The 144179-nt window shown below is 38.9% G+C and overlaps 6 protein-coding genes and 1 long non-coding RNA gene across 11 annotated transcripts; 2 read left to right on the forward strand and 5 right to left on the reverse strand.

The window, feature by feature from the left end:
* Positions 1–21767: 21767 nt before the first annotated feature.
* LOC122023740 (cytokinin dehydrogenase 3-like) lies at positions 21768–24493 on the reverse strand. The gene is made up of 5 exons (XM_042582035.1): positions 23249–24493; positions 23013–23140; positions 22675–22926; positions 22329–22591; positions 21768–22253 (listed from the first exon to the last, which is right to left on the reverse strand). Exons 1-5 carry the CDS (start codon positions 23826–23828, stop codon positions 21911–21913), a joined length of 1566 nt encoding a protein of 521 aa, XP_042437969.1. The 5' UTR covers positions 23829–24493; the 3' UTR covers positions 21768–21910.
* Positions 22087–27475, forward strand: LOC122023741. Its single transcript, XR_006123224.1, has 3 exons — positions 22087–22224; positions 25192–25274; positions 27304–27475. It is a non-coding gene; the product is annotated as an uncharacterized LOC122023741 (long non-coding RNA).
* Positions 27476–33970: 6495 nt separating this feature from the next.
* Positions 33971–37678, reverse strand: LOC122023739 (cysteine-rich receptor-like protein kinase 2). Its single transcript, XM_042582034.1, has 7 exons — positions 36909–37678; positions 36420–36557; positions 35671–35798; positions 35261–35474; positions 34922–35153; positions 34621–34771; positions 33971–34485 (listed from the first exon to the last, which is right to left on the reverse strand). The coding sequence occupies exons 1-7, from the start codon at positions 37648–37650 to the stop codon at positions 34228–34230; spliced, it is 1863 nt and encodes a 620-aa protein (XP_042437968.1). The 5' UTR covers positions 37651–37678; the 3' UTR covers positions 33971–34227.
* Positions 37679–39468: 1790 nt separating this feature from the next.
* LOC122022399 (cold-responsive protein kinase 1-like) lies at positions 39469–44212 on the reverse strand. Its single transcript, XM_042580385.1, has 7 exons — positions 43437–44212; positions 43214–43342; positions 42380–42507; positions 41982–42195; positions 40662–40893; positions 40422–40572; positions 39469–40235 (listed from the first exon to the last, which is right to left on the reverse strand). The coding sequence occupies exons 1-7, from the start codon at positions 44188–44190 to the stop codon at positions 39921–39923; spliced, it is 1923 nt and encodes a 640-aa protein (XP_042436319.1). The 5' UTR covers positions 44191–44212; the 3' UTR covers positions 39469–39920.
* Positions 44213–46388: 2176 nt separating this feature from the next.
* Positions 46389–50390, reverse strand: LOC122025094 (cold-responsive protein kinase 1-like). Its single transcript, XM_042583853.1, has 8 exons — positions 50304–50390; positions 49531–50197; positions 49137–49271; positions 48153–48280; positions 47749–47962; positions 47414–47645; positions 47107–47257; positions 46389–46937 (listed from the first exon to the last, which is right to left on the reverse strand). Exons 1-8 carry the CDS (start codon positions 50388–50390, stop codon positions 46596–46598), a joined length of 1956 nt encoding a protein of 651 aa, XP_042439787.1. The 3' UTR covers positions 46389–46595.
* Positions 50391–55891: 5501 nt separating this feature from the next.
* LOC122022589 (U-box domain-containing protein 44-like) lies at positions 55892–65243 on the forward strand. 5 transcript variants are annotated; one of them, XR_006123028.1, is made up of 4 exons: positions 55902–56137; positions 64126–64367; positions 64445–64568; positions 64801–65243. XR_006123028.1 is itself a non-coding variant. In XM_042580625.1 (3 exons), the coding sequence occupies exons 1-3, from the start codon at positions 56059–56061 to the stop codon at positions 64469–64471; spliced, it is 348 nt and encodes a 115-aa protein (XP_042436559.1). In that variant the 5' UTR covers positions 55892–56058; the 3' UTR covers positions 64472–65243. The 5 variants fall into 5 exon arrangements, 2 of the variants coding, with proteins under 2 accessions (XP_042436559.1, XP_042436558.1); XM_042580625.1 differs by having other exon boundaries at positions 55892–56137; positions 64445–65243; XM_042580624.1 differs by having other exon boundaries at positions 55892–56137; positions 64126–65243.
* Positions 65244–65998: 755 nt separating this feature from the next.
* Positions 65999–72661, reverse strand: LOC122024496 (cysteine-rich receptor-like protein kinase 2). Its single transcript, XM_042583138.1, has 7 exons — positions 71862–72661; positions 71602–71727; positions 69542–69669; positions 69144–69357; positions 67125–67356; positions 66885–67035; positions 65999–66672 (listed from the first exon to the last, which is right to left on the reverse strand). Exons 1-7 carry the CDS (start codon positions 72613–72615, stop codon positions 66358–66360), a joined length of 1920 nt encoding a protein of 639 aa, XP_042439072.1. The 5' UTR covers positions 72616–72661; the 3' UTR covers positions 65999–66357.
* Between the last annotated feature and the right edge of the window lie 71518 nt (positions 72662–144179).

The raw sequence follows: 144179 nt of genomic DNA on the forward strand, positions 1-144179 counted from the left end.
AGGATGACCTGAATATGAATTTGGATAATGCCGTAATCTGTCCGGTCAGTCGTTAGGTCTCCTTCAAGCTATGGGGCGGAGACATGTCTTGCAATGTCTTTACCTTGCTAGGATTCACCTTGATACCCTGTTCAGTGACGATATATCGGAGGAAGCGTCCACTCTTAGCACTGAGCAGATACTTACTCGAGTTCAGTTTCATCCTGTATGCCCTCAAGGTTTGGCATGTTTCTTCGATATCTGCACATAGATCAGCAGCTCAGACTAACTTTATTAATATATCATCGACGTATACCTCCAAGTTACGACCGATCTGTTTTCGAAACACCTTGTTCATGAGCCTCTGGGAGGTGGCGCCAACATTCTTTATCCAGAACGATATGACGTTGTAGCAGAACATTCCATCGGTCATGATAAAACTAACTTTTTCCTGATCTTCTTTGGCGAGTGACACTTGGTGGTAGTCTTGATATGCATCGAGCATACAGATCAGCTCGCAGCCCGCCGTAGAGTCTACCATCTGGTCTATCCGGGGCAGCGGATAGAAATCGTTTGGACACATCTTATTTAAGTCGCGGAAGTCAATACATACTCGCCATTTGTTGCCCGACTTCGAGACCAGTATGATATTAACGAGCTAGCTCGGGAACTGGACTTCCTGGATGTGGCCGGCCTCTAGTAATTTCTCTATCTCTGTCCGGATGATCAAGTTTTGTATTACGCTGAAATCCCTTTTCCGCTGCTTCACGGGTCGGACGTCTGGTCGGATATGAAGCTCGTGCTTAACGACGCTTGGAGAGATTCCGGGGAGCTCATGGGTCGACCAGGCTAACACGTCATGATTTCGCTTGAGGCAGGCGGACAGCTCCGCCTTTTTCTCTCTCTCCAGCTCGGCAGTAATGAAGGTGGTCGCCATCCGATCAGTTCGGGTGAATCTGGATTTCTTCCTTTGTTTCATAAACCATCACTGGGGGTTTCTCAATGATGGCGTTAACCTCCAAGCGCGGGTTTTTCTGAGCAGTCCTTGCTTCTGATCTGACCATCTCGATGTAGCATCGTCAAGCAGCCAATTGGTGGCCTTTGACTTCTCCCACATTGTTGTCCACCGGGAACTTAATCTTCTGATAGTAGGTGGACACCACCGCTCGAAACTCGTTTAGGGTCGATCGACCTAATATAACGTTGTATGCTGACGGCGCGTCTACCACAATGAAGTTTGTGGTTCTTGTCCTCTTTAGGGGCTCCTCGCTAAGTTAAGTGGTCAGCTTGGTCTGACCGATTGACAACACTTCATTGCCTGTGAAATCGTAGAGTGGGGTCATCGTCGGCAGCAGCTCGCTCCGATCAATTTGCAATTGATCGAATGCCTTTTGTATATGATGTTCACCGAGCTCCCTGTATCAACAAAAGTTCGATGGATTATATAATTGGAAATTACCGCTCGAATGATCAATGCATCGTCGTGAGGGATCTCTATTCCCTTCAAGTCTTTAGGGCAGAAACTGATTTCGGGTCCTTCAGCTTTCTCCTTATTGTAGCCAACAGCGTGGATCTCAAGACGTCGAGCATGTGACTTCCTTGCTTGGTTAGAATCTCTGCCAGTCAGACTGCATGCGATTATAAATATCTCCCCTCGAGCGATATTACTCCGGTTCTCTTCCTCCCGTGCCGATGATTCATTCTGCTGGGCGAAGCATCGGCCGAGACTTGGATTGTTCCCACGCTGAGACCGATGGTGGCGTGGTTCGGGCGTTGTCCTCTCTCCCTCTCTTCGGATGGTTGATCAGTGCCTTTGTCGTCGATCAGGTGATGGTGATCGACGGCGATATGCCTACGGGGCTGGCCTGCTGGCTACCAGGTCATAGTAGTCCCGAGTGTTGTGCATTATCGACTGGTGGAAGGAACAGAACATCGGTGTCTACACCTTGCCTTTTATAGTCTTTGGACGAGCGACTACCACATGCTACACGGCATGTGTCCTGGGCTCATGTGGCGGGGCTCCTCCTGATCGAGGCCCCTTGGGAGGTTGATGGCTGCTCGGCTGCCACCGTTCAGATACTCCTACGGGTTCGGCATGTGTCTCCTTCTTCCTTGTTGCTTGAGCTTCTTCCATGTTGATGTATTCGTTAGCCTTCTTTTATAGATGGCCAAAGTCCCTTGGCGACACTCTTTTCTTCTCTTCTCTGGCCGCCTTCTTCCGATGCCGAGAGCATTCCCATCTACTCCAATATTATCACATGGAAAGACACCTTCTCAGGTAATCTCAGTCGTTCCTCTTTTGAGTCAGCTGCGTCCGTCGGCGCTGTCGCCTTATGCGGCCACAGCCGCAGCTGCAGACATGGTTGCCTCGAGCAACTGCGCAAGACCAACTCGTGCCGCTTGGCACGGTCGTGCGGCTCGCACGACCAACGGTACGCGCCTCGCTTGGTAAGTCGAACAGCGGTGCGCCTCGTGTGTGCGTTTGCATGGTCGATCTGTTTGTTAGTGTAATGTAGATCTAGGGATGTTTGTTAGTGTAATTTGACTATTTTAATAAATTACAGATGTTAGTGTAACGTAGTCCTAGAGATGTTTGTTAGTGTAATTTGACTATTTTAATAAATTACAGATGGATGAATGGTGGTGGGTTTTGGGGAAGTTGGTTTGTTGGGTCTTTGCTGCAACTCTTCCAAAGTTGGCTCTAGTTGCATTTCAGTATTTTTTTAGGTTCGTACATCGATATACTTCGCCGGCTCTTTTATTATCCCATCACCAACCAGTATCAGATCCTTACGAGACTAGTATATGGGATGTTTTAGAAAGGCCGACAACCTATCTTTTCATCTTTATGATTCATTGCCTGTAAGTTACTTTTTAAAATGGTATTTAATTTATTTTAACAATGTCAATTTGGCTAATTTTAAATATTTACAATTCATTGTGCTTTTTTTTTTAGTATTTATATCAATATTATCATCTTTATAATCATGGTTTTGATTACCAGAACATACTTGCAATTCAAGAGTCTTGGTGCTAAGAAAAAGGGTTCTATTTTCAGTATTATTGCTAGTATGATTTATCCTTAATAATAGACAAATAAGTTCTTTTATTGTAGTTCTAATTATTTTTCACAGTTTTATTGTGTCTTCTTAATCCATATATTTGCCATTAAAAATATTTCAGTGACTTTTTTTCATATTACTATACAGAGGTATTCTTCAGCTGGTATCAACCGTACCAACCGTGATTATATCAACTGCTATTACAAAATATATTTCGCAATCATGGAAAGGTGCAGTTGTGGTTTATATCACTTGGTTTCTTTATGAATACAAAACCAATTTTTTCTTAAAAAGGGGTTTGCTGGAGATTCATGAAGACAATATAATGATAGGATTTGATAAGTAACAGTCTTTAAGCTGTATTGCATTGCGAGTAATAGGCTTGGTCGAGGTATATCATATACCTGTGCAATCTATTGTAACTTTTGGTGGCATGAGAGGTATATTTTAATTTTTTATTTGTTTGATGAAATCTTATTATTTATTCAAAGTTACCAAGTTATTGTATTGCATTCATATTGTAGTTGTTACCGAATTTATCATTTTATTATACTTTCTTTTTCGTTGTAGGTGCTGCTACAACTTTTATTGCTAAAGACTTATTTAAGAATTTTCTCAGTGACCTTTATTTACAATTTGCAAAACCATTTAAAGGTATTTAATCTTATACTTATCTTTGTTGACAATTAATATTATATCATGTTATAATGGTAAAATAATATTAGTTGTATTTTAACATTTACTATTTGATTTCTGCTCTCAACTAGAACATTTGGTAATTTTTATTGCTAGAGCCATAGTTGTTTTAGAATGATAGCCTTAGTGCGATAATAAAATTATTATCGTGTGAACGTGTGGTCAAGTTTTTAATCACAGAAGTAATTTCTTATGCAAGATAAAACTGCGTACCATAGACAGTGTGGTCTTACCCTTTCTTAGGGCCTCATATTGATGGCAAAAAAGGTGAATACGCTCGCCCCCAGTGGCCCCGCCAACCTATCCCAGGGCCAACACGGAGGAGGTAAATCATGGGCGGCTATTAGCCTTTGGAATAGTGACTAGCATATAAGGGAGACATTTATCTCGACTTTGTTGAGATTCGAACCCCAGACCTCATGATGATAACACCTCATGCGCTAGCCATTAGACCCATCCGAGGGGACATCATATTGGTATAATGAGTAGTTGCTGAGTAGTCATATTGATCTGAATACTGCTCACCAATATTCTAACTATTAGTTCAAAAATAATTACTATTAGTTGGTGCTCTGTTGGTGTCAATCCAAAACAGCTAAAGTATAGTAATTGTGAGTTTAGGGATGTTGAGCCAAACTTATTAGCTATTGTTATCACAGATACGGTATCAATAGTTTAATTACGAAGGTTTACTAAAATACAGTATCATTCACTGATACAGTATTATGTATACTGCAAAACTAAGTAAATGTTAGTAGATAAAATAGTTTACTATGATGGTACCAATAGTATTTTATTAATAGCATAATATACGGTCTGTATTAATAAAATACGCTGTGATAACATGGCAATTGTTATTTAAAAACTCTGTGATACTATGATTACATTATGCGAGTATCTGTGAGCTCTAAAATAGGTCATTGTGATTTATAGTTAATAGATAAACTAATAAAATAATAATACGCATAATCTATTGACAGTATAACTATGATTATTTACTTTTAATATTGATAAAAGTAAATTATAATATCAGTATATTCATACCAATACTAATGTATTATAGATACTCCATTATCAGTGATAATTATTGGTAATGATACAAAATTATCATACAGTATAAAACTATCATACATTATTGTACAACTCCGGTATATACTAATCATACTGATACTAATAGTCTTGTAATTATTGAACAGTATACAATGCATGTATATTATTATTGAGTGATTACAACTGGAGTGTAACCAATAATACTGAAACTAATCAATATTATTTACTGATACTATAATATCTGATACTATATTATTGATACTATTATCAGTATAGTATTTGTATAATTATTATGTATAGATACTATCATAATATGGATTATACTGATATACTGTACATATATCATATAATTATGTATACATATATGTATATCATACATTTATTACTGATAGTGTAGTGAGAATAGTGTTATACCGATACGTATGGTAATAACTACGTATCATCCGTATAGTACATATTATTGTGTATACCATACATACGTATATTGTATCATGTATATGTATACTCAATAATATGATACGTGCTATACACAATAATATTATGGAGTATACTATAAGTATACTATGATGCATATAGTATTATATTATTGTATTATAAGTGATATTGTATTATAAGTGATATTGTATTATATATAGTAACATCAATAATACTCAATAATATTAGTATACTGATACTATATTATAATATAGTATCAGTATTATACTCAATGACACTATACTGTTAACAATATTATAACAGATACTATTAAGTTTATTAGTATACTCAATCATACAGTATGTATTATACTGATACACTATATGGAGTTTCATTCGTGTATAATAATATTAGTATCAGTATGGTTATTATAATACGTATGATAATTATTACTTAATTTCATTGTAACCAATTATCATGAAATACTGTTTAAAGCTCTTATATCATTGAGTATCAGTGCTAATTATTATAATACTATGGAATACTGTATTGTAATAGTATAACTCCGGCTGTAATGTTATTTTAGTATCTGGTATAATCATACGTATTACAGATATTATACTTTTATCAATACTAAAAGTAACACTGGTGCCTCATGTTCACATAGTATACTTATACTGTGATCCATAATATTTGAACACTATGATCCTATACTAATATTTGTCACATTCCATAATTAGTATTTGAAACACTCATACTATATGAGCAGTACTAGAAAGTCTAGAATAACTGTGTGAAACCAACTGAAGTATAGTATACTATAAGCAGTAACAGAAGCCAAGAAGTTTGGAGCTAGGCTGCTTCCATAATAAATTCAGACTTGGTCACAGTGTGTGGAAGTAAACATGGTTCTTTGCATTAATTGTTAGTACCATAGTGAAGTATAGGAGTTATGAAAGATTCATTCACTGTTGGTCTTCGTAATAGTTTCTTTGGGATGAAGTAAATGAGTGGAGGATGAATAGCGGTATAATAGAATCTTCCTAGTGATCAGGAAGTCATACATTTGAACTATTAATAAACTCTTTGGTAATTCCAAACACTATACTGAACATTTTCACTATATCCACTATTAAGTTTACCAAATCCCTAGTGCTTCCGGTCAAAAAATAATACCACTGTAGTTACATTGTATATGTTACCAAAGTTACTGTTTTAACGTGCACTCTAATTAGGTATATATATAATTGAGTATATATTTTGATTATTTAGACTGTAACTATATATATATGCACTCATTTGACTGTATATAGTCTGATTCATTGATATTTGACTATATATAGATATACATAATTGTACTCTGCTTCGGTACAAGAGTATTTTCAGCACGGGGAGTTCTTTTATATTTTACTGAAGTAAAATTGAACCGGTTTTTATAGTTTTGTACTATTAAAGGATGTGGCTTCAGTATGTCTTAAAACAATCTATAAAATATACAAGTGTTTTATCTTCTTTTTGTATTTATGTTTTTTTTTTTAATTTTCACATTTGCTTTGTCTATGAAAATGTTGATGATTAATGCTTATGAACATACAGGTTGGGACAGTAGAATGTAGAGTAACAAAAATGGGAATCGCTAGTACATCCTTAATAAATTTTAATGGGTCCACTGTAATAGTTCCAAACTCATTCTTCTCTAGTCAGGTGAGAAATTCATTATTGCTATGCTAGAACATTAAACACTAGAAAATCAATATTTCTAATTGAATTTGATTTAAAACTTTTAGTTTGATTTGTAAGTTTCCATGTTTTAAGCTCTTGCATAGCATTATGCATTAACAAGGTATACCATTATTAACGGACAAAACCTTTTTTAGGTTTATAGATTTTCAATAATATATTTTTGTGAAAGCAAAAGTTATTTTGTTATAATATTTGCAGTATCTTATTTAGTGTCTACTTAATGTCGTTAGAGTTTGACATATTTAAATGACAGACCTGTTCTGAAAATATTTTGTTTGATACCTAAATAAACACATTGCTTATTTTGGTAAATTGTGATGATTTATTCTTTCATGCTTCACGCAAATAGGTGGCGGTGGTGGTTGTTGTAAAAGAAACTCCCAGATCTTCAGGAGTAACTCCAAGAGTTCATGATGGTTGTAAGTATCTAAAAAAAAAGAATTCTTTTTTGTTTATTGAACTAAGATGCATTCACATAAGTTTGTCTATTTCAGGAAAAAAATGAGTTAATTGCTACAGAATGAAATATTACCACCAGCTCCGATATTAGACACTCTTCTTTTCTCCGGCTGCTTTCGATGCCAAGATTGCTACCACCAGCTCCGATTTTACCACATGGAGAGACATTCTCTCAAGTAATCTCAGTCGTTCTGCTTTTGAGTCAGCCGCGTCCGTCGGCGTTGTCGCTTTGCGCGAATATAGCCGCAACCGCAGGCATGGTTGCCTCGAGCAATCGCGCGAGACCAACTTGTGTCGCCTGGCACGACCGTGCGGCTCACGCGACCAACGACACACGCCTTGCTCGACCATCGGTATGCACCTCGCGCAGCAAGTCGAACGGTCGTGTGCCTTGCGTGTGCGTTTGCATGGTCGATCTATTTGTTAGTGTAACGTAGACCTAGGGATGTTTGTTAGTGTAATTTGACTACTTTAATAAATTCCAAATGTTAGTGTAACGTAGACCTAGGGTTTGTTAGTGTAATTTAACTATTTTAATAAATTATAGATGTTGTTAGTGTAAAGTAGACCTAGGGATGTTTGTTAGTGTAATTTCACTATTTTAATAAATTACAGATGTTGTTAGTGTAATGTAGACCTAGAGATGTTTGTTAGTGTAATTTGACTATTTTAATAAATTACAGGATACAGTGTGGTGGGCTTTGGTGGCGGTTTATTGGTTCTTTGCTGTAGTTCTGCCAATGTTTGCTTCAATTGCATCTCGAAGTTTTTTTATGTTCTTGCATCAACGTACTTCGCCAGCTCTTTTATTACCCCATCGTCAACCATACCCTTACGAGACTAGCATATGGGATGCTTTAGAAAGATCGGCAGCCTATCTTTTAATCTTTGTGGTTTATCGCCAGTAAGTTACTTTTTAATATTGTATTTAATTTATTTTAACAGTGTCAATTTAGTTCATTTTTAATATTTATAATTCAGTATGCTATTTTTAGTATTTATATCAACATTCTATCTTTATAATCATGGTTTATATTATCAGAACATACTTGCAATTCAAGAGTCTTTGTGCTAAGAAAAAGGGTTCTATTTTCAGTATTGTTGCTAGTATGATTTATCCTATTAAGTAGACAAATGAGATCATTTATTGTAGTTCTAATCAATTTTCACAGTTTTATTGTGTCTTTTTAATCCATATATTTGCCTTTAAAAATATTTTAATGACATTTTTTCATGTTACTATACAGAGGTATTCTTCTGCTAATATCAGCTGTACCAACCGTGATTATATAAACTGATGTTACAAAATATATTTCACAATCATGAAGAGGAGCAGTTGTAGTTTATATCACTTGGTTTCTTTACCAATACAAAACCAATTTTTTCTTAAAAAGGGGTTTGCTGGATATTCATGAAGACAATATGATGATAGGGTTTGAGAAGTTATTATCTTTAAGCTGTATTGCATTGGGAGTAATAGGCTTGGCCGAGGTATATCATATACCGATGCAATCTATTGTAACTTTTGGTGGCATGAGAGGTATATTTTAATTTTTTGTTTGTTTGATGAAATCTTAATATTTATTATAAGTTATCAAGTTATGGTTAGTATTCATATTGTAGTTGTTGCTGAATTTATCATTTTATTATACTTTCTTTTTCGTTGTAGGTGCTGCTACAACTTTTGTTGCTAAAGACTTATTTAGGAATTTTCTCAGTGGCCTTTATTTACAAATTGCAAAGCCTTTTGCAATTGGAAACCATATAAAGGTATTTAATCTTATACTTATCTTTGTTGAAAATTAATATTATATTATGTTATAATGGTAAAATAATATTAGTTGTATTTTTTAACATTTACTATTTGATTTCTTCTCTCAACTAGAACATTTGGTAATTTTTATTGCTAGTCATAATTGTTTTAGAAGGATAGCCTTAGTGCGACAATAAAATTATTATCGTGTGAACGTGTGGTTAGGTTTTTAGTCACAGAAGTAGTTTATTATGCAAGATAAAACTACGTACCATAGATACAGTGTGGTCTTACCCTTTTTTAAGACCTCACATTGGTAAGAGTTTTATACGGACGATCTTTTTTTATTGTCATTTCTCATTTTCAGCTTAACTATATATTTAAAAGTTTACTGCACAACCAAAGCTTTTCTAAGTTAAGCCATTCATAATCTTTGGAAAATTGGACAATAGTGTATAGTGGTATGCAGACTCTATCCTAGAATATAACTTTGTATAGTTCCTGCTTGTCAAAAATTCCACACTTTAAGTTATGCTCTACTGTGTTGAAGGAAGTATCCTTAAACAGTAATAAGCATGTTTGCACTATCTGTCACTCACTCCATAATTTGGTAGAGACAGGCAATTATATATTAGTATGCCTGATTTGGAACAGGGTGGATCATAACAGTATATATTAATACTGCAGTATATTGGCATACGCTGTGATCGTATACTACTATTTGTCAACTAATATGAATATTTAGATTAGAATACTCAACAGCATCCGGATGTTATTGAAAAATCCCTAATAGTGCAGTTTGATACTAATTAAAAATTAAGCTATTATAATTTGTTACCAAGTGCTATTAGTTGGTGTCAACTAATCGATTGTTTAATAGTATTATGATAACCAATATTACTACTCACCAACAGTATGATTTCAACTGTCAACTAATAATGAGTAGTTGCTGAGTGGTCATATTGGTCTGAATACTACTCACCAACATTCTAACTATTAGTTCAGAAATAATTACTATTAGTTGGTGCTTTGTTGGTATCAATCTAAAACTGCTAAAGTATAGTAATTGTGAGTTTAGGGATGTTGAGACAAACTTATTAGCTACAGTTATCACAGATACGGTATCAATAGTTTGATTATGAAGGTTTACTAAAATACAGTGTCATTCACAGATATAACATTATGGTATACTACAAAACTAAGTAATGTTAGTAGATAAAATAGTTTACTATGATGGTACCAATGGTATTTTATTAATAGCATAGTATACAAGATGTATTAATAAAATGCGCTGTGATAACATGGCAATTGTTATTTAAAAACTCTGTGATACTATGATCATTATGTGAGTATTTGTGAGCTCTAAAATAGGTTACTATGATTTATAGTTAACAGATAAACTAATAGAATAATAATACGCATAATCTGTTAATAGTATAACTATGATTAATTACTATTAATATTGATAAAAGTAAATAATAATATTAGTATAATCATACCATTACTAGTCTATTACATATACTCCATTATTAGTGATGATTATTGATAATAATATAAAATTATCATATAGTATAAAACTATCATACATTATTGTACAACTCCGGTATACAATAATCATACTGATACTAATAGTATTGTGATTATTGAACAGTATACAGAGCACGTATAGTATGATCGAGTGATTACAACTGCAGTGTAACCAATAATACTGATACTAATTAGTATTATTTACTGATACTATAATATCTGATACTATATTATTGATACTATTATCAGTATAGTATCTGTGTAATTATTATGTATAGATACTATCATAATATGGATTATACTGCTATACTGTACGTATATCATATAATTATGTATACATATATGTATACCATACATATATTACTGATAATGTAGTGAGAATAGTGTTATACTGATATGTATGGTAATAACTATGTACAATCCATATAGTACATATTATTGTGTATACCATACATACATATATTATATCACGTATATGTATACTCAATAATATTATACGTGCTATACACAATAATATTATTGAGTATACTATAATTATAATATGATGCATATAGTATTATATTATTGAATTATAAGTGATATTGTACTATATATAGTAACATCACTAATACTTAATAATATCAGTATACTAATACTATATTATAATATAGTATCAGTATTATACTCAATAACACTATACTGTTAACAATATTATAACATATACTACAAGTTACAGCTATTAGATACTCAATCATAATGTATGTATTATACTGATACACCATATGGAGTTTCATTCATGTATAATAATATTAGTATCAGTATGGTTATTATAATACGTATGATAATTGTTACTTAATTTCATTGTAACCAATTATCATGAAATACTGTTTAAAGCTCTTGTATCATTGAGTATCAATGCTAATTATTATAATACTATGGAATATTGTATTGTAATAGTATAACTCCAACTGTAATGTTATTTTAGTATCTGGTATAATCATACGTATTACAGATATTATACTTTTATCAATACTAAAAGTAACACTGGCGTGCCATATGTTCACATAGTATACTTATACTGTGATCCATAATGTTTGAACACTATGATCCTATACTAATATTTGTCACATTCCATAATTAGTATTTGAAACACTCATACTATATGAACAGTATTAGAAAGTCTAGAATAACTGTGTGAAACCAACTGAAGTATAGTATACTATAAGCAGTAACAGAAGCCAAGAAGTTTGGAGCTAGGCTGCTTCCATAATAAATTCAAACTCGGTCACAGTGTGTGGAAGTAAACATGGTTCTTTGCATTAATTGTTAGAACCATAGTGAAGTATAGGAGTTATGAAAGATTCATTCAATGTTGGTCTTCGTAATAGTTTCTTTGGGAAGAAGTGAATGAGTGGAGGATGAAGAGTGGTATAATAGAATCTTCCAAGTGATCAGGAAATCATACATTTGAACTATTAATAAACTCTTTGGTAATTCCAAACACTGTACTGAACGTTTTCATTTAGGTAGCTAACTTTAACTATATCCACTATTAAGTTTACCAAATCCACGGTGCTTTCGGTTAGGGATGTAAACGAGCCGAACAATATTAGGCTCGAGTTCTGCCCGTTTAAGTTATATTCGGGCTCGAGCTCGAATCGAACTTTTATTACAAGACTCGAGCTCGGCTCGTTTTGGAATTATCAAACTCGCGAATAGTTTGAGCTCGGCTCGTTATTAGTTCGATTATCAGAGTTAACGTAATTCGTTAAACGAGCTCGGGCTCATTTTTGGGCTCGTTTTAAGGCTCGTTTTGAGCTGGATTTAAGGTTCGTTTTAAGGCTCGTTTTTTGGCTCGTGAGCCTACAAACGAACATGTTCGCGAGCTCACGAGCCGAATATCCTTAAACTCGAGCTCGGTTCGATAAAATTGTCGAGCTCCATATCGAGCTGAGCTCGAGCTCGAGCTCAGCTCGATAAGATAAACGAACGAACTCGAACGAGCTTTTTATCGAACCAAGCTCCGAATAACTCGCGAACCGTTTGGTTCATTTACATCCCTACTTCCGGTCAAAAAATAATACCATTGTAGCTACATTGTATATGTTACCAAAGTTACTGTTTTAACGTGCACTCTAATTAGCTATATATATAATTGAGTATATATTTTGATTATTTTGACTGTAACTATATATATATATATATATATATATGCACTCATTTGACTGCATGTAGCCCGACTCATTGATATTTGACTATATATAGATATACATAATTGTACTCTGCTTCGGTACAAGAGCATTTTCAGCATGGTAGTTCTTTTATATTTGACTGAAGTAAAATTGAACCGGTTTTTATAATTTTGTAATATTAAAGGATGCGGCTTCAGTATTTCTTAAAACAATCTATAAAATATAAGTGTTTTATCTTCTTTTTGTATTTATGTTTTTTTTTAATTTTCACATTTGCTTTGTCTATGAAAATGTTGATGATTAATGCTTTTGCACATACAGGTTGGGACAGTAGAAGGTAGAGTAATAAAAATGGGAATCGCTAGCACATCCTTAAGCAATTCTAATGGGTCCACCGTCATATTTCCAAACTCATTCTTCTCTAGTCGGGTGTGAAATTCATATTGCTATGCTAGAACTTTAAACACTAGAAAATCAATATTTCTAATTGAATTTGATTTTAAATTTTTAATTGATTTGTAAGTTTCCATGTTTTAAGCTCTTGCATAGCATCATGCATTAAAAAGGTATACCATTATTAATGGACAAAACCTTTTTTAGGTTTATAGATTTTCAATAATATATTTTTGTGAAAGCAAAAGTTATTTTGTTATAATATTTGTAGTATCTTATTTAGTGTCTACTTAATGTCGTTAGAGTTTGACATATTTAAAATGACAAACATGTTCTGAAAATATTTTGTTTGATACTTAAATAAACACGTTGCTTATTTTGGTAAATTGTGATGATTTATTCTTTCATGCTTCACGCAAATAGATGACGATGGTGGTTATTGTAAAAGAAACTCCAAGAACAACTCCAGGAGCAACTCCAAGAGTTCATGATGATTGTAAGTATCTAAAAAAAAAGAATTCTTTTTTGTTTATTGAACTAAGATGTATTCACATAAGTTTGTCTATTTAAGGAAAAAAATGAGTTAGTTGGTACAGAATGAAATATTACTCAACAAGCTGCACAAATTATATAAGAGAACGGTGTTGAATTTGAAAAAATTGAGATCGTTTGGGGATTTAGTCTGTTCTTACCTATTTTTGAATATTTTGAATATGTTTTTGCTTGGTCAATGAAATTAGAAGGTTGAATGTTTGATCTACAGTATTAGATGCAACCAAAAGAAGACAACTAGTATTAGGTGACGGTGGTGGTTGTTGTATAAGAAACTCCAAGAACATCTCCAGGAGCAACTCCAAGAGTTCAAGATGATTGTAAGTATCTAAAAAAAAGAATTCTTTTTTGTTTATTGAACTAAGATGTATTCACATAAGTTTGTCTATTTCAGGATAAAAATAAGTTAGTTGCTACAGAATGAAATATTACTCAACAAGCTGCACAAATTATACAAGAGAATGGTGCTGAATTTAAAAAAATTGAGATCGTTTGGGGAATTAGTCTGTTTTTACCTTATTTTTGAATATGTTTTTGCTTGGTCAATGAAATTAGACAGTTGAATGTTTGATCTACATTATTAGATGCAACCAAAAGAAGACAACTAGTATTAGATGCATCAAAAGAAGACAACTGTATGCATTTTATGATTTTTTTTTTCTATTGTGTGGAAACTTAATGCTAGAAATGAGAGTCGACACATGTGAATTGTGAAATATGATTATTTTTTATTTTTGCAAAATTATAGAAAAAAGTAAAGGCGAAATCTCCATAACTAGAGTCGTTACCATTTTCGAGGTGTTATCTTCGAGGTGATGTCGTAGGAAGCCAAATGAAACTCCAGAATTCGCAGGGAACCAATTGACTTTCAAGTACATGACAAGAATTAAACCTGCACAGGTGTTTCAGATTCATGATCGAACCAAAGTTGGCACTCGAGTCATACATTTCGTTTGCCTGGACTCAGTCATCCTGATACAACCCCTTTAAGATCATAAGAAACGAGCAGAAAGAACAAAGAATGCATAAACATTATGCCCCTTTAAATGTTTCCTAATCAAGCAAAAGTCGGATTTTTAAGCCTAAATAATCGAAGATCATGTGAACATCAAACAAGCAATACGGGATCATATAAATGGCAGAGGAGAAGCTGTTTCTGTTACCAATATATTTATTCAGTGCTCCCAAACACTAATTTCCATCCTACCCTACTTTGGCAGGGGCAGATTCCACGTCCATTGTCGGGATCATGACGTGTCCTGTCTTCTTGGGGCTTCGATTTGCATCGGAGAGGGCGTCGAGGATGGGACGGAAGACAAACTGAAGGATGACGCCTATGAAGGCACAGCAGACAACACCTAAAAGGATCATGAAAGTAGCAAAGAGGAAACCCCACAAGCTCTTCATTAAAAAGATCCAAAATGTATGGAAGGCTTCCTGGAAGAGGCACCGGAGGAGATCTAGGGGAAGCTGTAAGTCGAACAGCTGTGCGCCTCGTGTGCACGTTTGCATGGTCGATCTGTTTGTTAGTGTAATGTAGATCTAGGAATGTTTGTTAGTGTAATTTGACTATTTTAATAAATTACAGATGTTAGTGTAACGTAGTCCTAGAGATGTTTGTTAGTGTAATTTGACTATTTTAATAAGTTACAGATGGATGAATGGTGGTGGGTTTTGGGGAAGTTGGTTTGTTGGGTTTTTACTACAGCTCTTCCAAAGTTGGCTCCAATTGCATTTCGATATTTTTTTTAGGTTCGTACATCGATATACTTCGCCAGCTCTTTTATTATCCCATCACCAACCAGTATCATATCCTTACGAGACTAGCATATGGGATGCTTTAGAAAGGCCGACAACCTATCTTTTCATCTTTGTGATTCATCGCCTGTAAGTTACTTTTTAAAATGGTATTTAATTTATTTTAACAATGTCAATTTGGTTAATTTTAAATATTTATAATTCATTGTGCTTTTTTTTAATATTTATATCAACATTATCATCTTTATAATCATGGTTTTGATTATCAGAACATACTTGCAATTCAAGAGTCTTGGTGTTAAGAAAAAGGGTTCTATTTTCAGTATTATTGCTAGTATGATTTATCCTTAATAGTAGACGAACAAGTTCTTTTATTGTAGTTCTAATTATTTTTTACAGTTTTATTGTATCTTATTAATCCATATATTTGCCTTTAAAAATATTTCAGTGACTTTTTTTCATGTTACTATATAGAGGTATTCTATAGCTAGTATCAACTGTACCAACCGTGATTATATCAACTGCTGTTACAAAATATATTTCATAATCATGGAATGACGCAGTTGTGGTTTATATCACTTGGTTTCTTTATGAATACAAAACCAATTTTTTCTTAAAAAGGGGTTTGTTGGAGATTAATGAAGACAATATGATGATAGGATTTGATAAGTTGTTGTCTTTAAGCTGTATTGCATTGGGAGTAATAGGCTTGGTCGAGGTATATCATATACCTGTGCAATCTATTGTAACTTTTGGTGGCATGAGAGGTATATTTTAATTTTTTGTTTGTTTGATGAAATCTTATTATTTATTCTAAGTTATCAAGTTATTGTATGAATTCATATTGTATTTGTTGCTGAATTTATCATTTTATTATACTTTCTTTTTCGTTATAGGTGCTGCTACAACTTTTATTGCTAAAGACTTATTTAAGAATTTTCTCAGTGACCTTTATTTATAATTTGCAAAGCCTTTTGCAATTGGAAACCATATAAAGGTATTTAATCTTATATTTATCTTTGTTGAAAATTAATATTATATTATGTTATAATGGTAAAATAATATTAGTTGTATTTTAACATTTACTATTTGATTTTTGCTCTCAACTAGAACATTTGATAATTTTTATTGCTCTAGTCATAGTTGTTTTAGAAGGATAGCCTTAGTGCGATAATAAAATTATTATCGTGTGAACGTATGGTCAGGTTTTTAGTCACAGAAGTAATTTCTTATGTAAGATAAAATTGCGTACCATAGACAGTGTGATCTTACCCTTTCTTAGGGCCTCAGATTGATGGCAAAAAAGGTGAATACGCTCGCCTCCAGCGCCCCGCCAATCCGTCCTAGGGCCAACACAGAGGAGGTAAATCACGGGCGACTACTAGCCTTTGGAATAGTGACTAGCACATAAGGGAGACATTTACCTCGGCTTTGTCGAGATTCGAACCTCAGACCTCATGATGATAAAACCTTATGTGCTAGCCACTAGACCCATTCGGGGGACATCATATTGGTATAATGAGTAGTTGCTGAGTAGTCATATTGGTTTGAATACTGCTCACCAATATTCTAACTATTAGTTCAGAAATAACTACTATTAGTTGGTGCTCTGTTGGTGTCAATCCAAAACTGCTAAAGTATAGTAATTGTGAGTTTAAGGATGTTGAGCCAAACTTATTAGCTACTGTTATCACAGATACGATATCAATAGTTTAATTATGAAGATTTACTTAAATACAGTATCATTCACAGATACAACCTTATGTATACTACAAAACTAAGTAAATGTTAGTAGATAAAATAGTTTACTATGATGGTACCAATGGTATTTTATTAATAGCATAGTATACGGTATGTATTAATAAAATACGCTGTGATAACATGACAATTGTTATTTAAAAATTCTATGATACTATGATTACATTATACGAGTATATGTGAGCTCTAAAATAGGTTCTATGATTTATAGTTAACAGATAAACTAATAGAATAATAATACGCATAATCTGTTGACAGTATAACTATGATTATTTACTTTTAATATTGATAAAAGTAAATAATAATATCAGTATAATCATACCAATACTAGTGTATTACATATACTCCATTATCAGTGATAATTATTGGTAATGATACAAAATTATCATATAGTATAAAACTATCATACTAATACTTATTGTAATTATTGAACAGTATACAGTGCACGTATACTATTATTGAATGATTACAGCTGGAGTGTAACCAATAATATTTAACCAATAATACTTATACTAATTAATATTATTTACTGATACTAATATCTGATACTATATTATTGATACTATTATCAGTATAGTATCTGTATAATTATTATGTTTAGATACTATTATAATATGGATTATACTGATATACTGTACATTTATCATATAATTATGTATACATATATGTATATCATACATTTATTACTGATAGTGTAGTGAGAATAGTGTTATACCGATACGTATGGTAATAACTACGTACCATCCGTATAGTACATATTATTGTGTATACCATACATACGTATATTATATCACGTATATGTATACTCAATAATATTATACGTGATATACACAATAATATTATTGAGTATACTATAAGTATACTATGATGCATATAGTATTATATTATTGTATTATAAGTGATACTATATTATATATAGTAACATCAATAATATTAGTATACTGATACTATATTATAATATAGTATCAGTATTATACTCAATACACTATATTGTTAACAATATTATAACAGATACTATTACGTTTATTAGTATACTCAATCATACAGTATGTATTATACTGATACACTATATGGAGTTTCATACATGTATAATAATATTAGTATTAGTATGGTTATTATAATACGTATGATAATTATTAATTAATTTCATTATAACCAATTATCATGAAATACTGTTTAAAGCTCTTGTATCATTGAGTATCAGTGCTAATTATTATAATACTATGGAATACTGTATTGTAATAGTATAACTCCTGCTGTAATGTTATTTTAGTATCTGGTATAATTATACGTATTACAGATATTATACTTTTATCAATACTAAAAGTAACACTGGCGTGCCTCATGTTCACATAGTATACTTATATTGTGATCCATAATATTTGAACACTATGATCCTATACTAATATTTGTCACATTCCATAATTAGTATTTGAAACACTCATATTATATGAACAGTATTAGAAAGTCTGGAATAACTGTGTGAAACCAACTGAAGCATAGTATACTATAAGCAGTAACAGAAGCCAAGAAGTTTAGAGCTAGGCTGCTTCCATAATAAATTCAGACTTGGTCACAGTGTGTGGAAGTAAACATGGTTCTTTGCATTAATTGTTAATACCATAGTGAAGTATAGAAGTTATGAAAGATTCATTCACTGTTGGTCTTTGTAATAGTTTCTTTAGGATGAAGTAAATGAGTGGAGGATGAAGAGTGGTATAATAGAATCTTCCAAGTGATCAGGAAGTCATACATTTGAACTATTAATAAACTCTTTGGTAATTCCAAACACTGTACTGAACGTTTTATTTAGGTAGCTAACTTTAACTATATCCACTATTAAGTTCACCAAATCCCTGGTGCTTCCAGTCAAAAAATAATACCTCTGTAGTTACATTGTATATGTTACCAAAGTAATGTTTTAAAGTGCACTCTAATTAGCTATATATATAATTTTGATTATTTTGACTATATATATATATATATATGCATTATGCACTCATTTGACTGCATATAGTATGACTCATTGATACATAATTGTACTTCACTTCGGTACAAGAGCATTTTCAGCATGGGGAGTTCTTTTAAATTTGACTGAAGTAATATTGAGCCAGTTTTTATAGTTTTGTACTATTAAAGGATGCGACTTCAGTATTTCTTAAAACAATCTATAAAATATACAAGTGTTTTATCTTCTTTTTGTATTTATGTTTTTTTTTTATTTTCACATTTGCTATATCTATGAAAATGTTGATGATTAATGCTTGTGAACATACAGGTTGGAACAGTAGAGGGTAGAGTAATAAAAATGGGAATCACGAGCACATCCTTACGCAATTCTAATGGGGTCACCGTCATAGTTCCAAACTCATTCTTCTCTAGTCAGGTGAGAAATTCATTATTGCTATGCTAGAACATTAAACATTAGAAAATCAATATTTCAAATTTTTAATTGATTTGTAAGTTTCCATGTTTTAAGCTCTTGCATAGCATTATGCATTAAAAAGGTATACCGTTATTAACGGACAAAACCTTTTTTAGGTTTATAGATTTTCAATAATATATTTTTTGTGAAAGTAAAAGTTATTTTGTTATAATATTTGTAATATCTTAGTTAGTGTCTACTTAATGTTGTTGGAGTTTGACATATTTAAAATGACAGACATGTTTTGAAAATATTTTGTTTGATACCTAAATAAACACATTGCTTATTTTGGTAAATTGTGATGATTTATTCTTTCATGCTTCACGAAAATAGTTGACCGTGGTGGTTGTTGGACAAGAAACTCCACGAACTTCAGGAGTAATTCCAAGAGTTCATGATGATTGTAAGTATCTAAAAAAAAAGAATTCTTTTTTGTTTATTGAACTAAGATGCATTCACATAAGTAAGTTTGTCTATTTCAGGAAAAAAGGAGTTGAATATTACTCTACAAGTTGCACAAATTATAAAGAGAACGATGCTGAATTTGAAAAAATTGAGATTGTTTGGGGATTTAGTCTATTTTTACATGATATTTTGAATATATTTTGTTTGGTCAATGAAATTAGACAGTTGAATGTTTGATCTACAGTATTAGATGCAACCAAAAGAAGACAACTAGTATTAGATGCAATCAAAAGAAGACAACTGTATGCATTTTATGATTATTTTTTTCTATTGTATGGAAACTTAATGCTAGAAATGAGACTCGACATATGTGAATTGTGAAATATGATTATTTTTATTTTTGCAAAATTATAGAAAAAAGTAAGGCGAAATCTCCATAACTAGAGTTGTTACCATTTTCGAGGTGTTATCTTCGAGGTGATGACGTAGGAAGCCAAATGAAACTCCAGAATTCGCAGGGAACCAAGTGACTTTCAAGTACAAGACAAGAATTAAACCTGCACAGGTGTTTCGGATTCGTGATCGAACCAAAGTTGACACTCCTCTCATACATTTCGTTTGCCTGGACTCAGTCATCCTGATACAACCCCTTTAAGATCATAAGAAACGAGCAGAAAGAACAAAGAATGCATAAACATTATGTCCCTTTAAATGTTTCCTAATCAAGCAAACTAAGCCTAAATAATTCAAGATCATGTGAACATCATACAAGCAGTACGGGATCATATAAATTGTAGGGGAGAAGCTGTTTATTTTACCAATATACTTATTCAGTGCCCCCAAACGCTAATTTCCATCCAACCCTACTTTGGCAGGGGCAGATTCCATGTCCATCGTCGGGATCATGACGTGTCCTGTCTTCTTGGGGCTTAGATTTGCATCGGAGAGGGCGTCGAGGATGGGACGGAAGACAAACCGAAGGAAGACGCCTATGAAGGCGCAGCAGACAACACCTAAAAGGATCAAGAAAGTAGCGACAAGGAAACCCCACGCGCTGTTCAGAAAAAAGATCCAAAATGTATGGTAGGCTTCCTGGAAGAGACACCGGAGGAGATCTGGGGGAAGCTGTTCATGGAAGGCGGCGGACGAGTAGGAAGGGAAGTGAAAGGGGACCCCAGGCCAGGCGGCTAAGAACTTCGACAATAAAGCGGTGACGGCGTAGAGAAGGGCAGCGGCGGCAGTGAAGAGGAGGACAGGGGAGACGGCGGCCATCGGCGTCGAAAGGACTGAGACGGGGGCGGCCCTCTAGATCAGCTTCAGAAAACGTAACTTTTCGTTTCTCGATTCCCCGTTTAAATCCAATCACGGATGAACCGCTCAATAAATGCTCAATCGTTGACGTGGTCAGTTCTCGCTTCGTCGGAATGGTTAATTGGGCCGGCCCGTTAATAAATAGACTGGACGACGTGACAATAAAAAAAAATAAAGTAAATACTAACATTTGTATAAACTAATTAATCTTCAAACTATTTATAGTTTAAATTTTGTAATGTATTATCATATTAATTTGATTTAAAAAACACATACAGCTAACTAACTGTATAATTAAGAGACCAAGTTCATTCAATTAAACATTTCATCAATTTTGTTGATCTAAAATTAAATCAAAACTCTGGTTCCAAAATTTCTGACTTGGCGGATCATTAGCATCAACTCATGCTTTAAATTTCGGAATTATTACAGATTTGTAGAAATACCTAGTTACCTACTGCCACGTAGAATCGGCTCCATGCAATCGCACTCTCGGAAAGATCCCTTGACCCGGACCCAATATAGCAAGCGGATCGAACCGGGCCTTCCGCGCCACGAACCGGTTCCATTCCCCACCGAAGTGGCTGCGCCAATGGAGCAGGGAAGGTTGCTGCGCCAGGTACTGCTTTGCCCCAATCCGCTCGGCGGAGGCAGCCCCCACTATCCGGCGGTTTCGGCGGACGATGCCGGCGAGGCACTCGGCGGAGCAGATCGCCGGAGCGGCGGACTGAAGCACCCCGACGATGTATATCAGGTCCTCCGTATCAGGTAACACCGCCGATGTGTTTGTGTCCCATCTACAGTTTGCAGTTCTTAGTTTCGGAACTCGATGGAAGAAAAAAACGCATTTTTTTTTTTTTGGTCACTCTTACTTGTTCTTGAGAATAGGGTAAATGAGGATTGGGCCTTTGAATTGATTTAGTGACATGTTGTCCATCAATAGGTCCTTGAACTCTTTGATTCCAAATTTGGGCACAAACATGTTGAGCCATGGGTGGGGAACTTCCCAGAGTCCCCTAGCCCTCAAGCTCATCTCTTCCATCCTAACCCTGTTTAGGAAATCGAAGTAGGATACCTCCACACTGTAAATATAGGGTTGCAGGTAGCTCATCTGTGTGGTTATTTTCTCCACGGTCTGTAATGGCAATAAAAATTGCAGCTTTGTTGATTTTGATGGAAGAATTGGTTCTTATGAGGCTAGAAGCTAGAATTACTTACTTGTTCTACAACGGAGGGTTCAACTTGGAAATCATGAACAGCAAACTCGATGCAGTAGTAGACGTTGGACAAGTGAAATGATGGTACTGAATGAAGAGGAGCAGGGAAGGCAATGGAGGAGCTGAGAAGTGATTCTTCATTTGGAACTACGAACCCTTCAAGATAGTCCACCAAATCTGGCATTGAAACCAACAGCTCTTGGTCCTTGATGAAGATGTCAAAATCATCATAAAAGGCTCTGAACCATTTCACCTAAAGTTATGACAAAAGTCAATTTCACAAGCGCGTCAACAACTTGATTGATGCTTTGAAAAAAGAAAATTGCGATTCAGAATTACTTTCTCTGGAGCGTCCTGGAGTAGGATTCTTGCCCTTGTTATGATCCCAAACTGGCCTAACCCACCAAGAACTGCAAAGAAAAGCTCTGAACTTTTGGTGGGTGAGCATGTTATCAAGTCTCCCTTTCCTGTTAGAATCCGAGTTTATTATCAAATGAAGCACATCAGAGGAAAAAAGGTAATAGGATTGTTGTTGTTGTTTAATTCCTTTTTTTTTTTTTTTCATTTCAAGTTACCTGTCACCACATCTAGTTCAAGAACATTGCTGATTTGAGGCCCATACTTGAAGGTTTGGCCACTGATGCCACCATTGGAGAGAGTCCCTCCAATGCTGAGGTAAAGGTAGTCGGTCCAAGACCTTGGAGCCAATCCAAACTTTAAGCTCTCCTCTAAAAGCTCCACCCAGAGAGCACCACCACTAACATCAGCATAAGAGAAGCCATGCTCATCATCTAATTTCTTGTGAATGTGAATGTCAGAAGGGAGAGAGTCCATTTCTATGACAATTCCATCAAGGGCTTGAGATTGCGCATGGATAGAGTGCCCAGCTCCTCTTGCTGCAACTGTTACTTTGCTGAAGGATGAAGCAGAGAGGAAGGTGAGGAGAAGTGAGATGTCGTCTGTGGATTGAGGCCTCAGAACTGCAGAGGGAGGGCTGAATATAATTCTTCCAAAGTCTATGGATGATGTGTTGGTGGTTTGGAGAAGGCTTGAGGAACCAAAGTCCATTGGACTCTGGATGAACTTGCATGGAGAACAGATTGCCAATATGATGATGAGAATATTGATCTTAGTAAAGATGAAAGCAAACTCCATAGAGAACAACTTGCTCAAGCTGATTATGAAAACTTGGGACCTCAATTGGAGTGGAATCTAATGGATTGCATGGCATTCTTTAGAAAGCAAAAAATCCATTGCTCTGCTTCTTCTTAGCCACTGTTTCAACTGCAAAAGGAGTGATTTTGCAGTAGAAAAGCTTAGTTTGCGTGTCTAGTGAGAAGATTATGATCATGCTTATATATCAGGTGAAGAACAGCAAAAACTAATGTGCTATAAGTTAAAGAGAAAAAAACAAAAGAAGTTCTAGACAAAAGGAGAGTATCAGAGAGAAAGGTGAAAGGTATATGAGAAAGATATTGAACAGGAAAGGAGAGGCAATCAGCAACTGGATAGGATGCAAGATAACGAGCATAGCACAAAAGTATCTCTCTAGCTCCTTAAAACAATGAGAAGATGAAGATGGAAGAGGCCCACAGTAAAAAAATATATATGAGCAAGAAGGGAGACAAGAACCAAACAATCTTTTCAATGAAAAGGGAAAGAGGATAGATCTTACTCTGCTGTGGGGCAAGAGAGTTCTAGGTCCTTGTACAGAATCTAATGGGGCCCCAAATCCAGGAAGAAGGAAGCATGTGAACCTCCTGACCTCCCATTTACTAAGATCAACGCCTCATTTCCCCTTATTGGGTTCTTTCTTCCTCCTGCAAACATAATAGAGGGACAGTATTAGGACAGACTTCTAACGAAGGTAAAGGTTTTGTTGTTAAATATATTTCATCACTACCCTTATGCTTGTTCTCATCCACCTGCACAGCAGCACAGGTTAGCGTGCTGGCTGTCACCACAGTGATGGATTCAGACTTTAAAGTGTAACCTTCCTTGGTCTGTGATTTCTCCTGTTTCTGTTGACCTGGTCCACTTAGTTAGATGGTTTAGATTGCACAGGAAGCAAATCTTTTGCAGTGTACTGTTCTGAGTAGATTAGTGGCAGGGTCCCCATCCAGCGACAGTGATGATGATTGGCCACCACTCATCCAAGAAGATGTCCATAGATTGTATGGCTGGAAACTGAGAACTTTGCGACAGCCATTCTTTTCCTTGCAGAGTCCTTGTAATCAATTGCTATTGGGGAAAGATTTATATCTTAATTACTTTCATTTAACAGATTAAGCTCTAGAACTAATGGCTTTTAACTCGACTTTTTTTAATACTGTAAGAAAGCACAGTTCATGAGTTCTACGACTGTATCTTTTTAATCTTCTAATTTAATTGGAGTTGACCTTAACAAATATAAATAACAAATTCAATTTGCAAACAGAATTGGTTGCTCTTTCTGTTTGACATTTTTCTTTATCTAAGATTGAATTGAGCCTGATCTTATTATTATTGTTTCTTTCAGATTTAAATATGAAGAATACACAAAAACTTTGATGTGTTCACATATCAAGGAAAGCTGAAGAAGATGTCAATGGTTGGCATGAGGTAACTAAAGGGTGTGATGTCTATCCCTAACTAGATTTTGATTAGGTTCCTTTCGAGAAAAGATTTAGGATCTTGTTGAACTTATTTTATGATCTAAAGTTAAAAAAATTAAGATGCAGGCAGTGAGATAAAGACATTCGTTTATCAATCTTGCAAGCATGCATTCATCTCTTTAATATCTCATTAAACTTGTTGGTATATGAAGTCACTGACAGCAATAGGCTTACTGCCTTTGCTAAAAGATGTTCATATGAAGCTCTCATTGGGCTTAAAATAAATGGTCGGGTAGCAAATTGTCAACATCAAGTTCATTTCATAATCTTCAAAAATCAAATTTTGCAGGCTCTAAATTCCTTTAGGCAATCTTCCCTCACAATATAGCCATGTCCTTTCAGACTAGCTGCTGAGTCAGCATATGGGACCGACCCAGAACCTTGCCTACTGTATACTGCACTGCACTGTTTTATTTTCTCAAGAAAAGTTCTCTTCTTCCTTTTCTGAGACCAGAACCAGATGGCTCAGTGAATCCTCTCCTATTAACATGATCTGTACATAAAGAGCAGGCATATCTTTTCACCACTTTTTCTCCCTTTCTTCTGAAAGTATTCATAAACATGATGAGAACTAGCCTTTTGTCTTGGACCAAAGAATAAAACTTCTAAACCGTCTGTGGGTGGTCCTTGAACTGCTGTTTCAACCAACAAAACATTTCCATGTTATGTCAACTGTGGAAGGCCCTTTCCTCTTGTCCTCATTAATGATGTTTATGGCTTGATTATATTTAACTTTTCTTTCCCCTCATTTTTCAGAAAATTCTTTCAGGTAATATTATCTACCTACTTTTGATGCATCACTAGGAGACTGCGATAAGCACCTAAGAAGGGTAGATTACTGTCACAGTGCAGATCTTGCTTTAAGATCAGATCGACTCAGGCAGGATTTCAGGTGACATCAATCAGATCAAATCTGCCATTTCAAAAGTGCCCCCTTATGCCTTCCGACTCATACATAACGCGAATAATTTAGCAAAGCCAAAGTAGTAATTGAGGATTACATCACTAATAAAGGCACTTAGTTCTGTCTGTGTGCTAGAATTTTTTTAACGAGGAAATGAAAACCCCGATCGAACAAGTGCACTCCAGCTGAGAATCAACTGCACTTGATCTTCTATATATGAGTTCCTGAGTTGGCCCCTCCCTTGGTTTGAGTTTCGAGTTGATTCGGATCAAAGGTATCTCAAGTTGAATCGGTTTGACTATGATTCCTTAAAAATGATTTTCAATCTCGGATATACTTTAGAACAGACTCAGGACAAGTTGCTCTCCTACAAGATTTGAGTTGATTTGTTGGCCCCATAGCTTTACATTCATAATCTAGGAGCCTAGAAAAGAAAAGATTTCCCCAACTATTTCTCTTGTCGATTAGTCCCCCTACCTTTAGGTGAAGTTTATCATTAACTCATTCAATAAAAATTGATGCAAGAACAAACAAAAAATTAATTGGTAGTACAAAAGTTATTTTTTTTCTTGAAAAGAATAAAATAATAAAAGGTGGAAGTATTTTTTCTTCCTTTTCTCTACTAGACGTTGCTTCTTTGTCCTACATAATGATATCTCAAATCACCTCTCCTTTCATTTTGGAACATAAACAAAACAAGTATATATTTAATGATTAAAGAATAATTAGCAACAGCATCTTTGGTCATCAACGCTGGGTGGATTGGATCGATAATCTGGGTGATTAATGCCGAATCAAATTTTCTTTAGTCAGAATGATTAAACTAAACTATGAACTACAACACCCTTGAAAGGTGATTAAACTAGAATTTTTTGTGGCGTGGATTTTACGAAAAAGTAAATATTTATTTAATCTCCATTTTGCTTCTACCCTACAAGTGTGCTGTTTATTTTAATCTGAACGTCACTAATTCGGCACGGACGATGATATAATTGCTATAATTAATTTGGTTATTTCTTGATTGAATTTAATTGCAAATCAGGATTGGTCATCTCTATTTAACACTATGCAGCTCAGCATACTCGTACTCGAGGATAAAGTCTGTGAAAAAGTTCATTAATAAAGTAATTCCTGCAATTCCTGTTCATTAATTTTCGTAAATGGAGAGAGAGAGAGAGATGACACAGTGCCCTGCAAGTGGTCAGTTTGTCCTAACAAGCAAAGGGTGCCCCACATGTCCACAATGCCTTGGAAAAAAGGAACAGGGTCCAAATCTGTACACTGTTGTGCTCTGTTGGCTTCATTTGATATCTTACGGAATGCTTAGTTGTCGAGATTTCCTCTATCTTTCCTTTTGTATCATTTATGTGCAACAAAACAAAATAAAATCATAAGAATTGCACCAATTTGGTCAATCTGCTTTACATTTATGATTAATATTCTTCTTCAAGATCACTGGTTCAACTATTTTATTTGATAGTAGTAGAAATCTATTGTAGTTATAATGATTCATCCTAGAACTAGAAGCCAAAGCAAAAAATAGTGTGGTTCAATATTTCTCTTGGTACAAGGCAATTTATTGAATTCTGGAGTTATTGCATTTGTATTGATCGATATATCTGTCAGCATCAGTGATAGTCTTATTCTAGTCATCCACAAATACAACATCTATATTGGCACTGTTGGAAACTGATAGAATCAGAATCATGTTAACTATATCGATACTGTCACTTCTTAGCGTTACCTTTCTAAGGAACCACAATCATGATTATCCACTTCTTAGCTCACTTAAAACATATACTCTTCATGGTTAAATATACTGCAGATTGTAAAAAATATGTTTACTTCACAGAATATTACTTGTCGTGGAACATCAACGAGCAGGTGGAGTAGGATGTATCTCCATGAACTGTGTTTGTGGCATCTATGAAGGTTGGTCTTGTCAGCTGAAGAGTATTATCACCTTGGCTCAGCAACATAACAACAGTCTCAGACATGGTCGGCCTTGCAGCAGCAGCAGCAGATTGTGTGCAGAGGAGCTATTTTAACATCATTTTCACTTCCTTTAGAGAAAATTCACTAGGATCTAAGGTTTTGTCCACTAGCTCAATCAATTGATCGCGTTCATATAATTTCCAAGCCTGTCTTGGAAAAGGTAGACAAAGAGAATCAAAACACAAGATGATATACATGAACATATGAATCTTGCCATCTAATTGATGTTGCAAGTTGTTACAAGCAACTCTTTGGAGTTCAAACTGGAGATTGCAAAAGGGTTATTGTGATTAGCCATTCAAGGAGATACTGAGTGACAGGTTCAAGTTTTACATCATTGCTTTTCCGGCCACTTATTATTTAGAGAACAACTCCATAGCAGTATGTATAATGTGTCAACCTTCTCAGAAAGTTGCCCATGATTGCTTACTCAGGTGCTGAATATCAATCCCCTACATGATACAACAGTATTGAGAATTTGAAACAACTAGTTACAAATATTGTGGTTGATAAATTATCGAGGAAACAAACATGTCAGCATGCACTGTGAAAAATAAATGACTGCATGGGAATTGAATTCTGTAGAGACTTGCAAAGTGCCAGCGAACCTAGTGCAGAGGTGATTCTTGTCGTCTGGCAGAAGGTCTGCAATTCTGAGCTGGAAATCAGCATCGAGCAACATGTTGCTACATTTTATATCAGGGTGTATGATACAAATGTGGAATTCCTCATGCAGGTAAGAAAGACCACGAACCATGCCGGTTATTATGGAGAATCTCTGTTTCCAGTTCAGAATCCACGTCTGTCACCTGTAGAATGATTTCAGCAAGACATAAACCGAAGAAATTCAAACTTAACACCAATTTCTCCAAGGCTGGATGCAACTGCCAACTTTCAGGTATTTAATTACATATCGACAAACTAAGAAAGTGAACGCAGATAAGCCCACAGAAGAAGGCTCTTTTTAGGGGAACAGAAAGGGAAAAAAGCATCACTTGGGTGAGGAAGACATAATTTAAACTGAATTCTCTGTGCAATTAAGGAAGGTCCTTACCAAATGAGCTAGTTATCCCAATCAAAGAAAAATTTAGTTAAGATTCTTTTACTTGAAGCACTTTGAGATTTACAATGGCAATTAAACATAAGAGCTAAATGGTATTCTGTTACATTAAACCCAAATATAATTGAAAATTGTATTTCAAAAAAGTTTCCTGATGTCTCTACCTTTCTCTATGCAATAGATTAACTCAATTTTACTGAAAACCTAAGTCCTTTTTGCTATAATCGATAATCAAGAGAGTTACATGGGCAATTTTTCCTCGTGTTAAAGTAACACGATAGGGTTTCAAAAAGTTGAATACCTGAATTTAAAAAAAAAAACAAACAAATAACACAAGAGGTCGATCAAGGATACTTATTTTGCATCTTTTGGTTCCTTTTATGCAACAATTCTGTGCATCAAAGCACTACCTATTTCCTGATTTTTGCTTTTGGCAATTGATACGGTGCATGATAGTGGGTCCGATAAAGTTTGACAGTCAGAAGTCAAGGAGACATGCTAGTTAAAAATCAAAGAAACATGACAGTCAGGAGTCAAGAGGACGGAGCAGTCAACAGGTATGGAAAGAGGAAGTAGGACCGTGTGACGACGTCAACAACATGATTCCCAGTCGGGTTCTCACAGACCAGGACTCCAGATCTGAGACACCTTGGTCTAAGACTTGGTAGACAGTCGGGGGGATACCTGACTTGGATCTGACTGGTCGGGCTGTCACGGTCTGGTTATATCTAGGTCTAGTTCTCCCAGCTCAGTAAGCTAACTCCCGGCAGCCAACTCTCGGTCGGCTCTCGGACGATCTCTTCATAGCTCTCGACCCCCCTAGGGTCTATGACAGGTGTTATACCCGACTGATCATTCCGAGCTGCCCTATTCATACTCGGTCGGGACAGAAGGCGTTACACGACTATAAGGTCAGGGAATATTCCAACGGTCTGCAGTCACCTGCGAATGGAACCTTCTTTCAGTCTACAGGAGGATGTTACGTGCCCTCCATCACTCAACAAGTCCTGACACCCGACATTCTCTGACATAAGTCAGGCTCCAGAAGATACACACTGTCATATAAAAAAGGAGGGTCTCTCCCTTACGCAGGTACATTTTCTCGTACATTCGCACTTGTCTTCTATTTTTCTTTCTTAAACTGTTCTTCTGAGGAAAAAGTATCTGACTTGAGCTTCAGAGGGTCTGCTCCGGGGACTTTTTCCCTAGTTTCTGGCCTCTAACGTCCGTATGTTTGTCGGAGTGTGCGCAGAGCTCAGGTACCGTCGGCTCAGTCATCGTCGTTTGTCAACACCACGTAGGAGTCCCTTTTTGGAAGCGCATACGAGAAATGTATCTCAGTCGCCCCTCCGTCAATGCCAGCAATAGCTTATCCGACCTTCGTCTGACTCAAATTATGAATATGATCATCAACAATGAAATACTCCAAGGTCCCCTAGACAGGCAAGACAAGATTTTTGAGGAAGAAATTTGATGCATTTTCTAGTCTATTTCTGTCTCACTCTTCTTTCTAATGTTGTCTCACAATTTTGAGGTTTTCCAACAGTTATATTTAGTATTAATTTGCAGTTTTTTACAACCTAATTAAGCATTGCCATATAACTATGATTTTAAACTTCCCAAGAAAACCAATGACAATTATATTCAAGATTTAAAGTTGTGTAACATTAGTCTACTAGCATGATTATTGCATAGAAAATTGGTCAAGGAAACACATCATATGTAATCTACAAAGCACAAGATGCTTTGTAGTGATATTAGGGCATCATGTCAAGAATCACTTTACTTTCTAGATTTACTTGTCGAAATATAAAACTGGACCATCCTTCCCAGGATTAATTAGTATAAATTGAAATATCGGGTAAAAATAAATAAAAAGTACAAAGCACAGGTGTTCTAAGATAACGAAAAGATAATTATATAAGAACCATGATGATACAGTGATAAAGAGAGGTCCACCAAGTGCGGATCAAAGGACGGAGATAGCAGTCAACGTGGAGGTCAAAGTCAAGATGATCAACGCCAGAGAATCAACGGCTTCACCCATAATGGCCTAGTGGAGGGTCACAATTGCCGATTGGGGCAGGTAAAGTCCGATCGACAGATGACTTCTCCGAGCGGAACACTACGACTAGATCGTCACGCGATCAGTATGTCCAATCGACAGATGACTTCTCCAATTGCCGATCAGGGCAGGTAAAAGTATGATCGGTAGATGGCTTCTTCAAGCAGAACGCTACGACTAGATCGTCAGGCGCTCAGTATGTCCGATCGGCAGATGACTTATCCAATTGCCGATCAGGGCAAGCGATGTCTGATCGGCGGATGGTTTCTCCGAGCAGAACGCTACGGCTAGATCATCAGACGCTCAGTACAGATCGAGGAAAGAGACTGAAGTGTTTGTTCGGTCGGGCGTAGACAGTTTACCAAACCTAGTTGCCGCAAGGAAGAGCAGCTGAGACCGACTGAGTGGAGGGGTTCCAAGCCGAACGGCTACCCGGCTCAGCCAAGCAAAGGGACATATCTCTCAATATCTTTCTGGGAGATAGTGTCGCTAACATAAGACATGGTCAACAGGCGGATCGTACAGCGGAAGCTTCTACTGTCTCATCAGGGATTTACATGCTTTGTTAAGATATGGTGTCAAAGAAACTTTTCTGAGATGTCCTTTCATGGGATGGTTGGTAAAGCGTGTCTGCGCCTTGGGGAGCATGTACGTCGTCCACTGGGGTACTATATAAAAGAGAGGTCCATATACCAGCGGATGTACACGTTATTCATTTTTCATGCCCGTGCTTATTATTGCTCCATCTTTCCGGTGACTGACTTGAGCGTTTGGAGGCTAACGTCGAGGACCCTTACCTGATTCGGTACTGACGTTTCTTGTATTATAGAGCGGAGCAAGATTTATATTTAATCAACATAAAAGTCACATCCTCAGTTAACCATCTTCAAGATTTTCGGACAGGATCGCATGATAAATAATTATATTAGAACCATGACAAATCCAATTCTGAAGCTACTTAAAAACTCTCAATACACAGATATACATGACTTGTTCTCATGTATCTTCACCAATGTAGTTAGGAATAATTTAATATATTCAACTTCATCACTTGTCGTAAACATCAAGCAGAAAATTATAACGTTGACAAAGTTACATGTGACATTAAAGATAAGCGGAGGTTGAAGAAACTTCTCTAATTGTAAGATGACTAGAAGACAATTACGCAAGAATCATGATAATCCAATTCTTAGGCTCAGACTCAATGCACATGTCACTCCTCACCATGCATGTATCTTCATCAATATGTAGTTCTGAATAATATATTCAACTTCATCACCCATCGTGAACATCAACAAGCAAAAAATTGCAATGTCTAAAAAGTTGCATCTGACGTTGACGACGAACCAGCAAAAGATAAAGATGTGCGAAAGCATAAATATTTGAGGAAATGAGAGTTTAGATTGAAATGGAAGAGTTACTACAGCACACTTAGAGTTTGCTGTCTTAATTTTCTTACTATCTCTCAAGTACATGACAGTTCTTATTTATAGTGCAAAATAGAACCATCTAGCTAGAGTACATTAAAGCTGGTTAATATTAAACTCTTGATAATTTTCCAATGTACTTATTCATTTTCCAAGTTGTTCATCTATCTTGATAAACTCCATTCATATTTCTCCTTAATTAATATTTCTCCTTAATTAATTAAATCTTGAATGAAGTGATGTGTTCAATATGCTAAGAGCCTAGGATCATAAATGAAAGCTTGGATTCTTTGTCATTACAATTGCAAACGTATATTGTCACAATAAGTTGTCATTACAATTGCAAACATATATCATCACAATATGCTGGGATCATAGATGTCACTTATCAATCGAGTTTTTCTTAGATGACTTTCTGAATCTCTTAGAAAATTCTGGTGCAGGACTGAATTTGTATTACGGACTTGAGATGGACCGGGTCGAGATGATCCCAAGTCAACAAAATTTTTTTTGTTTCCAATCTCAAGTAGCTTTCTCATCAAAAAGACATCTCGAAATACAATGAGTTTGTTTGTTGATGGATTTAACAAATAATATCCCTTTGATTCATCATTGTAGCCAATGGAATGAAGTTTTTGGGCTCTCATAAAATTTCTCACAATCTTGGAATGGTATAATTGCATATGAATTTATTGCAGCTAAATATTTTTAAAATGATAACTCATAGCTTTTTCTTATACCAAGCTTCATATGGGGTTTTATGACAACTTTAGTTGATGATCGATTGAGAATATATATAGTTGTACTTACAGTTTTTACCTAGTATAGATTTGAAATTCCCTTGTCATTTCCACAATCATGCAATCCATCCTTAAAGTTTTCATGAGAAAACCACTTTGTTTGCTCCAAGACGACTCATAATATTGGCCTAAAAAAAAATAGGTATTTGGCTTGGAGAGTATGCGAATAAGGTAGATGCCATTTAGTCGATGAATACAATTGAAACAAAAATCTTCTTCAGAAAGCATACCGCATCAACTCTTCCCAAATGTAATGCTGGAATTTTCTGTAGCAAATCAGTAGTGAAGAATATGATGAACAGCAGTAGCAAGAAAGATGAGAATGATAGTTCTGATACCAAATTTGTTGGTTTCAAAAGCATAAATATTTGAGGAAGTAAGAATTTAGATTGAAATGGAAGAGTTACTTCATCACACTCTTTACAGTTTGCTTTCTTAATTTTCTTACTTGCTTACTTACAGGTTCCTATTTATAGTGCAAAATGAAGTCTAGAGTACATTAAAGCTAGTCAATAATAAACTCTAGATAATTTTCCATAACACTTATTCACTTCCCTTGACCATTCTGTGACCATTCTTTCTAATGCAGTTTTAGAGTATTGTGATGAAATTAGATTTTGGTTGGTAAGTCAAAGATTATAAATTAGTATCATTCAACAGCTTCTTCTTCATCAATCATTTCGCTGGCATCTATGAATGCAGGTCTTGTTAGCTGAAGAGCCACATCAGTTTGGCTCAGCAGCAGAACTACAGTCTCTGACATGGTTGGCCTTGCAGCAACCGTAAACTGGGTGCAGAGAAGAGCAATCTTAATGATCCTTTTAACTTCTTCTGGTGAATAGTCATTAGGATCCATGGTTTCATCCACCATCTCCAATAACCGATCTTGTTCGTATAATTTCCAGGCCTGTTTCAGTAAAGAAAACAGATGAAGGATCAGAGTGACCCATAATGTATAACTTAAAAGCAGATACAGATGCTAAACATGTTTCATGTATCTCATCTCCTATCAAATTTTTGTGATGATAGAAACTGTCATTACCCAATCACGAATATATTGAGTAGCAGGTTCGAGTTTGAGGTCATTGCACTGCCGGCCACTGATTATTTCAAGGACAACAATGCCATAGCCATATGTATCAACCTTTTCAGATAACTGTCCGTGAATTGCATATTCAGGTGCTGTATATCCGCTGCATGATACATCGAGAACTTTGAATAAGTAGATGTACGTTTGTTTTCCTTGATGCATTGTAAAAGAAACAAGCATGTAACAATTACCAAAGAAAATGACTGCAGATGAATGACAATAACAAAGAATACTGAATATTATTAAGACTTACAAAGTGCCTGCAAATACAGTGCTAAGGTGAGTCTTGTCCTCAGGCAGAAGTCGTGCCAACCCAAAATCTGCAACCCTTGGCTGGAAATCATCGTCAAGTAGAATATTGCTACATTTTATATCACGGTGTATGATACGAATATGAAATTCTTGATGCAAATAAGAAAGACCGCGAGCCATCCCAACAATTATGCCAAATCTCTGCCCCCAATTGAGGAATCCACGTTTGTCGCCTTTAATTCAAATGATTTTTAAACAATACTGAGGCACATATTAAACAGCAATGCATACAATTCAAAGCAAAATGTAAGTTGCTTGTATGTGAATAATAAGGAGTTACCAAATATGAACTTGTCAAGGCTGTTATTTGCCATATACTCATAGACAAGAAGAAAATTTTCGTGTTTGCTAGAATATCCAAGCAGACGGACTAAATTTCTATGATGAATATTGCTAATGAGCTTCACTTCGCTCTGAAATTCAGCTCTGGCTCTACTGGTTTGAGCGATTGCTAGCCGTTTTACAGCAACCGTTGTCCCATTTTTAAGGTGACCCTATGAAAATTATAATTGTCAGTGTGTCTGCATTCATCCTATTAGTATAAGTACAGTATGGATATGATTATACTAACTTATTTTGTTTTTTGCATTTTCTGTTGATAATAGAATGATCACATACTTTTCCCAAAAATTTTACTTGGAAATTATGATTCATCAAGAAAGCAACATCTTTAACAGTTGAGGACTTCACCTGGTACACACCTCCGAATCCTCCTTCTCCAACTTTATTTTTTTCACTGAAATTATTTGTAGCATTTTTTAGATCCTTGTAACGGAAATTTAGAAGACCCTGAAATTTGGTTCCCCTTGATGAATCTCCTGCACAAGAATAACCTCGTGAGAACTATGTGAACAAGAAGCAATACAAGCATAGCAGTAAAAAGATGTGAATCTAGGTAAGAATCCTTGAATCTGCTTCGGCAACAAAATGCTAATCAAAATAAACACACCAAATGTTCTTTTGGAGCAAAAGGTGATAACACTCGCTCTACGCAGCAGCCAAGTATCGAGGGACATTTTTGCCCTAACACACCAAATGTTCTTGAGCAAACACAATGCTCAGTTTGATAATGTGGATGTTTAATTGGAATGGCAAACAATCATATGCTTAAACACCCCTTTATACTTGAGAACTGAACAAGCAGAATATGGACCACGTAAACTCCACCTGTTAATGTTCATCAACAAAGCTATGGGGAGCTGATTCAAAATAGTGAAATAAGATTGGTTTGCACAAGCTAATAGAATGGCGAAAGATAAATATTATCTCAAACAAAGAACTAGCAAAATCAAACATAGAATGATGAAAACCGATAAGTATCACAACTCTCAGGCCTAATCAAACAAAATGATGATTTTTGAACTTCAAATAGAAAGACCAAAAGTCCATACTTGATGGAAAATTAGCAGACCAATAAAAATAAGATCAGATTCATATACCTTCAGAAAGATTTCGTTGATCTCTAGATCTTCTGATCCTCAGAAGATATATAATAACCCCTAGAAGAAGCAACAGGCCGCCGACTCCTCCAGCAACTTCCCCAATTAGGGCCCCCTTATTGCTCGATTTCGCTCTTCCTGTGTTCCACTAGCACAGCCCCAGCTTAAATTAGGAATAAAAATCAATACTTTCTAGAAAAGATTAACAAAAATTAGTTGCCGAAGAAAATCTGGAGGAAAATATGATTGCTATGTGTTCAACGAGAGTTTTTTAAAGCTTTTTTTTATATATATAAATATAAGCCCATTTTTTGTGTTGAAAATCATTAAATTCATACCAAAAAAAAAAAATCGAGGAACTGAAAATCTCGATTTCAAGACAACGATTTTAGTGATTATTTTTATGCTTTTATAACATTTCTAGGTACATTTTAAATAAAAATGTGGTTCAGTTAATTGGTGAACTGGTCAATGGAGGAGTCACGGCACCTGAATTCGTCAAGTAAGGCGACAGATCCACCGTTCGATTGGCCGGGAAGAAGGACTCGTCGGAGTACCTCATGAAGCATCCGGCGCCCAGCGCCCGCCCGTCGGCGCTCGGCAGGCACCGCATCACGTTGCCGACCGCCGCCGCCAGGCACTGCTCGCACCCTTCCTCGCTCACAGTCTCCACGCACTGCGCCACAGCGAGCACTCCCTCCCTCTCCGCCGCCGCGAAAAACTTCGGGATTCTCGGCGTGGCAGCGCTCAAATCCGCCACCAGCGACCTCACCGAGGCGGTGAATCCTCCGGTAGCTGCGTTGCGGACGCCGCACGAGTTCCTGTTCTCGGAGGGCGTCACCTGGTCGAAAAAGAGGGTGCTCTCGTAGCGGAGGAAGCAGCCGTCGTAGATGACCCGGCCACCGTGGGCGGCACCGCAACGGCGAATGTGGCCTTCTGCGGCGGAGAAGCACGCGAGGCAGTCGGCGGAGGAGAGGTAACTGCGGCACTGGAACAGGGCGTAGACGGACTGCGGGGCGCGGGGGCGGTGCACGGTGGCGAAGAGAGAGGAGTTGCTGGCAGAGATGGAGGAGCGGAGGTCGGCGAGGGTGTCGTTGAATGTTGCGGCGAAGGCAGAGGCGTTGCGGACGTTGAATAAGCTGCAGCCGTCTTGGAGGAGGTTGGCCTGGGGCTCACCGACGGTAACACGACTCCATAGTATAAGCACCACGAACCCAAGAACGGATCTCATTATGCAGATCGGGTCACCGGAGGTCGGCTGTGACAGAGAACCGCTCCGGTAAAGAAGATTGGGGCTTTTTATTAAACACGATGAAATTGTGGATTTATGTTTTGTTACTGTCATTTGTAATAAATATGAATTTAAAATAAAGTGAAAAAAGAAAGATTTTGTAAATTTTATTTATCTATTCTTACAATTATTTTTGTATTTTAAATAACTTATCGATCCATTTATTTCTTTCCGTCGGAAAAAAAAATAAATATTCAATTTATTTCTTACTATTCTCATTTCTAATGTCAAAACAATGTCTTTCATTTTTAAAATACTCTTATTCTAGTGTTGTAATGTGTAAAATAAAATTATTTTTATTTTAATTTATTCAAAATATTATATATAATGCACTTTTGTATTAATATTTTTATTACCTATATTGCTTAATGTTAATTAAAATTATTTTTAAAAATTAAAATTAATATAAAAAGTCAAAACTATTTTAAATGACTACTTTTATCAAAACTGACTGCTACAATAATTTTACTATGATTTTAATTAAATTTAAATCACTTAAATTAAGTTTTAAAATAATTACATAAAAGTATTATATATATATATAGACCGAGTTGATAATTTTAATTGTATACATTGTAGTATTGAAGTAAAAATATTTTTAGAATAAAAAATATTATTTTTTTATTTAAAAAAGAAAGGACACTTTTTTTTATGATAATTGTGGACGTCTTTTTGTTTTTTAACCTTTGGTTGGAAATATGTAGTTGGGTCAAATTTTGTTAGGAATGTTTTTAAAAAAAATACTTTTAGAATAATAAAATATCTCTTTTAGGTAATATTTAATTCGTTCCATTTTATAATTAAGAAAATCTCGTAAGTTTTAAAGACTTCTTATTAGTCATGAATATGAATGATCAACTTGTGCTAACTGCCCACTGTATTGTACAATAAGCGTGCCCCCTCTTTCTCTTATTATTCAACATATAGCATACGGGTCCCCGTTCCTTCCCATAATGTGGGGATGACTTTTGTTGAAAAAGAATGGAGTTGCTATACCTTCATTGGAATTTCATATACAATAAACTCTAGCTATAAGGCAATTTACTTATTGAATACAAGAGTTATTGCACGAGTATAACGGTGAAGATAATTAGCTGGTGATATGACTCAGCGGTTGACCTTGCGAAGACTTTCCTCCGATCTACAAAACTAAGAACATTAGTATCAGGTCATGAAAGAGGTATTCGGCGTTGACCCTCCGACGCTCAAGCCAGTCATTAGAATAGTAGAAAGATAGTAAAGAACTATAGCAATAACAAGAGCTATAGCAAAGATAACGCATACTTCCTTTGGTGTATAGATTCCCCTTTATATAGTGCTCTAGTAGCAAATATACACGTTTTTCGAGGCATGTACACGTTTTTCCAACTGTCCCATGAAAAAATATGTTAGAAAAAAGTATCTCTTACATCATTCTTTAACAAGGTATGTAAATATCTAAGATAACAAAGAAAACTTCCGTCGTACGATTTGCTGTCAGGGGCCTCAACTCCCAAAACGATACAATGAGGTAGGCGAGGGGTCCCATTGTTTGGCCGAGCGAGGAGTCGCGCGGTCGGCATTCCCCACGGACGTCGATTTCAACTATTCTTCTCCACGATCACTCGGCTCGGTAGTTCCTCGCGTGACCAGCCATGCAGTCCGATCAGATTAGCCTTTGTAGGATCGTCACAGTTGAATCTCTGATGTCGTCTCTATAATCGACCGGACTGGATGAACAATTTACCCAGGTGAACTTCCTGGCCGAACGGAGCTCCCTTTACTAGCGCATCAATGGTGTTATTCTAGTTATCGACAAAAACCAAACTATACTCACACGGGTGAACATTATTGCACTGCTGATATCAATACAAATTTAGGGGTATGAAATAAAAATCTATCTGGACTGATGAGATATATAGAACCAGAATCATGTTAACTTCTTAACATCGCCTTTCTAAGGAAACAATAATCATGATAATCCAGCTGTACTTAGCTCACTTAAAACATATATTCTTCAGTCTTAAATATAAAACAATAATAATAACAATCAAACTTTTATTCCACCAAATACAGTTAATTGTATAAATCCTCATACAATATTAAGTTCGATTCTCTTCTTCTATATTTAAATGAATATTATTTTATCATTACTATACTAATGTGTGATTGCCTATTACTGTAGTTCGTAAAGCTTTACTCCATAAAATAATATTACTTGTCGTGGAACATCAACGAGCAGAAACTTCAGATATCGAAACAGTCGCATGCGAAGTAGTAGATAAAATGGTAGCTGGGGGTGAATCTCCATGAACTCTACTTGAGGCATCTATGAAGGTTGGTCTTGTGAGCTCAAAAGTATTATCACTTTGCCCGAGCAACATAACAACAATCTCAGACATGGTCGGCCTAGCAGCAGCAGCAGACTGTGTGCAGAGAAGAGCTATTTTAATGATCCTTTTCACTTCCTCTGGAGAAAATTCACTAGGATCTAAGGTTTCATCCACCAAATCAATCAACTGATCGCGTTCATATAGTTTCCAAGCCTGTCTCGAGAAAGGTAGACAAAGAGAATCAAAACACAAGATGGTATAAAAGGACATAGAATGCATAAATATGATATCTTGACTGATATTGCAAGTCGTAATAATAGTAAATGTTTGCTTAGCTTGTGTTTCTGTTTTATTTGTTATCATAGAGTTCATATATACTTGAGATTGCATAAGGATTACCCATTCAAGGAGATACTGAGCGTCAGGCTCGAGTTGTAAGTCATTGCTTTTCCGGCCACTTATTATTTCGAGAACGGCAACTCCGAAGCTGTATGTATCAACCTTTTCAGAAAGTTGCCCCTGAAGTACATACTCAGGTGCTGTATATCCCCTACATGATACAGTATTTGAGAATTTGAAACTAGTAGTTATGAATATTATGGAATGACTGCATGGGAATTGAACTCTGTAAAGACTTACAAAGTGCCAGCAAACCTAGTGCTGAGGTGACTCTTGTCGTCCGGCAGAAGGCGGGCTAGGCCAAAATCTGCAATTCTTGGCTGGAAATCATCATCGAGCAGAATGTTGCTACATTTTATATCACGATGTATGATACAAACGTGGAATTCCTGATGCAGGTAAGAAAGACCACGAGCCACGCCGACAATTATGGAGAATCTCTGTTTCCAGTTGAGGAATCCACGTCTGTCACCTGTAAAATGATTTCAACAAGACACAAACCGAAGAAACTCAAACTCATATCAATTTCTCCAAGGCTGGATGCAACTGCCAACTTTCAGGTATTCGATAACATATGAAAGTGAACTCAGATAAGTGAACAGAAGAAACCCTTTTTTAGGGGAACAGAAAGGAAAAAAAACCCTACTTGGTGATAATTTAAATTGAGATCCTTGTGCAATAAAGGAAGGTCCTTACCAAATGAGCCAGTTAGCTCAATCAAAGAAAAATCATGATGATTTTTAAGAATAAATTAGTTAAGATTCTTTTACTCAAAGCACTTTGACATTGACAATAATCAATTAACCATAAGAACTAAATGATACTCTGTTACATTAAACTCAGATATAATTGAAAGTTGTATTTGAAAAAAAAGTTCCTGAAGTTTCTACCCTTTCTCTATGCTAAAGGTTAATTTAATTTTACTAAAAACCTGAATCCTTTTTACTAGAATCACTAATCAGGAGTTAAATTGACAACTTTTACTCAAGTTAAAGTAACACAAGGGGTCGATCAATGATACTTATTTGGCACCTTTGGGTCCCTTCTATGCAACAATTGTGTGCATTGAAGCACTACCTATTTCCTGGATTTTACTTTTGGCAAAAATTAACTAGGCCAATGTCCCAAGACAAGCAAAACAATGTTTTCAAGGAAGAAATTTGATGCATCTTTTAATCTATTTTCGCCTCACTTCTTTCTGATGTTGTCTCACAATTAGCATGATTATTGCATAGCAAATTAGTCAAGGAAAACCGTCATATGTCAAAACGTTCGAGACCTACAAAGCACAAGAAACTACATAGACCACCAATGACTGAGGCATATATTGATTGGATGTGTGTTTCAGTGATTCTTATTTATCAAAACAGTAACAATAAACAAAGGTGAGAAACCACAAATAAATTTTAATGATCTTGTGCCCTATTGGCTAAATAGAAAGCACAAAGAAAATGAAACTCAGACTCAGACTTAATTGTACACGTACAGTATCCATTTAATAATGAAGCAGGCATTCAAAGTAAGACACAAGCTGTTTGTATGTTGAAATTAAGAAATTACCAAATATAAATTTGTCAAGGCTGCTATTTGCCATGTACTCATAGACAAGAAGAAAATCTTTGCCTTTGCTAGAACATCCAAGCAGACGAATTAAATTTCTATGGTGAACATTGCTAATGAGCTTCACTTCGGTCTGAAAATCTGCTCTTGCCCTACTAATTTGAGCAATTACTAGTCTCTTTACAGCAACTGTTTTCCCATTTTTCAATATACCCTGTGAAAATTAGAGCTTTCAGCATATATTAACAGATTCTTTTAGCATAGGGCAATTATGTATATAAACTATGCCATTGCAATTGTTTAGGATAGAAGAAAAACCTTGAAACTTTACCCAAATTTTCAGATCTGATGCATGATTCATGAAAAACAAAAGATTATAAACAATTAATGAGTCTCACCTTGTACACATCACCAAAACCTCCTCCTCCTAATTTACTGTCTTTACTGAAATTATTTGTAGCTTTTTTTAGATCCTTGTAATGGAAATTTAATGGACCTTGTAACTCAGTTGCCCCTAATATATCTCCTGCACAAAGATAACCTCATGAGAAATTACTTGGATACGAAGCATATAAAATGTCAAGCGTAGTTCATTTTGCAAAAGAAAAAGTCAAGAACTTCACACAACTGAAACTCATTAGCATGAAGAGAAATAGAAAACTGGCAAGGCAAGCTAATATCCTTTCTGTTTTTATTAAGACCAAATGAATCCTCAATAATGTCAAACTTATTCTTCTCTAAAGATCTTATCAAAGTTCATGGTAAAGCACCCTCATGGTATATCCATATATACATAAGTATATCAAATCCTCAATAATTGACAAAACACTCATATAATACAGATAAGTAGGCCAAAATGGTTGGTTTAACAGGATTAGTTCAGCCGTTAATGAAAGGTCCTTTTGTCAACTAGCTGCCACCATTATTCTACCAATATGTAGTCAAACAAATGATGCCGTCGACTATATACAAAATAGCATTCGAGTTTTGTTTCATCAACAAAAAAATGAGATGATTAACATCAACGTCAATGGAACTACTGATGATGCATTGTTGTTAGTAGTGAATGAACTATCACATTGATTTATGAAGAGAATGAATATATGGCTGGTCTTTCTTCCCCTTACCATACAAAAGAAGAATGATTTGTTGAACTTACTATTTGCTAGTTCCCTGGAAAGAATTCTAACCTTAACTTCCAGGTGAGTAGAGAATAGATTGGATTCACAAACCTTTTCGGCCTTGTTGATCTCTGGATCTCCTGATCCACAGAAGTGTCACAAGCCCTAGAAGAAGCAACAGGACGCCGACGACTCCTCCAGCGACTCCCCAAATGATGGCCCTTCGCTTGTTCGATCTCCCTGTTCCAGAACCAAATCCATAGCTTAATTAGTACCATAATTACATACAAAAACGTATTTTTATCTGGAAGAGAGTAAGAAAATAGAAGTTCACCTGAATTCAAGAAAGGGGATAAATCCATGGTTTGGTTGGCGGGGAAGAAGGACTCGTTGGAGTATCTCATGAAGCAGCCGGTGTCCACCGCCCGGCCTTCGGCGGCCGGAAGGCACAACCCTGCATTATTCACCGCCTCTGCCAGACACTGGCCGCACCCCTCCACGGTGACCGTCTCCACGCACTGCGCTATCCCGAACATCCCCTCCCTTTCAGCCGCCGCGAAGAACTCCCGCGTCCTCGGCGTGGCACTGCTCAAATCCTCCAACAACTGCCGAGCCGCCGCGGCGAGCCCGCCCGTCATGTTGCGGTTACCGCAGATGTTGAATAGCCCCGGGAGCGTGCCCTGGTCGAAGAAGGGGGCGCTCTCGTAGCGGAGGAAGCACTCGTCGTAGATGGCGCGGGCCCCATTGGCGGCGCCGCACTGGCGGCGGATACCGACCGCGGCGGCAGAGAAGCAAGTGAGGCATTCGGCAGTGGAGAGGTAGCCGCGGCACTGGAAGAGCGCGTAGACTTGCTGGGCGGAGCCCCGCGCGGTCGCGAAGTGAGCGGCGGAGCTGCCGGGAGCGGCAGAGGAGATGGTGGAGCGGAGGTCGGCAAAGGTGCTGTTGATTGTGGCGGCGAAGGCGGCGGTGTTGGTGACGTTGTATACGCTGCAGACGTTCAGGATGTGGTTGGGCTGAGCCTCACTGGCGGTGATCCGACTCCATAGTATAAGCGCCACGAACGCGAGCGCCGAAGCGACGTAGGCCATGGTACGGTGTCGCGTCACCGGATGTGAGCCGTAGGGAGTACAACATCGCGGGAGACCATGATAGATTATATAGAATTCAAGTCCACTTTATTTATATTTATTTAATATATATAGTCAACTAAATAAATAAACTTAAATATATGTAATCAATTTATTAATATTTATAAATTAATATTATAGATTAATTATTTGTAAATAATCTTCTCAATAATAATATCTTCGAATAAAATTTTTAAATTAGATTTATAAAACTTATAAATAAATAAGTAAACTTTTAAAATAAACAAAGGAACTAACTCATCAATTAAGTCAACTTGTAAAATATAATTGTTTTTGTAAAAGATCAAACAAACTCATTTCAAAACTTTAACAAATCAAATTCAAATTTATAGTAAAAATAAAGATTAATTCAAAGTTAAATAATACTTCAAAGGTCTAATTAATTTTAGATTGAATTTGAGTTGAATTAATTATTTTATTAAATAAATTTAAACAATACAAACGCTTTATGGAGAAAGGCATTGATTTGATATTAATTTCATGTATTCAGTGTTGGGTAGGTAAGATATGACAGATTATATATATATATATATATATATATATATATATATATATATATATATATAACTGACTTTGATTAAATTTTGACAATAACAAGGGTTTTAATAGAAGGATCCAAAAACAACTGTTAATTCTCTCAAGTCATCCATGTAGTCATGTGGCAAAAATGTGTCAACCCATCCCTAGATCAATTACGGATGATTATTAGTCATTAGTGCAAATGATCAAGATATGGAGGAGATTATGCTCGATCACACTGAGTTTCGATCTCAAGACCTTATGTGGTAATATCCCATGTTTTAATTATCGTACTGCCTCGAGGGGATAAATCACGTAGTCATGAAGTTATAAGTAGAGCTGCAAGATAAATATAGTTTAACAATAAAAAAATAAAAAAATGGATAAATGTAGTTTAGCCTTTTCGTTTTGATATGCTCCAATAAAATTAATTATATTATTATATATTTTAATGAAGTGAGGCAATACAGCATAAAATAATAAAAATTGTAAAGGCAATTTTGTGGATAATTATAAAGTTTTTTTTCTGATATTTGATGGCCTCTTTATAAAATTTGAACATTTTAATAAAACTTTGAAGAGTATCACTATTTGATAGTTTGTTTATAAAATTCATGTCTTCTTTAGATGATTTGCGTCTTGTTTTCTAATTTAACAATATATTTTAAATTAAAAAAATAAACTTAATTTCTGTTTTAAAACATACATATAAATTTTATTATTTTCTCAGTTATTTAGACGATTCAAACTTAGAAAATAAGCCAATTATAATTTATTTTAATAGGTATTAATGTTAATTCCTAACTGGTGAAAAATAATTAGTTAAATATATGACCTCTTCTATGTAAAGGATTACTATGATAGAGTAAAATTTTTTTATTAATTTATCTATCTATATTTCATCATAAGACCTACCAATTTAGACTGCTTGAAGTGAATGATATTATTTTTAGTTTGACTATCTAAATTGACTTGAATACTCCTATTGTACTTTAGTTAATTGGTCATTTGGATAATTCAAGAAAAAAAAAATAAAAGATCATTCAAACTTAGAAAAGAAATTGATTATAATTCTATAAAAAAAGTCTATGTCTAATCATTTTACCGTATTTAAACGACTTTGAACACACCTACTTTTTATTTGAAATTGTGAATGAATTTCATTCAAATTCTCAAATTATATATCTTAGTCTCCTACCTACCAAAGATATATCTTGATCAGCTACTTTTTCTTATATATAGTGCCCTCACAATTAATTAGAAAAAAAAAAGTCAGTCATAATTCTGCAAAACATCTACATCTTATTCTACATCTACATTGAAAAGTTGACTTGAGGCCATCAAAATTGATTTGAATACTCCTAGTCTCACACCTAACTATCATAAAAATAAGAGACCATTCAAACTTGGAAAAGAAGTTGATCGTGATTCTACATTGTCTAAATTGCCTCGTGGAAATACTCCTACTCTTCCTAGCTTCATTTACTGATCGATAAAAATAAGAGACCATCCAAACTTGAAAAACAAGTAAAATTCTATATTTTACCAATACCATCGATCCCACATTGTCCGGCTAGACAATTCTAGTAGATAATTAGACTATTGTCATTTTTTCCCCTTTGTTTCTAAAAATTGATTGGAGCAAAGAAATTGCAGTCTTTTCTAAAACATCATCGGAGCAGTCAGTTTAGTTTAAACAGCTGCTCTTATAACTAGAAGACATTACACAAGAATCGTGACAATTCAATTCTGTGGCTTCAAACAGTATGTATCTTTAGCAATGTAATTCTGAATGATACAAGTTACTTCATCATTAGTTGTAAACATCACCGAGCAGAAAATTGCAAGGTCGAAAAGGTTGCATGTGAAGCTGCATTTGGAGTTGCATGTGACGTCGAAGATGAACCAGCCGAGGATGAAGATGCTTCTCCATGAACCCTACTGCTGGCATCTATGAAGGTAGGTCTTGTTGGCTGAAGAGTGTCATCAGTTTGGTTCAACAGCAGAACTACAATCTCTGACATGGTTGGCCTTGCAGCAACCGTAGACTGGGTGCAGAGAAGAGCAATCTTAATGATCCTTTTAACTTCTTCTGGTGTATAGTCACTAGGATCTAAGGTTTCGTCCACCATCTCCAATAATTGGTCTCGTTCGTATAATTTCCAGGCCTGTTTCAGAAAAGGAAATAGATGAAGGATCAAAGCACTGGATGATCCTAGAACATTTACTCCTATCGAATATTTGTGATAATAAAAGCAGATACAGATACAGATACAAAACAAGTTTGATGTATCTCATCTCCTATTGAATATTTGTGATAATAGCATCTGTCATTACCCATTCAAGAAGATATTGAGTAACAGGTTCGAGTTTTATGTCATTGCACTTCCGGCCGCTGATTATTTCAAGGACAACAACGCCATAGCTATATGTATCAACCTTTTCAGATAACTGCCCGTGAATTGCATACTCAGGTGCTGTATAACCGCTGCAAGATACATCGAGAACTTTGAATCAGTAGATGTACGCTTTCCCTAATGCATCATAAAAGAAACAAGCAATATGTAACAATTACCAAAGAAAATGACTGCAGATGAATGACAGTTAACACTAACAAAGAATATCAAATACTGTTAAAACTCACAAAGTGCCAGCAAATATAGTGCTAAGGTGACTCTTGTCCTCAGGGAGAAGTCGTGCCAGCCCAAAATCTGCAACCCTTGGCTGGAAATTGTTATCGAGCAGAATGTTGCTGCATTTTATATCGCGGTGTATGATACGAACATGAAATTCTTGATGCATGTAAGCAAGACCACGAGCTGTCCCAACAATAATACTAAATCTCTGCCTCCAGTTGAGGAACCCACGTTTATCGCCTTTGAAATGAGTTTTATACAATACTGAGGCTCATATTAAATAACAAAGCATACAATTCAAAGCAAAATGTAAACTGCTGGCATGTGAAAAATAAGGAGTTACCGAAAATGAAATTGTCAAGGCTGCCATTTGCCATATACTCATAGACAAGTAGAAAATCATCACGTTTGCTAGAATATCCAAGCAGACGAACTAAATTTCTATGATGAATATTGCTAATGAGCTTCACTTCGCTTTGAAAATCAGCTCTTGCTCTACTAGTTTCAGCAATTGCCAGCCGTTTTACAGCGACCGTTCTCCCATTTTTAAGTTGACCCTGTGAAAATTATAATTGTCAGTACATCTACATTCATTCTGTTGGTATAAGTATAGTATGAATATCATTATACTAACTTTTTAATTTTTTTTCTGTTGATAAAAAAATGATCACATACTTTTCCCAAAAATTTCACTAGGAAATTGTGATTCATCAAGAAAGCAACATTACCAACAGTTCAGGACTTCACCTTGTACACATCTCCGAATCCTCCTTCTCCTAGTTTATTTTTTTCACTGAAATTATTTGTAGCATTTTTTAGATCCCTATAACGGAAATTTAGTGACCCCTGTAATTTGGTTCCTCCCAATGTATCTCCTGCAGAAAGATAACCTCGTGAGAACTATTTAAACAAGAAACAATAAAGGCACACCCAGTAAAAGAATGTGAATCAACGTGAGAATCCTTGAATCTGGTCTGACAACAAAATGCTAATTAAAATAAACACAATAAATGGTCTTGAACAAACACAATGCTCAGCTTGACAATGTGCATGTTTAATTGGAATGACAGAGAATCAATCTTAAACACCTCTTTATTCTTGAATACTAAACAAGCAGAATATGAACTCAAGGAAGCCACCTGTTGTTCATCAACAAAGCTAAGGAGGAGCTGATTCAAGATAATGCCACAAGATCGGTTTGTACAAACTAATAGAATGATGAAAAATAAATATTATCTCAAACAAAGTTCTATCATCTATCTATATACATATTAGCATCTGAATCATAAAGAACTTAAATTGTTTGTAACTTTGGAAAAGATAAGGAGATTGAGCTTCTATGTTTCAATGTAAAGAGCCATGAAGCAGGTGTACCCTATTGTTTGATAGTGGCCATAATGCACACTTCAAAAGCAAGGATTTATCGATGACATAACTATGCCATAGTAAAATAGCTGGTATGAAGTCATACTCGCTAGCTATTAACTTTGGATCAACACAGCAAGTGGTGTTTCCAGATGCCACAGCTTCACAACCTGACATGGCCGCCTTAAATGACTCTTCTAATGATAGCAGAAACTTGGTTCACTACTCAAATTTGTGATGAAAACCGATATGTATCTCGACTCCCGGACCTAATCAAACAAAATGATGATTTTTGAGCTTATTACTACCTACTAGGTACCATGGAAAATTAGCAGACCAATAAAAATAAGATGAGATTCATAAAACCTTCAGAAGGATTTCGTTGATCTCTAGATCTTCTGATCCATAGAAGAGATACAGCCCCTAGAAGAAGCAACAGTCCGCCGACTCCTCCAGCAACTCCCACAATTAGGGCTCCCTTATTGCTCGATTTCGCTCTTTCTGTGTTCCATCATCACATTCCGAGTTTAAATCAGAAAGAAATAAAAATCACTGCCCTCTTGAAAAGATGAACAAAAATTAGTTGCCGAAGAAAATCTGGAGGAAAATCATTAAATTTATATAAAAAGTCGAGGAACACCGATTTTTCGTATTTATTTATTTATTATGTTTTATGCTATTTTACAAATTTTATATGTTACTTGAAATAAAAATGTGGTTCAGTTAATTGAGGAACGGGTCAATGGAGGAATCATAGCACCTGAATTCGTCAAGTAAGGCGACAGATCCACCGTTCGATTGGCCGGGAAGAAGGACTCGTCGGAGTACCTCATGAAGCATCCGACGTCCAACGCCCGCCCGTCGGCTCTCGGCAGGCACAGCATCACGTCGTTGACCGCCGTCGCCAGGCACTGCTCGCACCCTTCCTCGCTCACAGTCTCCACGCACTGCGCCACAGCGAACACTCCCTCCCTCTCCGCCGCGGCGAAAAAGTTCTGGATTCTCGGCGTGGCGGCGATCAAATCCGCCACCAGCGATCTCACCGAGGTGGTGAATCCTCCGGTAGCTGCGTTTCGGCCGCCACAAAAGTTCCCGTTATCTGGGGGCGTCACTTGGTCGAAAAAGGGGGAGGTTTCGAAGCGGAGGAAGCAACCGTCGTAGAAGACGGTGCCGCCGTAGGTGGAGCTGCAATTGCGAATGAGCCCTTCGGCGGCGGAGTAGCACGCGAGGCAATCGACGGCGGAGAGGTAGCCGCGGCACTGGAACAGGGCGTAGATGGACGGAACGCCCGGGCGCTGCTCAGTGGCGAAGAGAGCCGAGGTGCTGTCGGAGAGGGAGGAGCGGAGGTCGGCGAGGGTGTCGTCGAGGATTGAGGCCAAGGAGGTGTTGGAGACGTATGCGCTGCAGCCGTCTCGGAGGAGGTTGGTCTGTGGGTCACCGATGGTAACACGTTGCAAAAGGCGGGTCCCGCCGCCCAGCGGCCCCCTCACCCCTGCCCCACGAGTATGAGAGGGAGTAAATCACGGTGAATACGGGCCCGGCGATGACATGGCGGTCGAACTCACCGATGGTAACACGACTCCATAGGAGAAGCACCACGAACCCAAGAACGGATCTCATGATGCAGATCGGTTCACGGGAGGTGGACTGTCACCGGTAAAGAAGATTGGCTTTCTTTTGTACACGATGAAGTTGTGGATTAATGGTTTGTTACTGTCATTTGTAATATGCATTATTTGGTCAACAACGATTTAACATAACGTGGAAAACTTTACTGATAAAAATATTTAAAAAATATACAAATTAACATACATAGTTTTTTTTGAACTATTACTAACAAGAATATTTAGATAAATATTATTAATCTTGAGCGCAACCTCTAATTCAGTAGGCTTTTTGATTGAATTTGACTCGAATCCAGATTTGATTTTGACTTGATCCTCTAGCTCTAACGACTTCTCGTGTAGCTTGATCAACTGGGTCCAAAGTTCATGTGCATTCTTGTACTTTTCTAATCTGCATAAAACATTATTAGGCAAAATATTACAAATAAGTTTACTTATATTTTCGTTCAATTCTGAGTCCCGAGAAGGTTTTCTCAATATCAGCACATTATCGAAATTTAGGCTTCCTAAGAACCATTCCATTCCTCACCTCCAATAGGTGAAATCACCTTGATCGTATGGTGGTGGTTCATGGATGTTCCGTCCTTCTTGAATAGACATTGGTATATTAGCAAAAAATAGACAAGAAATAATTTCCAAGACTTTATCTTGGGGTAACAATGTGGGAGATAAAGAAATATGCGTGAGAAAAATATATATTTTTAAAAAAATAATAAAATATTAAAAAAATATTACTACAAATTTTGTTAAACGTGATATTTTGTCAACACTAACCAACGGTGAAAAAATGAAAATAAATTTTTTAAAAATATTTTTGGAGGTAAAAAAATGAAAGACGTAAGAATATTTTTTAAACAAAAACGATATCTAATTTTTCTTTTAAAAAAGACCCCTTTTGTCTGATTGGTGGTTGCACCAAATCAGAACGGTACCTATTCTGATACCACTTGTTCGATCGTGAAAGTCGATAGAGGGGGGAGGGTGAATATCGATCGAAAAATTTGAAGTGAGTACGCAGCGGAAAAATGAAAATAAAACAATGCTAACACAAACCAATTTACTTGCTTCGGAGCCTTGGTCGACTTCTACTCCAACGTCCGCACTCGTCGAGTGCTTTCGTTGGGCAATCACTAATAGTTCGTAAAAAAGTTTACAAAACTACAAAAAGATGAACAATACCGACAACAATAAACAGAACTTGAGTCATAGGTTGGAGAAGCAGGGTCGCAGAAGCACAACGCAGTAGAGTAGATGTTGTTGCTATTCTTTGCTTTAGGACTCACCCTCCTTAGATAGGAGGCTCCAGGCCCCTGGACCGTGACGTAGCCCAGCCAACCAGTGAACCCTACGTGTGACGACTGCAACGGAATAAAGTTTACCTTCCGGGCACCCGGACCAACTTCGGGCACTCGGATCCCTTCCGGGCTCCCGGACCACCTTTCTTCAGAAGCTCCTTTTCCTGCAAGAAAGTGTTAGTCCGAGGCAAAATAAAATTTATACTACCTTGCAAAATAAAAGTTAGCACAGTCAAATAAACGAGTAGTAATTAGATTCCATTTCACCGACATCGGAATCTAGTCAAGATCTCAACTTAGATTTCTGAAAAGGTTCTAAGTTGGATCGGAACCTAAGTTCCCTTCCCGGGAACGCGTCCTCACAGTTACTCTCCTCTAGTAACTTACCTGCCAGACGTTCGGTCAGCCCGTCGACCCATCTGGACTTCGTGCCAGCTATCAGGTCAGTCCGTCGACCTAGCTGGATTTCGTGTCAGACATCCGATCAGCCCGTCGAGCAGTCTGGGTTTCTCCTGCAACACTGAGTTAGCACAATAAATGAAACAGTATAATTAAACTTAGGGTTACCTCCCTAGGGTTGTCTAGCTTAACTCACTAGGACTTCCATTACCTGGCTTCACTCACCAGGACTTCCTCTACCTAGTTTCACTTACTAGGGTCTGACTTCACTCATCAGGACTTCCTCCACCTTGCTTCACTCACTAGGGTCTGACTTCATTCATCAGGACTTCCACCACCTAGTTTCACTCACTAGGGCCCGACTTCATTCACCAGAACTTCCACCACCTAGTTTCACTCACTAGGGCCCGACTTCATTCACCAGAACTTCCACCACCTAGCTTCACTCACTAGGGTCCGACTTCATTCACCGGAACTTCCACCACCTAACTTCACTCACTAGGGCCCGACTTCACTCATCGGGACTTCCACCACCTAACTTCACTCACTAGGACCTGACTTCATTCACCGGGACTTAACCTTTAGTTAGAACTTACCTTTGCTAGTCATCTAGTTCTGACTAGACTTCTCTCTCCCAAACATCAAGTCCTGTTTGGATCAACCCTTGGTCATATTGTCAAACATCGAAACCCTAGAGGTCGATTGCACCAACACTTTGGAGAGCTAAAATAACCAATGAAGGACATATTTGGACTCCTTGCAACTTTAGAAATCCACAGGAACTGAAATGCTCCGATTATACCCATTTTAGATTCGGTTGAAATTCATTAATATACCTAGAGAGCTCCGATTATACCAATTTTAGGTCTCGTGGATTTCTGAGATTGAAAAGAGTCCAAATATATCCTCCATTGTTTATTTTGGCTTCTCTAGAGGTGGAATTTTATATCAGATCTAAAGTGGGATTTCGACCGATTTCGGTCGAAATCTATTAATCAACCTAGAGAGTTCCGATTGTATCCATTACAGACTTTGTAGATTCCTGAGGTTGTAAGGAGTTCAAACATATTCTCTATTGTTTATTTTAGGTTCTCCGAAGGTGGGATTTTATATCAAGCCCAACGTGGGATTTCGAACGATTTCGGTCAAAATCCATTAATCAACCTAGAGAGTTCCGATTGTATCTATTTCATGTTCTATGGATTCCTGAGGTTGCAATGAATCTAAATATATCCTCCATTGTTTATTTCGGCTTCTTCAGAGGTGAGATTTTATATCAGGCACAATGTTGGATTTCAGCCAATTTTTAAATAATATTTTAACACATCTGGAGAAGCCTAAATAAACAATAGATAACATATTTGAATTATTTACAACCTAAGAAATTCACAGGACCTAAAATGGGTGCAATTGAAGTTCTCTATGTCAATTAGTGAGTTTCGATCAAAACCTACTGATTGACCTAGATAACTCCGATTGCACCCATTTTAGGTACAGTGAATTTCTTAGGTTGTAAAGAGTTCAAATATGCTATCTATTGTTTGTTTCGGCTTCTCCGGAGGTATTAAAATGTTATTAAAAGAATCAGTTGATATCTCATACACGTTGTACCTAATATAAAATCCCATCTCCAGAGATGCCAAAATAAACAATGGAGGACATATTTGGATTCCTTGCAACCTCAGGAATCCACAGGATCTGAAATGGATGTAATAAGAGATCTCTAGGTCGATTAATGAATTTTAACTAAAATAGACCGAAATCCCACGTTGGGGCTGATGTGAATCTCACCTCTAGAGAAGCTGAAATAAATAATGGAGAACATATTTAGACTCCTTGCAATCTCAGGAATTCACGGGACCTGAAATGAGTGTAATCGGAGCTCTCTAGATCTGTTAATGAATTTCGACTGAAATCCATTAATAGACCTAGAGAGTTTCGATTGTATCATTTCAGGTCCTATGGATTCCTTAGGTTGCAAGGATCCAAATATGTCTTCCATTGTTTATTTCAACTTCTCCGGAGGTGAGATTTTATATCAGACCCAACGCGTATGAGAGATCAGCCGATTCTTTCAAGAACATTTATTACCTTCAGAAAAGTCGAAATAAATAATAGATAGCATATTTGAACTCCTTACAACCTTAGAAATCCACGTAACATGAAATAAGTGCAATCAGAACTCTCTAGGTCAATCATTGGGTTTTGTTCGAAACCTACTGATTGACCTAGAGAGCTCTTATTGTACCTATTTCAGATTTTGTAAATTTTTTAAGATGGTAAGGAGTTCAAATATACCATTCATTATTGTTTTTAATATTTTTCAGTGGAGGTGTCTTGAAAAAAATAAATTTGAATAGAATAAATCGATAGGTGGGAGAGAAATTAGCTTTCCACGAGGAGAGAGAGAGAGGGAGAGAGAGAGAGTGAGAGAGAGAGTGTGAGTGTGTGTGTGTGTGTGAAGAGAGAAGGCAGTTGGTAGGAGGGGTTGAATAGGAAAATTAACCAAATTAATATGTCTTTTAGTAATTACTGAAGTATAGTATGTTTTTGATAAATAAAAAGAAGCTCGATATGCGTTTTGATAAATTATCGCAGACTGTTTCTTTCTTCGAAATGAGATTTTTTTTTTCTTTTAAAAATAATTTCTCTAGTATTTTCTCATTAACACTCTTTCTATTATGATTCAATATATATCCCCAAAGAAAAGGTTGAGTTTGTTTGTACATGACAGAGTTATTATAATAGAATAAAAGTTCGAATTTTGACAAAGTCAAACAAAAAAAAAAAAAAAATCTTCCCGTACTAGTTAATTATAATTTCTCGATTTACCTCCTTACATTACATATGGTTATAAGACCGACCATATGGGACTGTTGGGATGACGAATTTCATCTTTTGCTATAATATATATCAGACGAACTGTGGAAGTGGAGCTATTTTACAGCTGACCTCGACGATGACAGCTTTTGATTTGATGTCTAGAAAAATGTTCGTCGTCATCTCTTATTAACGTAGTTAGTCTCTTTCAAAAAAAAAAAATCTGCTACCTTAGTGGCCTCCTAGTATCGGTTCCATAGATATGGAGGGAGGTACATGCAGATACACAGGTCATAGGCGCATGGTGGGGTAACCCCAGGTCGTCAGTTCTTAAAAATCGATCCCTGACCATTACACCAGAAATATCATGCGCTTACTGTCTGCGCTACGCCCTGGGGGCACAGTTAATCTCTTTCAAACTAAAGAGTGGAGTCCTTGTACCTTCATTGGAATCTTCATATACAATAAACCCTTAACAGCGCATCATCAACAACGCACAGTTAAAACGCACAGTTAAAATGCACAGTTAATAATAATTTTACAGCGTATCCAATTATATGTGCTGCGGATAGTATAATATTTAATATAAACAAGGTGTACAAAAAAAAGTACGTTGTCAATAAATATTTCTCTAGTATCAGAGTGCGCTATTAAAACTTAATATTAATAATGTGCGAAACACGTTAATATTTATTATATATATATATATATATATATATATATATATATATATATATATATATATATATATATATATATATATATATAAATGACATAGTAACAAATACATACAGTAAATAAATATTATAAAATTTTAACATCAATACGCGCTGTAAATAAATATTATAAAATTTTAACATCAATACGCGCTGTAAATAAATATTATAAAATTTTAACATCGTATATTACGTGGTTAATAATTTTCAAACTCTAATGCTCTCCGCCGAAACCTCCCTAATTAATTTTAGAAATCGTCCCGCAATTATTTTCCGTCAAAAGCTCCTCACGCAGAAAACCCTCACGTGAACCAACCTAAACTCGCGACCTCACGCAAACTGCCTCTGCTGAAACTTCTTTGCCGCTAACCCTAAACTCTGTCTCCGGCGAACATCTCCGCCCATCCTTTCTCCGGCGAAGCCCTCTCTGGCGATGCCCTCTTTGCCGAAGCTCTCCACCGAATTGAACATCTTTGCCGAGATCTTTTTTTGGGCCAATCATCTTAATCCAAGTAATTATTTCTTATGTAAGTAGGATTTGCTTCGTTATTTATGATATGGTTGTAAATCTTTTGATCTTTTTCCTTCTTCTTACTTAGTTCTTTGGTTTATGATATTTGAATGTGACTTCTAACTCCATGCTTCTATTAGATTGGTTCTGCGCTTTGTTTGGGGGTATGTTAGTCGGAAAAATTTTTAATTTGGGGAAGCCAAATGTTTCCATTAACTATTTTTTACGAGTTCTCTTGGGTTTTGTTTTCTAGTTGGTTTTGATTAATCAAACTTCATCTTTTGGTATTCCGATCAAGGTTTCATCGACGTCTCTTACTATTTTGGTTCCTCTTCATCTGTTATTGAGGTTTTGATTTGGTTTTATCTATAAAAATAGAAACAGAAATAACTTCATTTTATGGTTGACCTTGTTTTTAGTCTGGAATCGGGATAAGCAAATTATCTGGTTATGTGATGAGTTATATAGGTATATTATTGGTCATCTTCTACTTGTTTTGATGGTTAACAAATCTAAAGTATTGATGTTCCTGTCCCACTTTTTTGTTTGTATTTGCACTAGATTTAATGCGCTGAAGTCGGGAACAATCAATTTCTTGTCAAGTCATCAAGTTTTCGAGGTTTATTTATTTTCCTTAAGTTGGTTACGAGTTATTGAATTTATAGTTACTCGACACTTGTTTCTTTTTTATTTTTGGTAAAGAAGAAAATCCTTGTGTTAGCTCGTAAACTAATTTAAATATGCATTGAAGGATCATAGGAACATTAGAAGTAGAAATTCGGTGACTTAAAATTAATTGTATTAGAAAAAAATATCTTTCGTATCGTATTATTTTTGTGACTTGCTAGAGATTTTAGCACTCCATTTTTTTGAGATACTTTTAGTATGATTTTTTTCTCTAAGAATTCAACACTCATGAGCATCATTTGTATCATGTAATGTACAATTGGATACTCATTATAAATTATCAGTTCAATTTAAAGCTAAATTGGTAGTTTTAGAAAGTTGTACATTGTCATAATTTTTAAACCTGAACTTTCTCTTCCCTTCTTATTTGGGACTTATGCACATAATTCTCTTAGCCACTTCTTAAACTTCTCCTTGAAGGTAATTTGCGGTTTTGGTTAGTTCATTACACTCCTTTATACACTCTTTAACGTACAATTCTTATAAATTGATATGATATTTAAATGATGATGATAAATGCATAAACGATATGCCGATACCTCTATTCTTGGCAGCATTTATTTCTCTAGCAGCTTCTTTTCCCTTGAATTTTTATATTATTTGTTAGTTTCTATTAAATATATTTTCCTCTTTATTAAAAAGAAAGTAATTGGTTTTTGCAGGTGTTTTTTTAAAAAATTTGATTATGACACGAGAACTATTTTTTTAAAATAAAAGTTAAATCTCTAGCAATTACTTCAGAGGTTTTAAAGGATATAATATGAACATTCTTTTCTCACAAATTTATGTTTAGTAATCTTTCTGGTTATTAATTTTTGTGTCTTGTTTTACGGTTGATCATCTAAATTTGGTAGTGTCACCGTATGATAATCTATCTTTCTTTAAGGAATCAGGCCAATCAATTGTCATGCCAAAATATTATCTAATGTAAATTGTTAAAGCAGATGACATGGGCTAGCTTTATTGCTAAGTGTAATTAGATATAGGTGAATGTTTGTAATAACTGTAATAGAACTAATTACACTAATGCAGTAATCTATAATTGTACCAATAAATGACGAGCATGCAATAAACATTAATAACAGTAAGGGTTAAGAAATTGTGTATCTCCGGTCGAAGCGTCGGACGTGCCGACTGTCTTTAGAGAATTGATTGCCGCCCACGGTGCAGAGGCTCTCCGGCAAAATCCTCCCAAGATCCGACAACCGCTCGCGTCGCTGGTAGGTGCACTCCAAAACGAGCGCCGCACTCGGACTCAACCTCAAATCGCGAACCAAGCCTCAGAACTCAGAAAGAAGAAGTAGAAAGCAAGGGAGAAGAAGGAATGCTTTGCTTTCTGGAGTGAATTGAGAAGGAAGTGAGGAAGTGTATTTATACACTTGAAGCAGTGCAGAGGAGGGACGCACACTTTGCTTCCAAATCAGCAAAAACAAACCTGGCCGCCCGTGAGCGCAAGGCCCACGGGCTGGGGATTTGCAACCCCCCTGCGCGCGTTAATCGCGCACGTGACGCCCGGTTTATGGATTTCCGGCTCGAACCCCCCAAATCCACTCGATTTGGGCTTGGCCCGCGCATGCGTGTAGGTCCTTTTTATGGATTTCCGGCTCGAACCCCCCAAATCCACTCGATTTGGGCTTGGCCCGCGCATGCGTGTAGGTCCTCTTATCATTGCTAAGCAAGGATGGAAGGGCTTCCTATATAAGCCCTTCCAAGCTTCTCCACTTAGCAATGTGGGACTAAAAACACTCCAAAAAAAATGCTTTGAATTTTTAAAACAAAATTCAACAATCCCCCACAAATTCAAATCATTTTAGTCAAAAACAAAGATATGTTCTGAGGCTTGGTTGCAATGAGCTTTCAGTGAAAATACCTTCCGGTTTGAATTTTCACCTAAGTACACCAATCTTATTCACATAGGTTTGAAGAGAACATAGTCTTGATCTTAAACCTTTTATATGTGAAGATTAATTGGTAACAACTCATCACTGGCGACGGTTGAATCCTTCTGGATTGGTGCATTACGGCCATGCCACCGAATCTTGTTTCATAAGTGCTAAGGAGAGTTGCCTAGACCCCCCACACTGCGGCCTCACAGTTACACTTACATAGGTGAGTTCTCCAAGGATGTACTGCAAGCATCCTGTCATTAAGACCTTGAACTCATTAAGAGCTCCTAAGCTCATCCTTACTAGCAGTCAAGCATCTATCCAGGGAAGAGACTATGAGATTACATCTCAATCAATTTGATGCTTACGTTTCACCCTTATAGCTTGTTTGTACCACATTGAACCTACTTTTTGGGATCTCCAATCAGATAGGTTGGGTTGCCGCTATAGATGAAACCAGGACAGGCCTCAGTCCCATTCCCTTACTGGATCTCTTGATTTTCTCAGAATCAAGTCCTTTAGTGAGTGGATCAGCAATATTGTCTTTTGAACTTACAAAGTCCAATGACACCACTCCAAGAGATACTAGCTCACGAATAGATTTCAATCTTATTCGTATATGTCTCTTCTGTTTCTGGTTATACTTGGAGCTTCTAATCTGAGCTATTGTTGTTTGATTATCACAGTGCACTGAAATAGAAGGTATTTGCTTCATCATTAAGGGAATTTCAGAAAGAAGACCCTTAAGCCAATCAGCTTCAGTTACTGTGGTATCCAAAGCACACAATTCTGCCTCAGATGTAGAACGGGTTATAATTGTCTGTTTAACAGACCTCCAAGCAACTGCACCGCCTCCAAGTGTAAAGACATAACCAGTAACGCCTTTACACTCAGCAGTGTCAGCTATCCAACTGACATCACTATATCCCTCCAGGACTGCAGGGAATCTCCCATACCATAAGCCCAAGGATATAGTGCCTTTCAGATATCTGAATACTCTATCTAATGCATCCCAATGCGTTCTGTCCGGACAGCTGGTAAACCTGCTCAATTTCGATATAGCAAAAGAAATATCAGGTCTAGAACAATTTGCTAAATACATTAGACTATCTATTATTTGTGAGTATCTTAATTGAGACACTGTCACACCACTCTTATTCTTGTGGAGAGTTTTTGAAGGATCATAGGGTGTGACTACAGATTTAACTTGGCTATAGCCATATTTCTCTAATACTCTCTCAATATAGAGTGATTGAGAAATTGTTATTCCATCAGTTGAACGAGTCAACTTTAGCCCTAAAATCATATCAGCATAACCCATATCCTTCATATCAAACTTACCACTTAAGAGGGCCTTAGTCTCATTAATAATAGAAATGTTAGAACCAAACAGTAGAATATCATCTACATACAAACATAAGATAATACAATTATCACCTTTCATTTTAGCATACACACATTTATCAGAGTCATTCACTTCAAAGCCAAATGATAGCATAACTCTATCAAATTTTTCGTGCCACTGCTTTGGGGCTTGCTTCAAACCATAAAGAGATTTGACTAACCTACAAACTTTGTTCTCATTTCCAGAAACTACATATCCCTCAGGTTGATCCATATATATCTCTTCTTCAAGATCTCCATTAAGGAATGCCGTTTTAACATCCATTTGATGGATCTCAAGATGATATATGGACGCCAATGCTATTAATACTCGGATTGTAGTAATTCTTGTAACAGGAGAATAAGTGTCAAAATAGTCAATCCCTTCTTTCTGTTTGAATCCCTTAGCAACTAGGCGGGCTTTGAATTTATCTACTGACCCATCAGGTTTTAGTTTTCTTTTAAACACTCATTTACATCCTATAGTGTTACACCTAGGAGGTAAATCTACTAACTCCCAAGTGGCATTAGAGATAATAGAGTTCATTTCACTTTTAATGGCCTCTTTCCAGTTCTTAGCTTCAGGAGAAGCCATAGCATCTCTATATGTCACAGGGTCACCTTCTATATTATAGGTGATAAAGTCCTGGCCTAAATCCGTAGACACACGTTGCCTCTTGCTCCTTCTCGGTTCTGTATACTCACTAGATTCATCTAGTCTAGAGTGACTTGAGGAAGGTGTACCCACTACGGATAATGGGACCTCTACGGAAGAAGGCTCACTTCTAGTAGAAATACTTGATTGAGGTGTTCTCGTCTTCATAGGAAATATATCCTCAAAAAATGTAGCATCGCGAAGTTCTACAATAGTATTTGCATCTATTCCAGGAATTTCTGATTTAATAATCAGGAACCTATATGCAATACTATTTTGAGCATAACCCAAGAAGATACCATCTACGGTCTTTGGACCAAGTTTTTTCCTTCTGTGTTCAGGTACTAGTACCTTTGCAAGGCACCCCCACACTTTAAGGTATTTCAAACTTGTCCTTCGACCTTTCCAAAGCTCATATGGGGTTTTATCCCTTGACTTCATTGGGACTCTATTTAGCACATGACATGCAGTGTATAGAGCCTCCCCCCACATAAAGTTGGGTAACCCAGAACTGCCTAACATGGAATTAATCATATCTTCAAGGGTTCGATTTTTTCGTTCTGCTATACCGTTAGATTGAGGACTATATGGAGCAGTTACCTCATGGATTATACCTGTATCTTGACAAAATTTTTGAAATAGGTTCGAGGTAAATTCTCCACCCCTATCAGACCTTAACCTCTTAATAGTTTTATCGGTTTGATTCTCAGCTTCAGATTTAAAAATCATAAATTTATCTAAAGCTTCATCCTTGGTTTTTAGCAAATAAACATAACAATAACGAGAGTGATCATCAATGAAGGTAATGAAATACCTTTTATGGTCTCTCGTTATTGCACCGTTAAACTCACAACAGTCAGTATGAATCAATTCTAAAATATCAGAATTTCTATCAACTGATTTGAAGGGTTTACGGGGTTGTTTATATTGCACACAAATTTCACATTTTTTCTTATCATTTATAGCATGCTTAGGGATCATGTCTAGATTCATCATCCTTTTTACAATATTAAAATTGACATGTCCTAATCTGTCATGCCACATATCATAAGACTCAATGTTATATGAACAATCAATATCAGAAGTTTTATTTAAAGTAGCATTTTCTACATTGAGTTTAAATAAACCTTCATTAAGGTAACCTTTTCCAATAAAGGTTCCTAAATGTAATATTACAACTTTATTACATTTGAAGTTCAACTCATAACCAGCACGAACTAACTTTGATCCGCTAATCAAATTCCGACGGACCGCTGGAACATGATGCACCTCATGCAGTGACAGGACTTTTCCAGAGGTGAACCTCAGGTCAACTTGTCCCCTGGCTGCAGAATGGTTCCCCATGGTCACGGAAGTGCCTTCAATTACCTGATAAGTAAGGAAGGCAGATCGATCAGCACAACAGTGTACATTAGCACCTGTATCAACTAACCATTCATTGGGTTGATAGATCAAGTTTAGTTCGGGTTTGAAGGTAACAAACCTATCGCCGGTGTCGTCACTAGCAGTCACGACATTTACTTGTGCCTTAGTGTTGGACGTATTGCTTTGGTTCTTGTCCTTTCGCTTAGGGCAGAATTTGGCATAATGTCCAACCTGTCCACATGCCCAACAAGGCTTAGGTTTAGTTCCAGTTTTCTTTTGAACCTTTGGGTTGGGTTTCATCTTGTTCTTCATTTTCTGATTTTTGAATTTCTTTTTGTCAGATGAGACTACTACATTCGCCTTTGGAATAAAATCCATAGGCATTCTTGTATCATCATTTTTATGTTGCTTCCGATGTTCTTCTTCGATATTTAAGGCAATCATCAAATCTTCGAGAGAGATTTTGCCTCTCCGATGTTTAAGAGTCATGCCAAAATCTTCCCAACTCGGAGGCAATTTTTCGATGATTGACAAGACCTGAAATTTTTCAGGTAATGGCATATCTCCTTCAGCAAGACCATGAATTTGGACTTGGAATTCATGTGTCTGCTCTATCACAGATTTGCCTTCAACCATTTTGAAGTTTAGGAATTTTGCCACAGTGTACTTTTCTAAACCAGAATCTTCAGAGTTGTATTTTTTATCCAAAGATTTCCACAGCTCTTTAGCTGAAGCGGTTGAACAGTACACATCAAATAGTGCGTCTGAGAGGGCAGATAGGATTCTCCCATGACAGAGATAATCCCTTTGCTTAAACCTCTCTAAGGTAGCACTACGAGCAGGTTCCTCTTCATTGGGTGAAGGAGGGTCTGTTTCTATAACGGAGAATAGCCCTAGCGTAGTAAGCCAAAATTTCATTCGTTGTTGCCAACGTCTGAAGTTTTGCCCGAAAAATCTTTCGGGTCGGGCGCTAGCCTCATCGGACCCCGTTACCCTATCGTTCATCATGTTTATTGATGCTACAATCAATTCTCTAAAATTGTAATAACTGTAATAGAACTAATTACACTAATGCAGTAATATATAATTGCACCAATAAATGACGAGCATGCAATAAACGTTAATAACAGTAAGGGTTAAGAAATTGTGTATCTCCGGTCGAAGCGTCGGACGTGCCGACTGTCTTTAGAGAATTGATTGCCGCCCACGGTACAGAGGCTCTCCGGCAAAATCCTCCCAAGATCCGACAACCGATCGCGTCGCTCATAGGTGCACTCCAAAACGAGCGCCGCACTCGGATTCAACCTCAGATCGCGAACCAAGCCTTAGAACTCAGAAAGAAGAAGTAGAAAGCAAGGGAGAAGAAGGAATGCTTTGCTTTCTGGAGTGAATTGAGAAGGAAGTGAGTTGAAGCAGTGCAGAGGAGGGACGCACACTTTGCTTCTGTACCTCTTCTCCCGCGCATCCCCAAATCAGCAAAAACAGACCAGGCCGCCCTTGCGCTCACGGGCTGGGGATTTGCACCCCCCCCTGCGCGCGTGACGCCCGGTTTATGGATTTCCGGCTCGAACCCCCCAAATCCACTCGATTTGGGCTTGGCCCGCGCATGCGTGTAGTTCCTCTTATCATTGCTAAGCAAGGATGGAAGGACTTCCTATATAAGCCCTTCCAAGCTTCTCCACTTAGCAATGTGGGACTAAAAACACTCCAAAAAAAATGCTTTGAATTTTTGAAACAAAATTCAACAATGTTTGGGTTGGATTTATTAGAATCTCTAAAGCAGAAATTGTTTTTCTTCCTTTTTTTAGTTTTACCTACACTAACCTCTCTCCTTTAAAGTAGTTGTAGTCTTCTATGAAGTGTCTAAATAATGCTTTGTTATTCTAGTCTTGTCTGGATGATTAGTGTTAAGGTTTGTTTCTCCAAATATCTAATCTTTCATTTTGTAAATGAATTATTAGCTATGTTGTTTTTTAGGTGGTTCTTTCTCCAATTTTGTGCAAAATCTTGCAGGATCACCTGAAACACAGCTCTCAATGATTGCTTATCTTGGAGAGCTTGTCTTGAGCAATGATGTGAAAGTCCTTGTAGCCCAAACAGCCGGTTCAATACTCGTCAATGTCATGAAAAGTGGGAGCAAGCAAGCGCGAGAAACTGCCCTCAAGGCTTTGAACCAAATATCATCTTATGAGACTAGTGCAAAGATACTTATTCATGCAGGCATCCTTCCACCACTTGTCAGAGATCTTTTCACGGTAGGGATCAACCAGCTAGCTGCCTATGAGACTGAAAGAGGTAGTTGCAACAGTTCTTGCTAACATTGTGTCTTCAGGTGCCAATTTTGAGAGATCCCTCTTGATCATGATCGTTGTACCTTGGTTTCTGAAGACATTGTACACAGTCTTCTTCATCTAATTAGAAACACTGGACCTGCAATTGAATGCAAGCTTCTTCAGGTACTTGTGGGGCTTACAAGTTCTTCAGCCACTGTTTTGAACATAGTTGTTGCTACGAAAAGTTCAGGTGCTACCATTAGTATTATTCAATTCGATGAAGCCCCGCAAAGAGATGTCAAAGTGGCTTCTATAAAACTCTTGAACAATATTTCTCCTTTCATGGGTCAAGAGCTTTCTGATGCTCTTCGTGAGACTGCTGGTCAGCTCAACAGCTTGATTAATATCATTGCAGATGACAGTGGGATCTCGAAAGAGCAGGCAGCTGCTGTTGGGCTCCTCGCTGACCTTCTGGAGAGTGACTCTATTTTAACCAGGTGCCTCTTGGATGAAGGAGCTTTCAGGATAGCCATCTCAAAAGTGACCAGCACCAAGCAGGGATAACTCGTGGGGGACGCTTTGCCGCTCCTTTCCTTGAAGGCCTCGTTAGTATTCTCTCGAGGCTCACATGCATTTTGGAAGGTGAATCGGAGATCATTGCCCTAATTCCTTTATGGTTTTGTACCAGTGATATAGATTTTATTTATATTAAAGTCATATATATTTTTTTAAAGAAAATAATGATGTTACTAAGTAAATTTTTTACTATTAGTTTGAATTATTTTACTTAAATGTGATATTTATGATCGAATGTGATAATATAATTAATTGTTTGAGTTTGAGTTTTATAATTGTGTATATGATATTGTAATTTGTGTGCGGTATTATAATTATATATGGTATGATAATTTGTGTGTAGTATTTATATGTGATATTTAATAATCGAAATTGCAGCGCGTGCTACGTGCTGTAAATGTTCTTAATTGCAGCGCGCATTACAGCATGCGGTGCGCGCTGTAGATGATCTTAACTGCAGCATGCAGTCTGCGCCGTGCGCTACGGATAGTCTTAATCGCAGCGTGCAACCTGGGCTGCAAATCTATTAACTGCAGTGTGTCACATGGTGCTAATAGTATTAATTGCAGTGCGCGATGCACGTTGCAATTAGTATTAATCGCAGAACACATTGCGCGTTGTGAATGTTCTTAATCGCAGCGCGCATTGCGTGCTGTCGATGTTTTATGATTTTTAACAGTTTACAATTGTGCAGCGTGCAATGCGCGCTGCAGATAGTATAATTGTACGCTGCGAAAAATGATATTTATTGTAATGACGAGTATTGACCGATACCGATAGGCAAGAAAGAATTACGGTGTTATTCTAGTTATCGACAAATACTACGACTATATTCACACGGGTGAACATTATTGTACTGCTGATATCAACACAAATTTAAGGGTGCGAAATAAAAATCTATACGGAATGATACTGTAGGGAACTGATGAAATAGAACCAGAATAATGTTAACTTCCCGGAATGACACTGTAGGGAACTGATGAAATAGAACCAGAATAATGTTAACTTCGTAACATCACCTTTCTAAGGAACAATAATCATGATAATCCAGTTCTTAGCTCACTTGAAACTTATATTCTTCAATCTTAAATATACAAATCAAAATATGAAATATATCGCACATGATTCCCATGTATTGCCTCTTACTGCAACAACAACAATAATAATAACAATCAAACCTTTATTGCACAAAGTGGGATTAACTATATGCATCCTTATATCCTAATACAATATTAAGTTTGATTCACTATGATATCCTAATCTATTTATCGTTGCTAACTAATTAAGTTTTTTTTTCATCTCCCTCTCCCTCCACTAATGTGCGATTATCTATTGCTGCAGTTCATAAGAAAATATGCTTTACCCCATAAAATAGAATATTACTTATCGTGGAACATCAACGAGCAGAAACTTGAGATATCGAATCAGTCGCATGCGAAGTAGAAGATAAAATGGTAGCTGGGGGTGTATCTCCATGAACTCTACTTGATGCATCTATGAAGGTTGGTCCTGTGAGCTCAAGAGTATTATCACTTTGCCCGAGCAACATAACAACAATCTCAGACATGGTCGGCCTCGAAGCAGCAGCAGACTGTGTGCAGAGGAGAGCTATTTCAATGATCCTTTTCACTTCCTCTGGAGAAAATTCACTAGGATCTAAGGTTTCGTCCACCAGCTCAATCAACTGATCGAGTTCATATAGTTTCCAAACCTGTCTCGAAAAAGGTAGACAAAGAGAATCAAAATACAAGATGGTATAAATGAACATAGAATGTATAAATATGATATCTTGCCATCTAACTGATATTGTAAGTCGTAATAACAGCAACTGTTTGGGGGTAAGATTCCAGTTCGATTGTGTTTCTGTTTTATTTGTTATCATAAAGTTCATACTTGAGATTACATAAGGTTTATTGCGATTACCCATTCAAGGAGATACTGAGCGTCAGGCTCGAGTTTCATGTCATAGTTTTTCCGGCCACTTATTATTTCAAGAACAACAACTCCGAAGCTGTATGTATCAACCTTTTCAGAAAGTTGCCCCTGAATTGCATACTCAGGTGCTGTATATCCCCTACACGATACAGTATTTGAGAATTTGAAACATATAGTTACAAATATTGTGGAATGACTGCATGGGAATTGAACTCTGCAAAGACTTACAAAGTGCCAGCAAACCTAGTGCTGAGGTGACTCTTGTCCTCTGGCAGAAGGCGCACTAGGCCAAAATCTGCAATTCTTGGCTGGAAATCATCGTCAAGAAGAATGTTGCTACATTTTATATCACGATGTATGATACAAACGTGGAATTCCTGATGCAGGTAAGAAAGACCACGAGCCATGCCGACAATTATGGAGAATCTCTGTTTCCAGTTGAGGAATCCACGTCTGTCACCTGTAAAATGATTTCAACAAGACACAAACCGAAGAAACTCAGACTTATATCAATTTCTCCAAGGCTGGATGTAACTGCCAACTTTCCGGTATTTGATCACATATGAAAGTGAAATGAACTCAGATAAGTGAACAGAAGAAACCTTTTTTTAGGGTAACAGAGAGGGAAAAAAAACCTTCTTGCTGATGAAGGCATAATTTAAACCCAACTCCTTGTGCAATAAAGGAAGGTCCTTACCAAAGCTAGTTAGCTCAATCAAAGAAAAATTATGATGATTTTTTAAAGAAAAAATTAGTTAAGATTCTTTTACTCAAAGCACTTTGACATTGACAGTAATCAACTAACCATAAGAACTAAATGGTATTCTATTACATTAAGTCCCTATTGGCAAATAAATTTTTGCATGCAATCCCCATCCATGAAAATCTTTGTTTTCACTCCCCAGTCAAACATATTTACCTAATTGCCCATGATATTTTTAGGTACAAAAAGTCTAAAAATCAATATAAATCCTCTTAAATGGAGTATATTAATTTAGAATCTAGTATATTTTCTATCAAATTGAGTACGATTCTTTTTTCACCTCAAAATATACTCGATTTTAGTTTAATGTGCTGAATTTAATAGGAATTATACTCATTTTTGGACTATTTGTACCAAAAAATATGAGGGTTAATTTCGATAGAAAATATACTCGATTCTAGTATAGAGTGCTGGATTCTAGTGTAAAGTGCTGAATTTAACAGGAATTATACTTATTTTTAGACTTTTTATACCTAAAAAATAAGAGGGACAATTTTGATAGAAAATATACTCGATTTTAATATAAAGTGCTAACTTTAAGAAGAATTATACTCGTTTTTGGACTTTTTTTATTCAATTTTGGACTTTTTATACTTAAAAAACCTGAGGGGCAATTTAGGCAACAATATTTGCATGAGGGAGTTGAAACAAGTAATACTTTGCATGCAGGGAGTGGAAACAAAGTTTGTTGAAGATGGGGATTGCATGCAAAATTAACATAGTGGTTGGGGATTTTTCTCTAATTTACCGTTACATTACATTAAACTCAGATATAATTGAAAGTTGTATTGAAAATAAAGTTCCTGAAGTTTCTACCCTTCCTCTATGCTAAAGATTAATTTAATTTTACTGAAAACCTGAATCCTTTTTACTAGAATCACTAATCAAGAGTTAAATTGACAACTTTTCCTCTTGTTAAAGCAACACAAGAGGTCGATCGATGATACTTATTTTGCACCTTTTGGTCCCTTCTATGCAACAATTGTGTGCATTGAAGCACTACCTATTACCTGGTTTTTGCTCGTGGCAACAATTAACTACGCCAACGTTCCAAGACAAGCAAAACAATGTTTTCAAGGAAGAAATTTGATGCATCTTTTAGTCTATTTTTGCCTCACTTCTTTCTATTGTTGGCTCACAATCAGAATGGTTATTGCATAGCAAATTGGTTAAGGAAGACCGTCATATGTCAAAAAGTCCTACAAAGCACAAGATATTACAAAGACCGCCACTGAGTGAGGCATATATTGATTGGATGTGTGTTTCAGTGATTCTTATTTATCAAAACAGTAACAATAAACAAAAGTGAGAAACCACAAATTAATTTTAATGATCTTGTGCGCCTATTGGCTAAATAGAAAGCACAAAGAAAATGAAAACTCAGACTTAAATTTAATTGTACACATTAACAGTATCCATTTTATAATGAAGCAGGCATTCAAAGTAAGACGCAAGCTGTTTGTATGTTGAAATTAAGAAATTACCAAATATGAATTTGTCAAGGCTGCTATTTGCCATGTACTCATAGACAAGAAGAAAATCTTTGCCTTTGCTAGAACATCCATGCAGACGAATTAAATTTCTATGGTGAACATTGCTAATGAGCTTCACTTCGGTCTGAAAATCTGCTCTTGCCCTACTAATTTGAGCAATTGCTAGTCTCTTTACAGCAACTGTTGTCCTATTTTTCAGTATGCCCTGTGAAAATTAGAACTGTCAGCATATCTTAACTGACTTTTTAGCATAGGGCAATTTATGCATATCAACTATGCCATCACAATTATTGACAAAAGAAGAAAAACCTTAAAACTTTACCCAAGTTTCCAGATCTGGTACATGATTCATCAAAAACAGAACATTTTATACACTTAATGGGTCTCACCTTGTACACATCACCAAAACCTCCTTCTCCTAATTTATTGTCTTTACTGAAATTATTTGTAGCTTTTTTTAGATCCTTGTAACGGAAATTTAATGGACCTTGTAACTCAGTTGCCCCTAATATATCGCCTGCACAAAGATAACCTCATGAGAAATTACTTGGATACGAAGCATAAATGTCAAGCGTGATTCATTTTGCAAAAGAAAAACACAAGAACTTCACACAACTGAAAATCATTAGCATGAAGAGAAATAGAAGACTGACATGACAAGCTAATATCCTTTCTATTTTATTAAGACCAGATGAATCATAATTGATTTCAACGTGGTAATACAATTTTTTTAATAAATACAATCCTGTTAAATGCATTTTAGCCTGTCATGTCATATTTCAGTCTTCTATACAATTTTTTCTAGCCACAAATATATCACAAGTGGTACAATTAAACTTGCATAGTGTTTAATAGAGGTATAAGATCCATATAGCTAACCCCAGATAGTTGACTCTTATATGGTCGGATTAAAATATGGCAATGGTCTACGCCATCAAATGATTAAGCCATTAGAAATAATATGATATGAAGTTCAACTCACTATTGAACTTCCGTCAATAACAGAAATTAAGTGAGGTCTCTAGATGCGACAGCCTTCAACCTGACAAGAATGTTAAACTTATTCTTCTCAAAAGATTTTATCAGAGTTCATGGTTAAGCACCCTCATGGTATATCCATATATACAGAATTAGAAAGATGATGTATTTCAAAGCCTCAATAAATTGACTAAACTCTCAAGTAACACAGAAAAATAGGCCAAAAAGGTTGGTTTAAGAGGATTAGTTCAGACGTTAATGAGAAGCCCTTTTGCCAACTAGCTACCTCCATTATTCTATATTTAATCAAACAAATGATGCCATCGACTATAGACATAATAGCATTCAAGTTTTGTTTCAGCAAGAAAAAAAGGAGATGATTAACACCAACGTCCATGGAACTACTGATGTTGCATGGTTGTTAGTAGTTAAAGAACCATCACATTCATTTATGAAGATAATGAATATGTCGCTAAAAGCTGGTCTTTCTTCCACTTATCATACAAAAGAAGATTGATTTGTAGAACTTGTTAGAAAATTAGTTTTCGTATGGATAGCTATTTCACGAGTAGACCATCATAAGGTAATTTTTCGAGTGAATGAGAAATTAATATTTAAGATTATTTGAATAAGGAAAAGTTAACCTGATATGATCGGAAGAAAGAATTAGCTCGCACATGAGCTGGATTCATGGATGTGAATACACGAATGCTAGCTCGAGTATGTGTGAATGTTAATATGAGTGGAACAATTGAAAGGTAGATATGCGGCTGCGCATAGAGAAAAATTAATCAATTAATTATTGAGAATTAATTAATTGATTAATTAAATATTAATTAATCAATTAATTCATATATGCAGCTGAATATGCAAAATTAAAATAGTTAACTTAAATTAATTTGATTAATTAAGTTAATGATATTTCTAAATGACATACTTACGTCTTTTCACCTATTAGAAGTGTCTCTTTATCCTTTGGGAGAAATCCTTCATCCCTGTAAATAGAACCCCACTCTTTCTCCTCAACTTACTTTAACACTTAAGTTATGATTTCTCCTATTGAGTTCTCTCTCCCTCTTCTCTATGTAGAGTAACAAGACTTCAAAAGTTCGTTAAAATTTAAAATTTGAAGTGCTCTTTCGAGGTGTAGGTTGTTGTTTCTTTGGGAAGCGATTGTCATTCAACCGTGTGAGCGGAGCAATACCGTCTTAAAGAAAGAAGGTCTTGCAGTCACTACGACCTTAACACTTATCCATAAGGATAAACTTAGCTGAAGGAGTGTATTGATATCTGAAGGGATAAACTGACTGGACAAAGTTGATGACATGTCTATTACCCCGAGGGGATGTCTCGATAACTAGAAGGGTGTGTTAAGAATATAAATGAGACAAGATTTCGCCTTACCGAGTTTCCTGGAAAGAATTCTAACCCTAACTTTCAGGTGAGTAGAGAATAGATTGGATTCACGAACCTTTTCGATCTTGTTGATCTCTGGGTCTCCTCATCCACAGAAGAGTCACAAGCCCTAGAAGAAGCAACAGGCCGCCGACTCCTCCAGCGACTCCCCAAATGATGGCCCTTCGCTTGCTCGATCTCCCTGTTCCAGAACCAAATCCATAGCTAAAGTAGTACCATAATTACACACAAAAACCCAATTTTATCTGGAAGAGAGTAAGAAAATAGAAGGAAAAAAGAAGCCCAAGCGGAAACCATAACTACGACTTGGCTCACCTGAATTCAAGAAAGGGGATAAATCCATGGTTTGGTTGGTGGGGAAGAAGGACTCGTTGGAGTATCTCATGAAGCAGCCGGTGTCCATCGCCCGGCCGTCAGCCAGCGGAAGGCACAACTCTGCATTATTCACCGCCGTCGTCAGGCACTGCCCGCACCCCTCCACGCTGACCGAATTCACGCACTGCGCTATCCCGAACACCCCGTCCCTCTCCGCCGCCGCGAAGAAGTCCGGCGTCTTCGGCGTGGCATTGCTCAAATCCTCCAACAGCGGCGGAACCGCTGCGGCGAAGCCGCTCGTCGAGTTGCGTTTACCGCAGATGTTGCCGTTCCCCCGGCCCGTGTTCTGGTCGAAGAAGGGGGTGATCTCGTAGCGGAGGAAGCACCCGTCGTAGACGACGCGGGCGCCATTGGCCGGGCCGCAATAGCGGCGGATATGGACCTCGGCGGCAGAGAAGCAAGTGAGGCAGTCGGCGGTGGATAGGTAGCCGCGGCACTGAAAGAGCGCGTAGAATTGAGGGTCGCTGTTCTGCGCGGTCGCGAAGTGAGAGTCGGAGCTGCTGGGAGCGGCAGAGGAGATGGTGGAGTGGAGGTCGGCGAAGGTGCGGTTGATAGTGGCGGCGAAGGCGGTGGTGTTGGTCACGTTGATTAAGCTGCAGGCGTTGAGGATGAGGTTGGCCTGAGGGTCAGCGTCGGTGATCCGACTCCATAGTAGAAGCGCCAGGAACGCGAGCGCCGAAGCGAAGTAGGCCATGGTGCGGCGGCTGGGTACTGGATGTGAGCTTTTGGGAGTCCAGGACGGGATAAATTAAACAGACTGCAAGTCCACTTTCCGTTCCACGGGATGAAAACGTGGAAATTACTGACCGAAATCCAATATAACGGCGTTTAGTAATAAATTTTCTACCCAAGTAACATTTCACCTATATGTATTTAAAAGATAATACTTATATCTCTTTCGATTAAATTTAATAGAAAATGAAGAAAATAATTATTATATATTATATTCCTATAATCAAAGTGATGAAAAAAAGTATATTTTAAATTATTTAATTTTATTTTATTTATATAATTGAGTATTAATTTATATATATATATTATTAAAGATTACACATAATTTATTAATTTTAATTAATAAATATACAATCAGAAAATATCAATTAGCGATTTGAATGGTCTAAATTAATTTAGATATCAACAAACAAAGAAAAAAGTGAAGGTAAATTATTAATAAATTTATTGAGATTATCAAACAATATTAAAAAAATAGAATATAAAAGGGGATTAAACGTCACTTTCTAAATAAGGGGCCAAATTTAAAAAATAAAGAGGATTAAAGATATTTTTCCCTAAATATAATACATTTATTTTAACAATATAACAAGCAAAATTGGCACGACGCATTTAAAATTCATTTTAAAGTCATAACGCCTTTTTAATTACAAAGTAAATAAATCAAACATTTATAAATAAATTTAATATTTAATTCGATAAGTTTTTATTTATATTGATTGTCAAATAGATAAATAAATTTAAATGGCTCATTAAATTAAATTAAATGAATAAATTTTAATATATTATTTAGTTTATTAATATTTTTATGAATAAATATTATAAATTATTTATAAATGATATTCATGGTTAATGTCTAAAAAAATTAAATAATATTCATTAATAAATTTTTTTATTAAATTTATAAATAAACAAAGAAGTTCTTAGGATAAATAAATAAGTTTGTGATATCAAATTCTTTAACTAAATAAATAAGTTTAAAATTTTAAAACTTCGACCAATTAAGCAACCTCAAATTAAACTTGAATCAAATTTTAAACTTCTAAAAAAAACATTAGTTAAAATTAAACAATTATTTTAAAGATTTAATTTATTTTAAAATCGATTTAACTTGACTCGATGATGTTATCAAATAAGTTTAAAACTTAACTTGTTTATAATCCTATGTTATATATATATATATATATATATATATATAAACATTTTAGATGCATTAACTTAACAAAATTATTTTTACTTCTTATTTAAGTGTGTAATACATGCATTAACTTAAGATTAATGCAGAATTTAAACGATTGAGTGAAAGGTTGACATTTCACAAGCTAGTAATGATCATTGCTCGATCGTTGACATTACCCATTGGTTGGAGCTCGTATATAAGGGGGTTGCAATCATTAGCAAAAGATGTTATGCACACGAAAAAAAGCAGAAGCTCTCCACCTATATTGCCATCTTCATCTGTCGTACAACTCTTGCTCGGCGGAGTGCCCGAAACTGTTATATCCTGGGAAACAGATGATTCGAGTAAACCTGGGGGCGAATCTGTTTCAAGGAAACTGCGACCATCGCAGGCCTCGGTCGTTCGCTCATTCGATTGCTCTGCTGCTACGCCAGTCCACCCGCTCAAACTCTTTATCTGCTCAACCTCTTTGTCCGACCGCATGCCCGTTTAGCCGTTCACCCTCTCAGACTCTTTGTCCGTTCAGACTTTTCGTCCGCTCGACCTCTTCTTTCGCTTGTCCGGCCGCACGCCCGTCCAGCCGCTCACAAGCTCGGACTCTTCATTTGCTTGACTGCTCATTCGCTAGGCCGCTCACTCGCCTGGCTACTTCGTTCGCTAGGGTGTACACTCACTCATTCGTCGCTAGCTAGGTCTGCTCGACCGAATGCTCACTCGTCCACCCGCTCGCTCGGTCCGCTCGGTCGTAGCTCACTCATTCAGCCGCTCGCTCGGTCCGCTCGGCCGTACGCTCACTCGTTCGGCCTCTTGCTCGGTCCTCTCGGCCATACACTCACTCGTCCGGCCACTCGCTCAATCCGCTCGGTCGCACGCTCACTCGTCCAGCCTCTCGCTCGGTCCGCTCGGCCATACGCTCACACGTCCGGCCGCTCACTTGATCCCCTTGGCCGTACGCTTGCTCGCTCGGCCTCTGGCTGGCTCGGCTTCTCAGCCCGCTCTGTCGCTTGGCCATTGTGCAGTTTGCGTTCGACACTTAGTAATAACCAACTTCTACTAGCAGCATGAGATTATCTGTTCAGATTATCCCGATAATTCGATAAATGAATTGAATTTAATTCAGGATAGATTACATTTAGCTAAATCCTAAATATCTCTAATAGGTTGTCCAACAAGATAATGGGGTAATATTAATTTCATGTATTAGAATTTTGGGTTGGTAAAATATAATAGAGTATAAGTTGGATCCTATATATTGGGAATGGATTGTTCCTTAATGAATTCCATTAAGGATTTAGTGAGCTTTGACAAAATTTTGATAATAACAAGGGTTTATCAGCTCCAATAAAACTATAACATTATTTAATGAAGTGAAGCAGTTGAATATAAAATAATACAAATATGAAATTTTTAAAGAGAATTTTGTGGATAATTTATAAAAAAATTATGATATTTGAGAGTCTCTTTAACATTTTAATAAAATTTTAAAGAGTACCACTATTTGATAACTTATTTACATAATGTTCATCTTCTGGATTCTCTAATTCAAAGCTACTTCTTGTTTTCTAATTTAAAAAGATATTTTATATTTTTCTAAATAATCTTAATTTGTGTTTTAAAACCTCCACGTAAAATTTGTCATTTTCTCCGTATTGATAATTTAGACAATTCATGCTATTAATCGATAAAAAAATTAAAAGACTATTCAAACTTGGGAAAAACAAGTTCATGGTAACTCTATAAAAAATTTACATTCATCATTCTATATTATTTAAATTGACTTGTCGTCGTTGTCTATATTAACTCAACTATTCTTAATTCAATCTATTTAATCTGTTAAGACCTTATGAGCTTGAAGAGGAGGTTGAATAGCTCCAATTACTTCATCGATTCAACTTGTATAGTGGAGATTTAACGACATGACCAAATTCGTACATGCATAACACTAACATTTTTTTTTTATTTGGTATTCACCTCTTAGAGTACTCATCCAAGACCTATTATTCCTCTTCATTAGGCCAAAATTAAAAGTGGAGAAATTTCTTGCAGTAATCTTACAATGAGTTTACAACTCTCACACGATATATAAACAACAAAAGAGATGAAACAAGAGAGATTACAAGTTTAGCTCGATTCTCCTTCTTTTAATTGCTGGAGGATGTTACAAATGAGAGCTTGAGGCTGATATTGAACAACAGAGTATAAATGGAACACAAACATGTTTTTGTGCCCTATGCCCCCTTTCAAACAACTCTAAATTGGGTTGTTTTATTTTTCACTTTTTTGCTAACCATTAACTATCCGTTGAATGATCACTAGCTCCGGATCAATGGTTGAGACTATCCCAATTTTGAATCCCAATCGATTGGTGGGTATGATAGTACAGAATCAATTAACAATAGATTTGACAGTCTTCTATTCGCTCGAAAACCTTTGCCATACACCAATCGATTGACAACTCTCAGTCTAGTAGACCAATCAATTTGAGCATCTTCTGTTTGCTAGACATACTCTATCAATCAATTGCACTAATTGATTGATAACCCTCAATCGATCTGGCTAATCAATTTAGAAAGCTTCTGTGTGCTCGAAATTTGTTACCAATCAATTAGTGAAGCTCACCAATCAATTGATATATATACTACTTGCCTAAACCCAGAATTTCGAGTTTAACCCAATCAGTTGTGCCAATTGATTGGTGAACCCTAAAATAGTGTTTTTATCCCTAAACCTTCAAGAAGTACATTCCTCCCGTTAATGTATCAATCAATCCCAATTACCTTAGGTTAGATGAACCTTATGTGCCTTGAACTTTGTGCCTAGCACTTCCTCGTCTCTAGATCTTCATCTACCCTTGTATCCGATCTCGCGATATGCTCAGGTTTCCACCTTTTGTTAAGAATCCAATCATTGATCTTCTTGGTCTTTACTTGTCTTGTATCCGATTTTCTGACCTGCATGGACTTCTTCTTGCCAAGAATCTGACCCTCAATCTTCTTGGACTTCTCTTGTCCTATATACTCGTAACTTAAGTGAGATCCAATTTATCAACATAAACTTAAATAATTGTTAATTATTGAAACTTATCATCCAGAGCATAATTGCACTAACATTTTTTTTTAAATATTTGATAATCTATTTAAGCTTAGGCTAATTTTCAACATATGATAATATCAATTATTAAACAATATATGTCCCCTCGGATGGGTCTAGTAGCTAGCACATGAGGTGTTGTCACAATGAGGTCTGAGGTTCGAATCTCGATAAAGCCGAGGTAAATACCTCTCTTATGTATTAATCACTATTCCAAAGGCTAGTAGCCGTCCGTGATTTATCTCCTCTGTGTTGGCCTTGGGATGAGTTGACGGGGGCGCTGGGGACGAGCGTATTCATCTTTTGCCACAATTATTAAACAATATGATAATATCAACACAATAGGCATACAAACTGTAAGATCATGTCATAATATAAGTACAATAAGCATGAACTTAAATATGTTATTTTTTCCCTTTATCAAATATTAAAATGAAGCTAACACTAAAGGATGAATAACATAACAATGACGGGGCAACCCCCTTAACTTATACATTTTTTAAAGATATATGGCACAACCCCATAATTCATAACTACCAACACATAATCAAGGATGGGAAACTCCCCGTAACTCATGCAATGATAGGGTACATCCATACATGTTACAAAAACAACCAAACAATCAATAATGGTGCTTTCCCCTTTAACTTATGCAATGATAGAATACACTCCTTCACATCACAAACAAACAGCCAGCCAGCAAACCAACAATGGGGCACTGCCCCGCCAAAACATAAACTGACAAAGAAAACAACCACAATGTTTCACAACTAAATAATAGGAACTAGAAGCATCACATAAAACTAGAGTCAATCATACAAATTGTGTCTACAATGAGGCAAAGGTAGTCATACAACATATCAAAAGTAATAAGAGAATACATAAAATCAAGCAACAAAATATCCTAATAAGTACACAACGGCCAACTCCTACTAGAGATCCAAAATGCATGATACTATATCATCATCCATGCTGGTGGATCATCATTTGCTAGAGGAGGTGGTTGAGGAGGTCTTGTAGTCCATGAATGAATCAGATCATGCAAGGAAGCAACACTCTTTTGGATGTCAATTTGGCGTCGCTCAATACTCGCATACTGCACACTCATCTCAACCATCTGAAGCTCACAATCCAGGCGCATCTCCTTAAATCGGGTATCCATAATCTCCTTGAGCTCAAAGACTTGAGATTGAAGGTCATCAAGTTGATCATAAAGATCAAGCACATCATCATCGTTGCTGTAGGGTCCCTAGCGATGATGACATATGATGCTGATCCCTCACCCCTATGTCCTGGTCTCAGTCCCTCACCTGACTGACGATGATCTATCTGTAAGTATCTCGTGGTAGTTTTGATATGATCAACCAAGTCAAGTTAGGTCCTATTATAGTTTTAATCTCCGTGTCTAAGTGTGCAAGAACTTAGGAGCACAGGAGGTTGAGCGAAAGATACAGCTAACGAGAAGGATAGCACGGGAGAGAGTCAATGGGCTTGGTTCGTTTAAGGTACGAGGCGTTGCAGAAGAGTATGCTGGTGGATGAGAAAGAGGCACACGACCTTTCCCAGGGATGAGAAGCCGAAGCAGAAGATTGCTTACGAAGACCGGAAGATGGATTCGGGTAAACCCTATTCCGGATGGCCGAAATCACCTAAGAGAACGGAACCGGAGCAGAAGATCTGGACCCAAGCGAACAGAACCGGAGCGGAAGACCCGAACCAAAAAGTCAACTAGAAGTTGATTTTTGGGTTTGAGTGCTTGGAACCCCTCCGGGCGCTCAGACCTGAAATTTCATCCAAACACGACGTGCGTGTTCTGTTGCGAAGGGGATAAAATTTTATCCCCCTCCAAGCGTCTGGAACCCTTCCAGGTACCCCAACCAGATGTCACGCCCCAGAGGAGTCCCTGTCCGAGAAAATTTCGGCAGCATCTCCCCTGTACGGTGGACAATCTGAAACTTTTCTACATCTCACAAATACCTCAGCCACAGGCGACTGGAATAATAACAACAAAATAAAACATCACCACGCAGTTATATATGATCAAACAAAGTAATAATACTCTGACTCGAAAACCACCCTACTCAACTACACTCGTAAAGCTCAAAACCGACGAACTCACCTCTTCTGCCGTCCAGGCAGGCATGTAATAGAATAAAAACCAAATCCGAATCCATCGATATAATAAAATCTATACTATGTCCATAAGTAAATAAATCCAGAACATAACAAGTTCAAACAGTCTAGAACAGAAAAGGGAACCAAACGAAAACCAATCACATCCTCGAGGTCTGCAGGGACTAGCAACTGGAACTCTCTCCTGACAGCATCAACCTGAAAATATCAACAATGGAGGCAGGGTGAGTCCAACACTCAGCAGGTACAATTGATATGCAAAGTAAAGAAATAACACCTAGCACTAATCATGCGTACAGTCTCCTGATAAAAGAAAGATAAAAATATGCATCTGAAGTAAACAGGAGAGAAACTGTACTAACCAGGACCTGAGTATAAGGACAAACAGTCCGAGTGGTATAGGAATCCTGTATGCATGTCAAACATAGGTATCCAAACAATATGCAGCATATAAATGCAGCAAGCACAAACACAAGCAATAAATGCATCATGCATATGATGCCAATGATGCGTCCTGGTCACCCCTGACGCCAGTCGATCATCTCATACAAAAGTGAGGCCGAGTGGGTAGGGCTGTGACAACCGTGCACTCTGTCGTCACTACTCCTGATGAGTGACCGAGTGGACGGGATGCTGTCGGAGTACACCTATCCTCCTACCCCAAATCATAAATGGGGGAGCGCAATGCTCTCATCTCCCGGTACTCAAAGACGGGGAGGAATCCCTGCCGGATAACACGTTGTGTCACACTACCCATGAGCGGACCAACGGTGCCTAACAGAGTCCCTGCTGCAACACACTCAGCCTGTATCGACCACTAACCCATGAGTGGTGGTGTGTGCAGATCCATGTAACTGGCGATGTGCTCAACAATAATGGAGCGGACTATCGCACAACATGCAATCATGCAAATGGTGCATGGCACTAACCACAAGAATATCCTGACCTAATCCACATATATATAAAAATGCCTCATAGGTCAACGAATCCAAAACAATCCAAAGGTATACAGAAGGTCTAAAACCTAGGTCCTGAACATGGTCAAGCATGGCATATCACTACCCCTATATGCATGTATAGAGAGGTAAAGTATACATGGGATGCAAAACAAATCAATCAATCAACCATGTACCAAGATTTGGGTAGTGATTAACCGGAATAGATAAGAAACATAATTAATGAAACATGTTAATTCCATTACTAAGCATATCAAAGACAATAAGTCAAAAGTACCCGCCTCCGATAAAATAGAAAGGTCCAGTCCGACTCCGAGATACTCGTCTCGCGTCACAGTCCTGTGTCAAACAATAAATCTTTTTATTTAGCTACACTTCTCATAAATAGCTAAATACAATCTCTAATCCTAAAATTAGAGTAAAACCCTAATCAAATATAACTCAAGTTAACTAGAGTTAGTTTCCTTAACCTTAACCATTCTACTATTCGGGTTCAATTGAAACCTACACACGATTCCAAATTAACATATAATGCCAACACAACTAGCAAACATCTACAACAAAGTCCAAAACCCTAAATCTTACCTCAAACTCACAGCCAGATAGTTCCTACCGGAGAAGGGTTGTTTTGCTGCTATAAACAAAAACAAGCAAACCTCACAATTGTTACGCAAAGCTTACAACCTTATAAAAACTTCCACTGACAGCTACCTAGAATCACCAAATCCTTACCTTGTTGCTGCTGGATCAAGACTTGTGGCCGAATTGGGCTGTCCGCCACTAGAAGGTGACTGCCTGTTGCTTCCTCTGCCGAGACTTCACTGTAGGAGATGGCTGAAGGAAGACACAACAGTGGAATTAGGGCACGAACGAACACACCAAGGCTAGGGTTGCTGCTCCCAACTAAAAACCTTCTCAAACCTCTGAATTCCAACGATCTAGGGCACAACACAGTGGAGGAGGCCAATGCTAGGGCTCGGCACAGTGGAAGAAGTCGGCGGAGGAGGGCTCGCTAGGGCAAGCGAGGAAGAGGTGATCGGCTTCGGGCAGAGAAGGCGTTGGGAAGAAGTCGACGCTATGGCTCGGTTGCCGGCACAGAGGATCAGCCGAGGAGAGTGGCTGGCGATCGGGAAACTAGGGCTCGGCTTTTCCCTTGGTTGAAGTTGTGTACCGGGAAGGAGAGAAACGAGGGGGTCGCAAGCCCGAGAGGAGAAATCGGTCGGAGAACTAGGACTGAGGAGAATAGCTCGGCTTCACCGAGAAGAGGAGAAGATAAAGGGAGGAACCGCCGTGGCCGGCGGTTAGGGCACCGAAGGAGAAGGCGCGCGGCGGCGTCGGGGAGAAGAAGGAAAGGGGTGCGGGACGGCTCGGGTTTGGCGACAAAAGCAGAGGAAAAGAAATAAAGAAATAAAAAGAAAAGGATATATATATATAATCTTTTCCTCGCTTAAATCGGGTAGCCTAAACAGGCTTTTCCGGATCCCGTTCTTGTCCCCATTAACTCGTCCATACGAGCTCCGAAACATTTCCGAAAAATTTCCAAAAATTCTGAAAAATTCCTTTATTAATATTTGCCTATTTTCGGTATTTTACATTCTCCCCCACTAATAAAAATTTGGTCCCCAAATTTCGTTATCTACCATCAGCAAGTACTAACAACAGCTATAGAGTATAAATGCTGAACGGTAAATAAATCACATACCTCCAGTGAAAAGATGGGGATATCGAGCTCGGATAGTGTCCTCGAGCTCCCAAGTAGCCTCCTCGTCCGAGTGATGCTGCCATCCGACTTTAACCAGCCGGATAGTCTTGTTCCGCAACTGACGCTCTTTCCGGTCGAGAATCCGTACCGGAACCTCCTCATATGTAATGTCAGGTTGAACTGGAACTGGAATATCTGCCAGCACATGCGTCGGATCGGGTACATATCTCCTCAGCATGGATACATGAAATACATCGTGCACGCCTGACAAGGACGGTGGTAGTGCCAGTCTGTAAGCTACCGCTCCGATCTTCTCCAAGATCTCGAAAGGGCCAATGTACCGCGGAGCTAGCTTACCTCTGAGGCCAAATCTCTTCACCCCTTTCGTGGGTGAAATTCGCAGAAATACATGGTCGCCAACAGAGAACTCTAGTGGTCTGCGTCTCCGATCAGCATAACTCTTCTGGCGGTCCTGCGCCTCTGACATCCTCCATCTAATAGTACGGACCAACTCTGCATCCTGCTGAACTCTATGAGGTCCCAACAACTGGGCCTCTCCAACCTCATCCCAGAGGACGGGTGTCCAACAAGGTCTACCATACAACGCCTCAAACGGTGCCATCTGGATAGCCGAATGGAAGCTGTTGTTGTAAGCAAACTCTACTAACGGCAGATGGTCCTCCCAACTGGCTCCAAAATCCATAACACATGACCTCAGCAGGTCCTCTAAAGTCTGAATAGTCCGCTCTGACTGTCCATCTGTCTGTAGATGGAAGGCTGTACTGAAACGGAGCTGTGTACCCAAGGCCTGCTGCAGACTCTGCCAGAAACGAGACGTGAACCGTGAATCTCTATCCGAAATGATACTCAGCGGAACACCATGTAGTCTGATAATCTCTCGGCAATACAGATCTGCCAATCGATCCAGGGAATCAGTCCTCCGAATCGCTAAGAAGTGCGCGGATTTGGTTAATCGATCAACGATTACCCAAATTGCGTCATGGCCTCGTCGTGTCCTCGGCAACCCTACCACAAAGTCCATGGTAATGTGATCCCACTTCCACTCAGGAATAGGAATCCGCTGAAGTAACCCTGCAGGTCTCTGGTGTTCAGCCTTCACCTGCTGACAGACAAGACATCTAGCTACGAAATCCGCGATATCTTTCTTCATGCCGTTCCACCAATAGGAACGCCTCAAGTCTCGATACATACGGGTCCCGCCTGGATGGATCGCAAATCGAGAACGGTGTGCCTCCTGTAGTAGCTCCTGTAAGATTGGGTGAGACTGAGGTAGCATAATCTGTCTCGGAAGTATATAATACCCTCCTCGTCGCGTGTAAACTCGGTCTGCTGCCTAGAAGCTATTTGACTGCCAATAAACTGCAAATGCTGATCACTGGCCTGGGCCTCTCGGATCTTCGTCCTGATCGACGACTGAGCAACAAAGGTAACCAGAATACCCTGCTCTGTCGGTCCCTGCTCCTCAAGATCTAACTCTGAGAAACCCTGAATCAAATCCGTGACTGAAGTCCGGTGGCAAGCCAAAGTCCCTCTGGACTTCCTGCTGAGTGCATCTGCTACTACAGTAGCTTTCCCCGGGTGGTAGCTAATGGTACAATCATAGTCCTTCAGGAACTCCATCCATCTCCTCTGTCGGAGATTAAGCTCCTTCTGAGTGAAAATGTATTTGAGACTCTTATGATCAGTGAGAATCTCAAATGTGATACCGTATAAATGATGTCGCCATAACTTCAGAGGAAAGATGATGGCAGCTAACTCCAGGTCATGAACTGGGTAGTTCTTCTCATGCTCCTTCAGCTGACGAGAAGCATAAGAGACTACTCTGCCGTGCTGCATCAGAACAGCGCCCAAACCCTGAAGAGATGCGTCGGTGTAAAGTACAAATTCATCCTCTCCAGAAGGTAAAACCAAAACTGGAGCCGACACTAATCTCCGCTTCAGCTCCTAAAAGCTTGTCTCGCAATCCTCGGACCATGTAAACTTCACGCCTTTCCTGGTAAGACGTGTCAGCGGCATAGCAATACGCGAGAATCCCTCGACAAAACGTCGGTAATATCCGCCAATCCTTAAAATCGCTGGATCTCCCAGGCGACTTTACCGCCCCAACCGGTGATGACCTCGATCTTCTGAGGATCAACTGAAATATCTCTGCTAGAAACCACGTGTCCCAGAAAACCGAATGAGGATAACCAGAATGCACACTTGCTGAACTTCGCGTACAACTGATGTCGTCTAAGAATCTCCAAGACTATACGAAGATGCTGTGCATGCTCCTCCTCGGAATGCGAGTAGACCAATATGTCATCAATGAAAACGATAACAAACTGATCTAGATACTCCAGAAAGATGCGGTTCATCAAATCCATAAACACCGCTGGAGCATTGGTAAGCCCAAATGGCATTACCAAAAACTCATAATGACCGTATCTGGTACGGAAAGCTGTCTTCTGAATATCTGAGTCTCTGACTCTCAGCTGATGATATCCGGATCGCAGATCAATCTTAGAATACACTGATGTACCTCTGAGCCGATCAAACAAATCCTCGATCCGTGGTAATGGATATTTATTTCTGATGGTCACTGTATTCAGCTGCCTGTAGTCAATACACAACCTCATAGTACCATCTTTTTTCTTGACAAACAGAACTGGAGAACCCCATGGTGAAACACTAGGGCGAATAAATCGCCTGTCTAAAAGCTCCTGGAGTTGAACCTTCAGCTCGTTCAACTCTTTTGGTGCCATACGATACGGAGCTTTCGATGTCGGTGCGGTTCCCGGAATCAGCTCAATAGCGAACTCCACTGGCCTTCTGGGAGGCAAACCAGGTAGCTCCTCTGGAAATACATCTGGGTACTCCCGGACTACAGAAATGTCGGAGAGCTGCGAACTGCTGCTGTCTTCAGTACTAATCAGAGATAATAGAAAACCATGACAGCCGTGAGACAGCAGCTTCTACGCCTGAATCGTCGAAATAATCGAGATGCCGTCATCTCTGATGCCAGTGAAACTCCACAAGGGTTGGTTCGGAGGCCGGAAGGTGACCACCCTCGTCTGGCAATCAACGGTAGCATGATATACTGACAGCCAATCCATGCCAAGTATGATATCAAACTCGACCATCTCCAATACTAGAAGATCTACCGTAAGTATCATGTTGCCAAAGTCTAACAGGCAACCTCTGACCTCTTGGGTGACGTCTAAAGTATCACCGGACGGTAGGGAGACAGTCAATCGCTGCAATCTAATAGTAGGTAATCTACCAATCTCCCGCATAAAGGTACGGGATATAAAAGAGTGCGAACTACCAGTATCAATCAAAATATCAGCGAAAAATGCATAAATAGAAATCGTACCGCAGAAAACGGATCCGTCGGCCCGCTGAGCATCCTCCCTGGTAATCGCATGAACTCGTCCTGTCTCTGGCGGAGGAGGAGGAGGTAACGCTGCCAGCGGCTGCTGCGGCTGGGCAGAAGCCTGCCACTGAGGTGCTGCAGGACTATGTGCCAGATAAGACTAAGAGGATGGTGACTGATACTGTGCAGCTGGCTGGGACTGAGTCCGATACTGCCCCTGAGTCGGATAATAAGGTCCTGGAACAGAACTCTGGGGTGCAATGGAAGCACTGGAGTACTCCTGTCCAAGCATGCCAAATGCTGCTGCTGCAGGTGAAACTGTCCCCTGCTGACGATGTGAAGACTGGGCTTTCTGCCCTCCTCGATATGCCCCTATCTGACTAGACTGTCCCCTCTGACCTGACCCTCCTAAAGCTGTGTGTTGAGCCTTCAGCTGACAATCTCGACTCTGGTGCCCAGACAGTTTGCAATAAAAGAAAACTGGCTGTCCCAGAGAGCAAGCTGAGGTGAGGTGATCTTTGGATCCACATCTGAAATAATGAGTATCACCGGAAGGTGGTTGCCGGTTCTGCTGAGAAAACCGGGAACATCCTGAAGAAGACCGCCCTGACTTCTGAGGCCTACGAGACGCCCCAGAAGTACTCTGACCTGACCGTCTGCGACTACTCTGAGGCTGTCCTGTCGCCTGTGTCTGCTGGACCTGCCCTGATGTCTGACCCGTATGCTTTCTTTTCCTGTCCGGATATGCGGTCTGCCGAGCTAACTCTATCATCAAAACTCGATTCAATGCATCAGAGTAAGATGTAATCCCTAATCCGGCAAGCTGTACATGCAGATAACCATCCAATCCTCAGATAAACCGTGATCATGCGAGTTCGCCTCCACAACTAACTCGACAAAATCGAGCCAACCGAGGAATTCAAGATATACTCGGTCATCGAGCGATTATTCGCCTCAAACTCATAAAACTCGTCACGAGCCATCCGATAAGACAAGGAAAGAAGCGGCCTCAAAAGCCTCTCAACTCGGTCCATGTGACGCTGCGCCACCAATACTAGAACGAGTAACCCACTGCATTAGCTTCATCCCAGTAAATGATAGGCGACCGCTTTCTCCCACCCTGAGCAAGCCATATAGAAAAAGTCGCTCCATAGTCTCTATCCATGACAGAGCCATACTGGATCGAGATCTCCGCGGAAAAGAGTGAAACGAGTCTTCATCGACTCGGCGATCGGAATCCTAGCTCGGCAATGACGATATCGAGTCAGGGGACTACCGCAGAGTCAAGGAAACACTGAGTCTTACTGTGGTACCGGAGTAAACCGGAGGAGGAACTCCGGTCAGTATATACTGGGAGCATAAGCCGTTGGTACCGCCTGGGAACAAAAGTGGTGGCACTGGAGGTACGGTAGGAAAAATACCTGGGATGTGGAGCAAGGCACCTTGGGGCACAGTGCATCGGTATCGGTCCGGTGGCGGTGGTCAATACGCCATAGGGCTACCGGAGCGATGTCTGCGTCGCCAATGGTACCGATGGTACTGGAACTCAGGGATAGGTACGCCAAGACAACCGAGGTAGGTACTCTATAGAGCCGCCGGGGTCGAGAGCCCAACGTGCCCAACATGCCTGAGTCCTCACGGTGACTCACTAATAGTGGGCATCTCTGGCATATCCAGAGATCCCGTGGTCCTCCCACGTGGTCGTCCAGCACCACGTCTCGCAGCAATACGAGTAGATCGTCTCATATCTGTTAAATTAAATTACAGATATTACTACAAGTATAAAAATCATAAAAATAAACATCATACCTATTTGCTGTCTGGAGATGTTCCGTCGTTGTCTAATCCCCAACTTTTGACCTCAAAATTCCGAACGAGAATATCGTCGGAAATCCAAATATATCTGAAACGGAAATCCGAAACATAACCATATCGAAAATCCGAAAATGCCCAGTTTGACTCGCAAACCTGGCTAACCAAATACCCAGAATACCAACAACAGGTATCCGATAAATCTCCAGAACACCAAAAGCAGGTATCATAACCCGCTCTGATACCAATAAATTGGTATCAGATAAATCTCGAAAATCCATAATACAAAAATCCAACAAGTATCGCCAAACTTGGCGCTCTAATACCCAGTAAATAAATTGGTATCAGGTTATCCCAAACATCCAAAATACGAAAACAAAAGATCGTATAACTATGCTCTGATACCACTAAATTGTCACGCCCCAGAGGAGTCCCTGTCCGAGAAAATTTCGGGGTGGACAATCTGAAACTTTTCTACATCTCACAAATACCTCAGCCACAGGCGGCTGGAATAATAACAACAAAATAAAACATCACCACGCAGTTATATATGATCAAACAAAGTAGTAATACTCTGACTCGAAAACCACCCTACTCAACTACACTCGTAAAGCTCAAAACCGACGAACTCACCTCTTCTGCCGTCCAGGCAGGCATGTAATAGAATAAAAACCAAATCCGAATCCATCGATATAATAAAATCTATACTATGTCCATAAGTAAATAAATCCAGAACATAACAAGTTCAAACAGTCTAGAACAGAAAAGGGAACCAAACGAAAACCAATCACATCCTCGAGGTCTGCAGAGACCAGCAACTGGAACTCTCTCCTGACAGCATCAACCTGAAAATATCAACAATGGAGGCGGGGTGAGTCCAACACTCAGCAGGTACAATTGATATGCAAAGTAAAGAAATAACACCTAGCACTAATCATGCATACTTCTGATAAAAGAAAGATAAAATATGCATCCAAGTAAACAGAGAGAAACTGTACTAACCAGACTGAGTATAAGGACAAACACCGAGTGGTATAGGAATCCTGGATGCATGTCAAACATAGGTATCCAAACAATATGCAGCATATAAATGCAGCAAACACAGCAATAAATGCATCATGCATATGATGCCGTGATGCGTCCCGTCACCCCCGACGATCATCTCATACAAAAGTGAGGCCGAGGGGTAGGTTGTGACAACCGTGCACTCTGCCGTCACTACTCCCGATGAGTGACCGAGTGGACGGATGTCGGAGTACACCTATCCTCCTACCCCAAATCATAAATGGGGGAGCGCAATGCTCTCATCTCCCGGTACTCAAAGACGGGGAGGAATCCCTGCCGGATAACACGTTGTGTCACACTACCCATGAGCGGACCAACGGTGCCTAACAGAGTCCCTGCTGCAACACACTCAGCCTGTATCGACCACTAACCCATGAGTGGTGGTGTGTGCAGATCCATGTAACTGGCGATGTGCTCAACAATAATGGAGCGGACTATCGCACAGCATGCAATCATGCAAATGGTGCATGACACTAACCACAAGAATATCCTAGGTCAACGAATCCAAAACAATCCAAAGGTATACAGAAGGTCTAAAACCTAGGTCCTGAACATGGTCAAGCATGTCATATCACTACCCCTATATGCATGTATAGAGAGGTAAAGTATACATGGGATGCAAAACAAATCAATCAATCAACCATGTACCAAGATTTGGGTAGTGATTAACCGGAATAGATAAGAAACATAATTAATGAAACATGTTAATTCCATTACTAAGCATATCAAAGACAATAAGTCAAAAGTACCCGCCTCCGATAAAATAGAAAGGTCCAGTCCGACTCTGAGATACTCGTCTCGCGTCACAGTCCTGTGTCAAACAATAAATCTTTTTATTTAGCTACACTTCTCATAAATAGCTAAATACAATCTCTAATCCTAAAATTAGAGTAAAACCCTAATCAAATATAACTCAAGTTAACTAGAGTTAGTTTCCTTAACCTTAACCATTCTACTATTCGGGTTCAATTGAAACCTACACACGATTCCAAATTAACATATAATGCCAACATAACTAGCAAACATCTACAACAAAGTCCAAAACCCTAAATCTTACCTCAAACTCACAGCCAGATAGTTCCTACCGGAGAAGGGTTGTTTTGCTGCTGTAAACAAAAACAAGCAAACCTCACAATTGTTACGCAAAGCTTACAACCTTATAAAAACTTCCACTGACAGCTACCTAGAATCACCAAATCCTTACCTTGTTGCTGCTGGATCAAGACTTGTGGCCGAATTGGGCTGTCCGCCACTAGAAGGTGACTGCCTGTTGCTTCCTCTGCCGAGACTTCACTGTAGGAGATGGCTGAAGGAAGACACAACAGTGGAATTAGGGCACGGACGAACACACCAAGGCTAGGGTTGCTGCTCCCAACTAAAAACCTTCTCAAACCTCTGAATTCCAGCGATCTAGGGCACAACACAGTGGAGGAGGCCAATGCTAGGGCTCGGCACAGTGGAAGAAGTCGACAGAGGAGGGCTCGCTAGGGCAAGCGAGGAAGAGGTGATCGGCTTCGGGCAGAGAAGGCGTTGGGAAGAAGTCGACGCTATGGCTCGGTTGCCGGCACAGAGGATCGGCCGAGGAGAGTGGCTGGCGATCGGGAAACTAGGGCTCGGCTTTTCCCTTGGTTGAAGTTGTGTACCGGGAAGGAGAGAAACGAGGGGGTCGCAAGCCCGAGAGGAGAAATCGGTCGGAGAACTAGGACTGAGGAGAATAGCTCGGCTTCACCGAGAAGAGGAGAAGATAAAGGGAGGAACCGTCGTGGCCGGCGGTTAGGGCACCGAAGGAGAAGGCGCGCGGCGGCGTCGGGGAGAAGAAGGAAAGGGGTGCGGGACGGCTCGGGTTCGGTGACAAAAGCAGAGGAAAAGAAATAAAGAAATAAAAAGAAAAGGATATATATATATATAATCTTTTCCTCGCTTAAATCGGGTAGCCTAAACAGGCTTTTCCGGATCCCGTTCTTGTCCCCATTAACTCGTCCATACGAGCTCCGAAACATTTCCGAAAAATTTCCAAAAATTCCGGAAAATTCCTTTATTAATATTTGCCTATTTTCGGTATTTTACACCAGAGCTATAAATACAACCTTAATCCCAGTAGCTCATAACAACACTTGTAATCAATTCTAATTCAGTTTAGCTTTGTAGTTGTAAGATTTGACTGTTGTAAGAGACTTCTCCGCCTAGAAGAGATTTTAGTAAGCTTTTAACTTCCTTGGATTAACAATCACCTGATTGCAAACCAAGTAACTTTTGGTGCCTCTGTCTTTTCTTTAATTTTCTTATTATTTCTTTTTCGTACAAGTGATTGTGTTAATCAAACTGCAAGTTTTGAGAAAGGTTCGTTTTAACTTTTGCAAGGCTATTCACCCCCTCTAGCCGACCGCCAGGGGATTAACAATTAGTATCAGAGCAAGGTTCGCTTCAAGAGGACTAATCGTTGATCAAAGCACAAGAGATGGTCGGACTGAGCATCTACCCACCTAAGTTTGAGGGGAAATTCATGATTTGGAAAAGGAAAATGAAGGTATTCTTCAAAACAGACTTTGATTTTGTAGCTCCAAAGGACAAAGAGAATATCAATGGACAAAGAAGGAACAAGCAGACTTCGTAGCAAATGGATGAGCCAAATTCCATCTAGTGAGTGTGCTACCTCCGCAAGAAGTCAACAGAATCGGTGCCTACGAATCAACAAACGAGCTTTGGGAGAAGTTCCTTAAGCTACATGAAGGTACGCCCAAAGCCAAACTCGTGAAACGGGACCTGCTTCGCAATCAGATCAGTAACCTTTGATTAGAAGAAGGCGAAATCGTTGCACACCTTCACCCAAGAATCAAGGAGCTCATCACCGAACTCACAAATCTCAGAGAAAAGGTAACCAATCAAGATTCACTAAGGTATGTGTCTAACATCTTTCCTAGGAATTCTGAATGGATGTCCTTAGTAGATGCTTATTATATCTCTAAGGATCTAGAGGTAAGTACCTTAGAAGAATTATTTTCAACATTTGAAGTTAATGAAACAAGATGCGCAGGTCTGAAGGAGCCAAAACACAACATTGCCCTAAAAGTAAAAGTGGACGAACCTGACTCTGAATTTTTTCTTGATGATGATGAAACGACATTTATGGTAAGGAGATTTAAAAAGTTATTTAAAACTAATAAATTTAATCAAGTGCAGGATAAAAGAAGAAGAAGAAAGATAAGATGCTACCACTGTAATAAAGAAGGGCACGTGAAAGACAACTGCCCTAAATTGAAGAGCAAGGACAAAAGACCAATCCAGACAAAGCATCTAAATCTAAAGGCGACTTGGGAAAAAATGTTGTCCGAATCAGAGATCGAAGCCATCGCTGGACTTGAGCTAGTGGCAAATCTTCAAGAAGAAGAAGATGAAGTAAGTTTATCCTCAATGAGTATCAATGAAGGGGGAACATCATCAGAGGAAAACAACACTACAAGGGGAGCATCAGAAATCGACAAGGTAAGCCAGGTACGGTCTATATCTCCTGACTAATTATTTAAATTTATAAAAATACTATTGAAGAGTTCTTGTAAATTAGAGATAGAAAATAAAAAATTATTAAAAGAAAATGAAGAATTAAAATTAACCTTAGCAATATCTTGTCGACTAGAGGATTCGACAAGATAAAAATGAAAAATAAAAAATTGAAAGTAGAAATAGAAGATTTGAAAAATTATGCATGCTCATATATTCAACAAGTTAGAAAATATAATGGATTAAATTGGTAGTTTAGATACCATAAGGGCCAAATTAGAAAAATATCATAGAAGTATGTTCTTAGAAAGTTTTTGATTAATCCGATAGGAAGGAATCTGTTTTGTGTTCCAAAGTCATGTTTAAATTAAAATTATCTTTTTGTGCATGTTTTTTTTAATTTTTTTTTTAAAGTTGGACTTAGGGCTTTCAGAAAGAAAATTAAATATTTAATTTCTTTAAGAGGTTTTGTCTAGAAATGGTTGTTGTTTTAATAACCAAAAAGGCCTAGTGCCTCGCCATAGCTTGGAAGCCAATTACTAAAATGAATATTTAATTGACTAACTGTTAAAACATTTAACTATTATAAAATTATCTAATGCTTTCAAATAAATTTTTCTACATAATTTCTGTTAGAAATGAATTAAAATTAATTTTTTTAAAAAATAAAATTTCATTACTCATCTATAGGAAAATTTTTTCCTCGTTGTATTATTTTAAAACCTTTTTAACAAAACTCGTATTCTTCAAATTCAAAAATATCTTGCGATACTAATTTTTATAAAATTTATTTTTCTGTGGAACTTTATCATTTTTTCTACTAAAAGAATTTTTTCAATACTTTAAATTTTTATTTTTTCAAAAATAGTTTCTAAATTAAAAAATCCAGATTTTTAAAACTTAAAACTTCTTGATTTTATCCCTTAGACTTTGCATAAATTATCCCATTTTAATGTAATCAAGGGCGAGAATTAGAGATTAAATCTAGGAGGAGGATATCTTTCATTAACTTTTAAATATTTTGTACTTGCAAAATTCTTTACTTTACTGTTATTTATGTTTGGTTTGCCCTAACTTAACTTCGGTTACTCACATAAAAAAGGGAGAGATTGTAAGTACCCCATGGTAGTTTTGATGTAATCAACCAAGTAAAGTTAGGTCCTGTTGTACTTTTAATCCCTGTGTTTAAGTGTGCAGGAACTTAGAAGCATAGGAGGTCGACGCAGCTAGCGAGAAAGACGTGTAGGATGGAAAAGAATTTAGATATCTCCACAATGGTATGATATTATCCACTTTGGGCTTAAAGCTCATGGTTTTGCTCTTGGGCTTTATCCAAAAGGCCTCATGCCAATGGAGATATCTTTTTCTTATAAATCCATGATCTTTTCCATGTGTTTTCAATGTAGGACTATGTTTGCAACCTTGCAACTCCAACAATCCCCCCTCAAACAAAGCACCACAGGATCCTCCTCAAGCATCAGGTCACTCTTGACCTACATAAGGCTTCATGCTTCTTCCAGCGGTTAATCTGGTGAAGAGCGACCTCACTCTGATACCAATTGTAGGATCGAAAAGAATTTAAATATCTCCATAATGGTATCATATTATCCACTTTGAGCTTAAACTCTCATAGTTTTGCTCTTGGGCTCTACCCAAAAGGCCTCGTACCAATGAAGATATCTTTCTCTTATAAACTCATGATCTTTCCCATGCGTTTTCAATGTGGAACTCTATTTGCAATCTTGCAACCCCAACAGAATGACATGGGAGAGAGTTGATAAGCTCAGTGTGTTCGAGGGATGAGGTGCTGCGGAAGAGTACGCTGGCGGACGAGAAGGAGACACGCGACATTTCCAAGAGACGAGAAGCCAGAACAGAAGATTGCTCAAGAAGGCCGAGAGATGGGTTCGGGTGATCCCTATTCCGGATGGCCGAAATCACCCAGGTGAGTGAAACCAGAGCGAAAGACTCAGACCTAAGCAAGCGGAACCGGAGCGGAAGATCTGGATGAAAAAGTCAACTAAAAGTTGACTTTTGGGTCCGGGCGCCCAGACTTCGGGTGTTTGGAACCCCTTCGGGGGCTCGAACCTTAAATTTCATCCAAACGTGACGTGACACATTTTTTTGCGACGAGAATAAAATTTTATCTCCCTCCAGGCACCTGGAGCCCTTTCAGGCACCCCAACCAGAGGTATAAATACAACCTTGATCCTAGTAGCTCATAACAACGTTTATAATCAATTCTAATTCAGTTTAGCTTTATAGTTGTGTGATTTGACTGCTGTAAGAGACTTCTTTATCTAGAAGAGATTTTAATGAGCTTTTAACTTCCTTAGACTAGCAATCACCTGATTACAAACCAAGTAACTTTCGATGCCTCTATCTTTTCTTTAATTTGCTTATTATTTCTTTTTCGTACAAGTGATTGTGTTAATCAAGCTGCAAGTTTCGAGAAAGGTTCGTTTTAACTTTTGCAGGGATATTCACCCCCCTCTAGTCGACCACCAGGGGATCAACACTATCTATCTCATGATACCTCCATGTGGCTCTATTCTGGCTAAAGAGAATGACCGTACCTTAATTCTAGCATACTTGGACGTGATCGACTGCAACTTGTCATAGGAAACATTGATACCCAAGGATGCCAGCCACTTTGTGATAAGGTTTCTAAATGGCATATGAAGAGTGCCATGTACTTATTTGATGAAATGAAGTATATAATGAAACATGCTTAATGTAGGATCGAACTCGAGGCTTGAGGAAGGGGGGTAAATAGTGTTAAGAATTTTACGAATTGATATTTCAAGACATAACAAATAAACAAAGTAATAACATAGCAGAAATAAATATTAACTAAGCAATTTATTAGTTGAATTAGAAAAATAAGCTAATAACAGTTAGAGTAAGGCAGATATGGCAAGTAATTAGTTGACTGACCAAATCAAAAGTATAGACACACAGAATAATTATAAAATATGATTCTTATTTCTAATTACCTTCTCTAGAAAGCCTCTAGACTTGGAAAAATCTTATAGAAAAAGAATCTAAAAATTAAGCACAGTATAAACAAATATAGTAACACAAAAACAAATGAAGATGTTACTCAGGTGTTGCTTATTGAAAATGAATCACAGGTTAGTGTGCCACAACACAGAAAGTGAAAGAGAACGGTAGCACAAGCACAAGAGATTAAGAGAAATCATGAATGAGTGTTTTTCAACCTCTGCCTCGAAGCTCCTTTTATAGCACTACTCGGGTCGCTTGGAGCTTTCCTGGTCGCTTGTATAGGTGCTGATGTGACTACAACTTTTATCTGTTAGATAACGTTAACGAAGCTCCTCGGTCGACTAGATGCCCTTCGGTTGCTTGGAGAGGGGGTCAAATATGATCTTGTCCCAACTCACTCGGGTTGCTGATAACATTGTCTCTCGGTTGCCTAGAAGTTTCTTTGGTCACTCGTACGCTCTAGTTGCCCCATCCTAACTATAATCGCTTGGACCCTCCGACTCCACTTGCTAAGAGTTATCACAACTAGTCACCATGGACTCCTTCCGATCGTTTAAAACAGTCGAACTTTGCTTTCTTACAGTTGTTACGCATAATGAGTAGGATATAAAATCTATAGTTACTTGCACTTTACTTGACTAGATTTTAACCCATCTAGTTTGGGTTGCCAAGTAATCAACTTTTAGTTGATTCCATACACTTAGACTTATTTGTTAAGATATCAGACCTTTGACCTTACTTGGACTTGTTTGCTAAGACATCAGACCTCTGACCTTTTTAGACTTGTCTTGCCAAGCTATCAGACCTCTGACCTACTTGGACTTATCTTGCCAAGCTATCAGACCTCTAACCTGCTTGCACTTGTCTTGCCAAGCTAGTAGACCTCTGACCTGCTTGGACTTTTCAATTGTCTAGTTCACAACCAGGAGTTAGTTACTGTCTAACTTCACTTAGTAGGGCCTAACTTTACTCATTAGGGATTTTCAACTATCGAGTGACCTACACCTACATACTTGACATCAAGTTGTTACATCACTAACAAATCTAATTTTAACCTTAGTCATACATCAAAACCTTTGGTTAAATGTTGTGCTTCTAGCACCAACAATTTTTTATTTTTGATAGTATGAAAACTAAGTTAAAGTTAGTTAAAAACAACAATAAATGATTATTAAAATTTATATTCAATGTATGAGAATGAAATAAAGATTAGTGCACCCATGCACGAATATAACAATTTAATTTTAATTCCCACTTAATCATAATTCCCCCTAAAATAAACAATAAAAAAATTCTCAGATGAATACTCTCATTAAATTCTCTTCCCTTTTTTTATATATCAAAATGGGTTAACAAAATAAAGAGGGTTAATATAAAACCAGTCATTAAATAATTAAGTACCCCAGGTTGGTTTTGATGTGGTCAACTAAGTCAAGTTAGGTCCTGTTATATTTAATCTTTATGTCTAAGTGTGTAAGAGCCTTGGAACACAAGAAGTCGAACAGAAGACGTAACTAGTGAGAAGGATAATACGGGAAGGGAGTCGACGGATTCGGTATGTCTGAGGGACGGGATGCTGCCGAAAAGTACACTGGCAGATGAGAATGAAGCGCACGACGCTTCCTAGGGACAAGAAGCCGGAGTGGAACACTGCTCGAGGAGAAGGTCAGAGTTGGGTTTAGATGAACTCAATTTCGGTTGACCAGAGCATCACCCACATGAAGAAAATTAGCTTGGAGGTTGATTTGCCTGCTGGAAGGTGCCTCCAAGAGGCTTGGAGGTACCCTCGTGCCTCAAGGACTAGAGGCACCTCTAATGTTGTTGGAGGTGCCCTCGCACCTCCGATGAAGCTGGAGGCGCCCTCACACCTCCAATGGAAAGAATGACCATTAGGCTAGCATTGGAGTTTGGATAAAGTTCTATCCTCATTGGAGGTGCCCTGGATTGTAAGTACCTCGTGAAAGTTTTGATGTGATCAAACTAAGTCAAGTAAGGTCCTATTATGTTTTGATGCCTTGTGTCTAAGTGTGTAGGAATTTAGGAGCACAGGAGGTCGAGAGAAAGATACAACTAGCGAGAAGGACGACATAGGAGAGAGTTGATTGGCTCGGTACATCCGAGGGATGAGGCGCTTCGGAAGAGTAAGCTGACGTACAAGAAGGAGGCACACAACGTTTCCAAAGGACGAGAAACCAGAGCAAAAAATTGCTCGAGAAGTCGGAAGATGAGTTCGGATGAGCCTTATTCCGAATGGCCGAAATCACTCAAGCAAGCGGAGCTGGAGCGGAAGACCTAGAGGAAAAGTCAACCTGTGGTTGACTGTGCTCCGAGCGCTCGGATCACCTGGGCGCTCCCGGGGCATCTCACCCTGGGGGAGCTGGAAACGCACAGTTTGGGTGCCCGGAACCCTTCCGGGCGTTTGAAATAAAAAAATTATCCAATTGTGACGTGGCGCGAGCCGTCGCAATGGGGATAAAATTTTATCCCCTCCAGGCACCTAGAACCCTTCCAGGTGTCCCGATCAGGATTATAAATATAACCCTGATCCTAGAAGCTAAATAACATTGAAAAAGATAGATAACAACAGTTGTAATTGATTCTAATTCAATTTAGCTTTGTAGTGCTGAGATTTGATTGCTGTAAGAGGCTTTTCCGCCCAGAGGAGATTTTAGTGAGCTTTCAACTTTCTTGGATTAGCAAACCCCTGACTGCAAACCAAGTAACTCTTTCTGTGACTCTTCTTTCTTTAATTAGCTTATTAATTCTTTATGCAAGTATTAGTTTAATCAAGCTGTAAAGATCGAGAAAGGATCGTTTATTATTGTGTAGGCTATTCACTCCCCTCTAGCCGACCGCCAAGGGACCAACAATTGGTATCAGAGACCAACCGCTTCAGAAGGACTAATCGTCGACCGAAGCATAAGAAATGACCGGAGCTAGCATCTACCTGCCAATGTTTGAGGGGGAGTTCTCATTCTGGAAAAAAAAATAGAGGTATTTTTTTGAACTGATTTTGAGATAATGCTTTCTATGAAATTTGATTTTGATGTCCCCAAAAGTAAAGATGGAAAAGAACTCGATGAGCATCTTTGGGCTCAAAAGCAGTGCGACAAATTCATAGCAAATGGTAAGGCTGAGTTCCACCTATTGAGTGTTCTTCCTGCTCAAAAACTCGACAAAATCGGCAACTATCAATGTGCAAAAGTACTTTGAGAGAAGTTCTTGGAGCTCTACAAACAATCAACGAAAGAAGAATCTAATTCTGCTATAGATACCGACTCGTCTTCAAAAACATCTGGATCTGAGGAGATTACCGGAACAACACTAATTGTCGAGTACCTATCCGAAGATGAAGAAAGTACCATGGAAATGAGCATCGAAAGCATCAAGGAAGGGGAAGCAACATCAGAAGAAAGCAGCTCTATAGGGGAGCATCAGATTCTGAAAATAATAAGGTAAGTCAGGTACAATCTCTACTTCCTGACCAATTATTTAAATTTATTAAAATACTGTCGAAGAGTTCTTGCAAATTAGAAATAGAAAAATAAAAAATTATTAAAAGAAAATAATGAGTTAAAAGGAACTTTAGCAACGACTTGTCGATTAGAAGATTTCGACAAGATAAAAATTGAAAATGAAAAGCTAAAAATAGAAATAGAAAACTTGGAAAAATTTTGTATGCTCAACTTTTATTCCTTCAAATTTTATAAATAATTTAGGACTTAACTGGTATCTCAAGTATTATAAGGGTCAAATTAAAAGAATATCATAAAAGTATGTTCCTAGAAAGTTTTTGATTAATCTGGTAGGATGGAATTTGTTTTGGGTTCCAAGGTCATATTTAAATTAAAATTATCTGTTTGTGTATGTTTTATTTTTTTTTTTGAAAGTTAGACCTAGGGCTTTTCGAAAGAAAATTAAATATTTATTTTCTTTAAGAAGCTTTGTCTAGAAGTTGTTGTTCTTCCAATAACCAAGAAGGCCTAGTGCCTCGCCACATCTTGGAAGCTAATTATTGAAATAAATGTTTAATTGACAAATTGTTAAATAATTTAACTATTATAAAACTATCTAATGCTTTCAAATAAATTATTTTGTAAAATTTATTTTTTTGTGGAACTATATCTTTTTCTCTATCTAAGAAAATTTTCCTAAAATTTTTTATACTATATTTTAACCCTTAGACTCTATTTCAAATTATTTTGGACTATCTTATTTTAATGTGATCAAAGGGGGAGAATTAGTGAAGTCTAGGGGAAGGTAGATTTTTTTTTTCTTTTGCATATTTTGGGCTCGAAAAATTTATTACTATTTTTGTTTGATTTACCCTAACTTAACTTGGGATTACTTACATCAAAAAGGGAAAGATTATAAGTACCCCGTGAAAGTTTTGATGTGATCAGACCAAGTTAAGTTAGGTTCTGTTATGTTTTGATGTCCTGTGTCTTAGTGTGCAGAAACTTAGGAGCATAGGAGGTCGAGCGAAAGACGTAACTAACGAGAAGGATGACATGGAAGAGAGTCGACGGGCTTGATGCCTCCGAGGGACGAGACACTATGGAAGAGTACGTTGGCAGAAGAGGAGGCGTGTGACATTTCTGAGTGATGAGAAGCCGGAGCGGAAGATTGCTTGAGAAGGCCGGAAGATGAATTCGGGTGAGCCCTATTCCAGATGGTCGAAATCACCCAAGTGAGCGGAGCCAAAGCGGAAGACCTAAAGGAAAAGACACCCTACAGTTGACTGTACTCTGGGCGCCGGAGCTATTCCGGGCACTCGGATCACCTGGGCGCCCCCGGGGCACCTCACCTCGGGGGAGCTGGAAACGCACAGTCCGGGTGCAAAAACCCTTTCGTGCGCTCGGAATTGAAAATTTAGCCAAACGTGATGCGACACAAGCCATCGCGACGGGGATAAAATTTTATCCCCATCCAAGCGACCCGATCAGGGTTATAAATATAGCTCTGATCCCAAAAGCTAAACAACATTGAAAAGATAGAGAACAACACTTGTAATCGATTCTAATTCAGTTTAGCTTTGTAGTTGTGAGATTTGACTCCTGTAAGAGGCTTCTCTACCCAGAGGAGATTTTAGTGAGCTTTCAACTTCCTTGAATTAACAATCTTCTGATTGCAAACTAAGTAACTCTTACTGTACTTCTTCTTTCTTTAATTAGCTTATTAATTCTTTTATGCAAGTGTTGGTTTAATCAAGCTGTAAAGATCGAGAAATGTTCGTTTATTATTGTGCAGGATATTCACCTCCTATAGCCGGCCGCCAAGGGACCAACATGGACCCTTTTAGAGGCGTCTCTAGCCAACGGTAACAATTTTCCAGGGGCTATAAAAAGCCCCCTGGAGGTAGGAATTCAATAATAACTTGAACAATAACTTCTGTAATTCATTGTTAGTTTTTTTAGCTTTCAAAGAGTGTAAGAGACTTCTCCGCCTTCAAAAAAGAAGATCTTTAAAAGCTTTTCATCGACCTTGGATTAACAATCAACTAGATTGTAACGTCCCGCCTTCTACTAACTAAGCTGTAAGGCCGGGAGTTACATTATGCTAACTATTCTTGTGAGGAAAAGGAAAAGACTGAACTAATTAAAACTCTATGCTATGTACCATGTAATCTGAAATTTATATTCGGGGTACATTTCTAAAATTATACATATGCTAAAGAAGGGAGTTAACTTTCTATTTGATCGAAAACTGAAGTTAGGCACTTCTGGCTGAAATCAGACATTCCAATCGATTGGCTGATCGATTGGAGTTGTCTGATCGATCAACTGATCGACTCAACTCGCTACTGTGTACGGGGTCAAGTCTGAATCGATCGGCTGATCGATCCAGCCTGGCAAATCGATCCGATAATCGATTCAGAGACTCTTTGTTCGTAGGAATTAAATTCCCGATCGATCGGCTGATCGATCCATGGCCGATCGATCAGCTTATCGACTCATCAGCTCTCTGTACGCGACAGATCGCGTTTCGATTGATCGGTTGATCGATCGAGGGCTCCCCAATCGATCATCTAATCGACTCACTAGCGTTCTATACGCGGGAACCTCTTCCAATCGATCGGCTGATCGATTGAGGACGGCTCAATCGATCGGTTGATCGATTGGGTTTCTGATTTCCGCAGAAATCAGACCCGACCTAGTACAAAACTTTCAGGAATTCAACTACAACCATAACACTACTACTGGGCATGCCATTACTCATGGTTAGCTATCTACTATCATGACAAATAACAATCTAAGCATAACTTGGTGCATACATTTATGAATCAAGACACTTAAACATCTAAAAGTGCAGAAAAGTAATACTATAAAAAGTACTAGGTTCTTAATTTGCTAGTTTTCCCCGAAGGATCTTTATTCCAGGTTCCTTCTCACACACATCTTCATCACATTGCCTCCAGCCTCCGCTATTCCATCTTGCCTTTACCTTTATCTGCAGTATAAGGAAAATGTAACTATAAGCTTGAGAGCTTAGTAAGAAACCATCTACCTCACAAAAACATACATTTGCAGAAATCATGCTTTTTTTTAAAAGATGCTATGCTGATATGCAAGCTGAGAATCATATTAGAAATGTTAAAACATGGCACATGAGCATGTAAATCATGTCAATCAAGAACTAAACATAGAGCTATCTGCTATATCAATAGAAAACTGAACTGAAGCTAAGCTGAATTCACTTATCCGTTTTGTGAAGTTTGAAAACTATTTTCGTAAATAGATAAAAATACTAAACATGCTGCTGATGGGCCCGGCAACTATACTTGCTATGCGCGCATCCCTAACTAGGCCCGAGGTAGCAAGTCCCGAATCTAGTAGGGTTACTAGGTTATCTAAACCTAGGGACGGCTATGGGAGCCCAACCTAAGAACAACTGAAAGTCCGTACAGTGTCACTGATAAAGTAAAATACTGTTTATAACTGATTTATCATATCTTGCTTTTTTCTAGGTTATCTGAACCTTGAGCTAGGTTATCTGAACCTAGAGGCGACTATGGGAGCCTACCCATTGGACCGTAGTCCCATAAAACTGAGGCTAGGCTACGTATGCGATTCAAAATGCCTCCATGGCATTTAACTAAACTATTAAAATGCCTACTGCAGCATATAACTATACTAGGCATTTTATCGAGCACCTGGTGAGCTTTAATTCTGCATATGGCTACACTAAGGTCATAAAAGCGAGCTAAGGACATAAAAACATACAATTAGCTATTTATATTGCAGGTGAGGGGTTACTCACATCCTGCGCTAGATTTTCTTACAATCCAATCGCTAGAGTTCCGGAGAAGAGGATCTTTTTGACGATCTTCTTGTGCCTACACGTTCTTCTCGCGGAGAGGAACGTCTTCGTGCCGGAATTGTCGCCGGAAAGTGCTCCTACGATCCTAGGGGTGGAACCCTAGGCTTCTTGGTCTTGGGCGCCAAGAGGGTGAGAAGGAGGAAGGGGTTCGGCGGTGAGGGTTTGAGGGAGAGGTGTCGTTCCAAAATAAAATCTCCCACTTAATTCCCCTATTTATATTAAGTGATTAATACCACCCAACTAAATTTTATGTATAATTGTTCTCCTCTTCTTTCAGCACACCCTGTTGGGGCCCCTTGGTTACTAGAATCAGCCTATATGCCATAGAGTCCATAGGTCTCGGGTTTAATTCCCGCTTAAGCTGTTTTATGTTTTCATTTATTTTTGCTACTTCGGCTAATCGAAAAATTCTATAAAAATATCTTAAAATTCCATAAAAATAATAGAATATTTTTAAAATAATTTTGAGAGTTTTCAGGCGTTACAATCCCCCATACCATATAAAAAGTTCATCCTCGAACTTAGAATAACTTTGGGTATTTCTGTCTCATACTGGCTTCTGTCTCCCAAGTTGCCTCTTCTGTTGTATGATTTTACCAAATGACTTTTACTAATGGTACCTCCTTATTTCGTAATTTCTTAACTGCTCGGTCTATTATCTGAATAGGCCGACTGTCATAGCTGAGGTCTTCGCGGACTTGTACCGACTGGGGCTCAATCACCTGGGTGGCATCTGGGATATGTTTCTTCAGCATAGAGACATGAAATACGTTATGGATAACTGACATCTCCTGGGGTAGCTCTAGCTCATATGCTACCTTGCCAACTCTTCTAGTGATAAGGTATGGTCCCACATATTTGGGACTTAATTTGCCCTTTTTCCCAAAACGCATTACTCCCTTCATGGGAGCCACTCGGAGAAATACTGTATCCCCAACTGAAAACTCTAAGGGTCGACGCCGTGTATCAGCATAGCTTTTCTGGCGACTTTGAGCTGTCTCTATCCTCTGGCGGATCTGCTGTATAGCTGCTGTGGTATCTGCTACTAGATCTGTCTGAAGTTCTAGTTCCTTCTGTTCACCACTCTCATACCAGCAGATTGGAGATCTACACCTTCGCCCGTAGAGAGCCTTGTAAGGTGCCATGCCGATAGTGGCCTGATAGCTATTATTGTATGCAAATTCTGCTAAACTCAGATATTTGCACCAACTTCCCTTGAAGTCCAGGGCGCACGCTCGGAGCATATCTTCGAGTACCTGATTTACCCGCCCCGTCTGACCATCTGTCTGAGGATGGAAAGCTGTGTTGAATTTTAACTTGGTGCCCAATGCTGACTGTACACACTCCCAGAAGTGTGACGTGAATCTACTATCTCTGTCTAAAATAATGGTCCGTGGAACTCCATGTAATCTGACAATCTCCTTGAGATACAACTGAGCTAGCTGCTCCATGAAGTAGGATATCTTGATAGCTAAGAAGTGGGTTGATTTAGTCAATCTGTCGACTATTACCCAGATGGCATCAAAACCATTCGTGGTTCTGGGTAGTCCCACTATGAAATCCATAGAAATATCCTCTCACTTCCACTCTGGAATCTGAATAGGCTGTAGAACTCCTCCTGGTCTCTGGTGTTCTGCCTTGACCCTCTGGCAGGTCAGACAGGTACTGACATATCTAGCGATGTCTCTTTTCATCCCAGACCACCAAAAACGTTTCTTTAGGTCTTGATACATCTTGGTGGAGCCAGGATGCATCGCATAAGGAGTCCTGTGAGCCTCGTCTAGGATTTTCCTCCGTAGTTCCTCCTGATCCGGAACGCATAGTCTGTCACCAAAATGTAATACCCTACTACCGGACACTCTGAACTCTCCACTTTCTGATTCTGCTAACACTTGCTTGATTTTCTGAATTTCGGGGTCCTGCTCCTAAGCTATCTGGATGTCACCAAACAGGGTAGATGCTAATGTCATAGCAGAGAGTTGTCCAACAATAAGTTCGAGTCTGAAATCTGTAATCTCCTTTTGTAGGGGCGGTGACATGGCTGATAGTGTTAGAGTGTATACTAAAAGCCTAGCTTTTGGTATAAATATTTATCTAGAAATAAGAATCACATTGGTCAAATGTCTACATTTATGATAAATGTAGTTGTTCAATTAATTTATATTGTAGATAACATGGTGTGTGGTGTCACACACAGAGGATCATGTTATCAGTACCTTATAAATTATAAACAGTAGCTCACGACCATAATGGAAAGGAACAAACCATTGAAAGGTCGTAGTGTAATTAGGTATTAGTTTATCTTAACTATATAATTACACTAGTACACTTAGAGTGTATTGAGTAGGACCATTAGAGGTCGTTTCTTTTATACTGACTTTATAAAGAAACAAAGACCTCAGTTATTATGGAAGTGTGTGCTCTTAATCCTAATATAATAACAAGCACATATATTTGATATTTATTTCTTTAATTTATCAATGGGTGAGATTTAGTTCGATGAATCAATAAGCCCGATAAGTTGGGAAATGATATCACTTATAGTGTGTGTTGTTGATTATAGAAGGAAACTGTGTCCTAGTGATCTAGGTTGATAATGTCCCCAAGAGGAGCGCATAAGGATTGTCATGTTAAACCCTGCAGGTGGACTTAGTCCGACATGACGATGAAGTTGAGTGGTACTACTCTTGGAGCTAGATATTAATTAAGTGAGTTGTCAGTAACTTATTTAATTAGTGGACATTTGTTATCTTAAACACAGGGAGACTAACACACTCATGATAAGAAGGAGCCCAAAATGTAATTTGGGATTGGTGCGGTAGTTCAATAATAGTTCTCTAGTGGAATGAATTATTATTGATAAAATTAAGTTGTGTGTTCGGGGCGAACACGGGATGCTTAATTTTATCGGGAGACCAAAACCAATTCCTCCTCTCGGTCCCTATCGTAGTCTCTAGTATATAGAGATTTATACCCACCGCATACCCACCTTCTTACCCATCCAATGGGGCCGGCCAAGCTAGCTTGGAACCCAAGCTAGGGCCGGCCAAGACCAAGTGGATGAGCCATGAAGGTGGCCGGCCAAAAGCTTGGGTCCCAAGCTTAGGTGGCCGGCCACTAGAATATTAAAAAGGATTTTTATTAAAATTATTTCTTATGTGGATATCATGATTTTAAAAGAGAGTTAAAAAAATTAAAATTTCCTTTTATAACTTTCTACAAAAGATTAAGAGAAGAGATTAATTTTTTTCCTTATTTGTAGTTTAAAAGGATGGTTTTAATTTTTGGTAAAAATTTTCCTTATTTGTAAATCATCTACATGATTAAAAGAGAGTTTAAAATTTGAAATCTTTCCTTATTTGTTGATTAAAGGAGGATTTTAAATTTTAAGAAAACTTTCCTTTTTAAACATGTTCATGATTTAAAAGAGAGTTTAAAATTAAATATTCTCTTTTATAAGTTTCTACAAAAGATTAAGGAAAGATTTGATATCTTTCCTTATTTGTAGATTGAAAGAGATTTTAATTTTTAGAGATAACTTTCTTTTTATCCACATGTTTAAAAGAAAGATTTTAATTTATTAAATTTTCTTTTTATAAACCAATCATGAAGGGATAAAATTATTGGAGAAATTTTTATAAATTTCCGGAAACAAATTAGGAAGTTTTAATTCTTGTTTAATTAAAACTCTCCTTGATTTGAGGAAATAAGTGGCCGGCCATGTTTTAGTGAGAAGAAAAATTATTTTAATTAAAATAAATTTTTTCCTTTTCATGGCAAAAGAATTAAGGAAGTTTTTATTAAAATTTCCTTATTTGCCAAGACCAAGGATTATAAAAGAGGAGGTAGATGAGCCTTCATGGGGGAACAACCTCTATTATTTTCTCCCTCTTTTATTCCTTGGTGTGGCCGGCCTCCTTCCTTTCTCTTCTCTCCATCTTGTGGCCGGACCTCTCTTCCTCCTTGAAGATCAAGTGGTGGCCGGATTTTAGCTTGGAGAAGAAGGAGAGAAAGCTTACATCCCTTGGAGCTTGATTGGTGGAAAAAGATCTTCATCTCTTGGAAGCATAGTGCTTGGCCGAAACTTGAAGAAAGGAGAAGAAGGTGCTTTGGTGGTTTCTCATCTCGGAAGATCGTTGCCCACACAACGTCCGAGGTTAGAAGAGGAATACGGTAGAAGATCAAGAGGTCTTTCTAAAAGGTATAACTAGTAATTTTTCTTTCCGCATCATACTAGTTATTTTTGGAAATAATACCAAATACAAGAGGCTTACGATTCTAGTATTTCGAATATATTTTTCGAAGTTGTGTTCTTTTGTTTTATTTTTTCCTTGTGATTTGATTGTTCTTTTCGGTTAACCTAAAGTTATTTTAGGAAATTAAATATTAGATTTCTATAAAAGGTTTTGTCTAGTCGGTGGTGGTTGCTCCCATATCCAAGAAGACCATGTGCCTCGCCACGTCAGTACTGGGAACCAATTATGGAAATTAATATTTAATGGAATTAATAACTTAAGGTGATTTGGGTCGAACGTGTTAAGTTCCGCAGGAGACCCAAGTCAAAAACCTAAAAGAACGAATAGATTAAGTTTTGGATCAAACGTGTTAAGTTCCGCAGGCGATCCAAAATTTAATTTAAAAGAACACATGGTAGCTAGGAAAAGGTTCAGACCTTTGTACAAAATTTTTGTACAGTGGAACCTCTAGGCTTTCCGAGTAGCAACCAACAGATAGGGATAATAAGGTAGCACTGGACTTCCTGCTAAGTGCGTCTACCATCTTATTGGCTTTTCCTGGATGGTAGAGGATGTCTATGTTGTAGTCTTTGACCAGTTCGAGCCATCTGCGCTGTCGCATATTCAGATACTTCTGAGTGAAGAAGTACTTCAGACTCTGATGATCTGTATACACTCTGCACTGAGCTCCATACAAGTAATGTCTCTAAATTTTGAGGGCGAAGACAACTGCTGCAAGCTCAAGGTCATGAGTAGGGTAGTTCCTCTCATAGTCCTTGAGTTGTCTAGAGGCGTAGGCGATCACCTTGCCATTTTACATCAGTACTGCTCCTAGTCCCAATTTAGAGGCATCGCTATAAATATCAAAGTTGTCTGTGTTTTCTGACAGAGTTAGAATGGGTGCACTGGTCAATCTTCTTTTTGAGCTCCCTGAAGCTGTTCTCACAATTCTCTGTCCACTGAAATTTTTTTTGTTCTTCCTGGTAAGAGCTGTCAGTGGGGAGGCTATTCTGGAGAAATCCTCTACAAATTTCCTGTAATAACCTGCTAGTCCCAGAAAACTTCTGATTTCACTGGCGTTCTTATGTCTTTTCCAGTTACTCACAGCCTCTATTTTATTGGGGTCTACCATAATACCATCCTTGGAGATGATGTGACCCAGGAAGGCTACCTGATCGAGCCAGAATTCATATTTCGTGAACTTGGCATACAACTGGTTCTGCTGAAGGGTCTGCAGTACTATCTTCAGGTGCTCTGCGTGTTCTTCCTGAGTTCCGGAATAGATAAGAATATCGTCGATGAACACGATAACAAACTTATCTAAGTATTCTCTGAATACTCTATTCATGAGGTCCATGAAAGTAGCTGGAGCATTCGTCACGCCAAAAGGGCATGACTACGAACTCATAATGTCCGTATCTGGTCCTGAAAGCCGTCTTCGGTATATCACCTTCTTTAACTTTCACCTGGTGATATCCCGATCTGAGGTCTATTTTAGAGAACACTGCTGCTCCCTTTAGCTGATCAAATAGGCCATCTATCTTGGGAAGAGGATACCTGTTCTTAATCGTGACTTGGTTTAGTGCCCGGTAGTCTATACACAGGCGCATGCTCCCGTCCTTCTTCTTCACGAACAATACAGGCACTCCCCATGGTGAGTGACTAGAGCATATGAAGCCATTGTCAAGCAGTTCCTGTAGTTGCGCCTGAAGTTCCTTTAGTTCTGCTGGAGCCATGCGGTAGGGTGCTTTGGAGATGGGATTTGTACCAGGAATAAGTTCTATATCAAATTCAATCTCCCTGTCTGGTGCTAGACCTGGTAACTCCTCAGGGAAAACTGCTGGGTAGTCACATACAACTTGGACCTCCTCTAATTTTCGGTCCTTGTTCTGGCTGGTACTGACTACATGTGCTAGGAATCCCGTACATCCCGAATCCAGTAGTTTCTGTGCTTTCAGAGCTGAGAGAAATTTCTTGGCCTTTCTCTTTGGTTCTCCGATAAACTCAAACTGCACTCCTGCTTTGGGTTGGAATACAACTCTCTGTTTGCGGCACTCTATGAAGGCGCCGTATTTGATCAAAAAGTTCATTCCCAAGATGACGTCGTAGTCTGCCATATCTAGCACTATCAAATCACCGAAAAGTTCTCTGTCTGCTATAATGACTGGCACTGCTCGAAGCCAGTGCGTGAATGCCATCATTTCTCCTGAAGGTAGTGTCGTCAGAAACTGACCACTGAGTACCTCTGGAGATATTACCAGCTTATCGGCGAATGTCCTGGATATATAAGAATGGGTTGCCCCAGTATCAAATAAGACAGTTACACTTTGCTGTAAAATACTAATATGACCTGTAACAACTGTCGAGGCATTCACTACGTCCTCTCTGGTGAGTGAGTAGATCCTCGCATTCGTCGTGGCTGAGGGGGCTTCTAATCTGCCCTGATTGATGTGTGGTCCATCTATTGCAGCCTGCATCTGATGTAACTAGGCTGGTTTGTCTCCGTACTGTATCGGCTGTGGTGGAGGGAGGCTGGTCTTGTTCGGCCATTGCTTAACCATATGCCTTTCTTGGCCACATTCGAAGCATCCTCGTGTGCCATTGCGACAAATTCCGGGGTGAAATTTCCCACAAGTAGAACACTTGGGATAACTAGGCTGTTTATTAGCTGGTCCTCCTTTTGGGTAACTCCCTGGTTTACGTTTGTTACTGGAGTTCCCTTTCCAGTTAGAGCTATGACCCTGGTGTTTTTGAGTACCTAAGCCTCCTTGGCCTTTCGACTCTGAGAGGACTTGCTTCTGCTGCTTGATGCTGTTCTGGTAATGCTCGGTGGTCAGAGCACTGCTTACTAGTTCTCTGTAGTTTGCGGCCTATGGACACCGCTGGCCACATTCATTGCTATTTCCGGCCTTAACATCTTGAGTATCAATCAGACTCGTTCTCTTTCAGTGCTGACCAGTTCAGGGCATAGACGAGCCAGTCTGTTGAATTTCTTCACGGCCTCCTCAACTGAAAGGTTGCCCTAACGAAATTCAGTGAACTCGTCGTAGTGGCGGTTTGTGACCCACATGTGGAAGACCTCCTCGAAGAATTCCCTTTCGAAGTCAGCCCATGTTGTCTGATTCACTGGGCGCTTCGCTTTAATTTTCTCCCACCACATACATGTGTCTCCTGTCAGGCAGAAAGAGGCGCATTTCACCTTCTCATGTTCTGGCCAGTCCAGAAGGTCCATCGTACTCTCCAGTGTTTTGAACCAGGCTTGGGCATCCCATGGTTCAATGGTGCCTGAGAAATTCTCTGGCTTGATCTTCTGCCATTGGATCAGATAGGCTTCCCTCTTTGCCCCTGCTGCTGGGGCCACTGGTGCTGCAGGTTGGACTGGTGGAACCTCTATCACTACTAGGGTTGCTAAGTTAGGTTCTGGAGTGACAGTAGGAATGTTTTGCTGGTTAGCCCTTAAAGTGGCTATCTCCTGTTGTTGTTCAGCTAGTTGCTTCTGTAACTGAGCCACTACCTCTGCAAGGTCTGGAGGAGGCACTGAGCTGCCTGCCTCATACTGGGGCTCAATAGCTGGCGTATTTCTAGCTGAGCGTCCTCGTACCATTTTCTAAAGAAATAGAGGACATACATAACTAATACGATCATATTGCATAATTATTGTTATCATGTTAGGTACTATCATACATAAACATGCTTTAGTTCTATAACATGGAAGCAAACAAACATATATAAAGTGAGAGGCATTCTTACTTGGAAGCTGCAGGTTCAATGCTGATGTGTGTGTGAGGAAGTATGGAACTTGCTCTGATACCACTCTGTAACGCCCCGCCTTCTACTAACTAAGCTGTAAGGCCGGGAGTTACATTATGCTAACTATTCTTGTGCGGAAAAGGAAAAGACTGAACTAATTAAAACTCTATGCTATGTACCATGTAATCTGAAATTTATATTCGGGGTACATTTCTGAAATTATACATATGCTAAAGAAGGGAGCTTAACTTTCTATTTGATCGAAAACTGAAGTTAGACACTTTTGGCTGAAATCAGACATTCCAATCGATCGGCTGATCGATTGGAGTTGTCTGATCGATCCACTGATCGACTCAACTCGCTACTGTGCACGAGGTCAAGTCTGAATCGATCGGCTGATCGATCCAGCCTGGCCAATCAATCCGATGATCGATTGAGAGGCTCTCTGTTCGCAGGAATTAAATTCCCGATCGATCGGCTGATCGATCAATGGCCGATCGATCAGCTGATCGACTCATCAACTCTCTGTATGCGACAGATCGCGTTTCGATCGATTGGCTGATCGATCGAGGGCTCCCCAATCGATCAACTAATCGACTCATTAGCGTTCTGTACGCGGGAACCTCTTCCAATCGATCGACTGATTGATTGAGGACGGCTCAATCGATCGGTTGATCGATTGGGTTTCTGATTTCCGCAAAATCAGACCCGACCTAATACAAAACTTTCAGGAATTCAACTACAACCATAACACTACTACTGGGCATGCCATTACTCATGGTTAGCTATCTACTATCATGATAAATAACAATCTAAGCATAACTTGGTGTATACGTTTATGAATCAAGACACTTAAACATCTAAAGTGCAGAAAAGTAATACTATAAGAAGTACTAGGTTCTTAATTTGCTAGTTTTCCCCCAAGGATCTTTATTCCAGGTTCCTTCTCACACACATCTTCATCGCATTGCCTCCAGCCTCCGCTATTCCATCTTTCCTTTACCTTTATCTGCAGTATAAGGAAAATGCAACTATAAGCTTGGGAGCTTAGTAAGAAACCATCTACCTCACAAAAACATGCATTTGCAGAAATCATGCTTTTTTTTTAAAAGATGCTATGCTGATATGCAAGCTGAGAATCATACTAGAAATGCTAAAACATGGCACATGAGCATGTAAATCATGGTAATCAAGAAGTAAACATAGAGCTATCTGCTATATCAATAGAAAACTGAAATGAAGTTAAGCTGAATTCACTTATCTGTTTTGTGAAGTTTGAAAACTATTTTCGTAAATAGATAAAAATACTAAACATGTTGCTGATGGGCCCGACAACTGTACTTGCTATGCGCGCATCCCTAACTAGGCCCGAGATAGCAAGTCCTGAATCTAGTAGGGTTACTAGGTTATCTAAACCTAGGGACGACTATGGGAGCCCAACCCAAGGACAACTGAAAGTCCGTACAGTGCCACTGATAAAGTAAAATACTGTTTATAACTGATTTATCATATCTTACTTTTTTCTAGGTTATCTAAACCTAGAACTAGGTTATCTGAACCTAGAGGCGACTATGGGAGCCCACCCATTGGACCGTAGTCCCATAAAACTGAGGCTAGGCTACGTATGCGATTCAAAATGCCTCCATGGCATTTAACTAAACTATTAAAACGCCTACTGCAACATATAACTATGCTAGGCATTTTATTGAGCACCTGGTGAGCTTTAATTCTGCATATGGCTACACTAAGGTCATAAAAGCGAGCTAAGGACATAAAAACATGCAATTTTCTACTTATACTGCAGGTGAGGGGTTACTCATATCCCGCGCTAGATTTTCTTACAATTCGATCGCTAGATTTCCAGAGAAGAGGATCTTTTCGACGATCTTCTTGCGCCTACGTGTTCTTCTCGCGGAGAGGAACGTCTTCGTGCCGAAATTGTCGCCGGAAAGTGCTCCTACAATCCTAGGGGTGGAACCCTAGGCTTCTTGGTCTTGGGCGCCGAGAGGGTGAGGAGGAGGAAGGGGTTCGGCGGTGAGGGTTTGAGGGAGAGGTGTCATTCCAAAATAAAATTTCCCACTTAATTCCCCTATTTATATTAAGTGATTAATACCACCCAACTAAATCTTAAGTATAATTGTTCTCCTCTTCTTTCAGCATACTCCTGTTAGGGCCCTTTAGTTACTAGAATCACCCTATATGCCATAGAGTCCATAGGTCATGGGTTCGATTCTTGCTTAAGCTGTTTTATGTTTTCATTTATTTTTACTACTTCGGCTAATCGAAAAATTCTATAAAAATATCCTAAAATCCCAGAAAAATAATACAATATTTTTAAAATAATTTCGAGAGTTTTCAGGCATTACATAGATTATAACTAAATAATTCTATAGCTTCTTTCCTTCTATGTTGTTATTTATTTTAATTATTTATGCTTAATTAATTGTGCATCCTTGCTAAAGAAAAAGCAACAAATCTTTTTATTAACTTTAATTGCAGGCTATTCACCCCCCTTTAGCTGGCCAAACACGATTCTACAGAATTAACTTAGGGTTTGATTAATTAAACCCTAGGTATATATGTGCAGTTACTGTGGCCTTTATTTCTATCTCTCCCCATCCTCTTTTTTCCTCCTGATCTCCTCATCAACGTCGTCGCCCATGCTACACCACCCTAGTTCACCCGACGAGGCTGTCCACTCCGATCGTCGGTTGTCGCATCCTCGATTCACCACCAGTCGAGAATCGCTGCTTCGCTCCTCCCCCACATCTCCTCCTTCTCCATCCAAGCCATCCCACATAGGGGAGTCATTGGCCAAGGGTAGGGAGCCTCGATCTAGCCATCGATCTATGGTCACCGTACTTGTGTGACACGCCTCTGATCATCGGAACCCCCTATTCTAGCCGACCATTGCCGATGACCCACACCCTCTCTCTCGATTCCCTACTCATTGAGAAGCTTGACACCGATCATGATTTGGACGCGGGCAGTTAGCAGTCTCCACCAAGCTCTCTCTTTCGGTCACTCTTCTACCCAAGATCTAGTACCGAACCTCACCTCCTATTCCGACGTGAAGCTATCAAGCATCTTCCAAGCACCACTAGTCCAGCCAAACCCAGGGATCAATTGTGGGGGGGGGGGTAAAATCTCTAGTTTAAGAAGTTATTTAATCAGTAATTTGATTAATTTTTAGATATGGAGTGGTTGATTGTTGAATTGAGATGATTGGATTTGGTTAATTTTAAATAGTTTGGTAGATCCATTTCCATGTTTGATTAAAGCATTTGGTTGATGATGGGATAGGTTAAGGGATTCATGGATTTAATCACATTAACTGTGAATTGGATTTAACGGTTGATAGTTTATAGATTTATTTAAGTTGTCATTAATAAATTGTGGATATGGAATAGTGGATGAATGGGTGAGAAATTAAGTGTGGACGATATGCTTAAACTTAATCTAATCATTTGGATGGATTAAACTAGGGGTGAGGTTGAGTTAAATCAAGTTTGATCAATGTGATGGATTAACCAAAGCTGATTAATAATTAGGATTTTTTTCTAATTGGATTAGGGATTTAATTTACCTAGTTGATGCATGATGTAATTAGCTAAACTGTGCAATTTGTTATAAGACACTTATTCGAGGTGAGTGCTTCGATGTGGAGATTGTTTAGCACGAGCTACATTTGAGGCGGGTACTTCTTCCTTAGCCTCTATAGTTCATTGAACTTAGTGTATGATTTTTAAATGATGGATTAAGTCACTTTACCTTAAATCTACTCATTTTTTTATCTATGCTTAATACTTACCTGATTGACCTTGGAGACGATCTAGTTATTACTTATACAGTCTTATCTTTGGTTATCTATAATCTGGAGAGTATTCACATATATGGTATGTACTATAGGAATTATTATGTTGATTACTCATATGCTGTAGTGTGCATATACGTGTATGGTATGCACTATAGGAGTTAATCTTTTGACTACCTATATGTTGTAGGGTACACTTGTGGAGGGTGTATACTATAGGCGTTACTATTTACTATGCATGATGTTTAGTAGGCACCTGTTGGATCTTTTCATAGATAGATATATGTGATTGATAGATCGTGTGCTATATGCACTTATGTTTATTATGTTGTTGCATTGATTATGACTATATCCGTACTATGATTGTTTGCATCATGTTGATAGATATATGTTGTGTCCTCGGATGGGTCTAGTGGCTAGCGCATGAGGTGTTGCCATAATGAGGTCTGGGGTTCGAATCTCGGTAAAGCCGAGGTAAATACCTCCCTTATGTGCTAGTCACTATTTCAAAGGCTAGTAGCCGTCCGTGATTTACCTCCTCCGTGTTAGCCTTGGGACGGGCTGGCGGGGGCGCTGGGGGCGAGCGTATTCGCCTTTTTGCCACAATGTTCATAGATATATGTTGATTAAGTCTCCCTCTGTGGTTGAGAGAGTTGTCAGTCATATTCGCTGCTTACTAGACCACTTATGGATAGTGGTACCTAGGGTTGGGTGCAGCCTGTCCTGTAGTACTCACTCGACCGCTCAGAGGTAGTGATGTTAGTGTTATGTGTATGAAGTGGACCTCCTTATTATTTAACTATATAGACATAGTCATCCTACCCAATCGACCACTCAGGAGTAGTGGTAGCTGGAGTCATGAGCAGTTGTCACAGTCCTGTCTATTTGGCCACACAGATATCGTGGTAGCTTGAGTGGAGTGTAGGAGTGACACATACGTGATCATATGCATAGATAATGCATGTTGCATATCTTGGAGATACTTATTGTGCATATTCATGTTATATGTTGAATTTTCTTGAGATATGATTTTTACATATGGTTGTCATGATTCATACATGTTCATTTATCATACATATATATACTGTCATATATATTGTTCAGGTGCTACGAGCATATCTGTTGCTAATCCCTCATGATTTATTGATCATCATACCGTGTATATTAGACATGTATTAGTATGTGTATTTATTATGTTATATATGATCATATTCTTATTTCTCTACTGAGACTTTATGCTTTGATCTTCATGTTCTATGTTGACCATACACTATCATGTCTATTACCGCTTGCTATTTTTCTTATTTCACTACCTCTTTGCTATTTTTCTCTCGAAGGGAGCAGGTAGAGGATTTATGGAGTCGGCCTCCAAAACTCCACAAAAAACCCATCTCCGCCAAAATCCTCCTACACGCAACCCGCACCTAGCCTCCTCCCCCACTTCTCCGCGTCAGTCACGACCTAACCTCCTCCGCGCCACCAACGACCTAGCTTCCTCCACCACTCTTCCACTGCGCCCGCAACCTAGCCTCGTCACCTGAACTTAACCAGATCAGTATCTCCTGTTCTCTTCTTCTTTGGGTGTAGGAATGAAGAAAATGATTTGTTATACTAAAATTTTTGGTTGTCTCATGCCCAAAGTGACGGGTTGCTATCCACAAACAAGGGTGGCAATATTTTTGTCGCATTCTCTAGAGATCAGCCGCAAAAGGTATATGTGCAGAAGGAAGAGAGCACAAGAATTTGGAATCTTCTTAGTGCAGGTGCTTAAATCGATAAGCTGTTGACAATCCAACGATCGGTTTAGTTTTAATCTGAACTTGACCTGTTTAACAAATAGGTCGATTTGTAATTCATTAAATGGGTTATAGTTGGTCATTACAAGTGATATGCGATGATTAATTCCTAATTTGTAACAAAGTTATATTGGCTTGCTTGCTCAAGAAAAATTCAAGATAACTTACAAGATGTGGAAGAAAGTTCCAAATGAAGTTAATGAATTGATATGAGAATCTGTTAATATAAGTAAGTTAATGTGTTTGTTCAAATGTTAGTATTCATATCGATATAATATATTTTATGTTATGTGATTCTTTTTATTGTATTTTCAATTTTATATTTTACAGTTGACATATGATGTTCCCTAAATTGGAAGAAGGAATGTTTAAATTTAGTAAGTAATATGTGGCATTAGTTTAAATCTCATCTCACTCAGATATTCATTTCAAACAAGCTTGACAAACCTGAAGAGTTGGATAAACCACCTAGTGGCTATGATTTTGTAAGAGATACTTGGATTATTTTTGTCATTACTTGCATGTCCAATGACTTCATTATACGTTTAGTTTTTTATTTTTTTCAAAATAAGTAGATATTAAGGTAATTGACAAATTAGTAAATTTGATATGTGGAATGTTTAACTTGACTAGAAACTAAGTGATCAACGGAAGAAGAGAAGAAAGAAGAACATATACCCCCATCACCTTGCTCGCAAAGGATATACACGATATGTTGAAGAAATAGTAATTATATTTCAAAATTCCTCATCATACCGGATTGATTTCAATCAAAGCATGTACAATGAGAAGTAATCAAGGTATGTGTACTTCTATTTCAATCAAATATTTTAATGTGTATATTGGTCATTAAAATTTTGATATTTTTTAATATAGGCTCCTAGACAACCGGATGCGAAATAATGCTGTTATTACATGATGAAATTTATGAGACAAATTATTGAAGAAGTTGCAACGATCAAGGGGGATGCACTGCGATCGCATAATAATATTATCTTTATTTTCTCAAATAATTAGAAGTTATTTAGTTATCATTTTTTTAATTAATTATGTTTTATTCTTTAAGATTATATAATTTATGTGTGTTCACAGTTCATAAAAGTAAAGCACTCTCAAGAAAAAATTGATGAAGTACGCTCCGAGGTAACTTAATGGATATAAGATCATATTTATGAATAGGTATGTATATGAATTCGTCTTATTGTATTTGAAAGTGATAATATGTTGTAAGTATATAGTTTTTTTCTTTGGGAGAATATAATTGAGTTGAATTTGAAAATAATAATATTTATGCTGAAATGTTGTCGAAAATCTGATGTTTATTTTTTGATTGATGGGCTGATTTGGCCTTCATTAATTGTTTTATGTTAGATATAAACATATATCTTGGGATGGTTTTGGGGGTTGTTTTCAAGACTGTTTTTGGGCGATTTTGGAGGTTGTTTTCAATGCTGTTTTGCGCCGTTTAGCTTCATGAGATCATAAGGTTATGTTTGTCTTTGCCTTGGTGTGTCTTAGTGTGTATCCGATTATGAAGTTTTGGTGCTTATATCATTCTTGCTTGGCAGTTTGTTTTATCCGTTAAACATAAATATGTTAACTTCATATTTCTTCTGGATCATGCATCGCATTTGATGTTTTGAATTAAAATTATGACATTTGATCTTAATGATGAAGAGCTCTTGGGCTTCTTCCACCCTGAATTGTTGATATCACGTCTGTGGCTAATGCAAGTATTTAACATTGCCAGAACTGAAACTTCTGATCTGCATTTATTTTGTAAATTAATGCTCCGGTAAAATTCTTCTTTTGTAAAAGCATGCTTTCATAATGGAGTTTAGCAAACTCTCCGGAATAATTTGTTGGTCCTCATAGTTGTTTTGATGTGATCAACTATGTTAGGTTATGTCCTGTTTGATTTTGATCCTTGTGTCTAAGTGTGTAGGAGCTTAGGAGCGCAGGAAGTCGAGCGGAAGACACAGCTAGCGAGAAGAACGACACGAGAAGGGAGCCGACGGGTCTGGTGCGTCCGAAGGATGAAAGAGCTGCGAAAGAGTACATCGGTGGACGAGAAGAACGTGCGCGACATTCTAGGGACGAGAAGCCGGGACAGAAGTCTGCTCGAGGAGAAGACCGGAAATTGGGTTTGGATGAGCCCTATTTCGGTTGGCCGCAATCATCCAAGCAATCGAGACTTCGGAAGTTGAAAAGGAGAAGCTGAAGCTATTTATACCCTGCAGCATTGAGAGCGCCCTCATGGCGTTGAGGGCGCCCTCCACATTGAGGGTGCCCTCCATGGCGTTGAGAGCGCCCTCCACAATGAGGGTGCCCTCCACATTGAGGGCGCCCTCCATGATGTTGAGGGCGCCCTCCATGGTGTTGAGGGCGTGTTCAACCCAGTCTTTGTGACCGTTGGCATGCAGATAAAGCTTTATCCGCTTATCCCCTTGGAGGCGCCCTCAACCCCTTTGGAGGCGCCCTCAAGACTCGAGATAGGATTTTTTAAGAGCTATATAAGGGCCCCTGGAGCTAGAAAATAATCATTCAACTCTGTATTCAATTTCCTAGCAACTCTTGAGCTCTTTAAGTGTATAAAAGATTTCTCCGCCTTCAGAGAAGGAGATTCTTAGTGCGCTGTTCAACTGTCTTGGATTAACAACCATCTAAGTTGTAACCAAGTCAAATTGCTGAGTCTTCTTTCTTTCCTTTCTATTATTTGATTTGATTTTATTATTGTTGCTATTTTAGAGTTGAAAGATCGATGAGGGTATTTTCTTAGTGCAGGCAATTCACCCCTCTCCTCTTGCAGGCCCCGCTGCACCAATAAGTGATATCAGAACCAGACCGTCTCAGAAGGACTGACTGCTGACTGAAGCATCAAGATCAAGATAATGGCCGGTGCAAGTATTCATCCCCCAAAATTCGACGGAGACTTCGCTACATGGAAACACCGAATGGAGGTATTCTTCAAAACAGAATTTGATATTCTTTTAGTTATGAAATATGATTTTGTAGTCCCTAAAGACAAGGAAGAATACAATTGGATGAAAAAGGAACAAGCTAATTTCGTGGCCAATGGAAAGGCAGAGTTCCATTTGCTCAACGTTCTGCCACCCCAGGAGGTAAGTCGGATCGGAAGCTACGACTTCGCTAAAGACCTCTGGGAAAAATTCCTGGAGCTCCACGAAGGCACCTCAGAAGCGAAGTTAGCAAGGCATGACATTCTCCGGACTTAACTTACAAATCTCCGGATGAACAATGGCGAGAAGGTAGCGCAACTCCAAGCAAGAATCAAGGAACTAATAACTCAACTGAACAACCTCGGAGAATCAGTAACAAATCGAGACTCGATCCGATATGCGCTCAACGCCTTCCCAAGAACTCCATATTGGGTGTCCTTAGTAAATGCATACTATATCTCTAAGGACTTTGAGTATGTATGTTAGAAAAATTATTCTCTACCTTCGAACTTCATGAATCTCGAATTGCAGAACCTAAACAAATAGAGAAGTCAAATCTCAATGTTGCCCTACAAGCCGAGATGGACGATCCCGACTCTGAAACGTCAATCGACGAAACTGAAGCGGCGCTATTGGTAAGAAAGTTAAATAAGTTTATTAAGACTAATAAATTTATATTGCAATCGAGAAAGCATCATTGCAACAAAAGGACGGTCTGATGCTATAACTGCAACGAGGAAGGGCATATCAAGGATGGTTGCCCAAAGTTAAAGAAAAGGGACAAGGAGAAGTCTCAAAGATCAACGTTCTCTAAACGCAAGAGTCTGAAGGTTACATGGGATGAATCATCATCCTCCGAATCAGAAGTCGAAGCCTTCTCAAGAGTAGCACTGATGACCAACCATCAAATTGAAGAAGAAACTAGCTCAGAGATGAGCATAGATGAAAGGGGAGAATCATTAGAAGAAAGCTACGATAAAGGGGGAGCATCAGAAATAGTCAAATAGAGGTTGTTGGTTAATCCTAGGAAAATGTACCGGTTCCACTGTACAAAATTTTTTGTACAAGTGTCGAACCTTTCCTTAAATAACCTATTGTATTCTTTAGAAGTTAAATTAGGAATCGCAGACGGAACTTAACATCATTGATTCCAAATTTAACTTATCTGTTCTTAATGGTTTAGATTTGAATCGCAAGCGGAACTTAACACTATTGATTCAAACCTACCTAGATTATTAATTCCATAAATATTAATTTCCAAAATTGACTTCCAGGACTGCATGGCGAGGCACATGGCCTTCTTGGATATGGGAGCAACCACCACCGCCTAGGCAAAGCCTTTTAAGGAAAGCTAATATTTATTTCCTTAAATAACTCTAGGTCAACCAAAAGGAACAATCGAAACACAAGTTCAAAAAAGAAGAAAACACAAACTCGAAAAACTATTTCGAAAAACTAGATCTAATTGCCTCTTGTATTTAGAATTCTTACAAAAAGAAAAACTAGCATGATGCGGAAAACAATTGCTAATTATACCTTCTTTTTGTATGCTAATGACCTCAAGATCTTCTGCCGTATTCCTCGCCTCGCCTTGGACGTCGTGTGGGCGACGATCTTCCAAGATGAACACCACCCTAGAGAGTCCTTCTCCTCCTTGCAATATTCGACCACCACCACCTCTAATAGAAAAGAGAGCAAAGGGAGAAGAGAAGGGAGAGGGCCGGCCACCAAGAGATCACCCAAGCAAAAGAATAAGAGTTGTGTCTCATGAAGCCCCCTTACCCCTTCTTTTATATTACTTGCCCAAGGCAAATAAGGAAAGATTTTAATAATTTTCCTTTTCCCTTTTTATTTTCCTTTTCTTTCCTCTTGATTGAATCAATCATCAATTAATGGTTGAGATCAATCCTACTTGGTTTAGGATTAACCTTGGTTTAATCCTATTGGCCGACCCTTGCTTGGGCACCAAGCAAGGTGGCCGACCACAATTAAAAGGAAAATAATAATTTTTTTATATAAAATTTTACAAGATAAATTCTTATAAAATTTTACAAGCTCTCTTTCCTAAAGTAGGAGTTAAAAAAAAAGGAAAGTTTCTAAAATTAAAACCATGTTTTAAAATTTAAAAACTCTCTTATAAAATTTCTTTTTTTAACATTGATCCTGTCTGAGAAGCTGACCGCGACGGAGATCCGGGAGAAAGGAACCCACTGTACTGACGAAGAGTAATGTTGATAAAACCTCGATCCGAGAAACCCAAAGCGGATCGGAAGGAAACCAGGATCACCGAAAGTAATCTGAGGAGCCGGAAAAGATCGCGATCCAAAGGGGAGAGAACCGAACTCCTAAACTCCCAAAGCTCCCTGCGCACAAGAGACCAACCAACGCTATCGTCAGTGACCTAAGACCGAGGTAGGAATCCCTGGGTAGGCCCTCCGACGCTCAAGTTAGTGATCTCTCTTGATGTGAAGGAAGAAGAAAGAAGATGAACAGTAGCCAAAGAATTAGGGTTGTGGAAGTACACAATGATGTGAACTTACCTTGCCAACGGAGAGGATTCCCCCTTTTATACCACTTCATATAACCTCCGTAGTCATGAAGTGGACCCCGGTTTGTTAGAGTTCGTTATGAGATGACATCAGCTGCGTACTTGGGGAAGATGATTTTTAAGGAATCTTTTTTGTACCCCAGATGTACCTTCTTTGTCGTTTAGTGCCTGCAAAACAACCTGAAAGCATGTTTCCCGCCAAAAAATATATATCCTTGGCCATGAATTATTCTATTTGGCATATTCGCATATAATTCTTCCTCATATGGCTTTTATTTGTATCTGTGTTATGTCAAATAATAATAATAAACTACATTTTATTCAACATGTTTCTAAGGTATTAATTGAATGATCTGTGTGGGTTCTTTGCTCGAAAGAACCTTCTCGACCGATATTGGCCTATCTTCGTTCGGCAAGTATATGCCCCCCGATATTGATCTAATTTTACTAAGAAGGTATGTCTCGGTCGATATTATTCTACCTTCGTCCGGCAGACATGTCTCGACCGATATGAGCCTATCTTTGTTCTGAAGGTATGGCCCGGCCGATATTGGTTTGCCTTCGTCTGGGAGACATGTCTTGACCGATATGAACCTATCTTTGTTCTGAAGGTATGACCCGGCCGATATTGGCCTGCCTTCGTCCGGCAGACATGTCTCGACCGATATGAGCCTATCTTTGTTCTGAAGGTATGGCCCGGCCGATATTGGCCTGCCTTCGTCCGGCAGACATGTCTCGACCGATATGAGCATATCTTTGTTCTGAAGGTATGGCCCAGCCGATATTGGCCTGCCTTCGTTAATTTTCTTTCCTCCCCCTTTTCCTTATAGGGAACCTCTGAAACCTAACCCATATCACTAGCCTTCCCTTTAAGTCTAGTCGAAGGAGGTGCAGGCGACTGACTAAACACAAGTTAAATTTGTCTTTTTCTACCCGTGACCCATCCCTTGGTCTCATGCTTGGAAATCCTTCTTACCTCCTCTGCCCGATGTTAGAGAGCTTCACCTGCTTCCCTCTTTTCCTGTTTATTGTGAGAAGTTACTAGGTCATCGACTTTCTATCTCAAAATGGTTGAAGGTTGAACTTCTGTATTTATTCGGCTTAAGCCCCGTTAAACCCGATACTCCCCTTTCCTTAGGTAACACCTTGCCCTTTCTTTACTGCTTTTAATTACCTAAACTATTTCTCCTTTTCATACAGTGGAGAACTTTTATGATGCTTTGATCAATGACGAACTACGCGTGGAGGAGGACCTACTTCGCGCTAAAGAGGCCGAATTTCTAGCCGCTCTTGCCCCTCCCCCTGCAAGTGAAGGGCCAACTACTTTAGCCGAAGCGCCTAGCTCGTCGGGGCTCCATGAGGCTTCAGGAGGTTCTTCAAGGGATCTGGATACACAAATCCTCCCTGATCCTGCTGCTGTTATTGTGTCTCCCGTAGCTGTTGCTGCCTCCCCATCTGCCTCTATTCCCCTTATTGAGCTCACATCTCCCGGCAGCTCTGATAAGCAAATAGCTGAAATTTCTACGGGTAAGCGTCCAGGACATAAACTAACCAGGGCTCCCCAAAAAAAAGGAGGCTCATTCTTCCTACCGATGAGTTGGATTCAGAAGATTTTGTGTCAACTGGCCTTCTTTCTGATAAGCCGACATTGGCGGAGCTTTATCCTTCTCTGAATTTTCCTACCCCTCCTTTTCCGAAAACTAGCACTTCTGGTGACGTCTCTTTTACTTTTCCTTTGTCTATTCCGACTTTAGGCTCTTTACCCTCTTCGCCTTCTTCTTACTTGGTTTTTGCCCCACCATCCATCCCTACTTCTTCCTTCTCAACTGGCTCTTCTACCATTCCTGTCCTCCCCATATTACTGGGGGGTTCTTTCGCTAGTTCCTAGGATGAGGTGCGTCCCCTTTTTGAGGGGATTTCCATTCCTGAAGCAATTGACCGCTTTTCTAATAAAGAGAATAAGGTATGTTTACATACTCTTGCTTTCTGTTTCTGACGTACCGTCTTACGGTTTTGAATATGCTCCCAGCGGTGGCTAGAGAACATGAGTTTCTCTCGACTATTGCACAATCTGTACACTGAGAACGAGAAATTGAAATCGGAGAACAAGAGGTTGCAACAGCAAGTTATCGAACTGTCTTCTGCCGAGTTTTCTGCTGCCGCCAAGAAGCAATTTGAAACTCAAATTGAGAGTCTTGAAACGCGATTCAAATTGGTTACGGACCTCAATCAAGAGCTGACCTCAAAACTTGGCGAACTAAAAGAGAATTATGAAGCAGAATTGAGCGAAAAGTTGAAGGCTTTGCAACTAAAAGAAAATGAGGTGGCATCTCTAAACAATTCCCTTGATTTAACCAAAGACGAAGTCGCTGCTAGGGAAAATGAACTGAAAACCTCTCAGATGGCGTTAGTGGTCTATAAGGAGCACGAAGATGCTCGTTACAAAGAACGAGCCACCGCCATGATCGAGTCTACTGAGTTCAACCGACCGATTGTGAGATCCATCTTGTCTGCTTTTACTGCAGGGGCCAAAGGGGCAGTTCGACAGTTGGAAGAGGAGGGCTACTTAGCTCGCGTTCCTCCTCTTAATTTCCTGAACCGTCGCAGACTTCTTGAAGAAAGACCTCCTGATTTGTACCACAAACTAGCTCTAACTTATTCTCCAGTTGTTGTAAAGAAGGAGAATTGAGACTTTACAAACTTACGTGATTCTGAATAGTGTCTTTTGATTGCTTATCTTATTCTATTTTTGGATAATTTGTTGGTTTCATGTAAATGTGCCAAATTCTACTTGGCTTGTCAGTGCCCAATTTTTCCCCACGACCCATTCTTCAATGACCCGGTCGATATATGTATAAGCATTGGTAAGTATCGTCCGATATTTCAAAGGTACTCCTAATTATCGGTCGATTTATTAGGATGGCTCAATTTAACCAGGTTGTTTCCATTAATCAATATTCGAGGCTCGACTCATATTTTATTACACCCATGCTTTGAACCTATATTTATAGTACTAATTTTTGCTTTGTCCTCATCAAGTCTCTTCAAAAATAATTTCTAGGGAAATTTTACGCTTTTTCCGACGTAGTTTATTTGATTTTATCTCTTTCTCTTGATTTTATTCTTTAATGTTATTACCTATTTACGCCGATTGGCATTCTAAGCGCCTTTTGTTCTCCTTTTCCCTTTCGTCTCTTCTGTTTAGAGGTTTTAGCGCAGGACTAGAGGAGGGACAAGGGTTTACGAAGTCTTCTTCTGCTTTCTTCCGTCTGTCATTTCATTTCTCCATTTCTTTCCTTCTAACCCCTTCTCCTCATGGCGGTTTCTTCTCCGGCGTGGTTCCTCTCGTGTTCTTCTGACCTCATAGATACGGAAGAAGTGGACTTACAGGCAACCTATGGCTTTCCCTCTTATATCATCCGTCCTGCTCCTCACGAGGGTCCTCACCTTCCTCCTTTAGGCTGCATCTCCATCTTCAGGGACCAAGTCTTGCAGGGTTTCAGATTTCCCCTTCACTCTTTCTTTTGTGAGGTTAGCCGTTATTTTGCTATCCCACTCAACCAGTTCGTTCCCCAATCCTTTTCCATTCTAATGGGCTTCATTGGAGTATCCAAACTGTTAGATTTCCCACTGTCTCCTCGTCTTTTCCATTATTTCTTCATCCCTTGTCGAGTAGATGTTGGTGTTTTTAAGTTTCAGTCTCGCCCCAAGGCTATTCTGTTTAATCGCATTCCCCCCCAAGGTGAATGGTATAAGAAATTTTTCTACATGCGTCTTCCCTCTCCTCCTCCGTTTCCTATTCAATGGATACATGATCTACCCCCGCTTCCAGACACTCACGGTCTTCTTAATGATCCCTCTGTTGCCCCTGTTCTACCTAAACTACGAGGGGCAAAGTTCAGTTTGCCGCATCTGATTGAAGAGGGTTTGATGTTTCCTTTTGGGATAGGTCACATTGACACTCCCTTGGATAGTTCCTTTGGTAGGCATAATTATTTTGTCTTGCTTATACTAATTGGCGTATCCTTTTTTGATAATGGTGTTTGCCCTCTGTATTGCAGCTGATGCTCTTCTTCCAGCCTTTATGTACAAAAATTCTGCTATGACTAAGTCTTTTATCAATAGCCTTGGGGAAGAATGGTTACACATTCGCCGATCCGATCCTAATCCTTCTACTTTGGGATTGCTTTCAGAGGAAGAACGACGGGCAGAGGCTGCCTCACTTGCAGAAGAGGAGGAAGAAGAGCCTTTTGTTACCCTGGTTCAAAAGCCCAATCTTACCAAGACTTCTCCTTTTAGTGATTTCTTTGGTACTTTTGTGCAAGCTCCTCTTGTCCCAGCACCCATCTCTCTTGAGAGAGGTAAGGCACCTACAACTCCCACTCATCTTATCTCTAATCCTTCTCTTAGGATGATGAGACCTGGCCTACTTATCCCTTCTTCTTCTATTGTTTCAGCTCCTCCGATTTCTGCTCCTGAGAAGGATGATATTCCTCCTATGTTTTCTGCTCCTTTGGCATTGGCCTTGCCCCCCTTGGCCTCTAGGTCTCGAGCCAAACGGACACCTTGTCGGAGATCTTCTCCAAATATTAGTCCTTCAGCTGCTGAATCCCTTTCCCCTGTCTTACCATCGATTCCATCTACTTCTTTTTCTGCTCCTCTTGTTTCTTCTTTTCCTCCCATTGCTTCTTCTTCTACTTCTTTACCTCCTGTGTCCTCCATTCCCCGACCTTTGTTCAGACAAGCTTTGGGTCTTCCCTTTCAATTGGGACGACCTTCTGACCCTTCTATCTATGGCTCGTTACAACTACAGGGCTTATTAGCTGAATCTTGGTCACAAGGTCAAGAGCAGCTAAGGGGCCTTAGTCTTCCTCATCGAGCTGATCGTCATAGTCGCCAGGCAGTAGAGGTAAGCATTTCTGGCTATATGCTATCAATTTTGTTTACTGATTCCTAATTACCTTGCCTTTTTGTTCAGTTACTTGCCTCAAGTTTACAAATTGACCAACTACTTGTAGCTAAAGATCAGGAGAACCAGAAGTTAAAAACTCAATTGGAAACATTGAGGGCTGCGCCTCCTTCTTCTACTGGTGACCTGACTCAATTGCAAGAGAAGGTGGCCTTACAGGATCAACAGTTGGGGATCCTAAAACAAGAGTTGGAAGAGTGCCAACAACTATTAAAAGATAAAGAGCTGGCTAGAAAAACCTTAGAATTATAGGTGGATCGACTGCATTCCGGTCTTCGATTGGAGATCGCTTTAAAAGAGAAAGCTCTCTTAGATGCTTCTCAGAAAAGTCTCATCTTAGAGAAAGTAGAGAAGCTTCATAATGCCTGTCTTTCTGACCAAACTCAGGACCTGGCTTCTCATGATTTCACTATTCTACAGGAGCAAGAGCTGAGGAAAGCTCAAGATAACGAATTATCACTGCTCCAGAAGGAATTGGAACAGCTAAGATCGGAGAAGGATGTTTTAAAAGAACAAAACACAAAACTGCAAGCTGATTTCCAGAGTTATAAGGAGCAGGAAAAGAGTCGATGGGAAGAATGGCGGCAAGCTTACTTAAAGTCCCCAGCATTTGCCCGAGAATTTGTTCGCAGGATAGTGGGTGCGCTAAATCATTCCGTATCGGGAGTTCTTCAACAGCTAAAAGAGGGTGGATATCTACTCAGGGAACCTCCCCTTTCTTTCATAAATTGCCGCAGGCTTAATGAAGAACTACCCTCAGATTTGAAAGGCCCTTTCCCGAATGTTTAAAGAATTTATTCATAAAAACTTGTAAAGTAAAAATTGACAATGAGAAAAAAGGGTGCAGTTGATACTGAGTAACTAAGTATTTGCAGGGTATAAGAAACTTTTAACACTTACTTGCTTCTTCTTTATGCTAGTTTGAGAATACCCCTTTTGGAATGCTCTTGCTTGCTGAATATAAACTTTATTTAAAAAAATCCCTTGTTCATCTTTCAAAGCTGAGCCTTATCTTGATGGATTCTTTTCTAAGTAACCTCCCGCGTATTTCGTATCTCCCCAAGGATGAATAATCTTAGTTGAGACTGGATATGAAATTGTATAAAACTCTTGACCTCCGAGCTGAGTATAATATCCCAGATGACTTTTTGAGTAAAGACTTTCACATATCTGGGCTCTTCTATGGAATCCCCTCTCGAAATTAGGCTTCGAAGCCAGGAGATTCTCTGATTATTTATGCCTTGCACGGGTTTAGAATCTTTGATCTCTTCTGTGAAGACTCGTCTGATGTATTTCATATAATTTCCCGATGGCTTTGATTCATATTGGTTTATAGTCTCTGGTTCTACTATGAAGGCTCGTCCGGGTTGCTTCATAGGATTTTCCCGATCGACTTTAGTTTGTCTTGGTTTATAGTCTCCGGTTCCTTCTATGAAGTCCCGTCCGGGTTGCTTCATAGAACTTTCCCGATCGACTTTGATCTATCTTGGTTTATAGTCTCCGGTTCCTCCTATGAAGGCCCGACCGGGTTACTTCATAGAATTTTCCCGATCGAATTTGCTCTGTCTTGGTTTATAGTCTCCGGTTCCTCCTATGAAGTCCCGACCGGGTTACTTCATAGGATTTTCCCGATCGACTTTGCTCTGTCTTGGTTTATAGTCTCCGGTTCCTCCTATGAAGTCCCGACCGGGTTACTTCATAGGATTTTCCTGATCGACTCTGCTCTGTCTTGGTTTATAGTTTTCGGTTCCTCCTATGAAGTCCCGACCGGGTTACTTCATAGGATTTTCCCGATAGACTTTGCTCTGTCTTGGTTTATAGTCTCCGGTTCCTCCTATGAAGTCCCGACCGGGTTACTTCATAGGATTTTCCCGATCGACTTTGCTCTGTCTTGGTTTATAGTCTCCGGTTCCTCCTATGAAGGCCCGACCGAGTTATTTCATAGGATTTTCCCGATCGACTCTGCTCTGTCTTGGTTTATAGTCTCCGGTTCCTCCTATGAAGTCCCGACCGGGTTACTTCATAGGATTTTCCCGATCGACTTTGCTCTGTCTTGGTTTATAGTCTCCGGTTCCTCCTATGAAGGCCCGACCGGGTTACTCCATAGGATTTTCCCGATCGACTCTGCTCTGTCTTGGTTTATAGTCTCCGGTTCCTCCTATGAAGTCCCGACCGGGTTACTTCATAGGATTTTCCCGATCGACTTTGCTCTGTCTTGGTTTATAGTCTCCGGTTCCTCCTATGAAGTCCCGACCGGGTTACTTCATAGGATTTTCCCGATCGACTTTGCTCTATCTTGGTTTATAGTCTCCGGTTCCTCCTATGAAGTCCCAACCGGATTACTTCATAGGATTTTCCCAATCGACTCTGCTTTGTCTTGGTTTATAGTCTCTGGTTCCTCCTATGAAGTCCCGACCGGGTTACTTCATAGGATTTTCCCGATCGACTTTGCTCTGTCTTGGTTTATAGTCTCCGGTTCCTCCTATGAAGTCCCGACCGGGTTACTTCATAGGATTTTCGCGATCGACTTTGTTCTGTCTTGGTTTATAGTCTCCGGTTCCTCCTATGAAGGCCCGACCGGGTTACTCCATAGGATTTTCCCGATCGACTTTGCTCTGTCTTGGTTTATAGTCTCCGGTTCCTCCTATGAAGTCCCGACCGGGTTACTTCATAGGATTTTCCCGATCGACTTTGCTCTGTCTTGGTTTATAGTCTCTGGTTCCTCCTATGAAGTCCTGACCGGGTTACTTCATAGGATTTTCCCGATTGACTTTGCTCTATCTTGGTTTATAGTCTCCGGTTCCTCCTATGAAGTCCCGACCGGGTTACTTCATAGGATTTTCCCGATCGACTTTGCTCTGTCTTGGTTTATAGTCTCCGGTTCCTCCTATGAAGGCCCGACCGGGTTACTCCATAGGATTTTCCCGATCGACTCTGCTCTGTCTTGGTTTATAGTCTCCGGTTCCTCCTATGAAGGCCCAACCGGGTTGCTTCATAGGATTTTCCCGATCGACTTTGCTCTGTCTTGGTTTATAGTCTCCGGTTCCTCCTATGAAGGCCCAACCGGGTTGCTTCATAGGATTTTCCCGATCGAATTTGCTCTGTCTTGGTTTATAGTCTCCGGTTCCTCCTATGAAGTCCCGACCGGGTTACTTCATAGGATTTTCCCGATCGACTTTGCTCTGTCTTGGTTTATAGTCTCTGGTTCCTCCTATGAAGGCCCAACCGGGTTGCTTCATAGGATTTTCCCGATCGACTTTGCTCTGTCTTGGTTTATAGTCTCCGGTTCCTCCTATGAAGGCCCGACCGGGTTACTCCATAGGATTTTCCCGATCGACTCTGCTCGTTCCATGCTGCATCCTACTGCATGAATCTCCAATCTTCGGGCATGTGCTTTTCTGACTCTGTTAGAATCCCCATCAGTGGGTCCGCCTGCAATCATGTTAATATTACCCCGAGCAGCATTGTTTCTATTCTCTTCCTGACGAGTCATTGTGGTTTCGGAAGGTGCTTTATCTGATACTTGGCTGGTACCAGCCGGGACCGGTATTGCTTCTTGCCGGGTTCCATCCTGGCGATATTCCGGGTTGAGCGGACTTTGCTGCCTGGGGTACTGCTGCCGGTAATAGTTCTGCCTCTGATAGCGCTCTTTATTGACTCGTCTATTTCTCAAAACAAAACAGTCATCAGTGTGATGACTGCTAGTTTTATGATAAGTACACCATCTCCTTGGTGCCTCCGGCTGCATCTCTACATGCTGTACAGCTTGTGGACGATAATCTGGTTGTCGATGAGGTGGATGAGTTGTTCTAGGCCCTCTTGGTGGGGGTACTGGGGTCGGAGCCTTCTCCTTCGCATGAGTAGGAGAAGAGGGAACACCTTCTTTCCTACGAGCAGCTTGGGCTTCTTCTACGTTAATGAACTCAGTGGCATGCTCAATCAGGGAATCAAAATTAACAGGAGGATTTCTTACCAAATCTTTAAAGAAATCATTATCATTCAAACCCTGAGAGAAGGCACTTACTAATATTTCAGTAGTAGCATTAGGTACATCTATAGCTACCTGATTGAACCTTTTGATATATGCCCGGATGGATTCTTTAGACGTCTTCTTAATTGAAAATAGACTCCACGGGGTCTTATGATACCTCTTGTTGCTGGAGAAATGATGTAGAAAGACTTTCTTGAAATCTTTAAATTTTCGAATAGACTTTTCAGGTGACCTTTTGAACCAGCGTTGTGCTGCTCCCCCAAGAGTAGTGAGAAACATCCGACACTTTACTCCGTCGAAGAATTGTTGCAACAAGGCTACGTTATCAAATTTCAACAAGTGATCTTCCGGATCTGGCGTTCTGGTATATTCTTCAATTTGAAGATTTTGATATCGCTTAGGGAGTGGATCATCTAACACACTTTGAGAGAATGGGGAGATGACCTTCTCTGGTGAGCTATCACTAGTTATCATTTTGACCTTACGCTTTTCTCTGTCCGGTGCTTCGCCAGAGGACTCTTGGAACATAGGCCTCTTACCCCCTGGATCTAAGGGAGTGCGAAGGAAGGCTCGTGGACGCCTGGTCGGAGAAACAGTAGCTGGAGGGAAATATACATGTTCTTCTTCTTCTAGCTCCTTTCCTTTCTGATGCTCGGTAGTCGATATCGCTGGATGATGAGCCGTCGACAGAGTGGCCCCAGTATGAGCTTGCAGTTGTTGTTGTTGTTGTTGTAGGGCTTTCTGGACATGAGAATTAATGAGGAGGTCCAAATCCTCGCGACTGATAGTAAGTAGGTCCGACATCTCAGCTTCGTCCATCACGTAGTCTCAGATTCAGGTGAAGTTCCCACAGACGACGCCAAATTTGATCCTGTCTGAGAAGCTGACCGCGACGGAGATCCGGGAGAAAGGAACCCACTGTACTGACGAAGAGTAATGTTGATAAAACCTCGATCCGAGAAACCCAAAGCGGATCGGAAGAAAACCAGGATCACCGAAAGTAATCTGAGGAGCCGGAAAAGATCGCGATCCAAAGGGGAGAGAACCGAACTCCTAAACTCCCAAAGCTCCCTGCGCACAAGAGACCAACCAACGCTATCGTCAGTGACCTAAGACCGGGGTGGGAATCCCTGGCTAGGCCCTCCGACGCTCAAGTTAGTGATCTCTCTTGATGTGAAGGAAGAAGAAAGAAGATGAACAATAGCCAAATAATTAGGGTTGTGGAAGTACACAATGATGTGAACTTACCTTGCCAACGGAGAGGATTCCCCCTTTTATACCACTTCATATAACCTCCGTAGTCATGAAGTGGATCCCGGTTTGTTAGAGTTCGTTATGAGATGACGTCAGCTGCGTACTTGGGGAAGATGATTTTTAAGAAATCTTTTTTGTACCCCAGATGTACCTTCTTTGTCGTTTAGTGCCTGCAAAACAACCTGAAAGCATGTTTCCCGCCAAAAAATATATATCCTTGGCCATGAATTATTCTATTTGGCATATTCGCATATAATTCTTCCTCATATGGCTTTTATTTGTATCTGTGTTATGTCAAATAATAATAATAAACTACATTTTATTCAACATGTTTCTAAGGTATTAATTGAATGATCTGTGTGGGTTCTTTGCTCGAAAGAACCTTCTCGACCGATATTGGCCTATCTTCGTTTGGCAAGTATATGCCCCCCGATATTGATCTAATTTTACTAAGAAGGTATGTCTCAGTCGATATTATTCTACCTTCGTCCGGCAGACATGTCTCGATCGATATGAGCCTATCTTTGTTCTGAAGGTATGGCCCGGCCGATATTGGCCTGCCTTCGTCTGGCAGACATGTCTTGACTGATATGAACCTATCTTTGTTCTGAAGGTATGGCCCGGCCGATATTGGCCTGCCTTCGTCCGGCAGACATGTCTCGACCGATATGAGCCTATCTTTGTTCTGAAGGTATGGCCCGGCCGATATTGGCCTGCCTTCGTCCGGCAGACATGTCTCGACCGATATGAGCCTATCTTTGTTCTGAAGGTATGGCCCGACCAATATTGGCCTGCCTTCGTCCGGCAGACATGTCTCGACCGATATGAGCCTATCTTTGTTATGAAGGTATGGCCCGGCCGATATTGGCCTGCCTTCGTTAATTTTCTTTCCTCCCCCTTTTCCTTATAGGGAACCTCTGAAACCTAACCCATATCAAACATGATGATAGAAAATTTTAATTTTAAAACTTATCTCCTTTTTTTCTTAAACCATGAGGATGGTTAAAAAAGGAAAGTTTTAAAACTTTTAAAACTCTCTATTAAAACATGTGGCCAAATTCAAATTAGGAATGTTTTAAAAATTAAAATCTCTCTTTTAAAACTTATAGTTTTCTACAAAGAGAAGATTTTAAAAATTCAAAACAACCCTCCCCTTTTGAATTATTGTGGCCGGCCCCTTCATGCTTGGTCACCAAGCAAAGGGCCGGCCCCTTTAAAGAGGATGTGGCCAGCCATTGCTTGGTCACCAAGCAATGGTCCGGTCACCTTCTTAGACACCAAGAAGAGCCTTACATTTGGATGGACTTGAGGCTATAATGAGGCTACGACAGGGATCTAGAGGAGAAATTGGTTTTGGCCTTCCGATGAGCTTGAGTATCCCGTGTTCGCCCTGAACACACAACTCAAGTTCATCGATAACAACTCATTCCACTAAAGAGTTATTACCGCACTACCGCACCAATCCCAAATTACATTATGGGCTCCTTCTTATCATGAGTGTGTTAGTCTCCCTATGTTTAAGATTATGAATGTCCACTAATTAAGTAAATTACTGACAACTCACTTAATTAATATCTAGCTCCAAGAGTAGTACCACTCAACTTTATTGTCATGTCGGACTCAACTTTATTGTCATGTCGGAGTAAGTCCACCTGCAGGGTTTAACATGACAATCCTTATGAGCTCCTCTTGGGGACATTCTCAACCTAGATAACTAGGACACAGATTCCTTCTATAATCAACAACACACACTATAAGTAATATCATTTCTCAACTTATCGGGCATATTGATTTATCGAGCTAAACCTCACCCTTTGATAAATCAAAGAAATAAATATTAAATATATGTGCTTGTTATTATATTAGGATTAAGAGCACACACTTCCATAATAACTAAGGTTTAGTTCTTTTACTAAGTCAGTACAAAAAGAACTTACCTAAATGATCCTACTCAATACACTTAAAGTGTATCAGTGTAATTTATTAGTTAAGATAAACTAATACTTAATTACACTACGACTATACTGATAGTTTGTTCCTTTCTATCTTTGTCACGAGCAACTGTTTATAATTTATAAAGAACTGACAACATGATCTTCTAAGTGTGACACCACACTTCATGTTGTCTACTATATAAATTAATTGAACAATTTCATTTAATAAATAAATACAGATATTGACCAATGTGATTCTTTTATTTTAGCAAATAAATGTTTACAAAAGCTAGGCTTTTAGTATACACTCTAACAATCTCCCACTTATACTAAAAGACTAAGCTGCCATATCTGTTGCCTTATATCTGATTCCCATCCCCTCCACATGCCGATCAAAAGCTTTCGCTGGAAGGGCCTTTGTGAAAGGATCTGCTAGTTATCTTCTGATGCAATCTTGGCGACGACAACTTCTCCTCGCTTGACGATGTCTCGTATCAGGTGGTACTTGCGCTCTATATGTTTACTTGCCTTATGAGCTCGTGGTTCCTTTGAGTTTGCAACTGCACCGCTATTATCACAATAAATTGTGATGATCTTAGGCAAACCAGGAATCACATCTAAATCCATTAGAAAGTTTCTGAGCCATACAGCTTCTTTAGCTGCCTCAGAGGCTGCTACATACTCAGCTTCCATGGTCGAGTCTGAGACGCATTTATGCTTAACACTCCTCCATGCAATGGCTCCACCTCCTAGAGTAAACACATAGCCTGACGTAGACTTACTATTATCCCTATCTGATTGGAAATCCGAATCCGTGTAACCCACAGGGAGCAAATCGTCTGCTTGGTAAACTAGCATATAATCTCTAGTCTTTCTCAGGTACTTCAATATATGCTTTACAGCAGTCCAATGTCCTTGTCCAGGGTTACTCTGATATCTGCTAACCATGCCCACGATAAAACAGATATCAGGTCTCGTACACATCATTGCATACATAAGGCTTCCTACGGCCGATGCATATGGAACTGCCTTCATGTCCTCAATCTCCTTTGACGTCTTCGGAGACATCTCTTTAGATAAGGAAACTCCATGCCTGAAAGGTAAGAAACCTTTCTTGGAGTTCTGCATGTTAAAACGAGCAAGGATCGTATCTATGTATGAAGCTTGGGATAGACATAACATTCTTTTCTTGCGATCCCTTATTACTTTGATCCCAAGAATGTGTGCACATTCTCCTAAGTCCTTCATATCAAATTGTTTGGACAACCATACCCTTACGTCTGATAATACCTTGACATTGTTACCAATTAACAAAATATCATCTACATATAGTACAAGAAATACCACCACGTTTCCGTTACACTTCTTGTATACACAAGACTCATCCGGACACTGTATAAATCCATATGACTGGATTACTTCGTTAAACCGGATGTTCCAAGATCTTGAAGCTTGCTTCATTCCGTAAATGGACCGATTAAGCTTGCGCACTAGATGCTCTTTGCCTTTTAGTATACACTCTAACAGAGGTAAGTAAGGTACGTACTCTGACCCCTAAACAGTCTTTTCATTTTATCAAAATTCTTACAAAAGACTTAGTAAAATTAGAAAAAGAAATTGCTGACTCAAAATTAATGTTAGATAATTTAAAATTAGAAAATGATAATTTGAAAATGCAAATTGAAAATATGAAAACTGATGCATGCTTTAAACCAAACAAATTTCAAAAATCGAAGCTTAGAATTTATGGAAAGTTGAATTGGTATATTAGAAAACATTAGGGGCAACTTAGAAAATTCCCAAAAAGTTATGTACCTCCTAAATACTTGATTAATCCAGTAGGAAGGAACCTATACTGGGTTCTAAAATTTTTTCTAGATTAAGTTTTTGTAAGTTAGTGCTTTCAGCAAGAAAAATTAAACAGTTAATTTTTTTTATGAGGGTGTGTCTAAGAAAGTGGTTGTTACTCCAATAACCAAGAATGCCTAGTGCCTCACCACTGCTTGAAAGCTAAAATATTAAAATAAAATATTTTAATTAACTGACTGATAAAGCATGAAAATAGAAATTAGATAATGCTTTAACAAGTGTTTTTAACATTTTTTTTTTGAAAATTTCTCAAAAATATTTTATTTAAATTGCCTAAATGTTAGAGTTTTTTATTAACTTAAAATTTATTTTAAAAAATTCCTACTCCGTTTTTGCTGTGATCAAAGGGGGGAGATAGGAACAAGTTTAGGGGGAGTTAATATTTTTTAAAAATTGGTACTTAAAATTTTTTTTGGATAGGAACAAGTTAATATTTTTTTACTTAGAAAATTATAAATTCTATTATTGCAATCTTTATGCTTAAAATTTTAGTTTAGTAATTTCTTTAAATTACTTCTTGTCTGCTTTTTCTCTAACTTGAACTTCGGTTGATGTAATTAAAAAGAGGAAGATTGTTGTTCCCCATGGTTCTTTGATGTGATCAACCATGTTAGGTTAGGTCATGTTTGGTTTTGATCCCTGTGTCTAAGTGTACAGGAGCTTAGGAGTGCAAGAAGTCGAGCGAAAGATGCAGCTAACGAGAAGGACGACACGAGAAGGGAGCCGACGGGCTCGGTGCGTCCGAAGGACAAAAGAGCTGTGGAAGAGTACATCGATGGACGAGAAGAACGTGTGCGACGTTCGAGGGACGAGAAGCCGGCGCGGAAGCCTACTCGAGGAGAAGGCCAGAAATTGCATTTGGGTGAGCCCTATTTCGGTTGGTCATAATCACCCAAGCAATCGGGATTTTGGAAGCTGAAAAGGAGAAAAAGAGAAGCTAGAGCTATTTATACCCTACAGCATTGAGTGCACCCTCTGGTGTTGAGGGCGCCCTCCACATTGAGGGCGCCATCCATGGCATTGAGGGTGCCCTCAACCCAATCTTTGTGACTATTGGCATGCAGATAAAACTTTATCCGCTTATCCCCTTGGAGGCGTCCTCAAGACTCAAGATAGGATTTCCAAGAGCTATATAAAAACCCCTGGAGCTAGGAAATAATCATTCAACTCTGTATTCAATTTCCTAGCAACTCTTGAGCTCTTTAACTGTGTAAAAGGCTTCTTTGCCTTCAAAGAAGGAGATTCTTAGTGCACTGTTCAACCGTCTTGGATTAACAACCATCTAGGTTGTAACCGAGTCAAATTGCTGAGTCATCTTTCTTTCCTTTCTGTTATTTGATTTTATTTTATTATTGTTACTATTTTAGAGTTGAGAGATAGAGCAGGGTATTTCTTATTGCATGCAATTCACCTCTCCCCTTTTGCCGGCCCCGCTGCACCAACATAATTATGCCATTTTCTGTGTTCTGGATTAATTAAATTGTCTCCAAGTACGACCAAAAGGTTATTTGCTCTCCTAGTAAACCAAATATCTAGTTGCTGATTTGGAGATTTTTAAGATCATTCTTTTGGTTTCGCTACCTTTGGATCTTCGGTTATCTTGTCATAGAAGAGCATGAGCATGGCATTTTGTATTCCTCTGAACGCGTTATTTCAACTTTGTTAGTTCAACACCTCAATAAATTCTTAACTGCTTAGTTCATATCTCTTGTTCTTATCCTCCAAGATTGGAGTTGCCCCTAGAATATTGCTTTCATTCTAGCATTAAAGTTTACATCAAGCAAAGTAATTACAACTGAAACGTCATACTTTGCATTCTTGTTTTATATGGAAAGTCAGACTTAAAACTCTTCTGAAAGGGAATCCTTCAAATATAACTACCAGGACAGTGATATATGCCGTGGTGCTTATTGCAATGCTGCATTTACTGTTTATTTTCTTTTGTCAACGTTGGACTTTTGTGGGCACTTGTGTTCATGATCTTCGTCATCTTTTGTGGGCACTTCTGTTCATGAACTTTTTCCTTCAGCAGTAGTCGTTGTATTATGATCTCACGAAGTTAAACTGAACCTAATAAAAAACTCATCTGATACTCTAGAGGCTTATAATAATATTATATTTCAATTATTTGATAGTATAGATTGATAATTAATATTGTCACTTTCTATTAATGTGAGGTGTTTTTATGATTTTATTATTGTTGTTGAATTGGAATAAAATCATGATTTTTATTTTCACATGCAAGAAATGATATCTTACATGTAGGAAAATTTAATCCAATATATTTTAGAATTCATATGCTGTTATAGGTATTATTTAGTTTGGTAAACTTAGCTCTGAAGTTTATGGAATATGGTTATATTCTTTTTTGGTTTAATTATTGGTAGATTATGAGTCTATTGATAATGTGCATGTCCATTGTAATTCATGCATATAGGTTTTTGATCAATGATACTTTGATGATGTTTAGATTGATTTTATATAAGGTTTGATTGATATATAGTTCTAGAGTCGTTAGTCCAATATTTTTAAATTATTTAAATAATTTATCTTTTAAATATAAAAATAATGATTTTATAAATGTATTATTTAAATAAGACAACAGTTTAAAATGATGCAAATTGTTGGTGTAGAAAGTATCTGTTGGTGCGGTTAGCACTAACGATCTAACTCAGGTTTTGATGAATGATAAAGTAGGTTAAGTTAGTCTCATTGTGATTTAACGCTTTGACCAAGTGTGTAGGAGAAGCCCAGCTAGGTCGATGGACTGACTGGATAGCTGGCACGAAAACTAGACAGGTCTACAGGCTGACCGGATGTCTGGCACGAAGTTCAGCTAGGTCAACGGATTGACCTGATAGCTGACACGAAGTCCAGACGGGTCGAAGGGCTGACCGGACGTCTAGCAGGTAAGTTAAGGTAAGTCACTGGAGGGGAGTGACTGTGAGGACGCGTTCCCGGGAAGAGAACTTAGGCGTCGATCCAACTTAGAACCATTTCGGAACTCTAAGTTGAGATCTTGACTAGATTCCAGTCTCGGTGAGACGGAATCTAATTACTACTCGTTCCTTATATAACTGTACTAACACTTTGTTTTGCAGGGTAGTATAATTTGCATTTCATCTCGGACTAACGTTTTTTTGCAGGTAGCTGGAAAATAGAGGTCCGGGCGTTGGAATACAAATTTTATCCCGAAATGACGTCGCAACGTGGAGCGCTCTGGTTCGCTGGGCTATGTCACAGTCCAGGCGCCCGGAAGGGATCCGGACACTCGGAGCTTCTTATATAAGGAGGCCTTCCCTAGAGCTTTAGGACACAACAACAACGTCTTCCAACGCTTGCTCTGCTATGCTATGCTCCTGTGACGCTGTGAAGTTGCTCTGACAACGTGCTGCTAAGAATTTCTTTTTCCTTTATTCTATTGTCAGTATTTCTTTTAAAAGTTCCTGTACGTACACTTATAACATTTTTACGAACTGCTAGTGATTGCCCAACGAAAGCATTCGACGAGTGCGGGCCTTGGAGTAGGAGTCGACGAAGGCTCCAAACCAAGTAAATTGATTTGTGTTAACATTGTTCTTTTATTCTTTTCAGCTGCGTACTCTCTACGAACGCTTTTGATCGATATTCGCCCCCCTCTATCGACTTTCACGATCCAACAAGTGGTATCAGAGCAGGTACCGCTCTGATTTGGTGCAACCACCAATCAGGCAAGGGGGTGAAATTCTTTTTCAATTTTTTTCGATGTTCAGTTTTACGTTATAATCCAAACTGGTATCGTTACCTTTTTGGAAATTTTCTCATAGCAATTAATCTGAATTGGTGCAACACTAATTCAGTCTTAGATACTTTTTATTTAAATACCGCACTACTAATCTAAGATCAAGTCTTGAAACTCCTTGTTTTTTTTATTTTGTGTGAAATAATGTCTCAAATCGAAGGCTTCAGCACAGTCCGCCCTTTTCTATTCAACAGGGGTGACTTCCCCTACTAGAAGAAGCGAATGGAGATATACTTGAAAATCGACTTCGACTAGTGGTTCAGCGTCACCAGAGGCTTTTGGCCAAATCTAGCTTTTGGCCAAGTGGACTTGATCATCTATATGAAATCTTTCATTAGACCTCTTTTTGGATAGTTTAAACTCATTATCTTCAATTTTATGATTATAGTTAAATGACCCCGCAAAGTCATGACCATCATTGTTACATTATATCCATGGTATAGTTTTGTCATCCAATCTTTTAAAGCATGGTTCGCATAGGAAAAATTCTATTCTTCCTTGTGAATAACTCTCCCATCACCTAAGATTCATTTTCAGATGCGCTAGGGACATCTTTTAATAGTAACCTTACAAGGTATGTTTTCTTCAAATAATACAATGCATTTTACTCTCATTACTTGAAGATAGTTATGGAGAATTTATCTGATTCTCTTCGGTAGGAGTGGGACCCACATTGGCCATAACCGTGAATATTGTCTTAATATTGTTGGAAATTTTATGTGGATGGATTGACATGTTGATCAAATAGTTGGGTCCGGTTAGTTATCTCGGCGATGAGTCGATAACTCAAACAGCCGGAGCTTGGTATGACGACGTGGATCTTGTCCCATTTATATTCTCGACATACTCTTTCAGTAATAGACATACCCTTTTTGATATCGTCATTACTGACTAAATCTCATTGGTCGTCGAGTTATCGTTTTAGATTTCAATATACCTCTTCGGATAAGCTTATTCCTATGGATATGAATATTATGGTAGAGGTGAAGGCTAGATATTCTTTCCTTAAGATGATATTGCCCCACCCAGGTGCTTATAGTTTATCGACAATCATCTCCCAAGATACAATGACTTACATCTCAAAATAGGACCACCCTAAATTTTGAACCCCGTCGAACTTATGAAGTCTTGGAACTCTTAAGAGAGAAGAGAGAGAAGAGAATTCCAATTCAGTGATATGAATCAAAGTAGTAGAGTTTCTTATAGGGATGAAGGGTTACTCTTAAAGGGTGAAGAGTTTCTTTTAGTAGTAGCAAAAAAGATAAAATCCGCCACCCTAGCGACCCTACATGGTTGATCTCACGACCATCTATGAGGAAATAAATCGGGAAGAAGAGTTTCTTTTAGTGAAAAGATATGTTGCGTCTTTTCACTTAAACATTATCAATTATTTTAATTAATCAATAATATTAATTAATTAAATTAATGTTATAACTATGATTAATCTGATTAACTATTCAATTAATATATTATAAATATGAATTAATCAATCAATTAATATTACAATCACTTATTAATTTTTTAATAAATCAATCAATGAAATTAATTCTAATTCGCACTCCTCAATGTCTCTATATGGATTAACATTCGACACCATAGATTGACACAGTTGGTACCTGCATGAGTGGTTGCTCCAATCGATTTTGAGATCAATTTTCAACTGGTGTAAAAATACCTTACTGGGTGTCTGACCTCCTCCATCAAAAAAGATGCTATGCTAGGGCAAATACCCCGTGTGATTACCCATTCCAAAAAGCATGGTGCCACTCTAGAGAGACCTCTAAGGTGACAACTTCACCTTTTTTACTCCAATACATGCATTGACATTCACATATACTCGAGTTAACTTTTCATGTAATCCCATCCATGAACTCAGCTTGTGTGAGAGTTAAAATTTTTGTCTAATCATAACGGGTCAATCCTTCATAAGATATCAATTTTGTATTCACTCAAAAAATTGATTCATGACAGTCTATTCATAAAATAACCGTCTTATCTGTATTTAATTTATTGGTTAAAAAACAAAATTTTCAACATAGTCTAGATTGATTTTGAATACTCCTAGTTTTGTTTATTTAAAACTATCAATGTATTTTATTCAAATTGTCAAATCATGCTTTGTACTCTTCTAATATTATCTTAATCAACTTTTTTATGGTATCTTGTTAATCAACTTTTTTTATGGTATACAACAACAACAATAACAACCAAGCCTTTTCCCACTAGGTGGGGTCGGCTATATGAATCCTTTTATGCCACTGAGCTCTATCTCCTATTATATCATCATCTATATTTAAATAAATTTTATCTTGTTTTATTGTTGTAACCAAGTCTTTTTTGGTCTTCCTTTTCCTCGTTTGATATGCATGTTTATCATAGTTTCACATCGCCTAACTGGATTCATCTAAGTACATGTTCGTACCATCTTAAACGTGTCTCTCGGAGTTTGTCCTCTGATCCTGTCCGAATCGCTGAACCGACGGACGCTGGGCACATGGCGCTCTCCTGGTCGGTGACGCGGGTCTTCGTCTGGGTGCACGAACCTCCGGCGAACCTGCACAGAAGTCGAGCCGGGAAGGGGTTCCCGGCGGCGACCCTCCGACGCTCAAGTCAGGCGAAGCTCAACAGAGAAAAAGTGGCTCCAAAACTCATAGAATGCGTACCTCCGGCGAAGGATGAGGGCCTTTATATAGGGCAGCGAAGAAGCGAGTGTACACATATCGAGGTGTACACGTGTCCATGGCCCATACCCTAGTAAGGCCTTGTCAGTGAGCTTACCTGACCCATACTGCTACAGTCCAAGCATGTCCTCGATGGGACAGCGGAACCCCCTGTCATAAGATTTGGGGTATGGCCTACACGTGAAACATACCTGCTGTTAGAAAAAGGTGTCCCTTGTCCTTTTCCTCTTTACTCCGGATCTGGCGTCTGGCCGGACAGCTCCCTCAACATCCGGCCGGACATCTGCGGTAGTTTACTTGAAAGATTCTCCATCACGTGCTTTGTGGCGACTATTAGCAGTATGTTACCTTATGGCTTTGGCCGAGCGTGCAGTCCGCTCGGCCCTGCGACATTCTCCACTGAGCGCCGGAACCCTGATTTCGACAGGGCGCCTTTAACGATCAGCCGAACACCGGGCGGTCGGCCATCCGATCGGACCCATCCTTCTCCGGACGTTCGATTCCACCGGTCGGCCGGCCGGCCGGCCGGCCAGACCCGGCCCTCTCCGGATGAACAACTGCCACTTTGACTTCTACGTGGCGTTAACTCCACAGGACGGGGTCCCCTGTTCTTGCTACCGAATCACTTGCCTCCCCTTCAAGTCTAGTCGAAGGAGGCGGGTAGTCCGACTGACTGGACTACGAATCTAGCCGAGCGGCTCCTCCGTTCGGCCAACCATAGAGATAGCCATAAGCGAATCATCAATGGAATTCACCGGATCTCCTCGTGTTCTGCGCCAATCTTCGACATTAAGGTTGAGCATGCTTTCATTAAATGCTCCGAATGATTGAATGCCACGTGGAGTACTGCCATCAACGTACGGCGGCGGTGGCATGGTGTTTTGATGTGATCGAAGCGATTCGAAATGGACGACATGATGCACACTTTGATTCCCGTGACCTGGATCCAACGGTGGAGGCCGCCCGGCCTTCGCCCTATAAAGCCTTCGTTTCCTTCCATCCCTCATTTGCTTCCGCGATCTCAACCACTGCCCCTAGCGCTTTGGAGCTCCGGCGATCCTGTTTCTGCTCTCCGACGCTCTCCGACGCCTTTTCCTTGATCCCTTTCCCCGCTGTAAGGTTTTATATCTTTCCTTCTTCCTTTCCGGTGTTTCCTCCGCATTTCTTTCTCAGTTTCGATCCTTGAAACCTCCTTTCGTTTGCTGTTGTTTTGCTCCTGCCTTTTTGCCTTTTGATTCCTTCCGATCGGCCCATGGCTAGCTCTTCCAATCCCGAAGACCAGTCGCTCGGCCCATGGTACACCACCATGCAGTCTCGATTCGACCAGCTTGATTTTGATATTCTGACAGACAATTTCGAAATCCCCGAAGATTTTGAACTTCTTTTAGCCGGTCCTTCCGCTCGGCCGCACAGGCCGCCGCGCAGAGCTTTCTGTGTCTTCCGCGACCAGTTCACCGCCGGTCTGCGTTTTCCTGTACATCCTTTCATCATAGATATCTGTAATTTTTTCGGTGTGCCGCTAGGCAGTTTAGTACCCAATACCTTCCGTCTTCTCTGCGGTGTTGTTGTTTTGTTCAAGATTCACAACATCCCCCTCCGACCGGAGGTCTTCTTTTATTTCTATTACCCCAAGCAAGCCGAGCCGGGCACCTTCATGTTCCAAGCTCGGCCTGGATTGGTCTTCTTCAACAAACTTCCTACTTCCAATAAACATTGGAAGGATTATTTTTTCTACATCCGTATGCCCGATCAGGCCAACTTCCCGACCAAGTGGCAGGTCAACTTGCCCCCCACTCCCGAGCTGAAGAAATTCAAGACCCGACCGGACTATCTCCACGCTGCAAATATACTAGCCGGTCTGCGACTTGACATCAACAAGCTTCTTCACGAAGGAGTGATGTACATCTTTGGCCTGAGTCCTATACGGACTCCTCTTCCGGCCGGCTTCGGTAAGAGTTTTACTTGGGCATTTGCTTTGATGTCTAACTGATTTCTTTTCTTTCCTTTGCAGCGGACATCGTCATGGACTCGGTCATGGCCGACGTTTTGAAAAGAAAGGCGGCAGCATTAGAAGCCGCGGCGGCCAGAGAGATGGAAGCATTGGGTATACAGCCGGTCGGATCCCACGAAGGAGAGAGCGGAACTCAGGCTGAGTCGGCCGCTCATCCTTCTCAGCAAAACGTGTCCAGCGGAGCCACCCCCTCTGGAGAACCAACTGCCCCCGAGGAAGGTTCCGCTCGGGAGAAGGAGCAGCCTCTACAAAAGAGGCGCAGAGTGGAGACTCCCCTGCGATCGGCTACCTCCGCGGTCCAACCCTCCGAGCGGGTCACGACGACTGCTCGGGGCAAGGCGCCAGAGGCCGAAACCATTTCGTCCGACCGGACGCCTTCTGAATGGGACGAGCCGGCCGCTCCAATTAAGGCTATTCCGGTCAGCGCTCTTCCGCCCACTCGTCAATCAGCCCAGCGCTCAACCATTCATTCCCAGTTTTCTGCGCCGGCTTCTGATCCCCTTGCGACTGCCGGTCGGATGACCCCCGGTCATGGCCGCACGATTCGGGTCACTCTTCATCTCCCGACTGAAGAGCTACAACCGAAGGCCGACCAACCGACTGCGCCCGAGCACACCATCACCCTGAAGGGGCCTCTCGCCGAGATGTGGGCTGACGCTCGGGCGCGCGTTGCCCTGATCCCCATCGGGAATTTGGCTAACAGTCATATGCAGCAGGCCACGGGGGTAAGTCCGCTTTATCCGAAGTTTTGTATGTATTCCTTCCGATCGGCCGCTAACATCTTCTATTTTCTCT

Source organism: Zingiber officinale, chromosome 9B (genome assembly GCF_018446385.1).
Source record: "Zingiber officinale cultivar Zhangliang chromosome 9B, Zo_v1.1, whole genome shotgun sequence".
Taxonomy (NCBI): domain Eukaryota; kingdom Viridiplantae; phylum Streptophyta; class Magnoliopsida; order Zingiberales; family Zingiberaceae; genus Zingiber; species Zingiber officinale.

Coding starts and splice junctions, on each gene's coding strand:
- LOC122023740 (XM_042582035.1), bottom strand. CDS start 23,828: ATGGAGTTTGCTTTCATCTTTACTAAGATCAATATTCTCATCATCATA. Junction 23,141..23,248: donor TGAACTAGATGTGGTGACAG/GTAACTTGAAAT, acceptor GGATTCTAACAG/GAAAGGGAGACTTGATAACA. Junction 22,254..22,328: donor TACCCTATTCTCAAGAACAA/GTAAGAGTGACC, acceptor TGCAAACTGTAG/ATGGGACACAAACACATCGG.
- LOC122023739 (XM_042582034.1), bottom strand. CDS start 37,650: ATGAGATCCGTTCTTGGGTTCGTGGTGCTTATACTATGGAGTCGTGTT. Junction 35,475..35,670: donor GATTCGGAGGTGTGTACCAG/GTGAAGTCCTCA, acceptor TAATTTTCATAG/GGTCACCTTAAAAATGGGAC. Junction 34,772..34,921: donor ACTGTATTTGCAGGCACTTT/GTAAGTCTTAAT, acceptor TGTATCATGCAG/CGGATATACAGCACCTGAAT.
- LOC122022399 (XM_042580385.1), bottom strand. CDS start 44,190: ATGGCCTACGTCGCTTCGGCGCTCGCGTTCGTGGCGCTTATACTATGG. Junction 43,343..43,436: donor ATCCCCTTTCTTGAATTCAG/GTGAACTTCTAT, acceptor GTTCTGGAACAG/GGAGATCGAACAAGCGAAGG. Junction 40,894..41,981: donor CCTTGACAAATTTATATTTG/GTAATTTCTTAA, acceptor ATCATTTTACAG/GTGACAGACGTGGATTCCTC.
- LOC122025094 (XM_042583853.1), bottom strand. CDS start 50,390: ATGAGATCCGTTCTTGGGTTCGTGGTGCTTCTCCTATGGAGTCGTGTT. Junction 49,272..49,530: donor GCCTTACTTGACGAATTCAG/GTGCTATGATTC, acceptor GATGGAACACAG/AAAGAGCGAAATCGAGCAAT. Junction 48,281..49,136: donor TCAACGAAATCCTTCTGAAG/GTTTTATGAATC, acceptor ATCTTTCTGCAG/GAGATACATTGGGAGGAACC.
- LOC122022589 (XM_042580624.1), top strand. CDS start 56,059: ATGCCCTCTTTGCCGAAGCTCTCCACCGAATTGAACATCTTTGCCGAG. Junction 56,138..64,125: donor GGCCAATCATCTTAATCCAA/GTAATTATTTCT, acceptor AAAATCTTGCAG/GATCACCTGAAACACAGCTC.
- LOC122024496 (XM_042583138.1), bottom strand. CDS start 72,615: ATGGCCTACTTCGCTTCGGCGCTCGCGTTCCTGGCGCTTCTACTATGG. Junction 71,728..71,861: donor ATCCCCTTTCTTGAATTCAG/GTGAGCCAAGTC, acceptor GTTCTGGAACAG/GGAGATCGAGCAAGCGAAGG. Junction 67,357..69,143: donor CCTTGACAAATTCATATTTG/GTAATTTCTTAA, acceptor ATCATTTTACAG/GTGACAGACGTGGATTCCTC.